Source organism: Camellia sinensis, chromosome 2 (genome assembly GCF_055761805.1).
Source record: "Camellia sinensis isolate YWXY chromosome 2, ASM5576180v1, whole genome shotgun sequence".
NCBI classification, from domain to species: Eukaryota; Viridiplantae; Streptophyta; class Magnoliopsida; order Ericales; family Theaceae; genus Camellia; species Camellia sinensis.
Genome location: NC_138962.1, coordinates 47,215,245 through 47,359,423, shown reverse-complemented (window position 1 = coordinate 47,359,423; position 144,179 = coordinate 47,215,245). Strand labels below are relative to the sequence as shown.

Here is a 144,179-nt window from a genome sequence, read left to right as displayed (position 1 = left end):
GGTCTGTAGCATTTGTAGCAGGTAACTTCAGATTTTTTGTGGTTTTCTCCCCTTTGAAAATCCCTATTATTGAAATCTTTTCTTAAAAAAATTTCGCATGCCTTGTTTCTTTTTCACAAACCTTTTGAACTTTCTAGTGATGAATGTCATTTCCTCATCATCATCTGTATCATCTTCCTCTTGATGTTTCGAGGTGGATTTGAAGGCTATTCCTTTCTTCTTGTTGTTGTCCTCCTCTTCCTTTCCTTCTTGCATTATGAGCTCATGAGTTAAGAGATATCCCATTAACTCATCACTTAACTTTGATAAATCCTTGGTTTCGGTAATGGCAATGACTTTTGTCTCCCAACTTTTTGGCAATGACCTAAGCACTTTTCTAACAATTTCAGCATTAGTATATATTTTTCCAGGAGAAGTTAAACCATTAATAATATCAGTAAAGCGAGTAAACATTTGAGGAATAGTCTCATTAGGCTTTATTTTAAAGAGTTCATAATTATGGACTAACAAACTGACTCTACATTCTTTAACTTGCTCGGTTCCCTCATGAGTCACTATAAGCTTGTCCCAAATTTCTTTTGCAGTTTTAAATGTGGAAATTCTGTTGAACACGTTGGCATCTAAGGCACAGTACAACATGTTTGTAGCTTTGGCATTAATTTGGGCCATTCTAGTATCTGGTTCATTTCACTCATCTTCAGGTTTTGGTACCCTAAGTCCATCTACGGTTTTGGTAAGAATTTTTGGACCATTGCAAATAATTTTCCAACATTCATAATCATTAGATTGAACATGTATGGTCATCTTAGTTTTCCAATAGCTGAAATTTGTACCGCTAAATAGTGGTGGCCTATTGGATGCTTGTCCCTCAGGTAAGGAATAACTAAAGATTGCCATGATTTACTCTAAGACGGTTAAGTCACACAAACTAGAGTCTGGGCTCTGATATCAATTGTTATCCCAGGAAGGCAACCCAAGAGGAGGGTGAATTGGGTTACTAAAAATTTTACAATATTAAAATTAACACAATATTCAAAATTTTAACAAATAATATCAATATAAAAGTAAGAGAGATGGGGAGAGAAAATCAAACACTGAGATTTATAATGATTCGGTACGCCAGGTCTACGTCCACTCCCCAAGGAACCTCCTTAAGAATTTCTTTACTATCAATTGAATAAATACACCACCAAGTTTATGAATTTGGCACAGGACTTGCTCTTATCTATTGAGCCTCACTCAACAATAAATGTCTTACCCTTACAAAATCTCTCACAAAAATAATGAATAAAAATAAGTGGTACTTAAACCCTCTTTTACAATAATTCTCTCACAAAGAGTAGATATGAAAGTGTAAGAACAAATGCTATACTTATATCTGAAAGTGAAAGAGCATAATACAATATACTCAGAATTTTGGAGCACATAGAAATTTTTCTCTTCAAGTTCTTGATTTTTCTCCACACAAAACACTTCTATTTATACTAAAAAATATACCCGTTGGAAGAGACAGACGCTCCTCAAGACATCAGTTGAATGAATCAATTTGGAATGGAATTACATGGAAGAAAGTTTGTACTCTTGCAAATTTGAACATCTTTAGGTATTAGTCAAAATTGTACAATAAAGCAAAAAGTTAATGATGACTTTTCATATGCTATGATAATGTTTCCACTAATAATGTTTCCACATGCTAATATATATGATACAATTAATGCATTATATATATATATATATATAATATTCTAATCACATATTTGCATATACACTCTTTAAATAATATTTATGATAGATCTGAAAATATATGTCCTTGTAAAACATAAAGTATTATAACGCAGCGGGAAAAACATTTAGATCATACCTTTAGGTGATAGAACCTCGCGGGTAAATCACGTGCTTCCAAAAAACTGAACAACGAACCCAGCAGTGGAGTGATACTACAAACTGAGTATAACCCACACAAGTCAGAGTGTAAAATGGCTTGATCATTGTTTAATGGGAGAGAGTCAGAGAGAGAGTCTGGAAAAAAGGTTATGGGTAAAAACCACATAACGTATCTGATATACGTATCTGATATATCAATATATTATCTAAAATATATAATCAGATATATAACCACCAATATCTATCTATCCATCTATCCATATCAATTGATATGATAGATATAGATATCCTGAATAGTTATCCAAATAAGTTTTGAATTAAAATTCAAACTTACATAGATAAGGTTCAAAATGTTCAGGTTCAAAAGATTCAAAGGGTCATGCCACATGGGCGCCCAATTTCTAACATCTCTCACTCGCACATGAGTTGGCATGACACTGCCATATCTCTATCTCAATCTCCCCAAAAATGAACAATCTCATACTAGCCAATGCACCATGCGACTGCTGAAAACACCTATATGTGGGAGCTCTATACTAGAAACTCAAAATGAGCCAGCATAGAGACATCAACCCAAAAAGAATAGAAATAGTGTCTCATATACTCCAGACCCATCTAATTACACTGGTCCAAAAAACATCTCTAATCCCTCAAAAAGAGCATGTTTGACCCTCTCAATTCTTGCAATATATTCACACTCAATCCGCCTCTCATACAGAGCGATGTGAGTTACCGACAGTGAACATACAACAGTGGTGTAATACTAGATGATCTTTCATTTGCCCTCATGCCATTTAATTTAGGATTGACCGCTTTCCCAGTGATGTCCCTTAAGGCCGAATCGTACATGACCGCAGGGAACATACCAAAGTAGCAGAACATCAACCCCTTACCTTATGACATAGTCAAAAGTCACAAAAGGGTACATAAATGAAAGTCATATCAATAATGACATGTAAGACTCACACGGTGAGGAAACAGGGATCTATTCTCTCACCTCATTACTCGGTCGCCAAGCACATATAGTATGAATACATCCTACGGTAGAGTAACTCTTCAAAAAGAGTGACGTCATACTCGATACACCGTACAGATATTAGTCTAGTCGTTTTCTAGCGCCTAACCCGAATTCTCTATTTGCTCGCCTTCCAGGCGCCAAATGAGATCTCGCATCTGGCTAATCATAACAGGCACAACATGAAAAGTGGGTACTAATATCCATGTTTGGTCTTTAACACGACCTCATCTTGGTTGTAACCAAGGCGACATGCATAGTGGATAATTTAAGCCTTTCTTGGCTCTAAATAAAAATAAACCACTAGTCTCATCCTTGCTCGCTCCCAATAGCTAAGGGTGATTGCTCGTGTGAGTAAGCCAATCTTGCCTGCTGACATCATCATCTACTAATCATTATGACACAAACCATAATAGTGTCAACATCCCATCATCTCACAACAAATAAGTGATCGATCTAAAAAACATGATCACAGCCTGCGCAATTCTAGATTCCAAGCATAAGCCTTATCAGCACCTCTTGCGATAAGCATATACAACGAAATCCATCATTTGCGCCTCACATGAAGTGGTTCAAGATCACTACTTCTTGCGCAATTACCTCTCTAAAGATATTTTGGTGACCAATTTGCGTTCATTCTTAATGCGCCCAACTAGCGCATTGAATCTTACAAGGAGCAAATTAATATACTACTAGTAAAGCATTCCATCCACAGTCTAATGAGCAAGGTCAATGTCTAAACAACTCAGTTGACCATTTACCAAAGATAACACTTATCATGCCAAATACGCCAACATAGCGTACTTTAGGCTCCCACAACAAAGAAAAGATCAAGGAATATAGGTCAACTGTTTCTCCCAAAGACAATCCGATGATTCACTCAATAGCTAAGGCTCTAGCTTTTATCGATAGGTAAGTCAATGGGTTTACAATTTTACATCTAAAATCGTTCTAGGATATTCCTTATGTAAGTTATTGAAAACAAAACAGGAATTCTCCCAAAACAATCCCTAAGGATCGTACATCCGAGCATATAAATTACATCACCCATGTCCATCATATCTAAAATAGAGGACTGCCCACCCTAGGTAGCGACAACCCTATAAATTCCCGGCTCATAATGACTAAGTAAGGAAAAACTTCTTTTGGACCATTGATCATGCCTCAGTGGTCTTCATCGATCATCGTTGGCTTATCACGGCTTGACGAAATCTAAGAACCACTATTTGGATAACTGTTTTAGGCTGTAAAAGATTTATTGGAACTAGCAACCTTTTTGCGCTCCTAACTTTTCACCATAAAAACAGAAGGTAAATCCCTACGGATCTACTTATCCAATCCTCTAACGAGAAAGTTGGGTCATAATGTCCACAAATCAATGTTCCGAACTTATGTCAATCATAGCCTAAGTCAAAATAACCTCACTCCCCAGGAGGAAGTCTTCTCATGGTCTACACTTTCCTCAATGGTGCAACTTTTCGGTATCTAGCGAGCCTTATGCCTCAACAATGACTATCCAAATTACGTATAACTTTAGAACAGTTTCGCATCATAATGGAAAGTCAACCAAATTATAGAAATGGTTAATCCTCAAAGACTTTGTCTTAAACTGCGCAACATTGATCCACTTTCTAAAAACAAGGAACTAGAGCCTTTGGCATTAACCTAGGCTCTTTATCATCTTACGGAGCAATCATGAATATTTCCTTCTCAATCACCCAATGATGACGTGGAAAATTTTCACATTTGCTACCACGCAACTAAGAATGTAGAGTATTCTTCTCTAATGGAGTAATCCATTAATAGGCACATCGCTCCCACTGTCCCTAGGATATTGGAAATTTCTTTCCATTCTCAACTAGGCTACATAAAGCGCTATGCTTAGAATTCTCTATCTTATAGAGTTCCAAAAACTCTATTCACGTAACCTTTACTAAGAAAACTTTATGTGACTTAATTACACTCCCACAAAACTGCTTACCTATATGCACATCACCCGGAGGGTTTACATGACTACATACAATAATGCGCCACGTGACCCTATGTGCTTTACAAGACAACATACAATAATGCATTATAGAACCTTAGGTCTTAACTTCGCAATCTTATGAGAATTAAAATAAAGATAAGCTGCTTAACGGTTACAGATCGCCCATAGATGGCTCTCCGCTAACCCATTACTCAAATAGAGTGTAAAATCTGATATGGAGGGCACTTAGTTAGGGATATAGGCAACAAACTAGTGCAATTCCCAATTGGGAAACATTTTGCGCCATTATCCACCTAACATTAACAATACTTAATTCCTTATCTCTACTACACCATTGTGTTGTTGAGTACTAGGAATAATCAATTTTCTAAGCATCCATTTTCTTTTCACAAAGCTTTCTAAAAAATAACTCAAATAGATACTCGCCACCTTGGTCAAAACTAAAAGGACAAAAGCTCTTATTTAATTGATCTCGACCTCATATGTGCAATGTCAAAAATCATCTCAAAGCTTTTGACTTATGAGAGATCAAATAGTCTTAACTCAGATGCGTATTGTAATCTATAAATGTGTCGAGATTGAGGCTTAGCTATCATACCCTTACACATATCTAGTCACAAATATCATAGTGGACTAAAATGCGCCAATACAAATGACCGTCTACGGCTTTTCTATTTACTTGTGCACACCCATTGCGAACAAAGTTACACATTCACATGAGAGCACGATGTCACAAGCGAGTGGGCCCGAGAAGGCCTACTCAAACCATCATGCCATCATCTCATTAATGTGATTAAGTATAATAAGCCACCGGTTCATGACCAATGTTATAAACTAATTCCAATCATCTTAATGTGTGAGTTCTCGAAAACAAGTTTTAAAGGTTTAGGCCCAACTACGTAATGACTCACAACTAATTTATATTCACTAGATCATAAAAGGATGTCATGGAGATATCAAGTGTGCCTAAGTCGCAAATTTAACTAGTAAGTGCTAATTCCCTGCACCTTCAAGTTAATTTTATTCTCCATACACTTTAATGCATCTACTTAAAAGATGATGATACTCCTCTTGTCATATCTATTTCTCGCTTCATAGTTACTTGCACTTAATTCTACTATCCACAAAAAGCACAGAATAAGCTATCAACTATGACAGCTCCTGAAGTAACTTAAGCGCGAATTAGGCTAAAGAGTCTAATTCAACACAATGCTCTCACGAGCCATGCGTCAAATTCTTAGAGTCATAACAACCTTGTCGGCCTTGACCTTTTCATTACTATGCTGCAACGTTTGCACTTAGTGGTAAACATTATTCAAAAACGTTAGCCTAGCTAAGGAATCATACAAAGAAGCCCCTCCTCATGTCTCACACTCAAGTATGGAAACAGTAAGTGTCCAGACTTAGACAAGTTATCAATGCTAATAGATTTTGCTGCTACTAAGCGTTAATCTTTTAACTTCAAGTGATACTTCAATGCACATTATTATAGTGCATGAAATTTTGCTCCATCCACTCCCAACAGTTGGATAAAGAGCAAAACACTGCTCATACTGGTTACTCATCTTACACTTAATGACTAATTCATTTAAGCTCGCATTTCTTGGATGACGTGACTCTTGAATGTTACTTCATCCAATGATGCAACATCATTACAAGTCAAATTACAAAGTCAATCCGCGCAGCTCAATAGTCAAGATCATATACAGATCTATTGAGGGCTTAATAATTTCATAACTCCAAAACTCGCCAACCAAAGCTACGTAGCATGCCGCTAACCATAGCGCACACATTAGTTTTTATTGTGCCAAACAAGGCAACAAAACCACGGCGACTTTGAGTCATGTTTCCTTACTTTGGCTCAATTAAGGTCTGACATAAAGTCTCCAAGACTTTTGCTCATCTAAAGAATAGGATTACATTGTTCACATTTGAACATCTCTACTAAGTCTAGGTCAACCAATTAACTTCCATAAGCTAAGTCAATTTAGAGAGAAATTCGCATTATGATTAATTTGATTAGCATAACATAATTTTGCCACAAAAATCTAAATTAAATAGTGACAATATTACACAAGTCGCAAGATCGAAAATCCGCTATGCTCGTAATCATCTCTTGCGCCACAGGTGACAATTATCCAAAATTTAATTTAATTTATGCGCAAAATATTGGTTTTCGGGACTTAATCTACAAAGATTTTTCTCAACCGAATAACCTCCCACTGACTATGGCATGTCTAAAAGCATGATAAAAAAATTCTAATTCCATACAATAGCATCATAATGTAGATTCAGAACCAACTCATGCTATGTTACAATTAATAATGGAATTTAAACAAATAACAATTAATTATGTTATTCTAATTACAACATATTAGAAACTCTAGGCAAAAAATAACAATATGCTGTATTTAATATTCAAATTATGCCATAATAGAAAGTATATCACTTTTGAAATTTTCTGAGATTTTCTGGTATTTTCTGAAATTTTAAATAACTAATAAACACACATAAAATTAGAAATAAATATTTCAGAATCTGGTAAAATGCAACAACCATACCAGTAAATATTAAACCATTACAGTGGTCTACAAAAAAACAAACAGCCCCAGAAACTTAATCATGCAACACCAAATGCATTTTAAAGCAGAAATAATGAATTATTATTTCAGGAAAAATATTTTTTATTTTCATAAAATTTTGAAAATTTTACAGAATATAGAAAATTTAATTCTGAGTCTAATGGTCCCAACCACGCTTAAAACAAAGCTATAACGAATTACTTATGACCATTTAACGCGATTCAGAATTTAAAACAAAACAAACCGCGCCTTAGTACCAGCAGCCAAGCCGCGGAGGAAAAACGGCGCGGCTCAACGCACGGCTCAGTGAGCGGTTCTGCACGCGGCTCAGCACCCGGCGCGCACGTGCGGAGCGCGAACGGCGCGCGCGTGGTAGCGCGTCTCAGCGTGTGAGAGCGCGTGGAAGTGCGTGGGCGAGGGTGGAAGTTGCTGACGGCGCCTTCCAGGGTGTTTTCTGGTCCAATTTCGGTACTGCCAGACTCCATTTTCCAAAACAAAAACATTTATGGTCTTAAAAAAAAATTTAATGAACATAAAAATGAGGTATTTTACACTCTCAATCTAATGGGAGTGAAAGTGCAAAAACCCTGCACTTCATCTTACTCCATCATTAATTTTCATGCATATATCATGTATATAAATTATAAAAAATATAAACATATTTTAATGCATAAAAATAAGCACGCAAATACTCATATTGGCTCTGATACCAATGTAAAACATAAAGTATTATAACGCAGTGGGAAAAACATTTAGATCATACCTTTAGGTGATAGAACCTCGCGGGTAAATTACGTGCTTCCAAAAACTGAACAACGAACCCAACAGTGGAGTGATATTACAAAATGGGTATCATCCACACAAGTCACAGTGCAAAATAGCTTGATCGTTGTTTAATGGGAGAGAGTCAGAGAGAGAGTCTGGAAAAAAGGTTATGGGTAAAAACCACATAACGTATCTGATATATCAATATATTATCTAAAATATATAATCAGATATATAACCACCAATATCTATCTATCCATCTATCCATATCAATTGATATAATAGATATAGATATCCTGAATTAGTTATCCAAATAAGTTTTGAATTAAAATTCAAACTTACATGGATAAGGTTCAAAAGGTTCAGGTTCAAAAGGTTCAAAGGGTCATGCCACATGGGCGCCCAATTTCTAACAGTCCTCTTTAAATTAATGTATATGTTGTAGAGATTTTAAACTAAATATATCCTATCACTCTATATAAATTTTGTTAAAAGAAGACAATCCATCAATATCAAATTTGCCAAATTAATACAACTAATCAATATTAATTTCGTCAAAAGGTGAATAGTGACCGGTTGAACTTTTCAAAATCGTGAATAGTAATATTTTCAAAATATTTTCATTTAAATAATATTTATAACAAATATAACATACAACCTATAGTTTAAACAGATTTAATTTTGTGTCAAATAATATAGAACATGTGCATTAAAAAATCCAAATATGTGTATTAAAAGATCAAAATTTTCAAATAATATTTTAGACATCATCAAAATTAAACAACATGATTAACAATAACCTAGCCTTGAAAAGGTTCACAGCAACGACTACTTAAAACTACTCCTAAGAAATAAAATGCAGTACAGGAATTGAAGTGTTGAAAATATAAAGAACTGGAAATGTAAAAATTGAAAAGAAATAAGAAGTAAATAAACTGGTTTATGGATCTAAGTCTGGGTTCGTACAATGTAGCCATGAATGGCTATTTATAGGCAAGCATTTGTAAGAAAAAACTACCTAAAACTTCCTACTCTTCTATCTCATCCATTTCATACTCCATGATCTTCCATAATTTCCTTCAACCTCCACTTCATGCTCCATGTTCTCTACTTTGTTCTCCATTATCTTTCTACATTTTATAACTTCTCATAACCTCCAAGTGAGTAGGGGGCTACCACATGTCCTGCAATAATAAATAATAAAAATTACATATTTATAGTGCCAACATTACCCCCCCACGGCCCTTAAAAATGATATTTACTTGAATTTTTTAAGGGCTGAACTAAGCATATGACTAATCTAAGTAACAAAATGCTTTGAATAATGTCAACAAAGTGCTTCGAATGATATAATAACACTAATAAAGGGCTTCGAATGAGCATGAAATTATGACTAAATGTCTCGAATTATATATGTATATATATATGCCTTGAAGGGATATTATATATGTACTTCGAATCGGCATCAATCCGTCGAAGGAAATTAAATAATTTTATTTTACTCGTACTTCAAACACTTAGAAAACTTGGAACATTTTGAAGTAGTTGATGTTGCTTGCACTTAGAATCATTCAGAACCTCATATTTTTAAGGCAAAGCCAATGATTCACCTTAACAAGCTATTACACATGCTAAACAACAAGTTTCGAATGTGGTACAAAGGACCAAAAAATCACCCTTCTATGGTCTAAGTGTTTATAAATGACCAAATTCATCATTCGAAGGTCTTGCAGAAAAGCTTCAAATGATAACCTCATATTTTTAAGGAAAAGCCAATGATTCACCTTAGCAAGCTATTACACATGCTAAATAACCAGCTTCGAAGGTGGTATAGAGGGCCAAAATCATTCTTCGAAGGTCGAAGGTGCCGACAAAGGACGAATTACATCATTGTAAATACTCGACAAAGCTTCGAAGGTTCACAACCACAAATATTATTTCTTCGAAGCTATTGTTAATGCAAGATGGAGTGATTCGAAGCTTGCAAAATTATGGCAAAAGGGCTTTCGAAGCAACTTTTGGCCAACATTGTGGTTATTCAAATTTTGTATATTCTGGTTCACACATAATTAATGAAAATATTAACTTTATGCTTCGAACCAATTATTAATTCTCCGAAGACACCAAACTATTGTTCTTCAAACCAACTTTTGTAAAATACTAGTTACATTTTCATGTAACAAATGGCTATAAAAATGTTTATCAGTAAAGCCACTAATTATCATGCCAAAAATAAGTATTATTTGACAATTAATTACTTGTTATTTTACATATATTTGAAGGAAGGTACACATTTTGAAAGTTTTCTCATCTCATGTTACATTTCGAAAGTGTTTATTGATGAAAAAACCACCCTTTGAAAGTCACATATGTTACTAAAGGATCAAAGTCATCCTGCGAAAGTGCTCACGACATCTCTTCGAACCAAATCCAAAGAATTTGATTATTATGAAATTAGTTTGGCGTTCCAACTAGCCATTAGCAACTATAAAATGATGTTTCAATGAATATATATAATAGCACAACCATTTATCATTCGAAAAGAGGTTTAATAACCCTCACATATTCTTAATAACATGCTTCGAAGGTAACCACAAAACTAAAAGGTGATGGTTTTATGGATCAACTAATAACCATATTTTTGGCCCAATTTATTGCAATAACGAAATATTATTTGTTAGCCATTCCATCAAAGTCAACGTTTGATTTGATCTACAAATCCAAAATGGATTTTGTACAACAAAAGTCATGGTATAGTGTGACCATGAAAATTCATACTTTTCGACACTTTGAAAAATGTCAAAAATTTTGAATTCATGAACAGTGGCTTGTTCATTATTCTGGACCATGTTTGTTTTAAAAACATGATTTTCGCCGAATTGATTTTCATAATTATTTGGTAAAGTGGGCTGTTTTCCATGTTATCCATTAATGGCTTATGAAAATCTTATATAGGTATGTTATTTTCATGACTTGACTTTCAAAAAATTAGTTTTTGAACCCCCCGAGCCATGCATGGAACATCATTCTTAGCCAAATTTGGCTCAAGAGCATGCTCTTTCGTTATGTTAATTTCATAATTTGGCTTTTTAAAAATGGGCTCTTAAACCCCCTAAGCCATTAATGAAATCAACTATTTGCTTTTATTATTTTCAACCATGGAAAAATTTTGAAAAAATTCACCAATTCCAGCCATTAAAGCCTCAGTTAAAGACTTGGTAGTGAGAGTTAACAACTCATCATTCCATTGGTGAATTTCCATATCAAATTGATGAATTTCTCCAATCAAACGATGTCTTTTTTTCTTCCACCAAATAATATTGTAAGGGATGAAAGTTTGTTTCATCAAGAAGATGGATCTCTTCTTGAAGATCCAAATTTTTTTGTTTGCACCAAAAAATTTCATCTAGGCTATTCGAAATGGACAAATCCAATTCATTTTTCATTTCTTACACTTGACATCCTACTAGGCGTACCAAAAATATATGTTGGCTTTTTTGGCTTTCGAAGGTTAATTATGTAATTTTAAGCGTGCCAGCAAGGATCAATCAGTCCTTACAGAATGTTTAATTGCCAACCAATTATCAGACAATTGTGTTGAAATTCTTTTAACCTCAATGAAAAGAACTTTTAATGGTGGCTTGTTTTAGGAGCAATTTATAAGAAATAACAGGTACATAACAATTTAAAAACTGAATTTCATTGAGTAAATAGGAATTTACATTGAAATGACCCAGTCTTGAAAAGGTTTACAGCAACGATTACTTGAAACTACTCTTAGGAAATGAAGTACAGTATAGGAATTGAAGTGTTGAAAATGTAAAGAACTGGAAGGAAATAAGAAGTAAATAAACTAGTTTTTGGATCTGAGTCTGGGTCCTTACAATGTAGCCATGAATGGCTATTTATAGGCAAACATTTGTAAGAAAAAACTATCTAAACTACCCACCCTTCCACCTCATCCATTTCATACTCCATAATCTTCCATAACTTTCTTCAACCTCCACTTCATGCTCCATGTTCTTCACTTTGTTCTTCATCATCTTTCCACATTTCATAACTTCTCATAACCTCCAAATGAGTAGGAGGCTACCACATGTCCCGCAATAATAAACAATAAAAATTGCAGATTTATGGTGCCAACACACTATCAAGTGGGTTGCTTCTCACTCCATCTCAAATGGTGGTGAGGTATGGCTAAAGAACTATATTGATTTTGATCAGGTTTTCTTTGCTAGAGATAATGTAGGTGCTAATATAGCACAAAACATGGCCATTCGAGTTGGGTCTGAAGCTATTGTTGTACACACAATGCATATATATGTGTATGTATGATATTTATATACATACATATATATATATATATATATAGAGAGAGAGAGAGATGATGTGATATATGGGTGTGGGTGAGGGACCTTAGGTTACCAAAAAAAAATATTGTGGACCTTTCATATTACTAAAAGTTTGAGAGGGATGTTAAACTAATTTTCCCATTTTATTTTGTGACCCATTTTTATGTTTACAAACATGCATTCATTTTTTTCAACAATACTAGAAACATAGAGACTAAATACATAATGGAACACATATGGCTTACAAAGAGTGGTTTCTACATGTAGATCCTAAATCATGTGAGTCCACTCCTTGTGAAATATTTATATTTGGCCTCCTTGGAAACTTAGGTTTTTAGTCAAAGACTCATTACAAGTTATCAAATTATTTTTTTATTTTTTTACATATCTTTTTGTAAAGGATTAAAAAGTCACTGAAAAAAGCAAGTTCCAAACGTTATTGTTTTTGTTTTTGGTATAAATTACACTTTTTCGTCCTTTATGTTTGACTGTTTTCTCACTTTGGCTTCTATTTTTTTTTTCTTCCTCTTACTTTGGCCCTTCATGTTTCAAGTTTTTTATTTTTTTTATTTTTTTTATTTTTTTAAAATTTACTCTAAAATTTAATTTATATCCAAAATTAGATAGAAAATGACATATTGACATTCATGTGTCATAAACATATTTTATCATATATAACTCACATCATTATCACAATTCTAAACCTCAATATAGTAATATAGTTTTTATATCATGTAACAATAAAGTGATGTTTTTTTATTTAATAGCAGTTTAATCTTAAGGGTAAATTGAGAAAAACTTAAAATACAAAAATTTAAAATAAAAACTAAAAATTAAAAAAAAAAGCTAAATTAACAAAATGATCATATATAAAAATAATAATGTTGGAGATCCACGTTCAAAAATATATTCACCATGATGTAGTAAAGATGATAAATCCTATATAATAGTTTTAACCTAAAAGTTAAAAAGTTACAAAAAAAAAAGAAATCAAAAAACTTATACCTTGCACAAAAAAGTCAAAAATTTCCCTTTCTCTCTACTTTTTGCATGTCTTTTCGTAAAAAATCAAAAAGTCATCTCAAACATACAAGTTTTTTTACCTCATATTTAGCTAAAAAATTACTAAAATAACTTATTTTCAAACGAAGCCTAAGTGTATGATCAATTAAAAACTGACATTTATCCGATCACATCATTATAGGATCTCAAACATTTTCTATATAAAAGACAATCACTCTGTTTGGTTATGATTTTCAGGATTTACTTTTCAGAAAATTGAAGTTTTTTATTTTTCGTGTTTTTTTTTTATTTTTACTGATTTTTTTTTTAATATTTTAAGTAATATTTTTAATTTTTATATACATCTAATGTAAATTCATTTAAAAACTAAATACTAAAAATATAAAAAAAAAATACAAAAATTCAATACATTTTTCGTATTCTTGTATATTTATTAATTTTTTAAAATATTGTTTTACAAATATTTAATTTTTAGATACATCTAAGTATGTAAAAAAGGAAAAAAAATACTTAAAATTTTAAAAATATATATATTTAAAACAAAAAAAATACAAAAATAAAAAATCTAATTTTCAAAAAATTTAATTTAAAAAATCAAAATCAAACATAGGGACCTTGTCTTTTTTTTATGGGAGCTTTTTTAATAAATCCATTTTCTAAGAGTTTTATTCCATCCAACCCATATTCTTTTTGACTATTCCATTAGGTCCAATTTGAGATAAGAAGACCAAAATACCCTTTTCATCTACTTATGTTCCATTTAGTTCACATTATTTTCTTATGTTTCAATAAGTCCTATGGGTGACATAATTACCAAAATACCCTTAATGTGAATGTTCACACCGTTAATATAAATGTTTATATCGTCAATGTGTAGGGGCCCGGCTCATGTCGATCCTCGTGGGTGTCGGGAAAAATTCGAGTCGGGCCGGGCCAGCCCAAAAGCCAAAAAAATAGGCCCGACCCGGCCCGTTGATAATATGAATATTCACATTGACAAGTTAACATTTATATTGATAGGAGTGTAAAATTGGCCTGCGACCCGGGGGCGGCCTTAAACCAACCTGTCGCCCGGGCCGGCCCGTTCACAATATGAATATTCACATTGACATATTAACATTAACATTAACATTGACAAGAGTGTAAAATTGGCCCATGACCCGTGGGCAGCCCAAAGCCCGGGCCCCGGCCTTGGTCGGGTTTCGGGCTGCCCACGGGCTGCGGGCCAATTTTACACTCCTATCAATGTGAATGTTAACATGTCAATGTGAATATTCACATTGCCAACGGGCCGGGCCCGCCCTGGCACGAGGTCGGGCTTCGGGCTGCCCACGGGTCACGGGCCAATTGTACACTCTTATCAATGTGAATATTAACATGTCAATGTGAATATTCACACTGTCAACAGGCCGAGCCGTGGACGGGTTTCGGGCAGCCACGGGCGCGGGCTAATTTTACACTCCTATCAATGTGCATGTTAACATGTCAATGTGAATATTCACATTGTCACGGGTCGGGCCAAGCCCGCCTCGGGCTGCGGTCGGGCTTCGGGCTGCCCACGGGCTGCGGGCCAATTTTACACTCTTATCAATGTGAATGTTAACATGTCAATGTGAATATTCACATTGTCAACGGGCCGGGCCGGGTCCACCCCGGGCCGCGGGCGGGCTTTTGGCCGTCCATGGGCCGCGGGCCAATTTTATACTCTTATCAATGTAAATATTCAAATTGTCAACGGGCCGGACCGGGCCCGTCCTGGGCCGTCCATGGGTCGCGGGTGGGTTTCGTGCCGCCACGGGACGGAGGCCAATTTTACACTTCTATTAATGTGAATGTTAACATGTCAATGTGAATATTCATATTGTCAACGGGCCGGGCCGGGCTGAGTCGGGCCCCCCCTGGGCTGCTGTCTAGTTTTATACTCTTATCAATGTGAATGTTAACATGTCAATGTGAACATTCACATTGTCAACAGGCGGGGCCGGGCCCGCCCACTGGCCGTAGGCGGGTTTCGGGCAGTTACGAGGCGCAGGCTAATTTTACACTCCTATTAATGTGAATGTTAACATGTCAATGTGAATATTCACATTGTCAACGGGCCGGGCCGGGCCCGCCCCGGGTTGCGGGTGGGCTTTTGGCTGCCCATGGGCCGCAGCCCAATTTTATACTCTTATCAATGTGAATGTTAACATGTCAATGTGAATATTCACATTGTCAACGGGCTGGGCCGGGCCCGCCTCGGCCCGCCCATGGACCGCGGGCGGGTTTCGCGCTGCCACGGGACGAGGGCCAATTTTATACTCCTATTAATGTGAATTTTAACATGTCAATGTGAATATTCACATTGTCAACGGCCCGGGCCCACCCTGGCTCGCAGGCGGGTTTCGGGCCGCCCACGAGCCAATTTATATTCCTACAAATGTGAATTTTAAAATATGAATGTTCACATCATTAAATTGCTAATCGTTGAAAAAATATTTATAAGGGTATCAAAATTAAATATAAGGGCATAAGTGTCTAAGAAAATAATGTAAATTAAGAAAATAGACTTTAGGAAATAAAACTATACATATATGAGACTAAATGAGTTAAAAAATTCTTTCATGAACTTCTTAAATTAAAACACTTCTAAATTAGACTTATCAATAAAAATCTTTTTCTTATTAATCCTTGCTTTTGGAGACGTGGAAGCGGTTAATCGTAAAAAAAAGGAAAGAGATACATAAAGAAGGGCGCGAGCCGTACGGTGGGAGTTGTAAATCACGTGTAATGGACAGTCCGTGGGAATGAATGATCCAACTTTGCTTTTTTCTGGTAGATAAAGTAGAACAACTCTCGTTTACTCCTCCCCAATCACTCTCACTCTAGATTTCCTTGTCTATGAAGGTAACAATCACACTTCTCTCTCTCTCTCTCTCTCCCCCCTAGTTGAGATTGTTTTGGGTTTCATCGGTGTTTTTTTGCTGATTCCCTGTGTATTGCCCTGTTTGTCTTGTCTTGTCTCTGTAGATTATCACTGTGAAACGAAGCAAATCATCGATGTTTATGACTCCTGAATCACTGGCTCAAATGGGTCGCAAGAAGAAGAGCAAGTGGCCTTTCATGTTCAAAGGTTTTGAACTCGCTCCCCCTAGTATCTTTCTTATTTGTATATGTTTATCTTTGAATTGTTAACAATCTAGGGCTAGGGTTTTGATTATTGATTTTTTTTTTTTTTTTTAATGGATACCCATTTGTTGAAATTGCAGAATTCGATCAAAAGTCGAACCTCCCAGTACATTGGATTTCGTTGTAGTTTTGTTGGTAGAATTGGTAGTTAAGTTCTTTTTGGTTTAGGGGATTTTAGGAGAATTATGTAAGCAGGGGAGATTCGTTAATCGGATGTTCTGTTGGGACGGTCTTAGTTAAATTTGGCTGATTTTCGAGTGTGAGAACTATTCTGTAGGACTGCTTATGGTTTTGGAAATTTTGTTAAATCTACTAATTTGGATTGTTAAATGGAGTTTCTGGGGAAGAAGAGGAAGGGAACTGATGTTATACCGACAAGTCGAAATAACCTAAAATCGTTGACGTTCATTTTGTCCCACTTGTCGTTGGAAGATTACTCAAGGCAGAGAAAGAAATACAAGGAAGAAATTGTTATAGAAACTGTTGCTTCTTGTAAGAGTGTAGTCAATGGAGCTGTCACTGCCCCTCCATTTGTAGGTATATGTTCTGATCCACCATCAAGGGGTCTCAAGAGGAAAATTGGGTGTATTGATGCAGCAACTCGACTAGGTAGGAAGAAGAAGATCGAACAAGAGTATGATTTGGGTGCAATGATTGGGAAAGGGAAATTTGGGTTGGTAGTTTTGTGTCGGAGTAAAGCAAGTGGACAACAGTTTGCGTGCAAGACGTTGCGCAAGGGGGATGAGATTGTGCATCGGGAGGTGGAAATTATGCAGCACCTTTCTGGGCATCCGGGCGTTGTTACACTGAAAGCAGTGTATGAGGACACTGAGTCATTCCATCTTGTGATGGAGCTTTGTTCTGGTGGAAGGTTGCTGGACCAGATGACTAGGGGAAAGCGGTATTCCGAGCAAGGAGCTGCTAAATTACTCAAGGAATTAATGTTGGTTATTAAATATTGCCATGACATGGGTGTTGTTCACAGGGACATAAAGCCAGAGAATATCCTCCTTACAAGTTGTGGGCAAATGAAGCTTGCAGACTTTGGTTTAGCTGTGAGAATTTCAAATGGTGAGTACGAACTACCATAATGCCAAATTTCTGTCATAATTAAAGTTGTTTCCCTATTCACTAATGTATAGAAATATATATTATTAAAGGTTATGTCATGTTGGAATTTTACTATAAAAGACCACCTATAGATGCTCATGCTTTTTCTGTCAACATTACTGTTCTTAAACTAATTTCTGGATTTCTGGGTGCATCTCATTTTTAACTTTCTGCTTTTTACTTCTATGTTGTTTCCGTTCTATGAATCCTTGTAAATGATGCATCCATTTTGTGTTATATATATTTCTTGATTTTTTAGACATAGATGTTTGAAATGCTCTTTGGGTGGTATGGACAGCATGAACTTACTAAAATAAAATAAAGCCAGTCTGAGAAGTCTGTTTAACTAGACCAAACTAACAAGACTATGCTTGGATAAGAGGATTTTGCTTCTGTTGATATTTTTTGCAGTATGGGTTGTAGTAATTGTAGGGTGTTTTGTGAAAAAGGAAAAAAAAAAAAAAAAAAGATTGGCTAGTGTTGGGTACTTTTTAAATATATCATTAAAGTAAAACTCATCATCAATTTTCTCGAGAATAAAGTTTCCCTTTATGATATATATTATGTGATGCTAATATCATGAATCAGAACTAGCCACTTCTTGCAAGGTCATTGTACTGAACAACCATGGCTAAACCCTGATTAGCACTGTTTCATCCCTTATATTTTGGCTTCGTTCATCATTGTATCTGTAATCTTTCTTGTGTCCTTCAGTTAACAAAATTTACCATTGACTTTACGACGATTATGGTGAATAGTGGGGATGATTGGTGTACCGAGATTGTTACCATTGAAATCAATAGCTGATACAAAAAATTTCTTTGGCTCCTGAACTATCAGGGGTGCCAGCTTTATGGGGTGTTTTCACTTATCTGGATTGCCTGTGGCTCTATTTGACAAACCGTTGTTTACTTATTTCATTTGTTTGCCAATATCTCCTTCTTTTTCATTGTTATCCAAAGAAATCGGAACAAATATTCCGTAGATCAGGTGGAAAAGATAGAAAGCAGGACTTTGATTGTTTTAACTTGGGATGTATTGTCTTGGATAAAATCCAAGCACACATAGAAAAACTATTGAACTCAGACGTTGTTTGCTTATATCCAAGCATGCATGGGGACAATTAAACTTGAACTTAGACTTGAAGATGACAGGAGCAGGTAAAATTTCTGGGAATAGCATCTACATGCTAATATTTGAAATAAAGTAGAAATTAGTGCCGTTCAGCTTGGCTGCTGCTTTTGTTTTAGATATGCTTTGACTTGGAACTGATAACTGGCCTCAAAATTGTTCCTATTTGATTCCCATGGCCCAAGACTCCTTACCAAGCAAATTTAGGTTGGTTTCCACAGAACTGTTAGCCTGTGGGTGACTAGCCAATCAACTGCTCCCGCATGACTATTTTTGATATTATGGTGTTTTCTAATTTTCTGTATTAGTGTTTTTTGTTGTTTTCTTCACAACTCTCTTTTCTTTGTGCTGAACAACCTAGTTTATACAAATTTCTCAACATATATAAATAACTCAATCTTCTCTTCTACAGGTCAAAGCCTGACAGGTGTGGTTGGAAGTCCTGCCTATGTTGCCCCAGAAGTTTTGAGCGGTGAGTATTCAGAGAAAGTGGATATCTGGGGTGCTGGTGTCCTACTACATGCACTGTTGGTTGGTGAGCTCCCATTTCAAGGTGATTCTGTAGAATCCGTGTTTGAGGCTGTCAACAAGGTGAAACTTGATTTTTGCAGTGGAGTATGGGAATCAGTACCCCAAGCTGCTTGTGATCTAATTGCTCATATGCTTACAAGGGATGTTTCAGCGAGGTTCAATGCTGACGAAGTACTAAGTAAGCCTCAATATACTTCTCTTGCCTTCATTAGGCTGCATTTTGGTAATCAGATAACTAGGCACGGGAAGGGTTAACTTCTCTTATTGCTACCATTTTGGTTGTCTAAAATGAAGGAAATGACTAATTTTGTTGGAAGTTGCATACCAATCTGTTTTAAATCTCCATTCATCTCATTTTTTTCATTTTTTTTTCCACTAGCAAAGCCTGTACCGCACTCGTGATGGTCATAAAAGCTTGCACCAAATGCTTCCCCAGAGCGGGACAAGAAGTTCCACTGCTAGTGCTAAGACAACCAAATAAAAAAATTTCGATGTTGTGGATATTTATAATTTAATATAATAATTAAATCATAATATTATAGAAACATTTTTTGGGTAAGTAATAATATAGAAACATGTGCAAGGATGAATCAGATGGGTAAGTGTTCTGTCTCATTCACCCCCAGTTTCGTAGCATTCTTTTACTTTTGGCTTTGTTAAAGCCAAATGAAACCGTTGTCTCATCTCTTTGTACATTAATGATCCGATTTATATTTTTCCAGATCATCCGTGGATTTTGGCCCATACAGAATCCACATTGAAGACACTGGCTTCCAAGCCAAAAATGGATAACCATGTAAGATTGACTTCACGAAAACTGACTGCCAGACATGCAGTGGAGTCGGAGAGAAACAAGGTAGTAACCAGCAGCTCTCTCAGTGATGACTCTATGTTAGCTTTCTCATCCAATAACTCGACTAAGAAGGCAGAAGATGACAACTATGGTTTTGTTGATGCCCTCGCTATGGAGATTTCGCGTATGAGGATATCTGAGCCAAAGAGAAGCAGGTTATGTGTCCCTGCCAGCCCAATCCAACAGGAGTGCCCCTCTAACATAAAGGTTAACAACCTCTGTACAGCATTTTGACTCTGCTGAAGATGACTTACCTCCGGAGGAGCTTAACTTGACACTTGATAGTGAAGGGGAAGAAGCCATGGTTAGCTACTTTTCGACAACAAAGTAATCACTCGAGAGTCTTTAATTTCGTGTATAAATCGAGGGTATTATTAACTAGCACGTTAAGTGCTCATGTGATGTAAGTTTATGCCTGACCTAACAAATTATGTATGCGGGTTTGTAAATCTGTGTGTAAATAAAAGATGCATGTGCTTGGTGTGTCGGTTAGCCATGGAAATTTCATTGTGCAATGAACAAAGCGTTTTAAGTTGGCCTCTTCTTAGTGTCTATTCCAACATCAGACCTTAGCATCAACTAAACCAATCTATAATGAATTATCTTTTCCAATTGTCAAGTGATAAATCCTCAGCACCAAAGGAATAAAGAAAACGATAGCTATTGATGGACCTTGCAAGCCCTCTCTTTCTGGAAACAATCATATTAAACAAACTCCACTGCAATGCAGTAATTTGTTGTCAGTTGATAATTTCTTCTAATAGCCAACCAAAGAACAAAGCAATACCTAGCGCAACTTTCTTAACCCCACCAATCAGCTTTAGGTTTTGCTCTTCGACAAAACCTCCCAAGCTGAAATTATAGAAAACCCACTTTACTCTAGCAGCTACCAAATTGACATATCATAGTAAGACATGTCAGCAAAATACATAATCGAACGATTTGGCTCTACCCAAGAGTGGTCTCTGCTCTTTGAGGGGCTTGACCACAATGTAAGTAGACCATGCTCTTGAGGGGCTCAGCCTTAACTTAGGTTGGCCCTCTGTACTCTGTACCTACATCCAGCCAATAATAATCTTAGGCTTGCCATCCTGTCCAACGAGGGATTTTGTATGGCTCGACATAAGCCTTTTTGATAACCCAAACCATGGCCAGGCGCGTGCTCAATCCAATTTAGCTTTGCACGTCTAATTTGACCCTATTCACACACACACACACACACTGAAAACGAAATCATTTTATTTCAATTTTAAATTTAGACTGTGGGATTAACATAAAAAAATTATATCCTCTATGAGAGAGAGGGAGAGAGAGAGAGAGAGAGGCTTTACTTACTTGAAATGGAAAAAATATTGTGGGATCTGGGTACTGATTTCAGGGTTACTTTGGCTTGAAAAAGAGTTGGATGAGATCTCCAAAACCAAGACCATGGAAGTCTGTATAACTTCAAATATATAAAATGCTAGTATTAATTTGACCCATCACATCATAAATAACTTCACCTTTCAGTTACCTTATTCACTCCCTCTCTTATCTTCTTATATCATATGGATATGTGACCATTGTTCATTTATTCAAGAACCCATCACAATATAGTCAAATTATTGATGACCAAATTTAAATAAATTTTGAATTGTAATTTTTATTATGGTTAGTAAGATGTGCGCAATCTTATCCTTTCGAAAAGTTATTTCTCTAAAACCCAAACTCACATTATCAAAATGCTAATGACATATCCTAACCATTGGATCAAGCTATCCTTTTAGCTCCTCCCAAATCTAAAGGACCAATTTTATTTTATTTTTATTTTTTATTTATTTATTTATTTATTTTTTTTGAGTCACTGAATGGGAAACCTCTTACCATTGACATGGGCATGGAATTGGATTAATAATTTCACAAAATACATAATCTAATTTTTTTGGCCAAAAAAATTAGAATCGATTAATAGTTCATCTTGATGTAATATCCTTTATATGGAGGATCATTAAATCTCAAGAAGAGAGTGAGATATAAAATGGGGCCAACCCTGGCATGTTTCAATTTGAATCTTTTAAAATAATTTTTTCAATGACTGATTTAATTCAAGTTGAACCCTAGCAGAGTTGGTGGCTGATAAATTACTTGATTAACACTCCAAAACTGTTCCACCTAAGCTTCACAAGTCCCACCATAGATCAGCTTAACATGTTAGAGCATCAGCATCAGTATCTTTAAATTAACAAAAAGTTAAAATATAAATAACAAATCATCAAATTCTTCCTCCATCAGTCTCAATAAATTTTTGTTAAATTAACTTTTTGTTAAATTTGCTACAGTAACTCGTCTGAAGAAGCGTGAAACTGTTCATCGCTACAACACTCGATTTGGGTGTAACTGGACGTCCGTCCGGAAGTCCGCCCGAACGTCCGGTCGGTCAACAGGTCAACGGCAAAATTTATTTATTTATTTATTTATTTATTTTTATTTTTATTTTTTAACATTTCCTCTAGTTTTATCTTTTGTAAAATATAAGAATTGTTTGGTTGATAGGTCATCAATTTAATTATAAAAAAAAAGAATAACAAATATTTTAATAGGATTGAGTTAAAATAGAAAGTTTGATGCAGTGAGTGACTAGCTAAAATATGAAAATGACTTTTTAAATTATAATTTGATTCAAAATTTGCTGAAAATGACTTTTTCAATTATAATTTGATTCAAAATTTACTGAGGCTGATGCGGATGCTCTTAGAGAAGGCAATATGAACCCTCCTCACTTCTTCACTCAAACATTTGTCACCTAAGAGAGGCCCTGGTCTCCACATAATTGATTTCCCCATGCATGTGACTCAAGCCAAAGTGGTGGATTATTATGACAATAAGCGGTTAACCCTCCTCACAAGCAACCACAAAATGGAAAATTTTATACATAAATGACAAAATTTGCAAATTATTTTTATTTTTATTTTTATTTTTTTGATGTAGTACTAGAAGTGTAATGTATAAATAGAATTTTAATACAGAATTTTTATATATAATGAATAATTATTTTCTTTTTTTATTTCAAACCTAAACACATAGCTTATAATTTTAAATATATTACTATTACAGCCTTTTAAATGATTTTTTTTTTTAATTCTATTTGTATAGCTCATAATTTCAAACATATTACTATTACAACATTATGAATGATTTTTTTTTAAAAAAAAATTTATTTGTAAATTATTTTTTGTGCACGAGGCACACCATCCCTTTGATTTAAAAGGAACGCATATGACACATCAGTTTGTAAAATTTGTTATTTTGTATAGGACTGGTTTTTCTCCGGTTCATGACCTAGATTAGAAGGTTTGTTCTGCATCATTAAAGTTTACTATGGATCTTGTTTCAATAATTCGAATAATTTATTTTGTACAATTCTTTGTGTATATCATCCACACACACACACAAAAATGGGTCAAGTTCATTTTACCTCTCATGGTTTTGGGTTTGGAGCACTTTACCCGCCTATGGTTCAAATAGAGCCAAAAAACTCTAATGTGGTTTTGGGCTAAAGTGTCATCATTAGGTTTTCCATTCAAACTAATGAACAGTGTATCACATGAGCAAAGATCCTCTCCAGCTTTCTACTTCGGCCTCCCCTTTGGGCAACGGTTCAGATTAAACCACATCATCCAATGCAAAATGTGCGATTGAGGTTAGTTTAAAAAAAAAAAACAAAAACAAAACAATTAACTCACTGACACAACACGTCCCATCACCACTCACTCACTCACACACACTCTCTCTCTCTTATTTTTAATAAAAAATTAAAAAATTTATTTTAATCTTTTTCATTTTATTTTCATAAAATATACTTTTTCTCTCTCAAATTTAGTCCCTTATTCTATTTTTTATTATCCCAAAATATTAGTTTATTTTCAAAAATTAAGAACAAAAATAATATAAATTTTCTATTTTGTCCTTCTTTTAAATTCATTAATAATATAAAAAGTATAATTATGACAATTGATATTCTCCAAAAAATATATTATATAGTTTTTGATATTTTATAAATATAGAAATTATTTTTTTAGACCAAAATGACAACTTATTTTTTTGAATTGAATTTTACAAATAGCTTGGTTATGAGTTTTGAATAGAATTTGTAATAGAGTTTTGAGTTGTGTGCTTGGTTATGAGTTATAAGTTTTTCAATTAACTTTTAAAAATTCTTTTCGATACTCATAACCAAACAACTTGAAAACATAACTAATTCCATCAAATTGAAAACTCTTGTGTGCTTATTTTCAACAAATTAATTTTTATATTTAAAAAACAACAATTTAAAAACATAACTTAGCATAGTAATTACTTTTTATTTATTTTAAATTTTTATTAAATATAATTAATATTAAAAATTATATATATATATATCTTATGATAGTATATTTTTTAGAGAATATTAATTGTTTCAATTGTACTTTTTATATTATTAATGAATTTAAAAGAACGACAAAATAAGAAATTTATATTATTTTTGTCATTAATTTTTTAAAAAAAGACTAATATTTTAAGATAATGAAAAATGACATAAGTGCCTAAATTTTGAGACAGGGGAAACATATCTTATGAAAATAAAATAAAAAAGATTAAAATAATTTTTTTAATTTTTTTATTAGAAGAGAGAGAGAGCGAGAGAGAGAGAGAGAACGAGAGAGAGAGTGTGTATGTGATGTGTGAGCAGTGGTGGGATGTGTGGTGTCAGTGAGTTAATTTTTTATTTTTTTTTAAAACTAATCTCAGTCACATATTTTGTATGGGATGATATAGTCTAATCTGGACCGTTGCTCAAAGGGGGCGTCGGAGAGGATATTTGCTCATATCACACACACCATTTTTTAGAATGGATTTGATTTTTTAAAAACATAAAATGAAATTAATACAATAAAAAGACAATTTTATCCCAATTTTCTCTAAACCTAAAGGTTAATATGTTAATTAAAATAAAATATAATCAAGGATTGATGTAAAATTTAAAATATAATTAAAAATATATATAATAAATAATAATTAAAAATTGGTCTAAAATATGATTAAATCAAAATTAAATTAACATGTTGAAAAAATGATAAATAATTAACAATTTTGAATTAATTGTGGTATAAAATATAATTAAATTAAAATTAGATTAAAAAATAAAGAATTACAATAAATAATTAAATATTTAGGATTAATTGTGATCTAATATATAATTAATTTAAAATTAGAAAAAAAGTTAAGAATTACAATAAATAATTAAAAATTGATAAGTATTGTGATTTAATTGAATTAATGTTAGACATTATAAATTATGTGCATGAGAGAGGAGAGAGAAATAAAATAACAAAAAAAATATAGGATTTAAGGGTATTATAATCTTTTCACATCTATAGTTAACAGCATTAAAGGTTGTACTTTGGTCCGGAACTACATGGATATTTTTTGACTATATTTGAACAATAGTGGGGTAAAGTGTTTTGCCTCAAATCATAAGAGAGTAAAATGAATTTTATTCAAAAAATTAATCCGATAATTGTAATTAATTATTGAGTTTGTTATCAAAAAATAATGCTATATTTTTTACAACACTTTTGTTGTCTATTTTTTTAAGACAAATATAATAAAATAAATAATACATTATAATTATAATTATTAGATCAACATAATTTTTTTTATTGATAATACCAAAATGAGACTCATACTAAACGCCATAGACTATAGGAAAGTCTGATTCTTTTGTTGTATAACACCCAAAAACTTTTTAGCTCTTGCTCAATAAAATAAAACAATAAAAAATATGAAAAAGTTCAAGTTTATTGAGGGGAAAAAAAATTAAAGTTAACAAAATTTATAGAAAAAATAATATTTGCTTGTTTTTGATTTTTGAAAAACACTTTTAAGAAAATTTTACTTTCTTTTTTTCTTTATTTTTTTGTTTTTACTGATTTTTTTTAATATTTTAAGTAATTTTTTTAATTTTTAGACACACCTAGCATAAATACATAAAAAGTATAATTTTTGTGAAAAAAATCTTTTAAAAATTCACTAAATATCAAAAATACAAAACAAATACGAGAATTCAGTATATTTTTTTATATTTTTATATATTTATTAATTTTTTAAAATATTTTTTCACAAATTTTTTACTTTTTAGATACATCTAGATAAGGTGCATCTAAAAAATTTTTTTAAAAAAAGTTTAAAATTTTAAAAATATTCACTAAAAACAAAAAATACGAAAAACAAAAAACAAAAAACTCAATTTTTAAAAAATTTAATCCAAAAAACTCAAACCAAACACACACATTGTCATTGAATAAATTTTATCTTTTGAGAAATGCTATGTACATGTGTTGCTTAATTTTTTGTTATTATTTTGTATCACACAACTTCAAAAAGATGGGATTAATCATTTTTTAATAGAATAATAATATACAAAAAAAAAATTATAGAAAATTTACATACAGAATAATATTTTTGGAAAAAAATGTATAAAATTCATGTAAAAATAACATTTTCTAAAGAACTACTAATGATAATAGAGAGTCTCAGATCTCCACAACTCACATTATTCTCTTCCCCCACCACAAACCAACCCAAAAATCAGATCATCGACCCAACTTTCATCAACTTTCTCTATCCTCAACACCATGACCAGACTGGTTTCTGAGACAAATCGAGTCCCCCCCATATCTTACAGTCCGAAGCACCACCACAACAACCACAACCACCACCGCACCACCTCTCTTTACTCGCCAAAACTCTCCATCTGCCTCCTCTCCACCTGTGTCACCCTCTTCATCCTCTTCCAAATCCAATCCCTCCAAACCCCCCCTTCTTCATGGTCCTTCATCCACCACTTCCAAAACCCCATATTAAACACAACCCAAACCTCCACCACCACCACCATCGCCGCCAAATTCCGGCAAGCCGTCACGTTCCTCCCACTTAAAGACCTACGTTACACCCAAACAGCCCAACAAGGCCACACGTGGTTCATGAGTTCCACATACGACACACACGAACAAGGTGAGGTCCAATTCCAACACTTCCCTTCAAAGGCCTCAAAAGGCAGGTTGTTATGCGTCAAGGGCAACGACACACACGACGGCGCGTGGAACTCCTATGCCTTGGCTTGGCCTGAAACTTTACCAGAAAATGCAACCCACATGGAGGGTCTAACTTTTGTGTCGTACAATCACTACAATTATGACAACATATGGCATGGATTATCCGCTATGGTACCATTTGTAGCATGGCATATAAAAAATGAGTGTTCGAAATTGCCCACTAGGTGGGTACTTTACCATTGGGGTGAGCTTAGAACAAAAATGGGACCGTGGTTGAAGATTTTAATGAATGCTACTTTTAATGGGTATGTTGATATTGAAAGATTTGATGATCGTGGTGGCGGAGATAGGGCGGTTTGTTTTGAGGAAGCGGTGGTGATGAGGCATAACGAGGGAGGCATGTCGAGGGAGAGGAGGATGGAGGTGTATGATCTGATGAGATGCAAAGCGAGGTTGTACTGTAATGTGAGCATGGAAGAGAGTAGGGAAGATGGAGGAAGGGGATTGAATTTGGCGGTGATCGGGATGACGATGTTCATGAGGACAGGGGCGAGGTCGTTTAAGAATGAGTCGGCGGTGATTGGGATCTTCGAGAGGGAGTGTCACAACGTTGAAGGTTGCCGGTTCTTTGTTGCTCACTCCAACAATCTCACCTTCTGTCAACAGGTTTGTCCTTCTTTTTTTTTTTTCTTTTTTTTTTTAATTCTACCCCGCACATAATTAAATACATAATACACATAAATGGACCATGCTACATGCACAAAAATTGATTTTTTTTTTTCCTAATTTGAAATTTAAACAAGTTTACAAGATTATTATATAATTATTAGATGATGTAATGAAGAGGATCTCAATCCATTCAGTTCTAGCCTACCGATCAACCAAAATTCTATTTTGGTGGTCTGTTCAATGATTTTAAATTATGTTGATTATTCATCACACACACATAAAAAAAATAATAATAATTCATTATATAATTGTAGTTTGCGATTTAATGTGATTAAAATGAGTGGGTACAATTATTAAAATAATAATTTTATTTTCATGTATAATCTATATATGAGAATTTAAAAATTTTATAGAATTAAATAATCAAAATGAGACCTGTAATATATTCACATGTCTAAATTGGACCATCCAGTAGGACTGAACAGAAGCTAAATTATGGGAATGGATTCTCCCCATATGTCCCAGTTCAACTTGAATTTTATTTTGTAAGTTTTTTTATGCAAATTATTTATAATAAAAAAACAAATAAATTGATCTAATATTCATAATCATAAAATTTTATCATATTTGTCCTTAAAAACGAATGGTTTATAGTTATCAATCAATTTTTAGTTCAATTTAATTTTTTTAATTGATAATCTACATATAAAATCTTAGAAAATGAATTGTGCAAATGGATGGTGATTATTTATTCGACAAATTAAAATTCCAGGTGAAGCTGATGAGCTTGACAGACATTTTGGTCTCACCCCATGGAGCTCAATTAACCAACATGTTCCTCATGGACAGAAACAGCAGTGTCATGGAGTTCTTCCCCAAAGGATGGTTAAAACTGGCCGGTGTCGGCCAGTACGTCTACCACTGGATTGCCAGCTGGTCCGGGATGAAACACCAAGGCGCCTGGCGAGACCCCAGTGGTGACCACTGCCCCTACGGGGAAGATGACCGCCGCTGCATGTCAATCTACAAGAGTGGTAAAATTGGATACAATGAGACATTTTTCGCCGAATGGGCTAGAAATGTCCTTCATGAGGTCAAGATGAGAAAAATGGAAAAAGCATCAGAGAAGGGCATAGCTGCAACTGCTAGTGGCTGTGCCTGTAGCTAAGTTGTCGTGCTCAATACATAAAATAAAAAACACAAAATATACAGAGACACACAATGTCAATCTACAAGAGTGGAAATATGTTGGATACAACGAAATGAAAAAATATTGACTGTAGTAGTGACGTTATTTTACATTGTGTTATCGGTCAATAAAAATCTACAAATGAATTCAGGTCGACAAATCTTATCTTTCGTTAACTTAACAATGATAATTCTTATCGTAAAACACGATTGCTCATTAGATAGTGTGTGGGTGATTTTCTGATCACATTGCCAAACTCAGTATTTAGCTGGAAAACACTGGCAGAATAGATGACACCTAGCTAACCTATAACAGAAAGAGAAGATTCCGGCGGTGGTTCGTCCACCCGGGGACACTCCGACGATCAAGTCAGTATATCTCTCAAAGATAATCAATAGTGCTTAACTCACTAGACAGAATATAAATTGCGTACCTTAGACCCATGGGAGTGCCTCCCTTTTATAGTTACCTCAATCCTAACCCCAATAGAAGCCTCACTTCTATGGATTCCTGTTCAGTACCTACTTTGGACTCCTTAAGAGATAAAGATGAACTCCCTAAGAGCTTTATTCTTATCTTAGCTAAGTCTCCTCTTTATTCTAGGACTTGTCCCTTATCTGCTTATCTCGGAATCCGATATCTTCGGAGATTACCTCGGCTTCATCGAGATCATCTCGGCGTCATATCCTGGACACGTGGCACCTCGGCTGACACATCGGTGTCACCTTGGCCATGTGCTGGAACTCAGAAAATATATCCCCACAATTGTCCCCTAGGTTCTATTACCTCGGCATTCTGAGGTGATGGAACCTATATCATTCCTATCGTCCAGTACATCGGTTTACAGTATCTCAGCCGAGAATATTATGTTGGCCGACATGTCTTTGTTAAAGAACAAGAACTTCAAGAACCCTTTCACGCGTATGAGCTGTCATACAATAATTTAACTGTTTATGACACGTGTCTTTCCTATATTGGATCGTACTTGCGACGCGCTTAAAAATCGCCTCGCGCCTGCGTGCGCCGTCTGACAAAGCCGCCTTCCTAGGCGCATTGGTTGCCCTCTTTTGCCGCCGTTTCAAGTTTAATCAAAACTCTCTTTTTTTTCCCCGTCTTTTCACTTTACTCTTTCGCGTCTGAAGCTCTTTGTCTCTCTTTCTTGCTTTACCCTTCGAAATCCTCCATTGCTCAAGCTTCCAAAGTTCTGCAGCCACCGACGTTCACTTTCTTTGACTAGGTTCGTGCTTATTCTCCGGTCCGCCACCGTCGTCTGACCTCAGCAATTTTTAACACCGGCTTCATTCTTCCTCTGGTAATACACTATTCCTTCTTACTTAATTTTTTCTTGAACTTGTTGCCATTACTGCATTTGTTCAAACTTTTAATTTGTGAATCATATACCTGAATGTGTTTTTTCCACGATTTTGCCCTTGCCCATATCTTGAACACACGCACTGTTTCACCACTTCCTTGTACTTTTGCCACTGTTCCTGGCCCTATACTTTTTGTATTCTTTATGCTCTTAATAGACCATCTCTGTTCTTGCTTCTGAAACTCGTTCTTGTTTCTATTTTTTGTGTCTTTTCCAGATTCATGCCTTCAGTCTTCGTTTCAATAGACTTAGGTTTGGGATTTGTCTGTAGAACCTACAATTTAGGGCAAAACTGAAACATCCCTTACAAATTTCTGCACCAGCTCAAACCTAGGTTTTTTGCCGAGGTCCCAATAACCCTTTTTGAAACATCTTCTTTCTGAAATCCAATACCTTTAGTTATCCCGATATTATCGGTATGTGGAAACATCGGGTAGACACCCCCTCTAAGCTAGAATTTTTTAGGCAAGAGTTTGAAATCCCAGCCGACGTCAATCTGAGGTTGGCTGGAGATGATGACTCCATCATGCCTACAGATAATTCCATGCCCTTCCCTGTGGTTGCCTTTATTGAGTGTGGACTTCAGTTTCCACTTGACCATTTTTTCCGTCAAATCATTCACTTCTATAAGTTGAACCCAATGCAATTCGCCATCAATTCTTACCGAGTTATTACTGGTACCATAGCTTTAGTCAAACAAGAGAATACCAGGATTACACTTGCCAATTTCCAGTACTGTTATACCATGTGTCGCCTTAGAAAAGACACGGACTATGTCTACTACCTCAAGCCGAGATCCACTGAATATAAAATCGTAGCCGACCTTCCAGACTCCAACAAAGGAGCTGGAGACGATTACTTCATCGTCTCGGGCAATTAGGAGTTTCAGCCAAATGATAACATTCATCTTTATCCCTTAAGTCGAACAGTTCTCGGGGAAGGAGTTGGTAAGGGCCACCCTTCATAAGTTTTCTTACCTTCTTGCATAAAGTTTTCAATATTCTTTTTCTAATGTCTGTGTTGTTCTATCTTTGCAGTTCTTCCTCAGCCTCCAAAAAAATTTCGCCAATCCTTCTTCTCTAGTAAGGATTTGAAGATGCTACTGAACCTTTTGGTTCACAAACGGGAGGCTTCCTTGCTTCTCAACTTTATCCCTAAGAGGAAGAAAAAAAGCCTTTCTCCACCTTCTGCCACAACTCCACAGACTACGTCCACATCTCGGACAGATCAAGGGTCAACTTCTGATCCAGCTGATCAGCCATCAACCTCGGCTCCATACTTGATTCCAATATCACAACGCCGTCGTCGACGCTGAACAGTGTCTTCTACCAAGATAGGCCGTCCAAAACCAGTTGCCAAAGATCTTCTGGCCAGCATTCCAACCGATGTTGACGCTCAGCCAGTTCCAACCCAGCCTCCAAAGCCAAAAAGGATAAAAAAGGCTCAACCAAAGGCTAAGGTAACTCAGACTGAATCTGTGGATACTTTGCCGATCTCCAAGTTGGCTGAGAGTAACAAATCTCAACCCTCTGCTGAGAAAAGGCACTCTGAAGCCTAGCCATCAGAATCTCCAAAATCCAAAAAACCGAGGTCATCTTCTACGACCACCTCGGGGTCTAAAAAGAATGATGCCCCGTGGGCTCCATAAATTACTCTGGAAAATAAGCCAGTCATGGCTAACGACAGTGCTGATGACATCAACATCGGCGTAGCCCTTAGTACTGCTTTGCTCCTCCCCGGCGATCTTAATCGAAACGCCAAGATGAGCGAGTACGAAAACTACGCTTTGATGCTTTAACGTTCTGTTCAAGTAAGTGTCTTTCATTTGGCACTTTTTTTCCTTCTTTCTTATACTTAGAAAATTTCTTAATAACTTTTGTTTTATGTTTTTGTCAGGCTATCCAGCATGCCTATTCTTTCTCTATTCAATCTTTCGAAAATCGAGAGAAGTTGGCCGAGATGAAGAAGGAGTTCTCTACTCTTCAAAAAGCCAACAAGAGTTTACAATTAAAGATGAAAAAGTTGGAGGACCAAGCTGAGGCTGCAATCAAAGCCCAAACTGACGCTGAAGAAAAGGCTGAATCTGTCGAAGCCATCAGAAAGGTTTCTGAGTCCTAAAGAAAAGAGGCCGAGGAGAAGATGGCCCAAGCCGAAAAAGAGCTTTAAGTAGCCTTGGCCACCAAAGAGGTTGAAATTAAGGACGCCGATGAGAAGGCATATGCTCAAGGTATGGCCAACGTTACGGAGGTTTATGAACTTCAAGTGAAGCAGGCATGCAACAAGGGTTTCACCCTTGGTTGGATGTCTCTTCTAAAGAAGCTTGAGGTCCCCGAGGACTCGCCACTTCGGAAAGCCAACGCCATTCCTCTTCCGTTCCCTCCAACTCCTCCACCAGCTCAATTCGATGAGGAATCTGAATCTGAAGATGAGACCCTGGTGAGAAGACCCAAGGAAGCAACTAGGGCCAAGTCTCCTCCTCAAAATGAGCAAGTCCTAGACTTGACTTAAGATGAGGAGGATGAGGAGGTTCGCAAAGAAGCTGCTCCTAAGAAAGCTTTATCCGATGTCCTCATCGTCGGCAAGAGTATTGATGAAACCTTGCAAGAGATTGATGCTGAGCTTATGGCGGAGAAGGCGGCTGAGGTGGCTTCTCAACAGTCTTCCGAGGTCCCAACCCAGCTTACTGTCGATACTAAGGAATCTTAATTTTCATGTCTTTTTCTTCTGTCTTTTGTACGTTTGCATTTCTTTTGTGGGAACAATTGTATGCTATTGGCCAACGTGCCTTTTCTGAATATTAATACAACTTTCCTTCACTGAGTGTTTGTACCTTTGTCTTCTTTTGACTGCTTTTGTGTGATTCTATACTTAGAATATTCTGCATGTCTTTAACATACTCTTCCTTCTTTGTGTAATCTTCTCGGGGTGACTCACCTCGGATAGACAAACTTCTCGGTTTAACTTAACTTGCAAACTTTTAACAAGTGTTGAACATCATACTGGTTTAACTCAACTTGTAAATTGCTACAAATTTCAACAATTGTTTAAATAATTTGGGTTTAATTTCAACTTGTAAGTTGTCCACAAATTTCAACAAGTGTTAAACAATGATTTCGGTTTAACTTAACTTGTAAATTGTCCACAAATTTCAACAAGTGTTAAACAATGATTTCGGTTTAACTTCAACTTGTAAATTGTCCACAAATTTCAACAAGTGTTAAACATCTTTGTCTTCTCTCTGTCCCCTAATATGAACCTGAGTTCCACTTGGGTTCTCATTATTTATGCATTTCAGAAACAACATTATGTATCTTTATCAGTCACAAGTGTTGAAGAATCTTGCTAAAATTTTATTTATGACGTCGGCAAAAAATAAGTTAAATCTTAATGATAGAAAAATTTCAGGTTACAAGTGTTCCAGGGTCTTGGCAACTCTTTGCCCTCATTATCTTCAAGCCGATATGCCCCATTGCCCAGCACCGAGATGATTCTGTAGGGTCCTTCCCAATTTGGGCCAAGTTTGCCCTCTCTGAGATCCTTTTTGTTGCCGACGACTTTTCTTAAGACAAGGTCACCAATCTGAAATTCCCTTGGGTTAACCTTCTTGTTGTAAGCTCTGGCAAGCCATTGCTGGTATGCTGCGTTCTGAATTGCAGCTTTCTCCCTTCGTTGTTCTAGAAGATCTAGATCTCGGGCTAAGAGTACATCATTAGTTCCGTTCTCTACTCTCTGTGTTCTGATTCCTGGGATGTCGATCTCCAGTGAAATGACTACTTCGTGCCATAAGCCATGGCGAAGGGGAATTCTCCTATTGATCTTCTCGGCGTAGTCCGATATGCCCAGAGTACATTGGGCAATTCGTCTACCCACTTGCCTTTTGCTGCCTGCAGCCTCTTCTTTATTCTATCCAGAATTACTTTGTTGGATGCTTCTGCTTGTCCATTGCTTTGTGGAAAGCTTGGGGTTGAAAAGTAGTTCTTGATCTTGAACTTTGCACAGAAGTTCTTGATTAGCTTACTGTCAAATTGAGTTCCATTGTCTGCAACAATTGCTCTTGGAATCCTAAACCTGGTGATAATGTTTTTTCAAATGAAGTTCTTCACATCCACATCTCGGATCTTGGCAAGGGGTTCAGCTTCTATCCATTTAGTGAAGTAGTCCGTTGCTACCAGCAAGTACTTCCTTTGTCCAGTTGCTTGGGGTAATTGCCCAACGAGATCCATGCCCCATTGGGCAAATAGCCAAGGGCTGGATACAGGGTTCAGGTCAGCAGCTGGCTGGTGTATCAATGGTGCAAACCTTTGGCATTGTTCACACTTCTTCACGTAGGCTTCTGCATCTTTTTGCATGTAAGGCCACCAATACCCTTAGGTAATGGCCCTGTGAGCTAGTGATCTGCCCCCAGCGTGGCTTCCACAAATTCCTTCATGGATTTCATATAAAAAATCTTCAACTTACAAAGGGTGTACGCACCTTAACAGGGGTCCAGTGAAGGACCTTCTGTAGAAATGTCCTTCTGCTGTCAGACTGAATCTTGCCGACTTCAATCTGATCTTGTGTGACTCATTGCGATCATCTGGTAGCTTCCTTTCTTTTAGGAATGCAACAATTGCGTCCATCCAGCTTGGTCCCATGTCTACGCACATTGCTTCATGCTCTGTGGTCACTGGTTCAATGCTCGAGCCCGACAGGTAGTCAATCATTATAGTCCTTGCTTTTTCAGGTTGTACTGCACTAGCTAGGTTGGCCAACGCATCGGCGTGGCTGTTATCATCTCGGCTTACCTGAAATAGTCGGCAGTTCTGAAACAAAGCTGACAGTCTGATGACTTCCTTTGTGTAGGCCAACATTCATTCATCTCGGGCTGCAAACTCGCCTGTTGTCTGGTTAACTATCAGTTGTGAATTACAAAAAACTATTACCTCATCTGCTTGCACTGCTGCTGCCAACTTCAGTCCTGCAATGAGTGCTTCATATTCTGTTTCATTGTTTAAGGCCTTGAACCCCAAACGAATTGACTGTTCTAGTACTTGCCCATCTGGGGATATTAATACTACTCATGCCCCTGCTCCCTGTCGGTTTGAACTCCTATCAACGAATAGTCGAAAGGATCGCCGATGTAAATTCTGCAGGGTCTGAGTTTTTCTTCTTTCTTCTGTTCTTTTGCCTTTTGCCTGGGCTTCTCCTTACTTGTCTGGAGATCGTTCATCCTTGCTCAACAGAGCCCGATGTTCGATGGATTCTGGTGTGAACTCAACCACGAAGTTGGCCAGAACCTGGTCTTTAATTGCTGTCCTTGACCTGTACTCCAGGTCATATTGGCCTAGGGTGACTGCCCACCTGGCTATTCTTCCTGTCAAGTCTCCTTGTTGCAGTAAGGACTTCAAGGGGTGCTCTGTTAGCACCACAATTTTATGGTCCTGGCAGTAATGGTTCAACTTCTTTGAAGCCATTACTAAAGCTAGTGCCAATTTCTCTAAGGGTAGATACCTCGTTTCTGCATCAGCTAGGGTTTTGCTTATATAGTAAACAGCCCTTTGCTTCCATTTTTCTTCTCGGATTAGTACTGCACTTATCGCATGTTCTGAAATGGCTAAGTACAGGAACAGCTCCTCCCCAGGTTCTGGATTTGAAAGAACTGGAGCTGTGGTCAAGTACTTCTTCAGGTCAACCAAAGCGGCTTCGCATTCTTCTGTCCATAGGAAGTCTGTAGCTTTCTTTATCAAGTTGAAGAAAGGTCTGCATTTATCTAAGCTTCTGCTGATGAATCTGTTCAGGGTTGCGGCCCTTCCAGTCAGCATCTGTACCTATTTTGCCGATGTCGGGCTCTTCAACTCTAGGATGGCCTTGATTTGATCTGGGCTGGCCTCAATGCCCCTTCTAGTCACCAGGTATCCTAAAAACTTACCAGATCCAACTCCAAATGCACGCTTCGATGCATTGAGTCGGAACCGATATGTTTTAAGGATTTCAAAGACTGCTTTTAGATCGCCGAGATGACCCTCAAGCTCCTTGGTCTTAACGACCATGTCGTCGATGTAGACTTCTACTGTTCGGCCAATCAGGTGTTTGAACATTTTGGTTACCAGCTTTAGTAAGTTGCTCCTGCGTTTTTCAACCCGAAAGGCATTACTCTGTAACAGTACAGGCCTTTTGGGGTGATGAACATGGTTTTCTCTTCGTCTGGGGGGTACATGGCTATCTGGTGGTACCCCTTGTAGGCGTCTAGGAAGCTCATTCTTCCATGCCTTGAAGTGGCATCTACTAGCTGGTCAATCTTGGGCAGAGGAAAGCTGTCTTTGGGACAGGCTTTGTTGAGGCTGGTGAAGTCTACGCAGACCCTCCATTTACCGTTCTTCTTTTTTACCACCACTGTATTGGATAGCCATGTCGGGTAATGTACTTCTCTAATGGCCCTGGCCTCCAGAAGTCTATCTACTTCTTCCTTTACTGCTTTGACGTGCATCAACGTCGGTCTTCTGGCTCGTTGAATTACAGGTTTGGCCAACCTGTCAATATTCAGTTTGTGGCAAGTGACCTCAGAGTCAATGTCAGGCATTTCGTAAGGTGTCCAAGCGAACACCTCAATATTTATTTTCAAAAAAGCTTCAAATTCTTTTTCCTCTTCTTCTGCTAAGCCCGAGCCGAGAAGAAAAAAGCGTTTTTCATCCCCATCCTGGACGAGGATTTTCTTTAGTGCCTCTTCGCTCTTCTCGGCTGGCTCCTTGCCGACGTCTTCTAGGACTTCCACGTCCTCGTCTTCAATTTCTGCCTTTTCTGGCTCTCGTATGCTGCAGGTAGATTTCATTGCTACCATGGAGCAATTCTTCGCCTGCAGTTGATCGCCTCTGACTTCCTCTATCCCATGCTCTGTTGGGAATCGCAATAGTTGATGCAATGTTGAGGGAACTGCCCCCATTGCATGCAACCATGGTCTTCCCAAGATGATGTTGTAATAGGAGGGTGTGTCGATAATGGTGAATTCTATCTTGATCTTCCTGGTGCCAGCCTGCACCTCCAAGCTTACTGTTCCCAGTGGCCATGTCAGCGTTCCATTGAACCCAACCATTGATTGTTCCATATCATCTGGGTGAAGACCGAGCTCCTTGTAACATCGGGCGTACATGATGTCACAGGAGTTACCTTGGTCAATTAGGATGCGTTTCACTTGGCACTCCCCAACCTGGAGGGATACTACCAAGGCATCATTATGCAGATATTGGATCATCTCGAGGTCGGCTTCAGTAAAGGTTATCATTGGTCCCTGGCACTCTTCTGCCCGATGTCTTTTCTTCCCTACTTAGTAGACATGTTGTAGGTGTTTTACCTTCTGGGTCTCTCATCGGATTTCGTTTTCGTTGACCTTTAAGTGGATTACGTTGATTACCCGAGGTCCTCCTGCATGCGGCTGCTATGCTAGGGGAGGTGAGGCTGCTGGTGCCTGAGGCAATCTTGCCCGTTCTTCCCTTGTCCTGGTCTCATCGACAAGGTCTCTCAGATGTCCTTGTCTCACCAGGTCTTCCAAATGTGTTTTCAGGGCTCTACAACCCTGAGTTGTATGCCTATCTTCATTGTGGTAGGCACAATGCCTGCCAATGTTTCTTCTCATGAACTCTCCTGGAGTCCTCTTTGGCGTTCTGAAATAGGGCTGGTCCCGAATTTGATCTAGGACTTTGTAAATCGGGATTCGAAACACATTTGTTACAGCCTGTGTGGCCCTCAGTTCTGCTTCTTATTTGCTTGATCCATTGTTACCTCGGCCTCGCTTCGGCGAGCCGTTTCCTTTCTCTTGTTTTATCTCCTTAGACCCCGATGTGTCTTCTTTGACTCTGGCATACTTCTCAATTCTTGCCATGAGCTCTTTCATACTTTTTGGCAATGTTTTTGCCAAAGACTTTCGTAGTGGACAGTTGTCTTTCAAGCCGTTCTTGAAAGATACGACTGCCACCTCTTGATTACATTCGGGTATTCGATTGAACACCTTATAGTATCTTTTTGCATAGGCCCTAAGGCCGTCATCCTTGCTGATCTTCAAAGCCATCAATGCGTCCACCCTTAATGGCTGCAGCTTGTTTGTCCCGAACCTGGCCACAAACATCTCGGCCAGGCCTTCCCAGGTCTTCACTCTTCCCTCTAATAGTTTGTGGAACCAATCTTATGCAATCTCTCCGAAAGATGAGGGGAACACTTTGCAGAGCAACGGCTCGTTCCCACTATATAATGCCATTGAGTTCAAATATAGTCCAACGTGAAAGTTAGGGTCTGACTTACCATCATATATTTGAAACCTCGGCATACTGAATCTCTTCAGCGCCTCAAACCTATCTAATTCCATCGAGAATGGTGTCCTCGGCTTATCTGGGGAGGTTACCTCGGCGTAGGCATTCTGTTGCTTCCTCTTGAGGTAATCTCTTAAGTCTTCTTTGCTCCGTCCAGGAGCTCGGCTATCTCCTGCTTTCAGTCTTTTTAGTGCGCTACTTTCAGCTTCGTGGTGAGTCCTTTTCGACCCCTCTCCATGAGTTGTGTCAAAGCACAGTGCCTGCCCCTGAACATGCCGATGTCCTTTGGGGTTTGCCTCCTTTATACGGTGCGTCCTTCGTGATTCTTCTCTTCTTGACTCTCTTCGTCCGACTTCCCTAGAAGGTCGGTGAGAGTATCTTTCGCTCCCATTATGCTGAGGGGCTACGGGAATTGTTTTCTGCCCTCCCTTCTGGGTATTGGCCGCAGGGATCGGCGTGTCCTGCAGCGGGAACGGTGGCTGCATGACGTTATTTTGCATCATGAAATTGACGACCAACTGTAGGTCTGCCAATTTGTTTGCCATCTCTTTTACCTCTTCGTCCCTCTGTAGGCACCTATCCTTCCAAACCTGGAGGTCGTCCTCGTTATAGTACCTGCTTTGATCAGGTTTCTTTGGTACGTCGCCAGTCTGGCCGACGTCTTTTATCCCGTGAGCTTGCTCATGAGTTTCCGCGTTGGACCTGTCTTCTTCGCCATCAAGGTCAATAAGTCTCCCACTCCCAGTAGGAGTGTCGTCTCTAATCTTTTCCTTCTGTCCGTTACTGGCCATCTATTTTACTTTCTTTCCCACAGACGACGCCAAATTGTATGGGTGATTTTCCGATCACACTGCCCAACTCAATATTCAGCTAGAGAACACTGGCAGAATAGATGACACCTAGCTAACCTGTAACAGAAAGAGAAGATTCTGGCGGTCGTTCGTCCACCCAGGGGCACTCCGACGATCAAGTCAGTATATCTCTCAAAGATAATCAATAGTGCTTAACTCACTAGACAGAATATAAATTGCGTACCTTAGACCCATGGGGGTGCCTCTCTTTTATAGTTACCTCAATCCTAACCCCAATAGAAGCCTCACTTCTATGGATTCCTGTTCAGTACCTACTTTGGACTCCTTAAGAGATAAAGATAAACTCCTTAAAAGCTTTATTCTTATCTTAGCTAAGTCTCCTCTTTATTCTAGGACTCTTGTCCCTTATCCGCTTATCTCGGATTCCGATATCTTCGGAAATTACCTCGGCTTCACCGAGATCATCTCGGCGTCATATCCTGGACACGTGGCACCTCGGCTAACACATCGGCGTCACCTTGGCCACGTGCTGGGACTCAGAAAATATATCCCCACAGATAGTTATCCTATGTGATATCATCATTGCAAGCATATTTATTCAAATGGGATGGTCTCTGTCGAGTGAGCCCAAAAAAGTCGTGAAAATGAGAAAAATGAAAAAATCTTCAAAGAAGAGCACAACTGCAATTATTGGTGGACGTGTCTCTGGAGATTTAACGTAGACCCTCTAGAGTCTTCCACTACATTGTAGAATATTAAAATAATTTAGAAGACTATAAAAAGTTTTAGAAAATTCTAATAAGTTCTAGAACATTTTGAAAGATTCTGAAATGTAGAAGAACCTTAAAAATAGAGTATATAATTCTAGAATGCAGTGGATGAAGAATGTGTAGTAGAGTATTCTAGAAATCTATTAAGAGTGTTACTCAAAAAGTAACTTAAGAGGGGGCGAATTAAGTTTTTACAAATTAAAATTAATAATACCTCAATAAAATTAACTACTAGTGCAACAAATTATTAACAAGCACAATGATGAACTTCGTAGTAAATGATCAAGTAAGATAATAATTAAGTATAACTAATATATAGGGTAAATCAAATGATTAACACATAAATATTAGATAGCTATAGCAATAGTACGAAAGTAAAAAGATTGGGGAAGAGGAAACAAACAGATTTATAGTGGTTCGGCTTCAACCAAGCCTACATCCACTCCTCAAGTTTCACTTGAAATTTTTTACTATCTTCTAGCTTCACAGGGGTGCTAGCAACCTTATAAACATGGAACAATCCTCCATAGATTTTACACAGACTTCACAAGCCCAAACCCTTGCAAATCTTAGATGATTCACAATCACTCTCAAGATTTTAAGAACACAGTGTTTGCAACACTTTTACAAGATGAAATAATATTTTTGCTTTCAAAGAAAGCATACAATAAATATCTCTTCCAGATGGATATATAAAATGAAGCTCTGGTTTTTCTGTAAACCTCACACAGAAAAGATAAGCTTAAAGCTATACGTCTCAGTGTATAATTTCTGAAAGAAGATGTAAACAAAAATTGAAGAACACTCCTCAGAGAATTTTTCAAAGAATAGATGTGAGTGTTTATAGATCAAAGAATATTTTTTGATTTTTTTTGTCACTTGTTTACATTAGAGGCTTTAGTATATATAATAAAATTTATAGCCATTTATAGCCGTTTTATTCATTTGAATTTATAGCCGTTGAATTTATTTGAATTTATAGCCGTTCATAACCGTTGTATTCATTTGAATTTATAGTCGTTGTACTTCATCATTACTAATTTGAATATCTTCCACTACATCATTACAAATTTGAATATCTTCCATTTGAACCTTTTGAACCTTTTGAACTGCTGTTGTGTTGGGCTGTTTGAACCTCTGTTTTGGGCTGTTTGAAGCTCTGTTTTGGGCTATTTGAACTGTTGATTTAATCAAATATTAAATACATTCAAATAACATTTAGGATATAGGTTTAGGTGAGAAATAATGAGACAAAATAAATTTGGATTCTATTTTTTCTCTTTCAAATAAATTAAAACATAATTAAATAAATCATCAAAATAAATAAGTTTAACAAAGAGCATTCACATCAGTCTCAACAAATTTTGAACCAAATTATAACTCAAAATCTACTTTTGTATTTTAGCTAATCTTTTTTTTATGTATGCACTCCATCAAACTCTTTATTCTAAAATTCTATTTCATTAAAATATTATTTTTTATTCTTTTATCTTTTTCAATTCAAATATATTTTTTCCATTGCACCATAGTAGCAGCAGAGAGCAGCAACCAAATAAGGCAAATCCACTAAGGGGCGGTCAACCGACTGATCGACTGGTCGGACGGTCGGGCGATCAACCGATCAGGCCAAAATTCAACAAAACTTCTTTCTCTACAGGGACATCCGAATGGACATTCGGGAGAACGTCCATTGGGTGAGAAAATATAGTAAAAAATAGATTAACCTGTTTGAAAAATCTAAAAATTCCTTAGATATTGATTTGTGATTATGTATCAATTTAAAGCAGTGATTAACAATTTCAATCAAACAATCAAGACAAATCAACACAACGATTTTAACATGGAAAAATTACAATTGGAGCACCTCCAATTGTGATAAAAAAAAAAATCACGGGCAATAGCCACAAAACAATCCACTACGAAGACATAAAGGAATTATACAAGTGTACTCTCAATTACCTAGCGAATCTACGCTCGAATCGAACCGACCCCAATGTGTCTCTTCCGACCCCCTCTTCACCTCGGAATTGTTTTGCCCAACGTTGAATCCACAACGTCGATGTCGAATCCACAACAATGAGCCACTCCAGAATCTACCAAAGCTTCAGGCCCAAATTCCCCCGGAACTCACCAGAAAATAACTCTCTCTTTTGTATTGAATGAAACAAACAATCCTTTTATGTATACTTCTCAAACCATGAATTAAACTCAAACAAACATCAAAGAAACTAGCAAAGAAGCTCCAGATATAAACCCTAATATCCAAGAAGAAGATCTAGTACCCGTAACCCTAAAAACGGATGAAATCACATATTTATAGAAAACCGATCTCCGATCCCCAACATAGTCAGTAAAATGAAAAACATGAAAGAATAGACATCACAAACTTCTCTGCAAGGGTGCAATTCGAGTTGGATTTGCATCTAAAACTCACAGCCTCACTAAAATAAAGTATCGAATAAAATTGCAACTGCAAGGAGTTTTGTCAAACGGAACTGTCAAGAATAAAACCTAACAATCTCCCCCTTTGGCAATGCCGTGACAAAACGTACCTAACAAATAAAATCCTAATCACCTCAATCCATTATAGCCAAAAAAAGTAAACTACTTTCTCAATGTCATGATCTGCAAAACAGCTATTAGTGCCACAATCTCCAAAACAACTATTAGTACCACAAAAGTATATGAAAAAATAATAGATATATGAATAGATGTAAATTGGAGATTTTCAAAACATGTAACATGAATACATGAAATCCTAAGACACTTGCACTCGACACATGCACTCGCCAACATTGTTCCCCTTGTTTGTCACGAATTGTCAAAGGAAGCTCAAACAACAAAATTAAAAGCACAAAACACACAAACAAGAGTATGATGATGTAATTATCAGTAGCATACAAGAAGGAAACAATAAGGAAGCAATGCATAGCAACAAGCAAACCAACTAATGCAAATCTCCCATACCAAACCAACCAATAGATGTTCATGCTAAAAAAAACACTTGCAATGATTAACCAAACTCCCCCTCACGTAAAGCAATGATAGACCAAACTCTCCCTCACTCAAAGCAACCAAAACCACTGAAAACAATGAACAAGAAGAAAACGACAAAAAGAATATGGTGGAGCATGTAAGGAATTTCATATTTGTATCATAAAAACACATAAGAGTATCCAAGAAATACAATTACTTGAAAACACAATGTGCACAGGCTGTAGAAGATTCCTCATGAAAGAAAGTGATGCATTATGTGAAAAGCATAGATCTCATGATAAAAGTATGTGTGTGACTCTTGGAATTCGATAAACACAAGATTCAAATCCTAGTAGTGATCTGATAGCTAGACCTCCAGCAAGAGAATCTAAGCACAACTAAGAAAAGTCAAACCACTAGAAATTAAGGGGTATTTGGTGAATAAAAGTGGAGGCTCTCCCTCAATCAATAAATCTTTTTTTTCTTTCTTTCTTTTGCACATTTTTTTTCTTTCTTTTGCACACTCATTGGCGGCTGACATGCTCAAGAGTATGGAAACCGAACCAGAGAAGCATATAGACAATAAGGATAGCCTGGTTGGTGACTCTAAGGTAGCCTTTTCCTCATACCTTAACTGTAAAGAATTGAGAGGAAAGCCATGGAGATGCAAAAAGGTGGAAGGTGGTTAAGAGACTCAACATCACCTATGATGTGCTAGTATACGTCAATCACTCTAGAAAAACAAAAGACACACTGCTAAACGTCCATAGAGAAAATTGACCGCAAAGGCGGAAGATTTCGATATTTGCTAATTCAAGAGTGTGTACAAAATGAGACATACTAATCAAACTACACACACTCCAAAATGAGTAATGACCACAAAAAGCACACACATATTAACATGTAATGGATATTCTCATCAATTCCAATATGTACCAAGGACTTCTCAAAAATTTCAAGCTTGCAAAACTATACTAAGAAAATCATTTTGGATTTTTTTTTTTTTAAAAAAAGAAAAAAAAAACAAAGCAAGATAGAAAACAAACAAGCACTCATTAAATGACTCAAAAAGAAAAAAACACACAGAAGCCCAAAAACTAAAACGAATAAACAAATTAACACAAATCAAGTTTTCTCACCCAAACCGCTTTAGTATGAACAAAGTTGTGAGAATTGCAATTCTTAGGTCGTGTCTTGACGTTGTGATTCCCTTCAACTTCATTGGGAACCTGTCTCGACTTGGTGTCCAACTTCCTATTTCTAGGTCTAGATAAACAAAACCTCTGTTCATGTTTGGTCTTAAGCAAATCAAAATAACGATGTCTAATATGACCCTTAACCTTATTACCACCAATGAAGTGGCTCCTACCCCACGAGATGTTGGAATTTCTTTCATCTCTATGAGACATTCTCCTATGCAACTCATAACAATAATGGAAAATATGACCATACATACCACAATGATGACAAATAAAAACAGGGTATACCTTCGTTTCTTTGATCTTACTAACTCTATGAAGATTGAGAAATCTTTCCTCTCGTTGAATCTTTGGCTCCCCCTGCCCTTGAGTTCTTGTATCATGAGATGTGGATGCACTCCGTTTTTGCTATTTATTATCATCTAAGCCAATGTCACTCTTGTCATAACATATTTGTTGAGACCTAATGATATTGTCCAAAGTCTTTGATCATTTGTTCCAAAGACTAATGGTAGCCATAACACACTTGAGCTCTTTCTCTTTCTTAATCATTAGTTCTTTCAAAGCAACTTGAGACATCTCGAGAGATTCAATATTTTCTTCATACGTTGCTTAGATTTGTTGTAGCTCATTCCTCTCTGTCTTACACGTCAAGAGTTTTGCACAAAGAGCTTGTCGATCGTTAGATATCTTGATGGCATCATTCTTAGCCTTGGAAATCTCCTCATTTAGTTTGACATTATCACTTTTACATGCTTTTAGTTTTATAGTGAGTTTGTCATTTAATTTGGATAAGTTAAGAGATTCTTTATACAACTTTTTATAAGCTCGCTAAAGCTCTTCATCATCACTCCTTGAGAATTCATCATCAGTGTCATTCTCAACCGGACTCTTCGGATACTCTGTTCGTCCTTCAGTTTTGGAAGCCACCATGAAAGCAAGGAATTGTTCATGTCCCTATTCGCCTTGTACTTCGTTGTCACTTTTATCTTTATCAGACTCTAATTCATCATCCCAAGTGATAGCGAAGGCTTTCTTCTTCCTCAAACGAGTAGGACATTCTTGAGCAAAGTGGCCAAATCCTTAGCATTCATAGCATTGGACTCTTTCAAAATTCCCTTGTATTTTTCCTTTCTTCTTCTAGGTTATAGAATTAATTTTGAATTTATCTTTGCTTTTAGATTTATGAGTTAATTTCAAAAGATTAAGATTCTTTTTAAAAAATGACTTTTTAAATTGTTTGACGAAAGCATCCATAATCTTGGAATCAATCTCACAATCCTCATCAGAATCCTTTCTAACTGTATGAGCACTACTAAAGCAATATCATCTTTTTGTTTCTTTTTGAAATTTCTATGTGTGTCATAAGTTTGGAGATTTCCAACCAAATGATTCAGCTTGAGGTTGTTAACATCTTAAGCCTCCTCAATAGCCGTAACTTTTGGTTGGAACCGATCAAGCAAGGATCTTAAAAAATTTCCCATAATCTTGGATTCTGGAATTTTTTTTCACCTAAATTGAAGTTGGAATTTATAATGTCACTCAACTTCGCATAAAATTCATCAAAGGTCTCACTATTTTTCATAGAAAGGTTTTCGAAACTAAACGTGAGCCTTTGAAGTTTTGAACGTTTAACAGAAAAAGTGCCTTCATGAATAGTTTGTAAGATATCTCAATCCTCTTTTGCGACTTCAAAATTGCAAATTTGACTAAAGTCTTCAGGTGTGACGGCGCAAAAGAGAGAATTAATAGCTTTACTATTTCAGCTATTATTTTGGTAATCAGTTAGGTCCCACTTATGAATTGGTTTGGGAAAAGCTACTCCATCAACGATAATCATTGGTTCATTCCACCCATACATGACAAATTGTCAAACTTTTTCATTAATAGATTTTAAAAATGATCACATCCGAGTTTTCCAAAAAACATAATTAGATCCGTCAAGTAGGGGTAGTCGAACCGTAAAATTGACCTCACGAATTGAATCCATTATCACAAATCAAACAAGATCTCGCTCCAAAAGTTTTAAAAAAAATAGAGTGACATGCTCTGATACTAATTGAAAAATCTAGAAATCCCCTAGATATTGATTTGTGATTATATATCAATTTTAAGCAGTAATTAACAATCTCAATCAAATAATCAAGACAAATCGACATAACGATTTTAACGTAGTAAAACCACAATTGAAACACCTCCAATTGTGATAAAAAAAATCACGGGCAAAAGCCACAAAATAATCCACTAAGAAGACATAAAAGAATTACACAAGTGTACTCTCAATTACCTAGCGAATCGACGCTCGAATCAAACCGATCCCAATGTGCCTCTTCTAACCCCATCTTCACTTCGGAATTATTTTGCCCAACGTTGAATCCACAACGTCGATGTCAAATCTACGATGATGAGCCACTTCAGAATCCACCAATGCTTCAGTCCCAAATTCCCCGAAACTCACCGAAGAACAATTCTCTCTTTTGTATTGAATGAAACAAACAATCCTTTGATGTATACTTCTCAAACCATGAATTAAACTCAAACAAACATAAAAAAAAAACTAGCAAAGAAGCTCCAGATATATATCCTAATATCCAAGGAGAAGATCTGGAAGCCGTAACCCTAAAAACAGATGAAATCACATATTTATAGAAAACTGATCCGCGATCTCCGCTCGACCGAGCAGCTTGATCCCCAACATAGTCAACGAAGTGGAAAACATGAAAGAATAGACATCACAAATTTCTCTGCAAGGGTACAATTCGGATTGAATTCGCATCTAAAACTTATAACCTCACTGAAATAAAATATCGAATAAAATTACAACTGAAAGGACTTTTGTCAAACGGGATTGTCAAGAATAGAAATCTAACAATCTCAAAAAAATAACAAACTATTGAATAACTAATGAATAGTGCCTCAACAAAGGTATTGTAGCAAATTCAACCAAAAGCTAATTTAGAAATAATTTGTTGAGACTAATGGAGAAAGAATTTTATAATTTGCTAACTATATTTAACTTTTTTGCTATTTTGATGATGTTGATGTGAATGCTCTAATGACTATTGAATCAAGTTGATCCCAGTGTAATAGTCCATTGAAAAGGAGAATAGTTATATCAAGCGGGGAGAAGTCACTTGGAGGCATAAAAATGAGATATAGTGATGTGGAGAGATCTATCAAAAAGAGTGGTGTAGTAAATCTATGTAGTATTTTGTAATAATAGTGTATGTTTTTTTGTGTATTTATTATGTATTTTTGGATTATGTTATATCGTACAGCGCCTATAGTCAAATTTATTGTGCTCCAGCCTTATAGTAGGTGTACTCTTTTCTATCTTAGAGCATTTTCAATAGAACTGCTATTTCACTTGTCAAAGCTAAAAAATGACAGGAATGATAAAAAGTTGTCTCTGATGATCTGCTATTTCACTTGTTAAAGATGGCAGATGTCATATGTGTTCTCAAATTTAACAAGTGAAATGGCAGATGCCAAGTTTGCCAGATCAGCAAAAATCAACAGGAATTTGACACCAAATTCAGTTGAAAACAACAGAATTAATCCAGTGGGGAACCCATTTTTCATAATCAAACCCAATTTTCAGAATCAAGCAAATTTCAGAATGAAATTGACAAACTCAAATTCGGTTTGATGAAGACAGACAAAAAAAAATTGATGGAGACAGATATCAAAAATTGATGGATGAACAAAAATTGATCAAAAAAATAATTAAGAAAATTTGAAAAAAAAATACCAGATTTAAATCTTTTGAAGATCTGGTTTAAATCCATCGGCAGCTTTGAGTTTCAAAAATCACGATCCCCTCAGATCCATATCAACAACCAGAAAGAGGGAAAAGACAGGCTGAGAGAGTGAAAGGGAGACAGAGTGAAAGACTGCGAAGGAGACCGAGTCAGAGAGAAACCTAAATCAGTAGTCCTGTGTATAGTCTCGCGAAAGCTGTGAGCGTATGTCCTGAAATCAAAACAGCAAGTGATCTGGTTTAAAATGTCACAAAAGATAAAAATAAACAAAAATAAAATCACAAAAAAATCTATATCCAAACAACACTTATAAACTTGGAAGAAAAGTTGGTTGAGATTTGTCAAAACAATAAGTGACTATTGTAGCACCATTATTATAATTTAACAAATAATACTATTCATTGTCAAATTATAACAATAATAATGATATTATAACAATAATGATTGGAGATGTTCTTACAATGATACCCAAAAAATCACATCGTTATTATTTCTTATGAGCTAAAATGAATTACACATCAATCAATAAAGTGGATTGGATGTCCAGTTTTCCAGAATGGAACTTGTCTTATCACTTATGTTTGCCAATGTTGATTACAAGATCAACTTCGATGCTTTGGAATGACTGGTGGCTAGACCACCTCTTTTAACCATCATGTATCTATCACGCATGTTCATCGATTGTTAGTTCAAGCTCCACAGCTCACACATCTTGGCATTGGATCCTTTCACTCTACAAATGAGGGGCATAAAGAACCAAAACTCACCCATTTTTTGCAGAAGCCCAATCCTTGACCGTCTCTCAATGTTTGGTGATAATCTCCCATCTAGCAGCCATTATCATCATATGTTCAACACTCTCTGCATTGGATTTCATAAGTTATAATATGAATGGAGAACATTTGAGCTTTGTCATCCAATATTGTGACAAGCTCAAGACATACATGTTTGTTTTTATAAGCTCCATACAACTTTAATTCCTAACTATTTTCATGAGCATATTTAACGTTATTGATAAATTTCTAAGTCTATATATCAGTCAGTGATCAAGTATTTTTATGAGCATATTTAAGGTTATTGATGAATTTCTAAATCCATATATCAGTCAGTGATCACGGGATCGTGGTTGTTGCTAAAAAAATTGTAAAAATTTAGAGTGAGTTGGTTAGTGGGTATAGTGAATTAGATATCAATTATGACTAACTTTGACCTTTAAATTGAGAGTAAAAATGACTTAGAATAAAAAAAAAACTTTGCGTAAGACTTGCCTTAATACATCCTTACCAAATAGGACTTGTGAATAATTATTCTTTTTTAAATGGTCCAATTACTTTTAAGTTAATTGTCATAGAGTCAATTTTTTACAATCTATTGGGTTAAATTTCTTTAAAATTCACTTTTTTTCCCAACAATTTTTTTCAAAATGCGGTGGGTTCAATTGAACCCATACCACTACATGTGGAGCTGCCCGTGTGTACACATCATTTACGAACATAAAATTTTTTATATATATTTATTTTCCAATTCATCATTTATTTAATATTAAAAAAAAAAAAAACCTTAAAAAGGAGCTTAAGGAAAAACGCATGAAATGAGAAGCAATCCAAAAACTATACCATTCCCCATGACTTCACAGCCTGTTAAAGAGGCCTTGAAACTCCGCAAAAAGCCGACAATCGAAGATAATTTCAAGCCAATCCCATGTGGGATTCTTCTCTTTTACTCATCATCCCCTGTTTCATCTCTGCTCTGCTCTGCTCTGTTTTTATGCTCCTTCTCTCTGCTCTTCCTCTGAAGCCTTAACATTGAAATTCCTGTTCAGATTTTCTGGGTTTTTTTGATTCATCATGTGGGATTCAGAGAGTGAGTTAGTTGGAGGAAGAGACTACAACAATGGAGTGCTCAATCCCAGCAAGCTCAGTGTCAAGACTGATGGGTTTGAGCAAAGAGGCCAAGCTTGGTAAACTTATAAAAATTTGCAAACAAAAGATGATCAATTTTATTGCATGAAAATAGTTAGTAACAATTTTATTTTATTTTTAATTTTAAGAACATGAGCTTATGAATAATAATCTTGTGATTTCTCACATTGAATAGGTATGTTTCAACTGACATCCCAAGTGACTTCTTGATTCAAATTGGAGATTCCACTTTCCACTTACATAAGGTAGTTATTTCTTAGCTCCGACACTTTGCACTCTGTTAATGTTTGGTTTTGTTTTCAAAATATGTTTTCTTAAAAAATAAATAACTAAAATAAAAACCAGTATAGTGAAAAAAATGAAAAAATCTCTCCAACTCTAAGCTTTTGGATTGAAGGTATTATTAGCAACAATGTGTATTAATATAAATGCCTCTATGAAGTATCCACTGCTTTCTAGGAGTGGAAAGATGAACACAATCATATACAAAACGCGAGACTCGGATTTGGAAAAAATTGTTTTGGATGATCTTCCCGGTGGACCCGAGGCATTTGAGCTGGCTGCAAAATTCTGCTATGGAATTGCCGTCAATCTCACAGCAACAAACATCTCGGACCTAAGATGTGCAGCAGAGTACCTAGAAATGACAGAGGATTTGGAAGAAGGCAATCTCATATTCAAAACTGAAGCATTTCTCAGCTACGTCGCCCTATCGTCATGGAGAGATTCCATTCTGGTATTGAAAAGCTGCGAGAAGCTTTCTCCATGGGCAGAAAACCTCCAAATCGTGCGAAGATGCAGCGAGTCCATCGCATGGAAGGCTTGCGCCAATCCAAAAGGAATCAAATGGGCTTATACAGGGAAACCCCTAAAAGTTTCGAGCCCAAGATGGAATGAATCGAAGGACTCAACCCCTGGTGAACACCAGCCAGTGCCTTCTGATTGGTGGTTTGAGGATGTTTCGATTTTGAGGATTGATCACTTTATTCGGGTCCTTACTGCGATCAGGGTGAGCGACTCCCAGACTCTTACGCAGTATTTGGTTAGAAGATTTGGTGAGGAATTTGGAATGAGAAACGGAAAAAGTGCTTGAAAACAAGTGAAATGTAGATATATTTTATTCACATTTCACCTACCTTTTTCATTTCTCTTTCCAAATCCTTATCAAATCTCCTAACCAAACACAACATTACAGGCTACAGTCCTCAACTATATTTGAAATTCTGTTCATATCATATTTTCTGTCAATTACTCATAATTGTGCCAAATATTTATGTTTAGAATTTTGCTAGACTAACAATCTAGGGGGGGGGGGGGGGAAAAACAGGTGAAAGGGATGAGATTTGAATTGATTGGTGCTGCAATAATGCACTATGCAGCGAAGTGGCTGCCTGGTTTGATAAAAGAAGGAACGGTAACAACAGAAGATGGAAGCAATAACAGCAACAATAATGGTAGTAATAGTAGTTGGAAAGGGGGGCTGCATCTGATAGTAGCCGGGACTAAAGATGGCGTGGCAAACATTCAGGCAAAAGATCAACGGATGATCATCGAGAGCCTGATAAGTATAATTCCACCGCAGAAGGACAGCGTATCGTGCAGCTTCCTTCTGCGGTTACTGAGGGTGGCGAACATGTTGAAGGTAGCACATGCTTTGGTTACTGATTTAGAAAAGCGCGTAGGAATGCAATTTGAACAAGCTTCCTTACTGGATCTTCTCATACCATCTTACAATAAAAGCGAGACACTGTACGATGTGGATCTAGTTCAGAGGCTTTTGGAGCATTTTCTTGTTCAGGAACAGACAGAGAACTCGAGTCCAAATGCAGAGTCTCTTTCAGAGATACACATGTATGAAGAAACTCAAACGGGTCATAATGTTCTTAATGCCAAGATGAGAGTGGCAAGGCTTGTGGACAGTTATCTGACAGAAGTTTCCAGAGATAGAAACCTCTCCTTAACAAAATTCCAGGTCCTGGCAGAGTCCTTGCCCGAATCAGCAAGAACGTGCAATGATGGACTGTACCGAGCTATTGATTCCTATCTTAAGGTAATTCAATTACAACTCTACACGTTTTTCGGTTTCTTTTACTTTCATTTCAATGATTTATCATGAGAGTTCTGTGTTTTGCTATATATATACTATTGCTCTATACAATATCACAATGGGCAGTGTAAAGTGAGTGAACTTGTGCTTTTGAAAATGACTAATTTATTAGAAAGGTTAAGAACTCTTTAAGATATTGCTAAGTATGAATAGAAGACAGATTTAAAACAGTTAATCGAATGATTTCTCAATACTGAAAATAATAAAACCATAAAAGACATTACAAAAAGTGAATCTAAAGGATTTTTTTTATTAATATTATTTTTTAATCATAATTACCCCTCTCATACTGTGCAGTGCTAGAGTCTCAGAGTCTCATGCACTGAGACTGCTCTTTATATCGTATAAATTATAGCAGTTCAATTTTTTGAAGTTTTTATAACAAAAAGTATGCATTTGTTTTTATGAAACTACGACATAAGATTCTGATTTGCGTAAAACAGGACATAACCAATTGATGTTATCCCATAGAAGAAGAAAAAAAAAATTAATTAGTACTCCCTCTGGTTGGAAGTTTGATCTGTTCTATCAAACTGGCAGGCCCATCCAACACTCTCAGAGCACGAAAGGAAGCGACTCTGTCGTGTTATGGATTGCCAAAAGCTCTCAATCGATGCCTGTATGCACGCTGCCCAAAATGAACGCCTTCCATTGCGTGTGGTGGTGCAAGTACTCTTCTCTGAACAGGTCAAGATAAGCAATGCAATAGCCAACAGTTCTCTAAAAGAAGCCGCTGATGCTCACTACCCACCCATGGCATCAAACAAGAAAACCTTACTTGAAGGAACTCCACAGTCATTTCAAAAAGGATGGGCAGCAGCGAAAAAGGACATAAATACACTCAAATTTGAGCTTGAGAGTGCTAAAACCAAGTACTTGGAGCTCCAAAATGATATGGAGAGTTTAAAGAGACAGTTTAATAAGATGGAGAAGCCGAAACAGACATCAGCTTGGACCAGTGGGTGGAAAAAACTGGGCAAGCTCACCAAGATGACAGGTTTTGAGACTAATGATTTCGGAGCGCAGAACCCAAATGCAGAGCAGACTAGAAAGACAGCCAGAAGGTGGAGAAATTCCATTTCCTGAGAAAGTTGGAAGAGAGAGAGGTTTCCCAAAAGGGTTACCTAGAATTCAACTCTTTATTGGCTGCAATATTGTTGTTTTTTTCTTTTTGTTTTGTTTCCATTTTTTGTCTCTTTAAAACACCACCAACCATCACCACATCCTTCGACCTTCCACCATCAAGCTCGACTAATCTACCTCTATGCTGCCATCCCCAACATACCCTCCACCATTTCCCTCCCTACGTTCGATCTTTTCTCAATAAAATTCATGATTAAAGTGCTCTAACAAGAGAATGATGTGAATTATCCAATTGAAGACAGAAAAAAAAAATATGGGTAGGTCACAAATCATAAAATTCTAATAACAAAGTACATAATATAAAAATTATTCAATTTACGAATAATTATAACTGTGATTATGAGAGAAATATTTTATTTGGAAAAATATCCATATTAAAAAAACAAACAAAACCATGAATCACCACTCGAAATTCTAATAAAGTTATAAAACAACTAGGATTAATAAACTTCATAACCATCCATAAATGATATAGTTTTAAAGATTTTTAAAAAACAAAAAAACACTCTTAATTCATTCGTATTTGACCTGAACGAGATGGTACACTAGCTGAAATGGCTGAAATGGCCAAATTAAGCCGGTACAAGCCAGAAAATCATGCAAAAGAGTGGACCGTTTTTTAGATGAAGCAGTGAATACGGAACCCTTTTGGCCAGTCAAAAACAGGATTTATAACTATGATCTTGATAACATGTCCATCACACAGTGAAAAATGTTTCTATCATTGATACAAATCATATTAGAGAGAAAGACAGAGACAGAGAGAGTAGTCAATGGGATTGATAGGGCAACTTATTAAGACAAACAATTGTTGGGATATACCTCCTTATTGGAGTGTGGGACCCAATTGATTTGTTAAAGAATTTTAATTTGGCTTGGTTTAGGTATAACATATTTTTATATATTATATTTGTGGAGATCTAATTCAATTTGAATACAATTAGGATTTGTTCACAAAACCTAAGATTTAATAACATATATATATATATATATATATATATATTGTTTTGTACTTCACAAAAAAGGAGGACAATTCGAAGCACTGTGCGGCTGGCTGATTTGTGTTGGTACGCTCTCGGATAATTTCGGCAACGTGTGTATTGGTTTGGTTCGGCTTTCGGTTCTATTTTGGTTTGTTATTTTGGATCTTCTTCAACTCTGGTTCAGAAGATTTTGGTTCATCTATTTGGTGAGGTCTTTCCTCTTTGTTTATTTGTGATTATTTGAAATTCACCTAAGGGTGATTTTGTGAGACCATTAGTGTCTCGTTTGTAATCGTTTGGAACTTATTTGGTTGATAGTGGAATCGGATTTCGATCCCGTAGACGTACCTCACATTGAGGGAACCACGTAAAATTCTTGTGTTGCCTTTGATTTAATTTTTCCGCATTAGTTTTTATTCTCATTGATTGATTTACTTGTGGAGAATCACATCGATTTTCCCTAACAACTGGTATCAGAGCATACGGTTTATTTGGGTTTAATTATTTGTGTAAATCAATGGAGGGGAATGTGGGTCGTATGTCTAGCTTCAATGGAAGTAATTGGGTAACTTGGAAAACTAAAATGGAGGACCTATTATTTTGTAAAGATTTGTATGGACCCATTGAGGGTGCTAGTGGCAAACCCGAGGGTATGAAAGATGATGAATGGAATAGGCTTAATCGAAAAGCCGTTGGAGTTATCCGTCAATGGATTGATGACAGTGTGTTTCATCATGTTGCTACTGAAACTTCAGCACATGATTTATGGAAAAAATTAGAGAGCCTTTATGATAGAAAATCAGCCACAAATAAAGCTTTTCTATTTCGTAAGTTGGTTAATTTAAAATATAAAGAGGGCAGCCCTATTCCGGAACATCTAAATGAAATAAAGAGTATTGTTAACCAACTTGCCTCTATGAAAATTGTTTTTGATGATGAGTTGCAGGCTTTGATGCTACTAAGTTCTTTGCCCGAAAGTTGGGAGACTTTGGTTGTGACCGTTAGTAATTCGGCGCCTGATGGAGTTGTCACAATGGCCCAAGTCACTAGTAGCTTGTTGAATGAAGAAACTAGAAGAAAATCAGCGGGTTCCTCTCTTTCGGAAGCATTTGTTGTGAGAGGCCGAAGCAAAACAAGGGGGAGGAGTAAGACTCCTCATGGTCGTGATCAAAGCCGTGACAAATCAAAAGATGGTTCTTTTTCAAAGAAAGACATTGAGTGCTATTATTGCCATGAGAAAGGACACATGAAGCGAGAATGCCGAAAGCTCAAGAATAAGGAGAAAAGGCGTGACAAAAGTGTGGACAAGAAGCAAGAAGACACAACGGCAGTTACTACCAATGGTGATCTCATGGTCGTTTGTGAAGATGATTGTATCAATTTTGTGGGCCAAGAGAGCAATTGGGTGATTGATTCCGGTGCTTCTTTTCATGTGACTTCTCGAGTTGATTTCTTCACTACCTACACTGTAGGAGATTATGGTTCTGTTCGAATGGGTAATGAAGGTTTGTCCAAGATTATTGGTATGGGTGATGTTTGCTTGGAAACAAATTTGGGCTGCAAGTTGTTGCTTAAAGATGTGAGGCATGTTCCCGACATTCGCCTCAATTTGATCTCTACCGGGAAGCTAGATGATGAAGGCTACAACAACAAATTTGGTGATGGAATATGGAAGCTCACAAAGGGTTCCTTGGTGGTATCTAAGTGTAAGAAGACTCATACACTTTATTCGATGCAAGGAAAAATTTGTAAAGGTGTTGTCAATGCACTTCAAGATGATACTTCTACCGAATTGTGGCACAAGCGGCTTGGCCACATGAGTGAAAAGGGGCTGCAAGTTTTGTTCAAGAAAGAGCTTCTACCCGATTTGAAAGGTACACATCTTAAAACTTGTGTTCATTGTTTGGCCGGTAAACAACATAGAGTTTCTTTTCATAAAAATGTTGCTTCTAGAAAAGAAAATGTTTTGGAGTTGATTCATTCGGATGTTTGTGGTCCTTTAAAAGTTAGAACACATAGTGGTGCACTTTATTTTGTTACTTTCATTGATGATTATTCAAGGAAAGTTTGGGCTTTTCTACTAAAAACTAAAGATCAAGTTTTAGAAGTATTTAAGCATTTTCAGGCCATGGTTGAAAGAGAAACAGGGCAGAAATTGAAGTGCATCCGATCAGACAATGGTGGTGAATACATTGGGCCATTTGATGAGTATTGTCGTAGCCAAGGTATTCGGCATCAAAAGACAGTTAAGAAGACTCCTCAACAAAATGGAGTTGCCGAGAGGATGAACCGCACCATTGTGGAAAGAACAAGGTGTTTGCTTTCACAAGCTAAATTACCAAAATCCTTTTGGGGTGAGGCATTGAAGACAGCGGTTGACGTGATCAATTTGTCACCCTCCTATCCTTTGAATGGTGATGTTCCAGAAAGAGTTTGGACCGGTAAAGATGTATCTTATGAGCACTTGAGAGTGTTTGGTTGCCGAGCCTTTGTTCACATTCCAAAAGACGAGAGGTCCAAGCTTGATAGCAAGTCAAGACAATGTATTTTTCTTGGCTATGGATGTGATGAATTTGGGTATAGATTGTGGGATCCGGTCGACAAGAAAGTTATTCGAAACCGTGATGTTGTGTTTCTTGAAGACCAAACAATTGAAGACTTTGGCAAAGGTGATCAACTGGAGCCAAAAACTAGTGATCTCATTGATATGGATCCATCTCCTTCATCTTCAGTTGATGATGAAAATGGGGGAGATATGCAGCTACCTATTGAAGATGTAGAGGATGATGCTATTCAAAATGAAGTTGAGCCAGAAATTGAGGAAGGGCATCCAACTCAAGAACCACCACCACAACTTGAGTTGAGGAAATCTACAAGGGACCGACAACCTTCAAGAAAGTATCCTCCTAATGAATTTGTGTTGATTTCTAATCAAGGGGAGCCTGAGAGCTACCAAGAAGCAATTGAGCATGCAAAGAAAGGTGATTGGAAAAAGGCCATGGAAGAGGAGATGAATTCCTTAGTTGAAAATCACACTTATGATTTAGTGAAGTTGCCTAAAGGGAGGAAAATTCTGAAAAATAAGTGGGTCTTTAAATTGAAAAATGATGGCAAAAATCTCTGAGGTACAAGGCACGTCTTGTTGTGAAAGGCTTTGGGCAAAAGAAAGGTATTGATTTTGATGAGATTTTCTCGCCAGTTGTGAAGATGTCTTCTATTCGGGTTGTACTTGGCATGGCTGCAAGTATGAACCTTGAAGTTGAGCAACTTGATGTGAAGACCGCATTTCTGCATGGTGATCTTGAAGAAGAAATTTACATGGAGCAACCGGAAGGATTTGTGGAAAAAGGGAAACAGAAATTTGTTTGCAAATTGAAGAAAAGTTTGTATGGCCTCAAGCAAGCCCCGCGGCAATGGTACAAAAAATTTGACTCTTTCATGATGAATAATGGTTTTTCTAAAACCACTTCGGACCATTGTGTGTTTGTGAAAAATTTTCCAGATGGTAAATTTATTATTCTTTTGCTTTATGTTGATGACATGTTAATTGTGGGTCAAGATTCTACCATGATAAACAGGTTAAAATTGGAGTTAAGCAAGTCTTTTGCTATGAAAGATTTGGGACCAGCAAAGCAAATTCTTGGTATGAAAATTGTTCGTGATCGCAAAGAGGGGCTGATTTGGTTGTCTCAAGAAAGCTACATCGAGAAAGTTCTTGAGAGGTTTAATATGGATAAAGCAAAGCCGGTTGGTTGTCCACTTGCGGGTCACTTCAAGCTTAGTTCGAATCAATGTCCTACAAGTGAGAAAGACAAAGAAGAGATGTTGAAAGTTCCTTATGCTTCAGCAGTTAGTTCTTTGATGTACGCCATGGTTTGTACAAGGCCGGATATTGCTCACGCCGTTGGTGTGGTGAGTCGTTTTCTCTCTAATCCGGGTAAAGAACATTGGGCAGCGGTAAAATGGATTCTAAGGTATCTTCGAGAGACTTCGAAGGTGTGTTTGTGTTTTGGGGATGGTAAACCGATGCTTGATGGGTTCACAGATTCTGACATGGCTGGTGATGTTGATTCTCGGAAATCTACTTCGGGGTATTTGATGACTTTTGCAGGGGGAGCTGTGGCATGGCAATCTAAATTACAAAAATGTGTTGCTCTCTCAACTACCGAAGCTGAATTTATTGCTATTACAGAAGCTTGCAAAGAAGAGTTATGGTTGAAGAAATTTTTGCAAGAGTTGGGTTTAAAGCAAGAAAAGTATGTGCTTTATTGTGATAGTCAAAGTGCTATTCACTTGAGTAAAAATTCTACTTTTCATTCGAGATCGAAACACATTGATGTGAGATACCATTGGATTCGTGATGTGTTAGATTCGAAATTGTTGCAACTCGAAAAGGTTCACACAGATGATAATATTTCAGATATGTTGACAAAGACTTTGTCAAGGGACAAACATTTAAAGTGTCGAACTTTGGCGGGTATGGTTGATGTCTCCACCTAAGTCGGTAGGGGGAGAATTGTTGGGATATACCTCCTTATTGGAGTGTGGGACCCAATTGGTTTGTTAAAGAATTTTAATTTGGCTTGGTTTAGGTATAATATATTTTTATATATTATATTTGTGGAGATCCAATTCAATTTGGATACAATTAGGATTTGTTCACAGAACCTAAGATTTAATAACATATATATATATATATATATATATATATATATATATATATATATATATATATTGTTTTGTACTTCACAAAAAAGGAGGACAATTCGAAGCACTGTGCGGCTGGCTGATTTGTGTTGGTACGCTCTCGGATAATTTGGGCAACGTGTGTATTGGTTTGGTTCGGCTTTCGGTTCTATTTTGGTTTGTTATTTTGGATCTTCTTCAACTCTGGTTCAGAAGATTTTGGTTCATCTATTTGGTGAGGTCTTTCCTCTTTGTTTATTTGTGATTATTTGAAATTCACCTAAGGGTGATTTTGTGAGACCATTAGTGTCTCGTTTGTAATCGTTTGGAACTTATTTGGTTGATAGTGGAATCGGATTTCGATCCCGTGGACGTACCTCACATTGAGGGAACCACGTAAAATTCTTGTGTTGCCTTTGATTTAATTTTTCCGCATTAATTTTTATTCTCATTGATTGATTTACTTGTGGAGAATCACATCGATTTTCCCAAACAACAATTCTATCTCAAAAGTTTTCTGATGCATTGGAGTCATGCATTTTTAAATGATAAATCAATTCCAATCAATTCCTCCAACTTTGTACCGAAAAACATTTCTAGGAATTGAAATTCATCAAAATACTATTCCAGTTCCATTTCAAGGCAAGCAACGAGTTGCATCCCAACAAAAATTGAGAATCCAATGCTATCATATGGTTAAAATATACAAAATGTTGTTAAAAAAAATAAAATAAAAAATATAAAAAAAAAAGGAAAAATAAAAAGGCCTAGAATTGAAGATGCATGCATCTACATCACACACAAGTCGAATACATAATTTAAATAAGAGCAAGGATCCTTTAGAGTTTTTTTTTCTTAAAGTTTCTTAGAGTCGTGCATTGTGTGGTTGAGATTTAATGACAAGTCACATCAATTTTTCAGTATTAAATCTCAACCATACAATATACCACTTTAAGAAATTTTAGGAAAAAAACACTCTAGAGGATGCTTGGTGTTTAAATAGATACAGCATTATACGACAATAAATTTTACCTTTAATAATGGATCCTTGGCCAATTGTAAAGCTGAATGAATGGCTTCTGCCCTGGGTCCTTTGTGCTAAATGTGTACCTTTAATAATGGATCCTTGGCCAATTGTAAAGCTGAATGAATGGCTTCTGCCCTGGGTCCTTTGTGCTAAATGTGTGTGTGTGTGTGAGAGAGAGAGAGAGAGAGAGAGAGAGAGAGAGAGAGAGAGAGAGAACAAAAAGCCAAGTTAATCTAAGGCAAGCCCACAAAAACTCAACCTTCAAAAACTAGCTAAGAAAATCTAAAAAATAGTAACATTGTATTTGGAACCAAATCCAATTTTGAAGATTTTGATTTGAAAAGGAGAAGGGAAATGAAAGAATTTGAAGGAAATCTTTATGTTAGGAACTAATTTGAATTTAACAGAAATGATTTTCATTTTTTTCCATTTGGGTTTGATTAACTGGCTGAAATTCATAATCTTTACCTCCAAAACTTCTGAGAAAGATCACCATTTTTCCCTGCAGACAATAATTATAATAAAAAAAATTAAAATTAAAACCATACTGTACAATGAAAACACACACACACACACAGATAAATTGTCTTGATTCATAAAACTAGCACAACACACATACATAAATAAATTGTCCTGATTCATAAAACTACAAAAAACTTTCTAAATGTAGTATATTTACAAATTTTGAGTGAGATTTTTTTGTGGTGAATGAAAAAAGAACCATTTGGGGGGGGGTCAATCTCGTTTACAAACTAAAATTTGGATAGGAATTTTTTTTTTTTTTTTTTTTTTTTTTTGTCTTGTTACTGAATAGAAGAATTAGATTAATTCATAAAACCAAGATGAAATTGAACTGAAATAGTTGGAATTAGGTTTCTAGTTCTGAAAATTAAAGTTCAGAGATTTTCAAAATGGTGTGAAATTACATAGAGTTGAAATCAAACTATTTTTTTAATGAATAATTCCATGAATTTTGGTTTTATACAATTTTAAAAATTAAAAAAAAAAATTTGAATGAGTCCATTACTGGAGCAGCTGTCACTGACAACATATATGATGTGCCATGGTCCACAATCATACAACATGTATCGTCTTTTTGTCGAGAATCATTTAAAAAAAAAAAAAAAAAAAAAGATAATTATGGGGTGTTTTGGGAATTTGGCTTTTAGCCACTTTTTTTAGATTTGTAGCAAATGCCAAAAGTTTTTTTTTTTTTTTTGTATTTTTTTTCATTTGGCAAGTTGGTTTTTTGCTACTTGTGAAATTACAATTCTACCTCTTATGGGTCAAAATGTGCAAAATGGGTGAAATTATAAATATTTTAAATTAAATGGTGGTAGTTTAGTCATTTTATTGTGATTTGACATCATAAACAAATATTAATCAAAAAGGTTAAAAGTAACTTTTTACCAACTTCTCAAATCATTTGTCTAAAAAAGTCAAAAGCTTAGGGTTGGTTTGGGATGTTCTAAAAAAATGTATTTTTTGACTTATTGGCTTATATGGGTTGGGTTTGGTTTGGGTTGGGTTTGATGTGAAGTGTTAGAGAGGTGATGTGATTTAAATAAGATGATATGACTTAAATAGGATAGTAACTATTTGACTTTTTGTATTATTTAGGTCATGCCAAACTTGGCCTTAGTTAAAAGCCAAAATGCCACTTTTTTACCATCTTCCCAAAATAGGCCTATATATCATAGGCTCATTTTGAAAATATAAATTAAAAGTCAAAAATTAACTTTTAATTCATTTTTGGTCACATCACCTCTCCGAGTAAAAAAAAGTTTTCTTCTTTCTTTGCTTCTCTATATGTTTGCGAACAAGAGTGCGAGAGAGTTGGACACCGAGTTATTATTCGGGGATTGGTGAATTTCTGTTTAGTTTAGAATTTTCAGTAGTTTTTTTAAATTAATGTATTTACCTTAAAAGAAAGGGAGAATATCAATATAAAAAAATGTTGAGTGTGAAAAAAATAATTACAAAAGAATAAAAGTACAAGTAACTTATGCATTTAATTATGTGAAGAAATCTTATACCTTCATTAGTTGGGGGAAAAAAATTACTCTCTACTTTTTTGAAATTCTCTCTAAAAGAAAAATTGATGAAAAGTCCATCCCACAATGATACAAGGTATTAGATTTGAGGTAAAATCTTATTTGATGATAAGGACACATTAGAAAAGTTGATGACGCTGGAAAAGTCGCCGGTGGCGACGACTAACGGTCGTAAGTGGTGGTAAGATAAAGAAATGCGTGATATTCAACAGATAGGTTATTAAATGAATGACATGTATTGCATTTCAATATATAGTTTAATTTTGTAAATTTTAATAGATAAACACATAGGTTGATTTCAACAGATAGATTGACTTCAATACATAGACTGACTTCAATACATAGACAGATAGGTTAAATTTCAAAGGATGGTTATCTTTTTTGACAAATTGTGTACTTTTGGCCCTGAGATATTAGAGTTTGGCTCTAATGGTCTAAAAAATTAAAAACTGGACTTATGATCAGTGTCCTATAAAAAATGTAAGAAAAATCCTAAATACAATATAAACAAAAAAATTACATTTATTGAATTATTTTTAAATTTCTTTACAAATATTTTAATTTTAAGGTGTATTTAGTTTAAGTAGAATCTAGAAAACAAAAAAAAATTGACTAAAATATTTTTTTTTTAAATTACTAATTACTAAAAATAAAAAAAATACAAATTGAAATTTTAAAAAATTAAAATCATACAAAATTAATATATTTTTACTTTACAAAAATAATAAAATTATCTTTTATATATTGATTATAGATTCAACAAACTATTATCATCATATTACCTATACAAAAAATATACAATTTATCATTTATTTTTAATCTAATACTATTACTCAATTAATCATCTCACCTTAGTCATAATTCACTCAACCTAATTCTAAAAATAAACAAGACCTATAGGTACTCCATTTGGCAAGGGCTTTTGTGGCAATTTTAGCCACAAAAGACAAACACAGACTATTTTAGTCGCAACAAACAAAACATTACATTCAACTCATAATCATTACATTATTCTCTCACAAAAAAAGTTAAAAAAGTCAAAAAGTCAAAAAGTCCTTCCCAAACCAAGCTTTTTAGCTCAGATTAAAATAGCCAAAAAGCCAACTCACTTCCCAAATAGAGGCAGCTTATTTTGGTTATAACTTATTTTTTGACTTTTTTATTTATTATAAAAAAAAGTGTAAAAAAAAATATAATGTGACCTAAATAAATTAATAACTCAATAAAAATATTATTTAAATCATTGAAAACAAAAATATCAAATATTATTGAATAAATTTGTCAAATTTTAATTCTATAGATCATGTGATGCCTCGTACGTTTTAAATTCTTTATTTTTAATTGCATTAAGACCCACAATTATTAATCAATATCACTTTATATCTTAATTATAACTAATACATTTTTTATCAATCAATTATAAAAATCATAGTCTATCTTAAAAAAATCAACAATGATTTATCCCACTAAAAACATCACCACTAATAACACTAATGCATTATAAAAAAAAAAAAAAAAAAAAAAACACCACAACTCCAAGACCAAAACATCACATCATTAATGGCGGGACCCACTGCCACCTAATTAGTGGGAGCACTAATTAGTGCTCCCAAGCATTTTTCTAAAAAAATATCGGAAAGAGATGGAAAATTTTACAAAATCACAACAAAAAAAAAGTAAATTACACTCGCCTCATCTAAAGTTTAAAAAAATACAATTTACACTTTTGACATAATTATACTAATCTTCATAAATTTTTTATTCACATAACATTTTGACCATTTTTCATCAGTAATTTATTACTCATATAAATAACAAAATGACATTATCATCCATTTTTTACTAAAATCTATATTTGTTTTATTTATTTTAGTGTCTATCCACTATTGACATTGGTTTCAATTACTTTAATCATACTAAAAAAAGATTAGTGTAAAAGTGTAGAGTTAATTATTATGCCCTCATTTGGCATGGGATTACCAGACTAAAATAGTCACAAAAAAATAAAATAGACTAAAAAATTAATAAGATAAAATATCACATTCAAACCATAATCATCTCACTTTTTTTCTCACAAAAATCAAAAAAAAAAATCAAAAAGTTATTCCCGACGAGGTCTTTTAGCTTAGACTAAAAAAGTTAAAAAGTCAACTCATTTATCAAACGAAACCTATATTTTTTTTTTTTTATTTCAAGGTGGCGAATTTATCCCTTTTTTTTTAATGGTGATTTTGCAAAATTTATCTCTTTTCTATTTTTTTATTTCATATATATATATATATATATATATATATATATATATATGTGTGTATATATATTTATTACCCCACTAAAATAAGATAATTGTTTGATTTTCACATTTTATTGCAATGTTTTTTTTAAAAAAAAAAGAGGTTGAATTCTCGCAAGTTAACCATTTAACTTGAAAAAGTGTTTAGATTTGGTAAATTCATTTTTGAGCCGATCTCAGTGATTAAAAATTTATTTTTAAAAATTTAGTGGGTAAAATATTTATATAAAAAATTTAAAATAATTGGATATTAGTAGTTATAGGGCTCGTCAAGTATTTCATCTTTATAAAAAATTACGTTAATCGAATATCGATAATTACTTAATCGGATCATATTCTTATCAATGGTAAATATGAATTTAAAAATAAATTATTGACAAAAATTATTCTGATTAAATAACTATCGATATCCAATCAACATAATTTTTAACAAAAATAAAATATTCGATAAATTTTCACATTAATTTAGAGTAGTGATTGGTAGCTCGAAAGAGCTCCCCCGAATTTCCCCTGAAACGAAAACGACGTCGTTTTCGTCGTTTTGTTTTGTTTTTTTGTTTTTTTTCATTTCAGAAGAAGAAGAAGAATTTCATAAGAAGAAGAAGAAAATCAGAAAGAAGAAGAAAGAAAGGGAAGAAGGAGGAAGAAGAAAAAGAAGAAGAGAAGGAAGAAGAGAAGGGCTGGAGGGGCCATCAACCAGGGCGAGGGGGAGGCGGAGGCGGAGGTGGAGGCTGGGCGACGATCGGAGCTGAGCTGCGACGATCGGACAATCGGGGACGACGATCGGAGTGAGCTACGACGATCGAACAATCGGGAACGACGATCGGCGGGACGACGATCCCCCTCCATTCCTCTTCCCCTACTCTTTCTCTTCTCCTCTCCTCTCCCTCTCTCTGTGTTTTGAGAGATTCGGGAGACAATTTTTCAGGAGAAAAATCATTTCTCATTATTAAAATTAAACTTGCAATGAATCCCACCAACCCAAATAATGTGCACATGTATCTTTTTAAAAATAACCGCCCAAAATTTAACCGGGTTGAAATACAATTACCACGGTCCCCACACGTGGTGATGCAGAACATCCTGAACCGTCCAATTAAACAAACAAAAGCAAAACCCCATCTCTCTCTCTCTCTCTCTCTCTCTCTCAACAAATCCTCTTTTTCTCTCTCTTCTGTCTCTCTCCCTCCATAACCCCACACAAATCACGAGCTCTCTGTCTCTCTCTTCACTCATTTTTCTCACCGCTCTTCTCTGTCCCTCCCCCGTTTCTCTCTATCTCTCTCTCAGGTCCATGGTGGTTGAACTTCAGATGAAAGTCCGTTACAAAATACCTTCTGGGTTACTCATCTGAAGTAAAACCCAACAAACCCAATAACAAGAGAAGAAAAACCAGCACACGAAATGCCCATGGAGGGTCAGAGAATGGCTCAATTGATGCTCCTCTGGTGTAGAATCCGAAGCTCTCGCGTAGCCCTCGTGGGTGGCAATCACACCGCTTCTAGGTTTTGCTCTCGCTAATCCCCTTCCTCGTCTCCCCCTTGTGATTTTCCTATCTTTTCTCTACCTGGGTAATTCCCAGATCTTCCAAACAATCAAGCTCTTATACTTTTCTAAATCACATTTCTGATCTGAAATCATAAATCAATCGAATTTCATAAGAAATTTGAGTATTTTCGCGATGGAATTGGGTTCTGGGCATCGATCCAAGAGAGAAATCGAGACGAAACGATTGAAATCGGAGACAATCGGGTTGAATTCCGATGCCCTTTTGGTGATAAAGCTTCCAACTTCACAGGTTTTAAGGGTTGCGTCTCGGTCTCTGTTTTTAGCCTTTCTAATACTTGCATTGCCTTCTATTGTCTCCGTCATGAGAGGACCCCCGAATTCTTTGTTTGACTATGAAGCAATTGGGTCTGATTCGTTCGGTTTCGAATTCTTGCCTTTGCTTTTTCACGATTTGTGGGACGAAGGATTGCTCATAGAAGGCGATAGAGCTCTCGTTGTGAGCTCTCGTGTTGGGAATTTCATGGATTATTCGGAATTCTTGAACGAGAATGATATTGATTTGGCAATCGAATCCGATCTAGAAAGCCAAAGCTTGATTCCAGATGAGACATTTGATTTCTTATTCACATTGAACTATAAAGTTGCTAAATCTGTGGATCGGGTTATCAAAATTGGTGGTCTTTTGGTTATGCAACTAAGCAATGACCCTTCAAATACTTTCCAACAAGACTCAAATTACAAAATTGTGTATATTAGGCGATTCAACAACTCCACTGTGGTTGCAATGAGAAAAACAGGTTTGATGATTGAGTCGGTGAATTTGCCAAGAAAGCTGCAACATTGTGGTAGTATGGTGGAAGCTAAAAAAGAGGTTTTGAAGGGTTTAGAAGATGTATTGTTTGAGCCACCGCCTAGACGAGCATTGGCAAAGTCGAGTGCTTACTTGGAAAAACCCAAATTCTTGCCAGACTTGTTACAAGATTCCCTGGAAAGTTACAAAAAACGAATTTTCATCACAGATGACAGTGGCGGTGTTGTGGAATGGTTTAATAAGAATTACCCAACAAGGGATCAGCATTTTGAGGTCTACAATTTGGAGATTGATCTTCATGAATCGATGAGCACAAGGATGCCGAAGATGATTGGGATGTCGGATTGGTTCATGGAGAATGTTAGGGAGGAGGATTTTGTTGTGATGAAAGCTGAAGAGCGGGTGGTGGAGGAGATGATGAGGAAGAAGACAATATGTTTGGTGGATGAATTGTTTTTGGAATGCAAGAACCAATGGGAAGGTGGTTTGGAGGAAAATGAGGGAAAGAGAGCTTATTGGGAGTGCTTGGCATTGTATGGAAGGCTTAGAGATGAGGGGGTTGCTGTGCATCAATGGTGGGGTTGAATTTTTAAGAGAAGCTTTGCTAGTTGAAGATGCTTCTCAATGCTTTAGCTATTCTATGTTATGTGAGAGAGAGAGAGTGTGTGTGTGTGTTGATGTGAATGTTTATGTTTGTTTAAAATAAGCCTCTGCTTTTGATGTTCTTGATGTTGTGCATCAATGGTGGGGTTGATTTTAGAGAAAGCTTTGCTAGTTGAGGCTTCTCAGTGCTTGGCTATTCTATTCTATTCTATGTTATGTAAGAGAGAGAGTGTGTTGATGTGAATGCTTATGTTTGTTGATTAAGTCTCTGCCTTTGGTGGTGGTGGTGTTGTGCATCAATGGTGGGGTTGATTTTTAGAGAAGCTTTGCTAGTTGAGTTGAGGCTTCTCAAATGCTTGGCTATTCTGTGTTATGTAAGAGAAGTGTTGATGTAAATGTTTATGTTTGTTGAAGTCTCTGCTTTTGGTGTTCTTGTCGCTGTTGAGTTGAGTGCTTTTCATCTTCTTGTTCCTTGGGTAGTTCTTCTATTTACACAAAAATCAATTACAGAATTTAACACAACTCTTTCGTAGGGGTATTACACCTACAAAATTGAGAATTTTGTTAGATTTCAAAACTGTGAAATTTCCTAGTTCAAACTGAGAAAATTCACCAAATTATGAAATTTTTAATTTTTCTCTCAACTTTAAAGTGTGAAAATTTTCAGTTTTAAAAATGAAAAGGTAAGAAATCATTTCATGTGAAAGGATTGTTTCTAATTTTTCATTGTGTGTATTTTAAAACTTTTTCTTGACTTTTATGTGTTGTGGTGTGAAATAAGATGTTCACACTGTTCAAAGAATTCCCTTGTTCTTATTTGTCATTGTTTAATGGAATATTTGATTATGTTTATATTAAGCACCGTTTAGCAGTGATGTTGTCACTATTCGACCTTTGTGATTCTATAATTTACTATAATAAATGGACTTAGTTATCCTGGGCACTCTTTTTGGGTTTCTTCTCTCACTTCTACTTTTTAATTTGAAAAAAATATTCTATAATTTATAATAATTGGACTAGCTATCATGCACACTCATTTGGCTTCTCTTCTAGTTTATGGAAAATGACACTATACTTTATAATATCTGTATTGAGTGGCGTTTTGGAAAGTTGGTAAAAAGTTAATTTTTTGACTTTTTGATTTTTTTAGTTATTTTTTTGGCAAAAAACTGTGCTGTTTTGGGTAAAAAAAGCTGATTTTTTTGGCTAAAAAAGCTGAAAAGTCAAAAAGTTGGCTTTTTAGTATGTTCCCAAAAGAGCCACTAGTGTACTTTTTATTTTTTCATCTTTTTTAGGTCACATTATTTCTCTATTTTTTTACACATTTTTTTGTAAAAAGTTAAAAAGTATATTTATTTAGATCATTTCAAACAAGTCCGATCACTGAATTTAGAAAAGAAAAGAGAAAAAATATATGAAATTAGGTGAAAGTAAATATATTTTATTTATTTAATTTTTTTTAAAAATTTTTAACCAAACATAACGTTATAGTTTTAAATATAGGGAAAAAAATAATAGTAGATGCATGCACTAATTAGAAACAGCCAAAATTGGTCCTATTATAATTTTGATTTACTATGAATTGTCAATTAGATTTAAAATTTTAAACAAAAAAAATCTATTAAGGGGTCTTTTGAGAACAATGGTAAAAAGTCATTTTTTTTGTTTTTTAGCTTTTTTAGTCAAAAAATTCAGTTTTTTTTTATCCAAAACAATCTAATTTTTTTGTTAAAAAAAAATCATTAAAAAAATTAAAAAGTCAAAAAATTGACTTTTTACCAACTTCCCAAGCACTACTAAATCTTCATCGATGCTGTCAATGTCAATTAGATCGAATGACATCACTCCAACATTCTAATAATAGAGGATGGAGGTGTAGTATAAAAAGAAAAATAGGTGGTAGCTCGAAAGTCTGTGGCCCGATTTTGGGTCGAATTTTTTTTTTCTGGCATTTGAATACACAGAGAGAGAGAGAAAAGAGAGAGAGAAGGAGAAAAGAGGAAGAGGGAAGAGAGAAGAGGAAGAGAGAAGGAGGACGACGGCGGGCTGGTGCTGGTTCTGCCGACAACAGGCTCGTGCTGGTTCGGGCTGGTTCTACCGACGAAGGAGGACGACGGCGGGTGCTGGTTCTGCCGACGACAGGCTCGTGCTGGTTCGTGCTCGTGCAGCAACTCAGCCTCCGCCGCTCCTCCGCCTCTGGTTAATGCCCCCTTCTGTCCAGTTCTCCCTTCCCTTCTTCTTCTTCTTCTTCTCTCTTCTCTTCTTCTTCTTCTTCTTCTTCTTCTTCTTCTCCCCTCTTCTTCTTCGTTTCTGATTAAACACAGGAAAAAGGCCAAAAAAAAAAAAAGACACCAAAACGACATCGTTTTGGTGTTGAGCCAAATTCGACCCACGAATTTCGAGCTACCAACCAGGGTTGTATGAAAAATTTAAGAGTAATACTTGAGAGCACTAACAAATAGAGAGTTTTGGGAGGAGTTTTAATGAGTTGGTTCGCTTAATGATTTGATGGTTGCTTTCATGTTTTTTGTTTTTTTTTTTTTTTCTTTGCATTTCTAATTCATTAGAGCTATTTAGTGCTCTTATTTTTAGAATTAGAGCTATTAGTGCTCTTGTTTTTAGAGTTCCCAATTAATTTTTAAAATTTAATATTTTAATTTATTAAAATAGTTAACTTTTTAAATAAGGCCTTAATAAATTACAAATGGGTATGTTGCATTTTTCATCTTTACACTTTGATGAAAATTTTATGTTGGTTCTTTTTGTTCCAATTTGGATAATTTAATTCTTATATTTGGAGTTCAATTTTTAATCATCCTGTTTAAATTTTTTTTTACATGTACACTTCAAGAGAGTGACAAATGTCAAAATTTTCAAATGTTAACTTTCAACTTGAATGAAAGTACCAAATTAAAACTACAATTAAAATGTAGGAACTAACCTATTCAATTTAAAATAATAAGGATTAAAATAAAATTTGAATAAAATCACAAGCTAAAAATATAATTTATGTATTACAAATTAAACTATTCACATGTGTCGGCTCCACATTCATATAACTTTGAGGTCCACACTTTGTTGTAAATAATTGGTAATTTAATGTGTAGTTTATTAAAGATCAATATATATATATTTTTTTAATGTTATTTTTAAGAGCTATGGAGTGGGTACATATTAGAATAAAGAAGCAGATTTGGTTTCAATCTTGCTGTTGTGTGTGGAAGATGGTTGGCTTTGGGAGTATTGTAGTACAGCTTCACATCTTCATTATCATCTTATTCTTGTGCTGAATAATTGAATTTATAAGACAGGGCCTGCCTGAGTTCGCAAGGGGCTATGGTGAAATAATTTTTCTGGATCTTTTTAGATATTTATAAAAAATAAAAATAAAAATCACTCTATACGGTTTAGAGTTTTCAGAAATAATTGTTTGAGTTTGCAATTCGTTTTTTTTTTTTTTATATGCTTGGTATTTGGTAACATTTTTTAAAAAAATATATAAATATTATAGTTTTTAAGTGTATCCATGTATCTACACAATAAATAAATAAAAATTGTGTAAAATATTTTTTAAAAAAAATACTAAAAAACACATAATTGGACCATAAAGAGAGAAAAAAAAATAGGCCACACAAAATTAGGCTTACGACTAATACATATACATATATTTTATATTTTATTTTCTTAATTGGACTAACAACTAAAACTTATAAATATTTTTTAATTGGGCCTTTTATCAATTAGGCCAAATAAATTTTTTGAGGCCCCCTTTAAAATGGCCTAAATTAATTAAACAAAATTAGGCCATTTTAAGTTTTTAATATAGTGCAAGATTAATTTTGAGGGTCTTTTTTTAGGCCTAATTTTTTGGGCCCTAGACACAGGTCTCACCAGCCTTGGCGAAGGGCCGGCCCTAAGAGATGAATAACTATGGAAGGCGACTAGTGAGCATTTTCTTTTAAAGATAACATGTACCTTCAAAAAAAAAAAAAAAAAACTGAGATAGCGTTTCGTTAATTATGATTTGAATGTGAAGTTATATTTTAAGTTTGTGAATTTTAGAATTATGATTTGAAAAGAAAAAATTTATTTAGTTATGAATTTTGAAAAGAGTTTTGAATTGAATTTTAAATTGAGTATTGAATTTTTAAAATGAGTATTTAGTTTGTGAAAAGTTATTTGATTATGAGTTTTGAAAAAAAATTTAAAACTTAATTTAAAAACTTATAACTTATAACCAAACACACAATTCAAAACTCAATTGAAAATTCTTTGCAAAACTCATAACCAAACTCTTTTTAAAATTTAATTCACAAAAAATAATTATTGAAAAAAATAATTTTTATCTAAAAAATTAAAAAAATTTGGAAAATATTTTTTTATTTAAAAAATATTATTATTTGTTAACAAAAATATTCAACTAGTGGTTTAAAATTACTTTTGATTGTATATTTGGTTGGAAATTTTATTTTAATTGTTTTGTTTAAAAATATTTTTTTATTTTTTAAAAATTACTGTGAAAATTTAATTTTTATTTAATTTTTTTTTTTGTTAATTTTAAATTAATGTTCAAATAATTTGTCATTTTGATCTCAAAAAAATATTTTCTATATTTGAAAAATATCAAAAATAAATATAAATTTTTTTTTCTCCAGATAACAAGTGCCAATTGCGTAAAAAAAAAAAAAAAAAAAACACTATTTGACTGGAGGTCCGAGAGGATATCCGAAGGACTACTGAGTAGACCTAAAAATTCAAAAACTGTCCAGACAAACGACCGGGTAGGCCAAAAATTCAAACACTCTCTAGTTTACCAAACATGTTTTCAAGATGTGTTTTGAAATTGATTTGGAATAATAATTTGAAAATTGTAATCAAATAGAAGGTTGATTATTAATGTGGAATCATGATTTGAGAATCAAACCAAACACAGCCTCTATGTTTTGAGATATGGAAGAATTTTTTTATAATTAGATAGATGTGATATTTGTAAAAGAAAAAGTGAAACAATTACAAATTTGATGTGACATTTTGTCTAATTGACTATTTTAGCTTATTTTGTCCTTTTGCAAATTTTAACTCAAAAAGCAAAAAACCACCTTTGCCAAACAAGGCCTAAGGGTCTCAAAAATAAATCAAATAACATTGCATTGTCATATTGCATTAAGACAAGGCGGTTTACAAATAGAACTTTTCTCATTTTTTTCTATCTGCCCAAACAGAACCTCTTTCTTGTTAGAGTAATGTTATATAAATTAGTAATAAATTTTACAAACTTTTCCATTTATTAATACGACACTTGTTACGTAATTAAACTGAGTGTCATTCTCATTCTTTTTTAATGCATAGCACATTAAGGCTTATTTTGAGAAGATAGTAAAAAGTGACTTTTTGACTTTTAACTAAGCTTTTGGCTTTTTTAGACAAATGATTTGAAAAGTTGGTAAAAAGTGACTTTTGCCTTTTTTTATTAATATTTGTTTATGATGTCAAATCATAATAAAATGACTAAACTACCCCCATTTATTTAAAATATTTACAACTTCACCTATGTAACACATTTTGACCCATGACGGGTAAAATTGGCATTTCACCGTTGGCTAAAAACCAACTTCCCAAATGAAAAAAAAGCCAAAAAAGCCAACTTTTGGCTTTTGCTACTAACCAAAAAAAGTGGCTAAAAACTATGTTGCCAAAATAAGCCTAAGCAATAAATAAATAAAAATAGTACCTGCTTGAAAATTTGCAGTTGGAACCTACTGTGTTTTTGTTCATGTCTGTTGCATTGGTCAAATGTCATATGTACTGAGCATGCTTGACCAATTCATGCTCAGTTAAGATCATTGAAGTGACACTGGTGAAGGTCACTTGTGCTTCTCCCAAAATTATAGTTTGCTTGGGAGCAAATACAGGTGTACTCTAACTTGAATTTTATTGACTCACCACTCTCTTATGGAAGACAACACGACACATCCTAAGCGATGTGGAGCAGTGCTCCAAGATCACCAAATAACTTCCTCTATCGAGATAGAATAATATGCCATTGGGGGTCCCCATTATGGCACTTGATTTTCCAGCTCCACCTGGTCTCATCAAAGTAGAATTCAACCCAACTAAACAGCTGAAAAAGTAATCATCCCCTCGCATGAGATAAGTCCCACAAATCTATAGCAAAATTGATTAGTAGGCAAATAATTACCCACATATTGCATTAATCTCAATGTATATAACAAGCGTTAGGCACCGATGGTTCACTGGTCTTTCTGCCACTTATAGCAGACACATTTTATGTTCCAAATTCTCACAAAAATGAAAGTAAAAAATGTATGTACTTAATAAGATTATAGGATCATGCCCAAAGAAAATATTTGGTAAAGACTAGTTTGGATTGGATATCAGAAGATGACCCCTCTCTACACTCTTTTATAAGATCTCAAATATATTGTGAAGCCTTTTATTCTTGCAGATTTACTCAAATGTACATACATTGCGAAAGAAGGAATTTTACATACAACGAACTAAACTACTGCCATCCCTGTTCACTTGGAACCTCACAAAGCAAAAGAACCAAAACCCAAACCCCCCCCCCCAAAAAAAAAAAAAAAAGAAAAAGAAAAGGACTCCAGTGAACCAGGGCTATTGGTACTGAGGAAAATTTCAAAAAATAAAATTAATTTAACAACATTGTCTCCCTAAGCTTCCCTATATTCAATACCGGCTTCAGCTTCAGTCAAGCCATTATCATTCTCACTTAACAAGTAGTCACATAGCTCTAGAAGCTGATCTGCAAGGGGAGGAATACCTGGGTTGCGACCATCGTTGTATTTATGAGCGTTGTAGGTGATTTGCCAAACATCGTGCCTGAACTCCTCTCTGCTCTTGTACTCCAACCTCCTCACCTTCTCCTTTATTGTCGACAGATCCATGGGGTGTTTTATGATGTCCAAGTAGTCGGGTGCTTCTTTCTTAGACACGGGTTTTAAGAAGAGGTAGGACACCTCGTACCTGTCCTTGAGGGTTTCCACAATGCTCTCTAAAATGTTGGCCAAACCAACCTGTAATCCAAATCAGAACAAAAATATTGTGTAAATAGGAAAATGTAACATGTTATATAAGCAAATATACATCAGGTAATGATTACAGATGAGAAAATGATCCGATAAAATAGATAGAAGTGCCCTGACCTGCCACACAAGAATGAAAAAATTTATTGGGGCATATTCATCAACAGATCAAGGAAGAAGACTCGTAGAAAATCAATTGTTAACATCATGCTCATTCTGGTAGGGGCTATGTTACATAGTATTCGTGTCAAGTATGGGTACGTATTTAGAATTTGGGCCCAACAAACATCAAATTTTTGGGTGCGTGGACTAGGCAAAAAAATAATCATATTTTTGTATTTTTAATCTATTATGTGAGATAAAATGATGTTACATGTAACATGTAACAATCATACAACAATATATACATGTAATGTTAATATTAAACACAAATATATAAAAGTGCCTGATGGAAGTTGTCGGACACATCCCACACCCGCGTCTAAGTGTCAAGTGTCTAACATAGGTATATGATTTATTTTGAAAGGTCAATGTAACATAGGGTAGGGGTATAGAGCATGATTCCAAGTAATTGTTGTGATTCACAAAATAATGCCGACTTCAATGAATAACTTAGAGCATCTCCAATGGATTTGTTCAACCCATTGCTAGTGTAAGACAATAACAATTAGCAAACTTCTGCATTTTGCTCCAATGGATACATTAACTGTGTTGTTAGTTAGTGGGTTTGCTAGTACGCTCACCACAGTTGGCGAGCCCATTAGTAAAGGGGGAGAGAGAGAGAGAGAGAGTATGATGGAATGGATGGGACGACTATCATTATTGTCCTTTTCCATTTTTTTCATAAATACAAAATATAAATATATATTTATATATTTTACTGAGTCCCACTCTTACATAACACATGCTTTACCACACCTAATTACACCATTGGAGCACACCATTACTCTCTAAACTAACAAACACTTAACACACAAATGGGTCTCGCTTATACTTTGTTAGCTACACCAATGGAGATGCTCTTATAACACGAAATTTTAACCACAGATCCAATTTTTTAGTAGTCTTTTCATCAGATTTTCCTCTTCAGAAAAAAAGAAGACAACAAATAATCATCCCCAGCTATTAATATTCGTAACACTTGTCCATGTAAGTCATCCAAAAATAAATGAGTCACTAGTGGCAATATAGAGGCCAGTAATGAAACGGAAATCTACATGGAATGTGTAGAAAGGACGGTTAATAACGACGACAGTGTGAGCAACAATTACCTCTCCTCCCTTACGGCGCTTTGTAGCCGGAGCATACTCTGCACCATACCTTCCCAATTCAACTACTGGCCGCCTCTTTGAAGTTCGGTCTCTCTCTGGTAGCCTTCTATCATTTCTTCTTGGCCGGAGCTCATCTACTACTAAATAATCATCTCTTGTCTCAGGCCGTTTCTTCTTTTTTTTCTTCGCCTTCTGACGTTCTTCTTCCTCCCTCTCTCTTCTTATGGATTCTTCATATCTTCTGATCTCAGATAACCTTTCTTGCTCTTCCAGTACCCTCCTTTGTTCATAGAGTCTCCTGGCCCTCTCTTCTCTTTCTCTCTCTGCAATTCTCCTCTTCTCTTCCTCTTCCCACCATCGTTTATCCTCTCTAATTTTTCTCCTAGCTGCCTCTCCAGCTAAACGTTTGCTCTCATAATCGCTATGCTTCTCAAAAGAGGATAATTCAATAATTTTCTTCATCTTCCTGAACTCAAGACCAGCACTACCATCCTTATTGCCCTGGTCCAGATTAATGATCTCCTTTGGTCGTTTGATAATGATCTTCTTACGAGGCTGGTCTCTCTCAGTCTCCACTGGAGGCTTTATCACAATGGAGGGTTTGTGATATTCAACCGGGACATCTTCAGATTTCATCTTGTTGGAGAATATTATTTTATTAACCTTAACAGCAGGTTTATTCCCAGCTTCTGCATCTGACGTTACCATTCTGTCAGAACTTTGTGAGGCTGCCGGAGTGGGTTTATCGGGAAGTTTGTCAGTGGACCCGCATTTGACCTTTAAGACTTTTGCCTTTGTACTAGACTTATCATACTCAGGAGGAGCTTCCACGAGAGCCATTTTTGTTGCACTTTTTGATACAAGCTTCTTGATCAGAGTTTTCTGCTGAGGTTGACCCACACGATCCGAAAAGTTAGATCTCACGGATGCCTTTTCCAGATCTGTACCTTCAACTTGTGTTTCTATATCTTCTCCGTACTTGGGGCAATTCTTGTTGGTCCTCATGTGCCCAAGCTGATATCACAAGGTAAATATCATAATGAAATAATCACATATTTATCACAGTGCAAAACTTCCACCTTTAAGCTACATACCTGTCCACAAGCTCCACAGACAAAACTCTCTCTTGCGGATTTCTTTTCCTTCACAATCTGTATTCAGATGCGAGTTTCATTAAATTGCTTGTAAGCCACATAAAGAGAAGCCCTAATAGAAATTACAATAAGAAAAAGGCATCTATTGACAAATGAAAGAACAGATATCAACTCACATCTGGTGCAAAAATATGTATTTTTAAATATGCAACATGAAATTAACATGAAAAAATGGTAATTGCATATAAAAGTGCTCATAACATTGTTTAATGAAGATTGTTTTCCCTTTATATATATATATATATAGAGAGAGAGAGAGAGAGAGAGTTACCTTAATCCCATCTCCCAGTATTTTAACTTTCTTGTTAAGTAAACCAATGTGTTCAATGTCATTCTTCTTCGTAGCTTTTACCTTTCCAGCAAAGTTCTTCTTAACAAGAAGCTTTTCCTCCTGCAACCAAAAAGCAGTGTTATCAATTCCACTAACTTGCAAGATAAAACTGTACATGGTCAAGATACGAGGATATTGTATAGGAAAACAGCTTGATCCAAAAATAGGCTGCAATTATGACAGAAAAACAAAGCCAAAACAACTTGTCAAACCTTCTTTGGGCCTCGAATGATATTTTCTTTTGATGTATAGAATTCATTAGGTTGGGAACCAATAGCAATTTTGTTGACCATTGTACTAGCTTTCTTGGCTCGTTCTGCATTTCCAATACCAAAACCTAAAAGTGAGCCTGTTTCCTCCCCTGCAGCCCTTGTCTTTTTCTTCTTCTTGCGCTCAGCCTCCTCATCTGCAAAACAGTAATCGTTGTGAACTATAAATTATGATAACTTGAAGATTTATTCCTATTTATGACATTCATAAAACCAACACCAGGCAGTTCAGGAAGCAATTTAAAATTTCTGTTCACATAATCAGCATTATGAGTTCCATTCAATGAAAACACATCTAGCAAAGGACACAAGATATTTTTTACATGTTTCATCATGGTCTAAACCGTAGTTGTAGGAATCGCAACTACTGGGAGTGACATTTCCACTCTACTCGCAATTCCACAGTTCAAAGCAAGGTCATTGTTAGAACAGTGTTTCCAACTGGGATGGAACCACTCAAAACATATGAATCCCGAGAAAATAAATAAATAAATAATTCTGTTGAGAACAGATATTTATCTTAGATTTGACTCCTCTTAGGAATTAAAGGATGAGAATTTTTTGATAGATCTTTCAATTTGGGTTTTGTGAGGACAAATAGAAATGATATATGTTATTAGTGATTAATTGATATTTTTTGTAAAGAGAATTTATTATACATTATGTTTTAACAGTATAAGTCGTAGTGTAATGTAGACATTTAACATATCTATTACAAGTATGCAACAAAAATATTTTTTAACAATAAATTTATATATAAAATACAAAAATGCTCTATTAGGAGCGCCCAACCTTAGACTCTTCTATGTGCCCCCTTTCCAGCTACATGCAACTAAGGTCTAAACCTCCACCATATGGAGGGAGCTTCTCTATTTGAATCAACATTATATTCTTCACATTTCATATGTGCTCAGCCTAGCAGGTAGATAGATATAACTAAAATCAAAGGGGAAAAAATTATTCAAAAAGAGAACATTCCCTAAAGCTCATCTGAGGCTTAGATACAGTTCACATCATATCTCACTGCACAAATAATATTCCGCAACCAAATGTTTGCTACGGATAAAATCACAAAGTTGTTAGAAACTATGTAATCCATAAACTCCATACCATCCATAAGCATTCTGCACAGTTCTGCTGCTTCAGCTGCCTCATCTTCAATTTCTTCTTCTGCCTGAGCTTGCAATGGGCGCCTTCTCATTTTAAGTCCCCTTACACCATCAACTTTGTCATGCTTGGATTCATAGTTACCCTCTTCCCCTTCTTCGCATTCTTCTGCGTCCAGCAAATTTTCTAGGTCCCCAGCAAATGAATCCAGGTCACTATTTGCTTCTGAGTCACTCTCAAAATCATCACCGTCAACAGTAGAAAGACTTTGAACTTGTCGATCCCAAATTTCCTGACACTTCTCTCTTGTTTGTTGCTGAAGCTGCAGAAAGGACATACGCTGGCCACGTGCATACTTGCTGATTGTTGTTGGATCAACCTTGACACCAGATGCAGCTTGCTCACTTGAAAGCTTGCGAATCATAGCAATTCGATGCCACCTAGTTTGTTTCGCAATTTGTTCCTCTGGTACATTAAACTTTAGGAGAACCTGAAAAGGAGAATGTAGTTAAGTAAATACAACAATAAAACATCAAGGGTATGTTTGGTTTGGTTTTGGGAGAGTAGTTTTTAAAAAATGTTTTGGGAAGTGAGTTCAGAAATTTTTTTGGTTTGTTTGGCTGTGTATTTTGAAAGTAGTTTTCGAGTTCGGGAGTTTGGAATGATTTGATATTTTGTTATAATTGAGTAGATGCGTATGAAAGAAAAAGTGATTGAGAAGAAGAGAGGAGAGAGAAAAAGTGATTGATTGATAGGTAAGAGAGAGAAAGTGATTTTGGAAATTGTTTTGGAAAATTTACAAACCAAACAAATTTTTTAGAAAATTTTTCCCAAAATCACTCAACAAATCCAAACCAAACATACCCCAAGTCAAAAACAATATTTTGACTAACAAAAGAAGCAAATATTAATTATAAATCTTATTTATAAAAAAAACAACACCCAATTTGTACACATTAGTGTGTGTTTGGGAGATGAAAGATTGGATACACACATAACCTTTGGCATAGTACAGAAAGTGGTTTCCCCATGACTTGAAACCATAACTTCAAGGTTATTAGGCTAAGGTTTTACCATTGAACCAATGGTCACCCCTAAACCTTTGGCCAAGGTTTTTTTCTAGAAATCTTATTTCTAAAAAAAATTAAAAAAATATTCAGGGAGTTAGTTAGCCCTTGACAATCAGGTTGAAAGCCATTATACATGGATGGGCTTGTTTAGTATTTGCATCAGAAAACATTTATTCTCGATTTGAGATCTGTCAATTAAAGAATTAGAGAGAGCACGAGGAAGAAGTTCAGAACCAAGCAATCAGCCATGGAAACTAGGAAATTAGATTTTTTAGAGGATTTTGCAATTTATGAAATCTTCAACATTCTACTACATTCATTAAAAAAGATCCTACATTTCTTAGAATAACCCATGACTAGAACCATCTGAAATTCGCCACCACCGAAAGCATCCCCCAACTCATTGTGTCTCAGTCTCCAAACGTTAGGTCAAGCTCTTGGGCCATAAAACTAGCCATTAATGATTTGTCCATGAGAAGAAACAATTCAACAACATCCAAAAGAAGAAACATTTTAAGAACACTACCTAAAATCTAGGGTAAATTGCGCTCACCTCCCCTGAGGTTTGGGAAAAATACAATTAGCCCCACACTTCTGACATAATTACATTGGCCTCCCTTAAGGTTTTAATTCACATAACAGTTAGGTTCTTTTTCATCAATAATTTGTTAGTCATATGAATGAAAATATGGCATTCTCATGTATGTAAGAAATTATGTATTATTGATTGATTGATATCTTACAAGATTGATTGATTACAATTCCTATACAATCTATATATAGAAGAAAATGTGGTAGTAGGTGTAGGTGTAGTGGAGGTGATAGTGGGTTAGGTGAAGTGGAGTGTGGTGAAGTGGAGGTAGGTGAAGTGGAGTGTGTAGTGGAGTAGGTGAAGGTAAAGATGGGAAATTCTAACAGCCCCCCGCAAACTCAAGGAGGATAGAAACTAACCAACTTGAGTTTGGAGAGAGGAACAAAACAAGCAAATACATAAAAAATAAAAGAGGATAGGTGACACTGTATGGTCGTGTCAGACCATTGGTGAAGACACTCGATGGTGGTGTCATAACGTTGTAGAGGACACTGGATGGCGGTGTCAGACCGATGTAGAAGACAGTTTATGGGGTCATGTCGGACCGTTGTAGAAGACAGTTTATGGGGTCATGTCGGACCTTTGTAGAAGACAATGTTGTGACAGTTGTTGTGACAGTTTACAGAGTCTTGTCGGACCCTTGTAGAAACTAACCGGAATCTATGTCGGGACAGTTTACAGAGTCTTGTCGGACCCTTGTAGAAACTAACCGGAATCTATGTCGGGACAGTTTACAGAGTCTTGTCGGACCCATAAAGGAGCTAACCGGAATCAATGTCGGGACAGTTTACAGAGTCTTGTCGGACCCTTGTATAAACTAACCGGAATCAATGTCGGGACAGTTTACAGAGTCTTGTCGGACCCTTGTAAAAGTGGCACCCTCAAAAGGTGTGCCCAATTTTGTCAAAAGGCGTGCCATCAAAAGGCGTGCCCAATTCATCAAAAGGTGTGCCATCAAAAGGCGTGTCCATTTTATCAAAAGATGTGCCATGAAAAGGCGTGCCAGTGTGTCGGGCGGCAAGAGGCGCGCGATGCGCGTGGCTGCCTTGGCTATATAACCAAGACGAAGGCAGAGGCTGAGGCAGAGAAAAACTGAGAGAAACCTCTGAAAAATCCTTCGTGTTGCTGAGAAAGAGAGTTCCTTGTGCTGAGAGAGATTTCTGAGAGAGATTTTGTAACACTCTGTTTTCTGAGAGAGTTTGCTGAGAGAGATACTGTGTAACACTCTGGTGCCCAGAAAAATGGCTTCGTCTTCGTCTTCCCGTGGACTGCTCACCCTCTTTCCCGACCTCAACGAGTCAACAAGAGAGAGAACTGGTGCGGTGGCACTGGAAACTCAACCAAGCGCCCCGGAGTTTACTCCGTTGAACTTTCCGATGCGGTCTGTGGAGCAAAGAATGGCAGTGCTGTCAGATGTGGAGGCCAATCAGTATACTCTGAAGGCATGTGTGGAAAGCATGACGGCGGTCACAAATTTGTCGAACCGGCTGCAGAGTAGGACAAATGAGGTGCAGCATGTAAACTCCCAGCTGGCTCTGCTCCAACGCATGTATAAGGATGCGCGAGCAGAGATAAGCGTGCTAAGGGCAGAAAACAAGGAGCTGAAGCGGAAGGCCACCGTGATGTTTCGATTCGGAGGGCCGCCATATGCTGCAGTGGAGGAGTACGGGGGAGTGAACGTGCTCGGCGGCATGGAAAACACGGAGGCAGCACCGTCAAGGGCCACTCAGGACAGAGGCAAGAAGAAAAGGCCGGCGGAATAGGCGAAGAAGTGATGGCGGTGGGTGGCCGTCTGCAGAAAAGAAAACAAAGCTTTTGGTGTTGTCTTTTTTTTTTTTTTTTTTTTTTTTTTTTTTTTATGTAAAATTGTGATCGGGGTGGATCCCTGAGAGAAATAAAATATGGGTTGTTGTGCAAATGTGTAAAATGTTTTTTTTTTTTTTTTTTTTTTTTTTTTTTTTTTTGAAAGATATAATAATAATAATAATAATAATAATAATAATAATACAAAGAATGGGTCAAAGTGGGAGGATGGAAAGAAATATTATTTTAGAGGATGGTGTATGGTCAGCATGATGATTGTGGCCATCTGTTATATATGTATTTATATATATATATATATATCAATAGGACCAAGTGATGTATGCTGCAAAACCGAAGAGGAGTTGTAAGTGGGTCATGTGGGTTGATTTTGCTAGCATATTGTAATATGATAATGGCCATACATGTGCTGCAAGTGGGTGGAATAAAGGAAGGCAAAAGAAGGATATGATTAAAGGGAGTATGGGGGAGAGAAAAAGGGACCAGAGAGAGAGAGGGAGTGGGTGGATTAAATGTTTTCATCATAAAGTGCATGTGTATCTGTGAGAGACAGCTAAAACTACAGTTGGTTTTCTTGGGGAGGGAATTTTGCACAATGGACATAATCTCCCAACTACAAGAACAAGCCAACACAATAGCAGCTCTTGCTTTCAATGCCTTCGGGACACTACAAAGGGATGCCCCACCTGTACGTCTCTCTCCAAATTACCCAGAACCTCCTGCTAATCCTACCGAAGATGCTGCAACTGTTGCAGAGCAACGTAAGCTCATGAGTGCTTCTCTGGTAAAGGCTGCTAAGCTGTTCGATGCATTGGTTGCAGCACTTCCTTTGTCTGAGGGAGGTGAAGAGGCTCAACTAAAAAGAATTGCAGAGCTTCAGGCTGAAAATGATGCTGTAGGCCAGGAACTTCAGAGGCAACTGGAAGCTGCAGAAAAGGAATTGAAGCAAGTCCATGACTTGTTCGGCCAAGCAGCAGATAACTGCTTGAACTTGAAGAAACCAGATTGAATAGGTGAGAGTGATGGTTCATGGCAGCAAGAAATGTGGCAGCCGAGTGAAGGTATGTGTAGGGAATTTTAGCGGACTAGGTTGAGGTCCGGCGGGCGGCCAAAGCGAGGTTGCCGCCCGCCGGTGAAGCGAAAAATACTAAATTCTTAACCTTGCTCTGATACCATGTAAGAAATTATGTATTATTGATTGATTGATATCTTACAAGATTGATTGATTACAATTCCTATACAATCTATATATAGAAGAAAATGTGGTAGTAGGTGTAGGTGTAGTGGAGGTGATAGTGGGTTAGGTGAAGTGGAGTGTGGTGAAGTGGAGGTAGGTGAAGTGGAGTGTGTAGTGGAGTAGGTGAAGGTAAAGATGGGAAATTCTAACATTTTCCAACTAAAATGCACATTTATCTTTGTTTATTCTAATGTCTACCCACGATTTGCACTAGTTTCAGTTACTTGAGCCATACCAAAAGGGAGGTTAGTGTAATTATGTCAAAAGTGTGGAGCTAATTGGATTTTCCCCAAACGTCAGGGGAGGTGAGTGTAATTTACTCGAAAATCAAATTCCTGTTTTTATTTTCTCCATGCCTTAACAACTTTAACTACATAAATTAACTGTTGTAACTTCAAATATTTGTTAACCAAAAACCAATCCCCATTTAATAAAGCACATAATATTTGGTTTTAAAAAACCAAATATATGCAACAAAATCCTACTCATATCTTAAAATTTTAGCTTTAGTTTACATGTATGTTTAGATTGTGACTGATATATCAAACCTTCATGTTGCCATATATCAGGAAATATAAAATATTGCTCTAAATTTGAGATGGTGAAATAAGATTACATTTACATAGATACACGATAAAAAACCTCAATTATAAAGCACAGGAATTTTGGTCTCAATATCATCGGGACATGGATAATAGACAGACTTTGGTTATGAATCATTGACCTTTAGCTATAAATACAAGTTTTACAGAATTGTACTGAGAAGAATAAAAGGATAATATAGCCTTTGGAGCTGATTTCAGTTTTGAATTTATAAGATCCTTCCCTTTAAAGCTCATGTTTGAAAGCTGATTAGGTTCAAGTAAAACTTGTTAAAAAACAGTAGTTATTTAAAAAAAGAAAATAGAAATCAGCACACCTCTCGTGCAGCTTCCATGCTCAATCTACGTAGATCAGCATCTGTTCCAGTTACAGTTGAACCTCCCCGACTAACAGCTTGCTTTTTCTTCACCATTGCATTTGATATTGGAGCCTTCGGAGCAGTGCGGACATAGCTAAAACCTAGACCCCTTCCAGATGGATCACCAACACCAGTAATTTCCAAACGCTCAATATTTTCTCTGTCCTGCAAAACAGTAATGAAAGGAAGATCAAAATCAAGTGTAGGCATACAATGGTTTCCTTGGGCTGGATGGAAATAATCAAGACATAAGAATTCTCGATCTGAAAGAATGCATGTTTAGGGTAAATGCATAATGGTTGATCCTAGATATTGGAATAGATGGAAAAAGGTAAGAAAAAGGATGAGAACAGCTAAAGGTTTGATTCCAAATTCAAGATTAATGTTGAAGCTAGTGTTGTCAAAGCTTGTGACTACCCATAACTTAAGCACCTAGGCAACTTGAACAAGAGGCAGTTCTGCAGTAATAAACTCCCACAACAACAATACCACACAATTCTGAAGCCCATACAAGTATTTGCACAATCACCACATCAGCAGCAGAAGTGCTAAGAATACATGGAATAAGAGTGAAATAGTTAACCTGACTAGTACAGGCAACAAAGTTACTACTCAAGCTCCATGGAGTTATTTGCAGTTCCCTCTCGATGTGTGATGCAGCAGCTAAAGCAATAGCTTCATCAGGGAGTTGATTCATTGCAGACGAGAGGCCATTGGAATTAGTCAGCCTTGTAATTCCTAACCGTTTGAGCTTGTACAGTCCAGCTAGCATGCTTTCATAGGCACAGACCTAAGCAAAAGAAAAATAAATTGGAGGATATGCTTCCCTTTCAAATGGTTGCCAATTGGAAATTACAGATAAAAGAAAATTAAAGCGGATAGTATGACGGGGACAAACATTTGAATATGCATATGACAAGATGTAAGAAAAAAGAGAATACTGATACAAGGCAACAAATTTTAAAAACTATCTCGCTCTATAGGGCTAATGCATCTTTTCATATTTATCATTGTTAATAATAATAAACTGATAAATGCACTTGTTGTAAATATAAGTCACTTGAGGAATGCTTCATTAAGTAACATAAGAATTCACAGATGACTGATACATTAAATCAACACATCTCCAGCTCCCTCTTTGATGAGGAAAATCCTTCCATTAAAAATTGGCATTTTGTAAGAAATGAAAAATAAGTCTCAGCTCCATCTTTCCTAACTCTGTTCTTCATACTAGTTTAGGAAAGGCAGCCACAATGGAATGACTGTCCAGCTCACAAAATAAACTCATTATTCGGAGATATGATACTTAAGTCTCATAAAGGACTTAAATTCTTTGATCACGAAGGCATTTGAATTAGTAAGATAGTTATAAAGTGTTCCACAAACTATACAGTGTGTTTGGTTTCAATTTTTTGAAAACTAAGTTTTTTATTTTTTGTTTTTTTTGTTTTTAATAAATATTTTTTAAATTTTAAGCATTTTTTTACTTTTTTAGATGCACCTAACTTAGATGTATCTAAAAAGTAAAATATTTGTGAAAAAATATTTCAAAAAATTAATAAATACACAAAAATACAAACCATATACTGAATTTTCGTATTTTTTTTTGTATTTTTGGTATTTAGTGAATTTTTTAAAGATTTTTTTCACGAAAATTATACTTTTTAAGTGTATTTATGCTAGGTGTGTCTAAAAATTAAAAAAAATTGCTTAAAATATTTTAAAAATTCAGTAAAAACAAAAAAAATACGGAAAATAAGAAAGTAGAATTTTCTGAAAAGTGTTTTTAGAAAACCCAAACCAAGCAAAGTGATGGTATTTATAACAAAAAACAAAGGCAAAGATTGTATAGTAGAACTCACATTCTCTGGCGTCACCATCCTTCTCAGTTCCTCCTCCAATGGAATGCGGAAATTACGTCTCATGATCCAATACAGCTGTCCACTTGATCCTCTCTGGTAGGTTGCATATACACAATAATCATCCAGATTATTGGAGAACACAAACATTCCTCATGACAAAGCTAGTGGCAAACATTTGCGCTACCACATTAAAATAACTCTTTATTTTCAAAATTGATAACCATGAATACCTGCAAATCAGCACAATGCTTCAACCTTTTCCGAAGGAAAGGTTCAGACAAGGTAGGAAACTGTGCAGATAACTCATCCGCACGGATGCTTGGAAGTGAGTCACGCTTGTCAATGGCGCGAAACTCACGATACATATAGACCAAAAGCCTATTCATAATGTATGTCTGGACACCTTTTGTCCCTGGAGCCATTACTTCCATGTGAGGCTCCTATAAAAGAAACAAGCCAAAACAGATCAGACAGATTTAGCAAAATCAAAGCTTTACTATAGCTGGCATTTTTTGGAATTATACATGACAAAACCAATAAGAGATAGCAAAAGTAAAAAGATTGAACTTAAAATTAAAATGGAAACAAAAGGGGGCATGATAAAAACATGCTAACACGACAATTTTTAAAAAATGTAAAATAGACTAATTTTATATATTAATTATAGTCACCTTATGCCAAAGGTTGCACCTGTATCCAATCTACCCCATCTATACCACCATCCAATGAGGACTAAACTGGGCATACTTTACATAAATATATATATATATATATATGTGAATACATCATCAAGACAATAAAAAAAAATACAACACAACACTATTTTCTAAAATTCAAAGGTGGAAGGACTAATAGATATGAATCTACATTTTTAATCAAAGTGTCCTAAGTTATTTGGTTCAAACTTGTAATATGTATCACATGTGTTTAAGCGATGGACATGTGTGTCTCCCAGGTGTCTGAAGCGTGTCCGAGTCTTAGAAGCATCTGATGTCTATAATGTACTTGTTCAAACTTCTGCAGCAGCTACCACTCATATCGGAGGTCCTCAATCACTCACACATCCTAGGAGCATACATGACCGCCACCATAATGAGCAAGATCAAGAAGCCCAAGCACAAACAATGGGTGTGTTGCATGTGTCTATGTCCATATGCAGAAAGGTTTCCGTTCGACCACAGACAGGTACATTTTCATTTTACTTGAGCCTTCGTCACTTATGACGATGCTCCTTCTAATACACAAAGGCAACTCTCTACGGGGGCAAGATTTAGGCAGAAAATGAATGAATCATTGGAACCAGTTTAAAGCATTTTCTCCTGGAAGGTGGAGGATCCCCTTCACACTTGGAGGGGGCTAGAGTGGAGAAGTGGAGGCAGATTTGGTTTCTGATGCCTTTGGCTTTGATGTGGATCTTATGGGGAGAACAAAATAGGACTTTCGACAAAAAGAAAGAGCCTTTAGAATGAAAAGTAGAATTTTGTTTCTTCAAAATAGTTGGTTCTCAGGCACTATGATGCATCCTTAAACCAATTTTTTGATTTTGAAGTCTTTTGAGTAAATTTTGATAGATGGGTGATACGGTAATTGTCCATATTTTGTACATGAGCTGCACCTGTCATTAGTGCCTTCTGTAATACAATACTTATCCCAAAAAAACAAAAAACTAATTTCCACATCTTATACTAATGAATACATAACATCAATCCATATCAGGGACACCATATAAATGTCTGTTCATATACAGAACACACTTTAATCACACAATAACTGCCTAGAGCCTTCCATTCAAAGGACACCAAATGCCTAGACATAATAACTCAAGAAGTCCCCTGCACCTGATACTGCATTCACATGCAGATATAGTACAAGGAGAGAAAAACTAGTGTGCACATAAAACAAAACAAAAATAATAACACGTCATTATTCCCAGGTCAAGAAGATGAAGATCTAAACAAACAGGCAGGATCAACGTAAGCAAAAAATTGCATCATCGGCAATGATTGGATGAGTAATAAGAAAATCATCAAAAAGCATTCTTTAAATAGTTAGGTTTCAGTAAATTAAGCCCCAAAAAAATACCAATGTTACCTGTTGTCCAACAACATCAAGCCTGTCAATCCGTCTTATTGAAAGCTTTCCCTTTGTAGAACGAACCAACAAATAGTCAGTTGATGACACCTTATGAGGAAATATAGGAGCCCTATACATGTTAGTTTCAAGACATGATTGGCTGCAGCCAGCTTTTATATCTCCAAGGAAAGGAGATTTATCAGCTGGATCAAGTATGAGGACACTCCCCAAACTGTTGTTTCCATTACGCAACAAGTTCCCAGTTTGATCGCCTGGGGTAGATTTCTGATAATAAGTGCATAGTCTAGCACCCATACCAGCATTCCCAAGAAGTAGAGGCCTTTCTTCGCAGTACCTACAAATAAAACAATAGAAGTGAGAATTGCTGAAAAATTCAATTCCAAAAGGAAAATACTTAACTTGAAAACAAATCACAAACCAAACCAAACTAAGCCCAACAGTCTTTTAAGTGTATTTTGTTCAATACAGCCCATCAAATTGAACAAGGTCCATGTAACGCAAAGACATGCAAAAGCATCAGTGGCACAAAATCCAGTAATTACCTTACAGGAGAGATACAAGTGCACCGCTACATAGGATAGAGGCTTAATCTTATCATCATGTCATGAAACAATTACAGGAAGTAAGACAGAAATAAGTAAAAGAGATAGCAAATGAATAAAAATAGAATAGATACAACCAACATGGCTTGCATTGAATCAAAAATGGAATTATGTAAAGGAATGAAAATGTCCTGTTTTATCAATGGAAGAAATTATATATAGGTTGTTTCAAAAATTAAATTCTACAAATAATTTATTTTTAAGCAATCTACAAGTAAAAAGGCATGGAAGGTGGACTCATTATGTGTAATGTGGACTATTTGGAAGGAAAGAAATAGGAGAACGGAGAACTTTTGAAAAAGCTGATTTATGGAGACACAAATATGCTCTTTTACATAGCTTCCAATTTTGGCTAGAAAGGAAAATTTTGTGATTCATCCTTTGCTTTTATTAATTTTATGGGAGGAATCTCTCTTTTGTAGAAGCTGTCTATGTGAGCTTTGATCACCTCTATATACTTCCAGAATATAGGTTTTTCCTCTTTACCTTTAAAAAAAAAAACTGAAACTAGTTCTATTACACAAAATAAGTTAAAAGAATTTTAGTTCAAGAAAAAAAGTTCAACAGATCAAGATGAGAAGCAAATCAACTACCTGAAATCAAATCAACAAAAGTTTGAGCACTACTGCTAAGATTAAGAGAAGCACAGGCTGTGTTTGGTAAGGCCTTCAAAACTCAATTCCACCCCATGGTTTGAGTGTGGTGTTTGGTTAGAGTTTAAAAAATTAATTCCACACCCACTTTTGAAAACATGTCTACCCGGTCATCCTTTCGGACGTCCAGCCAGTTGATCAGAACAGTGTTCATGTGTTTTTTTTTATTTTATTTTTTTTGGCACCTGTTATTTTTATATTTTAAATAAAAAATATTTTCAGAATTTTTTAAAATTTTTTTGAGCTTTGAATAGAATTTTGGGTTGTGTGTTTGGTTATGAGTTGTAAGTTTTGAATCAAATATCAGGTCACATCAAAAATTTCAAACTCAATTCAAAACTCATAACTAAACAAATTTTCCACACTCAAATCAGAATTTCAAAACTCACAAACTCAAAATACAACTCTATTCTCAAATCATAATCCTAAAACTCTACCAAACGCTACCTTACTAGCCATTTTACTATAATCCAAGGAAACTCCAATTACAGATAAAGATCATGATCTAGACTTTCAAGTAACTTACTCCATCAGGAAGACATGGCCATCTCTCACAGAAAGATCAGATTTCTTCTTAAATGCCCCAGGGGGTCGCAAAGACTTATTCTCACCAGGAACCTTTTGTGCTCTTGGCAACAAATTTATTTTTGCACGAACAAGATGAAGCAAGGAGTTTGGTCGAACATTTTGTGCAGCAAGGGATTTATGAACTTCAAGCTCTCGTCCAGAATAAAATATTTTCACTGGTTCCAACGGTTTAAAATCTACAAAAACAAAAGCAACAAAGGGGGTCTGAGTTTTCCCCAAAAGAGAAATTAAGGCCTTGTTTGGGAACAGACTTTTTTAGTAACTTTTTGACTTTTTAGTTAAAATGTGATGCAAAAAAATTAGTATGTTTGGAATGACTTTTTGACTTTTTACGAAAAGATGTGCAAAAAGTACAGGGAAAAGGGAATTTTTGACTTTTTGAAATGAGTTGATGGTTTTTTGATTTTTTGATTTTTTTAGTGACTTTTTGACTTTTTGGCTAAAAAATTCACTTGCCAAACGAGGCCTAAGAATAATGAATAAGAATAACAAAGAAATGTGAAAAAGTATTCAAGACACTAAGCCAACAATAAGAATTCAAGCAAAAAGCACATGTTTAAGATAAATAAGCAACCTAGCTTTTTTGAAGCTTTTGCTTTGACAGAAGAAATGGTCTCCTCGGCATCCACATGAAGTTTACTTCCTTTACCCCCCAAGCTCTTCAATATAATTTTCATAGGCCCTTGAGTAGGTAGCTTCCCTTGTTCTTTAAGTACCACCTCATTATCATGTGGGTACCATAAAGCTTTTGGCCGATGAAAGTTCGCAATATCTTTACTGCAAAAAAATAGGTAAGAGTCCACAGCCAATACAGAAAATGGAGCATGTCTTGGAAGTAAGATAAGAGTAATGTAAATTACACCACAAATAGCCATACACAAACATAAGAAAGAGAACACATAAACCCATAAGAGGATTCCAAATCACGCATGAAGCACAGTCATTCTGCATGATATTTAGAACAACAATTGCATACAGAAGTAACAATAAATGACAATATTTAAGTATGTAGGCAATATTTTTAGTATGGCATAAGTCCCAACAACTTTCCAGTTTTTTGACTGACCAAAATAATATACAGATTTACAACCATACAAGTTCAAAAATAAGAAATGATGAAAGAAAAATTAATAGAATATGGAAAGCCAAATGGACAAACTTCGAAATTTCACATGCCTACAGAAGTGATTACATGCCATGAACATCAAACCGTGGAAGCCATGTAAGAGGGTGAAGAAAGCAAAATAAAAATAAATAAGACTTACAAAAAAATGGCATAATTCTAATTGCTAATCCAAAATATTATAATATAAACAACTAGCAACTAGTTACTTTACTATAGAAGTTTTCTCTAAAATCACAATCATAGCATTTACTATTTTACTATTCTCTCAATTGAAAGAAAATAAAAGTTGGTTCCATATCTGACTCCATTATACAAGCAATTTAACACAATTTGAAATATATACTGAAGTTGTTCGAAATGCTCCTTGGAACAAGACATGGTAAGATATATGATATATATCAGAATAGAAAGGACCCAAATTATGTTGACTTCTCCCAACCAATAAGAAAAATGGCAACAACATGAAGGAACTATGGTGAGATAAGGTATGTAATCTTACTTGCTTAACTTTGGTTTCGTTGTCTGCAGCTTGAGTGCAGATATTGAATGCAAGACTTTGACACCATGAGCAGCACGCTTTTTAGAGTGTGATTTCAGTTGCTGAGAAATTTTTCTGCTTGAATAGAATTTGTCATTAGCAATGTTGAATCGGGCACCAGATGGACCTCCATGGCCATGAAGCTCCAAAGAATCCCCACCACTGGACTTCACAGAACGAGTTATGAACATAGCCCCAGCATGAAGCCGAAGGTGTTTGCCATCCTTGTTATCTAAAATTTCAAACAGCATCTGTTCATCTTGAAGATCAAGGATTAGCTTTGGTTTTGCAATTGATTGGTGTGGCTCCCAAATTATTCTGTCCAACCACGATCCTTCCACTATGTCTCTGTTTTGCAATGTGAGTTTGCTAAAACGCTTTATGGCATCACTGTGGTGGATCTCTTCAGTGATATCACCCTTTCTACCATCTGAATTGTTTGGATGTTCTAACCGCGACTCCAACCTCAAAAGTTGGGGATGACATCTGCTTTCTGAGTAGGATTGGTTTGTCAGACCCAAAATTTCATTTGAGCCAAAGGGCTCCACTGAAACAGGGCAGCTATGCAGAAAAAAACCACAATCTCTCTCATCAGATTCCATCTGCAGTTCTGGCTGAGTATTATGTGGTCTAGATTCCAGTTCTGTTTGTATGCCAAACAAATCTTCAGAGTCAGATCCAGAGGTCTCACAACTCCCTGCAGCGTTGTAACTCTGTGCAGGAGAATTGTCCCAAATGATTTTTTCTTCCCAATCTTGTTGATCAAGAGGATAAAATTTAGGGGACAAAGTTGAGCTCCATTCAGCAGACAGATCTAATGTTGTATCCTCTTTCATTGGTTCAGCACTAAGATAAGAGTCCAGCCTTTGCTCATCAACTTGAGAAGCCATCATGGGAGTCCCTTGAATAAACCCAAATTTTGCTGATTCAAATTCATCATCCATTGTTCCCAAAATATTGTCTTGAACAGCATGTGCATGCTTCGTAAAAGAAACACCTTGGCAAGTGCCCTTTAGGAATCCCTCTTCATCCTCTTCAACAATATGAGAAGTATCCAACGACTCATATTTCTCTGGAAGAATGAAGCCAAAAATTACAGGGACATTTAAAAACAGAATTATGCTTATGCAAAAATAAAACAAGGATCAACAAAAAAAATGTTTTTCATTTATCTAATCATGAAACAAAACCAAGTTTAACAAATGCAAATAAGAAGTTACACCAAGCCAAGGAGGTTAGTAGTTTGCCTATGTAAAGTTCCGTAAAGGATTAAACCAAGTCATTGCACAAATCACTGTCAAAAAGTTCCATAATGGCATTGCTCGAGAAGGCAGAAACATCAAGTCTGAAAGAATATTCCTTACACAACTGCAACTACATACCTTTAGGAATTGTATACTTCCTGTCCTTCTTCTCTTTCTCCCGTGGTTTATAATTACCAAAAATTTCAGAGAAGCGTAAGATGACTGTCCCATCTTCTACACATAAAATAGGTAGTGGCGTAGAACTTTTATCATCAAACAGCTCCTCTAGATCTTCAGGTTCCTCCTAAAGCAACAAGTACAACAAAAATAATAACAATAATAACTAATAACTAATAGGGAAAATGGGATAAACTGCAAGGCAATAGGAAATAAATCACATGAAGTTTGCATGATGGAAAAATAAATAAATATGTTGATAATCCAACATAACACATAAAATATTACAATAATTTGAGGGGATTTTTTGCTTTCAAGGTTTCAAACATAGAGAGATATCAGCACTGTTAATGTTCTACTATGGCCTGTCATCTTAAAGTGATGAATAAAGGTCAAAGTTGAAGAACCAAACACATTAATTATGGTGAGCCTTCAAAACCCCATCCCAACCAAAAAGAAAATTGAAAGGAGAAAAATACAATGTGTTACCTTTCATGCACAATGCAAGAAGGGATTTCATGACCAAAAACAAAATGGTTGATTAACACAAGAAAATTACAAATATGACAAGGAACGAAAATAAATCCTAGTTTATGAGCTCAAAAACATTATACCAATGTTTACATCATATAAACAAGAACATGCATACACTACACCCTTTTATATATTTCTTCTTAAAACTAATCCAACGACATATGATAATGCTCCAGAAGATTCAAGGATTCTACTTAAAATTAAAGCAAAAACTACCAGTCAGTTCAACACAGCAAAGGACTGCACCATGGAAATTTTTTTAATTAAAAATAAAAATAATAATAAAGAAAATCGGATGGTTTCCTATCAACACAATGCCTTTTAACTAAAAGTAATTTTCCTTGAGTTTCTGATAACGTATTGTACCACCTAATATTTAGAAATTCTATTAAAAGTATACACGTAAACTGAGATCCAAAACATATACATTTTGATTATCTAACTATTTCCATATCCAGATTTTAATTTATAAAAATAGTTAATTTAGTGATGCTAACACCAAAGCATAAAAATACCGAATTGGAAGTGCTCACAAATCACAAAAAAAATGAAGGAAAAGAAGAGGATAAAAAAAGTCCTAACAGCTAAAAAAAATTATGAAGTAAAAAATAAACATAAAAAAAGAAAAGATATAATGAAAAAGAAAGTGGCTTGATGCAGACCTCCTGATCTGACAAATCAACTGGCAACTTTTCTGTTTCAAAAGAGCCAGTCTCTAGATCATCCACAGGATATTTCTCACCTTCAGAAAGTGTTGTGAGAGTATCACCTGGCTCACCTGAAAAAGGAGTAAATAAACTCATTAAATGTCAACAAGATAAACCAGGAATAAGTTATTCTGTTTTCATGAATGTTCCAATGCCAAGGAGAACTTGAAAGAAAATAAGAGCTAAAAAATAATAATAATAACAAAAAATAAATAAAAAACCTTAACCAAGATAGTAATTTAATAAAGTGGAGACTCAAAACTACAATGTTTCATGCTAATTTTTCAGAAACTGACTCAAATTAGGTGGGATTTTCACCCAATGGGATGCAAAGAATATAGAACAAGGGATAGAACTGAAGATACAATGATGCATTTAACTTATACTTTACAGAATGCTAAGTGAGGCAGACCAGCCTCAACTCTTCAACAATATTACCAAATATAAAATTTGAAATAGGAACCGCAACCTCCATTTCTAAAACACCTGCATGACTCTCACACATGCCATAGAGGGTATGGCGTTAAACTCTGCTAGAGAAAGCATTTGGACCCTAGACAATAAATTAGATTCTAAAGGATTATCCTCTTCCTAACAAGGATCCCTGAGTGTTTTTAAAAAAAAAATTCCATGACCCTTTGAACAACACAGTTTCTTTCCTGTTATCATATCCAAGCCGAATCCATCAATCAGGTTCAAAATATTCTTTCAAAGATCCAATCTCAAAGAACACAAAAAAGTTGGCCAAGATGGTATAGAATTCAGAACACCCTAAACAACCGGCCAAAACAATCCTGTTCCAACCAACCTTTTTTGATAAATGAAGGAATCTGAAGAGCTATACATGTTCATACAAACCTCACATACAGATATCACACAAAAAAGTACAATGGAAGTGTCCTGGGGGGTTGGAAAGGACATCTCAAATTTCAATTAATTTTAATTTTTGCTTCCTATTAGAATTAAAATGTTTGGCTCTCACAAATGCAGATACATGGTTTAAGTTTTACTCTAGTCAACCAGATTGAGGGCTGGTTGACAGTCCTAGTTGACCAGAACTTCTTATGGTCAACCAAGACTAGTAAGTGGACACTTGTGTTGCTTTATTAATTCAACTTCTAATCTTTTAATCGTACTTCATACAGTTCCTTTTGTGTCATAAACAATTTTGTACAATATTTAACTTCATAATTTTAGATAATGTATTCAATATTCAATGTGTATACTCAATCAATGAGTTCAACTTTTAACATAAGAGTACAACTTGTGAGTGTGCATAGCATTCAACACATATTAAACATTAATCATCATAATCTCATCATACAGACAAAAGATAAGCATAAATGTAAAGATATGAATACAAGGAATTTATAGTAGTTCCGCAAACCACAACTTGTCTACATCCACTCTCAGTATCCCCTACCGGCATTAATCCAGTAATCACAACGGGTTTCCTTTGCAGTCACCCAAAACCATTACAAACACTTCTTAGGGTTTTCACTAGGATCCACCCTAAACCTCTTCTACATAAAACAAACAACGGTTAGGCTCACCCAAAACCACAACCTCCAATCACAACCTAACACTTCACTAGATTTACAAAATCTAGAAATATAGACTTCAAGGGGATCCAATACCCTTAAATATCTCTATGTGAGAATAGCATGCTGTGTGTGATACAATAAATAGTGTACAAACTACAAACATTGGGTTTAGGCTCACCCAAAACCGCAACCTCCAATCGCAACCAAACAACTTCACTGGATTTACAAAATCTAGAAATATAGACTTCAAGGGGATTCGATACACTTAAACTTCTCTTTGTGAGACTAGTGGCTCTGTGTGATACAGTAGTGTACAAGCTACACTAAGGGAATGAGGATTTACCTTCCACAAGTGAAAAGAATTTCAAAGACTCCTAGGAGTAAACCCCTGAAACACATTTGGTTGAAGGTAGAAGGCTATTCTCACTGTCCAATCTTGGATTAACACTCCTTATAAGCACGTGAAGACATAAGAGAAGTGGAAACTCACTTGGTGCCTTCCCCTTGTCAAGAAATCCCAATAAGGAGTGTTGGGGTTCATATAGAAAAAGTCTCAACAGCTATAATAATGATTAGTATTAGTTTTCAAACCGCACAGTTGGCCAGCCCATACAAAATTTTGGTCACCCCACATGTCAGACTAATATTTTGGAATCTCATTTTGGGTCCATCCAATGTTAAGTCTTGGCCAGCCCATGCATCATTGCAAAAATTCCTCCCTTTGGATATCCAGTAAGGTCAACACACCAATTAGTTTTGGCCAGCCCACGTGTGAGTTTGGCATGCAACCAAAACCTATCTGGTCAACCAACCCATATATTTAGTCACCAGTTGACTTAACATCCCGAGTTGACCAAATGAATCGCTAAGTCCGTTTTTCAGAGTCTCCTTGGTCCAATCCTTGTCCAAAGCTTTCTCCATACCAATGAAATTCTCCCATATCATTTCTTTGAAGCTTCCAAGGTTTCTAGCGTGTCCATGCGCTTAAGGTTCTACACAAGGTTTCACATTACAAAGACATGAAATTGGCAACCTAATGCTAGTCCCAACCCAACTCTAACATTAAAAAAAAAAAAAATACAGGGAATAGTCCATTTACTGCTGAAAAATGGACCAAAATCCAGGATCTTCACAAATATTGTTGCCGAAATTTGAGGAATAGAAAATTATTGGCTTGTGTTTGATTACAATGTTGTGGTCTCCTAAACATAACTTAAGAGTGAAATTCAGAGGAAACAAGTATATGAAGGTGTTTGAGTTTCTTTGATGAATTAAAGTTATCTGCTGCATTCCAAATAGCATGAAAACCAAGCAAGCACGGGTGCGGGTACAAGTGCGGGTACGCCGATTCGGCAAAACTCAAAAAAAGTATGATACGGGTACGGCTACGGTACGCCGATATATATATATTATATAATTATGGTTAAAGGATCCAACCGACAAATTAAAATTGAATATCAAAACTAAAAAGAGAACTACTCATTTTCCTATAATTTAAAACCATAAGCGTTAAAAATAATATTTGTGAAATCTCTCACTTTGACATGTTATACACTGTGAATTTGTGATCATAATTTATTTTTAAAATCTTTCTTTTTGCTCATCAATTTGCTATTTTTATAGGGCCCAAAGAAATATCAGGAGACCAATACATAAAATTGTATCATTCCCAACCACTACTAATCAACTAATACCATATCAATTTTTAATGTTTTGTGCATAACTTTAAAATTTTGTTATGATTAAAGATTTTATAAAGAAATTCTAAGAGGATCTGAAGCAAAAGCATACAATGCATAGTCATACGCAGAGCTGCCCTTTATAGGCCTTGTTATTTTTTTTGTTCAAATTGCTTTTTAAAACATCAAAAATCATTTGCTGATATGCTTATACAATTCATACAGACACACAGGACAGCAGAGAAACATCAAAATTGCTGATCTGCAAGGGCACAAAAAATAAATAAAAATAAAAAAATTGCTGATCTACAAGGGCAACAAAATAAAAAATAAAAAAAGGCCCCGGCGTACCCATGGCGTACCCACGCCGTACCCGAATGAACCAAACGTACCGGACCCCTTTTGCCGTACCCGGTACGTGTACCCATGCGTACCCACGCCGTACCCAAATGAACCAAACATACCGGACCCCCTTTTGCCGTACCCGGTACGCGTACCGCCATACCGGTACGCGTACCCGCACCCATTAAGTACCCGGTACTCGTACGGCACTATTTTTGGAGTACCCGTGGTTCATAGATGAAAACACAATTGAAATAGCAATGCAAAGATAGCACCATAAGGACTGTGCTGAAATATATATACAGCCATCAAAAGTTGGTCCAACTGCATACAAAGTACAAGAGGGGGAGAAGACAAAAAAAAAAAAAAATTAAATAATAAAAAAAGAAAAAAAAAAGGGAGAGAGAGAACAGGGAAAAAGATTGTTTATCCCTTGAAAAGCCAATTAAAGAAAAATAATTTCACATTAAGTCTAAAAATAGAATCATGCAAAAACAATAGCAAACTGTAAACTAGAATTGATTAGCATCAATCAGAAAGTATGTACAAAAGAAGGAATCAATAAGGATATCAAAAGAAGATCATTTAAAAGGTCAATCCAAGACAATAGGCATTGTGATGCGAAAAGCTTTGCTTGGAGAAGTAGAAGGAACATGTATCACATGCGCAAAATCTGAGAAAATACCACACAAATATTCTACCATAGTAGTCCCAAAACAAAAAAGTTCATCAGTTATCGACAAAAAATATATCTTATACAAAGTTGACCATGCAGGATTGTAATGAAGATCACATTTAATATATGTAACTTGCAATTTGCCACCCTTTGTTGTTTTAAACAACCAAGTAACATAAAGCCTCATTTCAAGAACCCAATTTCTACATCTTACAATATTAGGGGTGGGCTTTTGTGCAATTAGATTAGTGTACAAATTAACAATCAAGCATACATAATTAAAATTTTATAGGATTTGCGTAATATGTATAAACAACAAATAGGGCTATGACTACCCAAATCTCATTAAACAAAATGATGAAACATATATTCCAGAATAATTTCAACTAATAAATTCCAGCCTAACAAACGTGTGTGGATCATATAGTAAACCTGATGAGGGAATATTTTGAACTTCAGTGTTGGTATCCACCAACTCAGGTTCTTTCTCAAATTCTTCTTCCTCATCATCGTAATTTTCATCATCAAACACAGAAGTTTTTTGCTCCAAAGTAGCCACTGAAACTTCTGTAGAAAAATAGTCCTTTTTGGGCAACAAATAGTCCTCTTCAGAAGTAGCATGAATCTCTGGTCCCTCATACTGTTCATCAATGTCTTCATAATCAACAGCATCTTCGGCCTTCTCATCATAATCTAGTGGCAGTAAAAAAACAGCCCCCGCTTAGTCAGAAGATATCAGTGGAAAAAGGTCATCAGTATAATTGTGAGGCAACTGAAAATTTGTTTCATAAAAAGCCAGTTATTTGAACACTGTCAGGTTCTGATTAAAGAATACCACCATTGAACCCTAATCTATAGGCAAATAACTTAAACATCAATGTCACATACAGATAATTTTGGATTTACAAAACCTTATCTAAGATCCCAATAACTGGTGTCCAATAAGAGAAAGAAAACAGGCAAAAAAATCTCAAGGCAGACACCTCACAGGGACTACTTGTGCCCAAATGCTTCTTCCTGCTAAAACAACATAATAAAGACCACCAGACTTTAGGCTTATTTGCAGTTTAAAGCATATCAGTCTCAATGCAACAATTCTACTGTTAATATCTCAATATTGTTTGACCATTGTATTCTTACTTTATTAGCTTCGCGTCATTTAGCATATTTGCCCTTACTGCTCATATATGCAACAGTTTAGAAGATGCATGACCAGATATGATTTGTGAACCCTAATGCTTGCATGCATACAAAAAATTCCTGTTAAAAAGGGTCCACACTTCATAATAATAGCATCAGGTTTTTTTTTTTGGCAAGGTCATAGATGATGATGATGATGATCAGCCAATTTTAATCTTCCCAAGCTGCTTCTCAAAAGAATCTTGAAAATGAAAATTGGATATGAGACACCAACAAGAGATTTTCCACTCAATTTACATTTATCATTAGAGATGGCAATTTTCCCCGCCTTGACCCCATATCACGCAGATTTTCTCCGCCCCTGGTAAGAAAATAGAGTGGCGACGGTATTTGGTTACCCCACCCCGTTTTTCCCACCTCACCCCGATTATATTAATTAAATAACATTTATATGTATATATCTATGTCTACATATAATTTAATTTGCTAAATATAGTAAGAGCAAAACATCAAACCAGTCATATATATATACGTATATATCTTACTTTTTTACCTCTATCTTTCATCTTGATTTGTTTAAGCTCTCATTACTCATCAATCTTTGTTTCTCATATTCTATGTCATCCCTCTCTCATTACAACCATCCCCAAGCATCACACATGCAAAATCAAGACACTAATTTTAAGCAGAGAAAAGTTTTTTTCTCTATAGATTTTGCCTTTTCCACTGAATTAAATTTCATGCCCATCACATAGGAAGCCATGACAAAGCATGGATAACCCAATATGAATGGTTAGTATTGGGCCATATCCTTTAGAAATGAATAATTGAAGCAAATACTATAATTTTTTCCAGGAACTGTTTGTACAAGTTTTCAGGAACTACTTGCAATGTAAATACAATACTGCTAACAAATTGTAGTAAAAGAATAATATTTCAACAAAAATGAAGTCATCAGTTATCTATTGAAGAAACAAAGATACCAATTTAACATAAAAAACTGCACGAGATTAGATTTTCCTGGCACGCAACATCACCTTGTTCAGCAGCGTCAGCAGGGGGGTGTGGTGATTTCCCTGACAACTGAAAATCAAACAAAATAATTAGTATCACAATTTGAAGAAACACATGCTTAACTTACACTCCTCCTGAACCAAAAGGGGGTGGGTGTATTCTACTGGCCACTTGAATCTTAACACTCTCCTAAATGACTATCAAAACCACAGAACAATACATAATGCAGTCTCCATACATCTATATCTGTCAGGGATGGCCCAAGCTTGTCAGCCAACGCAGCAAGATGTTCCTTCGCATCCTGAGAAACACAATTATACCTTTAGTATAAATGCTGAATGATTAGCAGAATAAATAGAACATGTAATCTGTCACCTCCCCCAAAGAAAATATGAAAATACAGAAGATATATGAAACAAGGAAGTTGGAAAAAAGAAAAATCAACTTGATGTATCTTGATCGAAGCGTGAAAGCCAAAAAAACATGTTCCATGAACTATGGAGGGGCCCCCATTTAGTAATCATGTCACAAATATTGCACCACAGTTTTAGAAGTAATAGCACCAGAAAACAGCTGTCAATGAACACATCAGGTTTGTTTCTATTCCATACTGAATAATGAATTTTTTGAACTACCAGAGCCCATAGTACAACTGAAGTGTTTAAAGCTACTGATAAATTAAAACGCATGGAACTTGAAGCAAATTAATTACTTCTTGTTTTGAAGAGCATGGCCAGCGGGTGCACATTTGACATAAGGAAACAAAGAATAAGGAGATTACAAGTAAAGTTCAAATTAAAACAGACATGATGGGCAGTTGGCCAAGGCAAAAGCTCACTAGCCACTTGTCTAAGGTTCGATTCTCCTGGGGTATGCAATGCACATTATTTAAAGACGATTGCATGCATGCATGCATGAGGATCGGTCCCAATTCAAAAATTGATCATGATAATATTTAGTCTACAATATGGAAGGATATCGGAAGATACTCTGTCCTTACAGACTATGTAGCACAGGCACTTGTATTGAGCTGTGTCCAAAACAAATACATCTCATAGATACTGGAGATGGCTCAATTATGCTAGTCAAGCTGAATGGTAACCTAGTCACTGAAGCAACTCAAAAATACCTCCAATTCCTAACTAGCCAGGATGCCAAGGAGTAACCATGAAACTTAAAATTTAATCCCTCCAACATGCCAAGGCATCCAAATAGCAGAGTACTTCATAAGGAAGCCAGGTACACAACAAATACATTTGAGAAAGGATTTTTGGATCATTTGGTTCTTTGAAGCACAATTGTGAGAGACCACGCAACTAGATTCAATGGCAGGAACGGGGAAGTGCTTACACCGAAGAGCTTCAAAGGTTTGACGTGCATGAGAACCATTTGATCATTTTGTTTTTGGCAAATACACAACTAAGATGTAAAATCGACTAAGACGTAAAACTAGTTCTCTTCATATTAAAGAATGTGTTCATGCAAACCATTAGACTCTGTTTGGTTTAAGTTTCAAATCATAATTCCACCCTTATGTTTGAATGCTATGTTTGATTTAAGTTTTCAAAAATTGATTCCAACGCCACATTTGAATACACATTCCAATGCATGTTTGGCAAGGTGGAGTTTTTGAATTTGCAGATTGGGTCTAGCCAGCCGTCCGCCCGGAAGCCAGTTGACCAGAACAGTGCCTCTTTTTTTCTTTTTTTGGCAATTGCAACCTGTTATTTGAAAACAAAAAATTTATATTTATTTTTGATATTTTTTAAATATATAAATTATTTTTTTTTAGACCGTTTTTAAACAAAACAACTAAAAACAAAAATTCCAACCAAATATATAATCAAAGTAATTTTAAAGTACTAGCTGAATATTTTTTTTAACAAAAAATAATATATATATTTTTAATATTTAAATAAAAAAAATAATTATTTTTTTGGATTAAATTTTAAAAAGAGTTTGGTTATGAACTTTAAATAGAATTTTCAATAGAGTTTTAAGTTGTGTATTTAGTTATGAGTTATAAGTTTTTGAATTAAGTTCTGAAAACTCTTTTCAAAACTCATAATCAAACAACTTTTCTCATTTCAAAAATCATTTCAAAACTCAAAACCAAATAAATTTTCTCTTCTCAAATCATGATTCAACAAATCACAAACTCAAAATACAACTCCATTATCAAATCATGATTCTAAAACAAAACCAAACACTACCTTATATTTAAAATGCTTGCTATTACATAAATAGGAGCAAGTTTCATATGGCTCAACAGTAAAAATGTACAACAGCACTAAGCTACCAACTTTTTTGGTTGTTGACCAATATATAGACATGATCTTTCACCATTTGCGCAAAAAATCATATGCTATCAGGTCCCTTAATGTCACTTTTAATATTACCTCAAAATTCTATGCCAAAATTTTAATATAACACTTGTAAAGAATGTGCTTTCTGAACTTCTGCCATAACCTCCAGTGATATGAGTACCAATTCACGTTAACAACAAGCCATTAGCAGTGAACAAGGATATTATGAGGATACACATGAATCCAAACATACTTATTGACACAACTTGTGGATGCTTTATGTATATTAAAAATGCAAAAGAACCAGTTCAATGGGAGAGGCTAGAAACTCAATAGCAGATCAAATAAATGTCCATCGAGAATCCAAATGTAGCTGTTGCTCCATTTTAATTAACAATTTTCCTGTTTACAACAAACATATATAGCAACATACAAATCCTTTCAGAATCATGTAGATAGAAGATGCATGCATATAAGCATATATATATGTATTAGTTGTCCACCAAACATATGTATGCATTTCTGTGGGTAAGTTCAAATTTATGTAATTATAATTTTTTATAGAAAAAAGTATATATATAATAGTAAGCAATGTATCCACATAAATAAATCTGCACACATTTGTGTATTTGCATCTTAAATGATATATTTTTAAAAAGAATGCTACCTCATCAAGGTAATCGACATCAAGATCACCAGAGCCATCAACATTCCCAAACATGAATCCCAAAAGACGGTTACCCCCGCTAGCCTCCTCATACTCATCCTCATCATCTGGCAAGTTAAATATCACTGAAGTTTAAGTAGTAAAAAAGATTTATATACTCAAATCAATAATTTCAAACAATAAGCATTGTTGGCATGATATGTTTACACATGCATCCATACTAGGAAATTCACAATACTTAGGAGTTAGTATTGCATTGCCTTTTCACACATTAAACACAAAAACCGTACCAAGTAAAACCCATAAGCTAAACAACAAGAACACTAAGGCCTCGTTTGGGAACAGGCCAATTTAGTAACTTTTTGGCTATTTGGCTAAAAAGGTAGGTAAAAAAAATTTGTATGTTTGGGATGACTTTTTGGCTAATTACGAAAAGATGTGCAAAAAGTAGAGAGAAAAGAGAATCTTTGACTTTTTGGTATGGGTTGTTGGCTTTTTGGCTAATTTAGTAACTTTTTGGCTAATTGGCTAAAATAGCCTCTTGCCAAACGAGGCCTAATGAGTGGTTGCATATGTGCTTCACAAAGACTTGCATCCAGGACATTTTGCACATGTCGTAATTTAGAATTTCATAATTTCAAACACTTGGTTTAAACTCCCCAACGCATGAAAACTTGAATGTCAGGATCCAAAAAACAAGAAATCATGGTGTTTTTCGGGGTATACGTAAAACATGGACAGGATATGAAATCTTTAGCGTAAAAGAACAGATATAATTGAAAATGAAAAGAAAATTTAGATTTATATAATTTTATTAAAAATTTCATTTATATTTAAAGACCAGGGTACGACGCGTGAAGGTTTCACAGAAGCAATATGGGAAACAAAAAAAGGTTCTATTGAAGCAAGGTGAGAGAAGATGAGGGTTAGAAGATGAGTCATCATAACTATATGACGAAGTATATGCACATGTAATGTGATTTTCCTCTAAGAAGCACGGACACTTCTAAAAGCGTAGCGTGTCCATGTCCTTGTTGTGTTGTGTCCATGTCAGACACCAACACTCGTCGAACACTTCCTCAACAGTGTCTGACACTTTCCCAACATGTGTCCGACACTCATCCAAACGTGTCTTCCTTTTTTTAAAATAATTTAGACTCGAATACTCTTTGGACACTTTGAGAACACGTGTGTCCACTGATTAAACACATAAAAAACTAATAATAATATGAGTAAACTACCAATAGGTCCTCATAGTTGGACTTAACTCCCCTCAAGTTCTTTTGAAAATAAGTCATAATAAAATCGTTGTTAAAAATCATTTTTCGTGACATTTTTTATATGTCATTAAAAATTGATAATTAGTGACTTTTTTGTCATGATTTTATAAATTGATGCTAAAATTTACAATTAGTGACCTTTTTTTGTAACAAATTTTTTAAACTGTGGCTGAAAGTTGAAAATTAATGACTTTTTTGTAACGAATTTTTTAAATTATCACTAAAACTTATAATTAGTGACATTTTTTTGTGACAAAATTTTCAAACTATCGTTGAAAATTAACAATAGTAATGTTTTTTTAATAATGTTTGATGAAAAAGGCCATTAATTATCATAAGACCTATTGGACAATAAATCCACGTATTAAGATCTACACGTAAGTCCCCCTTATAATTTTGAACAAAATAACTTAGAATATGATAATAAAAGAAAATTAATGTTAATTTATAAAAATTAATGTTATATTGCATTTATTTATTATCTTAGAATGATATATTCATATATATAACATATAAATATATAGAATTATATTCTATGTGTGTCCCCCACGTGTCGTGTCTTACATTTTTTGAAAATTGTCATGTCAGCATATCCGTGTCCTATTTGTGTCGTGTCACGTGTCCGTGCTTCTTAAGCTTTCATTATAAAGCTAATAAAGCACTTATAGAGCTGAAGGTGCTCATATACATGGGACTTATACAACATGAAACAAAAATTGATTCATCTGCAATCTAAAAAAACTTATACAATCAAAAAAATAATCTAAAGAGCCATAGTACATCCTTGAACTGACATCTCAACAAAGTTGTACATTCCTCCTCTTCAAAACACAACAAATGAGACACGTCGACACTTCCATATTGACCTACTAGACTCCATCACTAACACAAACCCTTGCAAAAAAAACAAAATAAAAAAAAAACAGTGCAACTCAACTATTATAGGATATTGGTAGTGTTGGCGATTTCCATACCCTTCCCTCATGGAATGTTGTTTTGGGAAGATGGTTAAAAGCTGGCTTTTGGGCTTTTTTTTAAAAAACGTGTAAAAATATGAGAGGTGATGTGACCCAAAATGGATTAAAAGTTGGGAAGTGGCTTTTAACCCACTTCCCAAAAGACTCAAACAGTTCCAGACCCAGTATTTAGTTATCAAAAGAATGTCATCCTACCAGCTTAACATATTGATTTAAGCCTTTAACAGCTAGACACACAATGCTTCATGCATGGAACATTTTACTAAAAATTAAGAATTTTAATTGCAAGCTTGAAATATTAAATTACCTTCATCTCGACCATCCTGGGAGGTGCTAGCAGATTCATACCCCATGTATATCAACAACTCTGCATTATGCAACAAGTAAATATATCACATACAAAATTATGTACATAAATAGACAATAAATATACAGGAAATGCTATGGTACACACCTCAACATTATGGGAGTCATAACTAAATATATATATATATAACCAAACATCACACATAAGGTATACCAAAGAACTCTAGGATCATAACTAAAATAATGTCATAACCAACATCATAATAAGTCATAACATAGAATTTCCCTAAATATACATGCACATACAAACAAAAAAAAAAGAACAATTGACTGACCAAAGAAATAGTATGTCCCTGTTTGATGTCCAATAAAAACAAAGTGGGAGTAAACTAGAAAGAAAATTTTTCGATGGTTGAACGTATAGGTTGTCAATACAAAATGCAAATACACATACAAATATATTGCCAAACAATTACCCTAGTAGAATAGTTGGCATAAATGGAGAGAAATTGAACTCTATTCTCAACCAGAAACTTTCGACTACAAAATTTTGAACCAAAGATAAAATAAACAAAACCAAATACGAATAACAGTTTGAAACCCAATAACATTCGGGAAACCAATTGCACCCATTGAAATCAAAAAAAAAAAAAAAAACTTACCAATAGGTGAGAGACACTGTAATACCTAGGGTTTCGAAATTTGGCTGTGATTATCGAAACCTTCTGTTTCAAACAAGAGTTGGGTTTTGAAAGAGACACCTAGGGCTTCATATTTTGACTGATTCCGGAAATCAGTCCCATTTTCCGGCGAGATTGTCAGTATTCCGGCGGTCTCTTGAGTCGTTTCATTATGGTTGAAGGCATAGTGGTAGTTTTCCGGCGAGAATTTGAGATTTTCCGGTTGAATCTTCGGTCGAAGAGAGATAAATAGAGAGCGCAGAGAGAGAACGGGGAATGTGAAATATATACTGACTTCAAGAAGTCTCCGAGGTTTGGGAGTTTGCCCCAAAAATACGCGTCGGGTTGGGGTGGGAAAATCCTAAAAAACGACATCGTTTGTTACTGAAGAACCAAAAAACAATGGATAAATTACCAATACAGACCTCTTAAAAAAAAAGTATGTTCAAAGAATAAAACTATAGGCATTTATTGGTACATTAATGAATATATCAAAAAATATATGATATAATTTTATTAGTTTTAAGTTTTTATAATTTGTATAATATGTGGGATTTATAATTTTGAAATTGTAATATTATAACATGTGTTAGTATACTAAGGTCATCTTTATTTGGGTGGACATGAATTTGGGATTAGATTAATAATTCAATAAAATTATTAATCCGATATTTGGCTAAACAATTGAAGTATGGACTAACAATCTATCCGGATATGGTATCCCACATATGATGGATTATTTAGTCCATTTTTATAACCCTAACTCAATCCAAACATAGGATTGATACACAATCCAAAGAGATTCGTAGTCGTAGGACTAGTAGTCATGGGAATCCTAATCCAACCTAATGTAATCCGCCCAAACAAACATGGCTGCGTTTGATTGAGGGATTAGGGGGAACTATTTACTGTTTGGATTGTAATCCATTAGAAACTTTATATCCAGCATTTATTTTTATATTTTTAAGTTCATCGGACATGGAGTCCGGCCAGACTCTTTATCCCTTATATGCGGAACTAAACAATCCTAGGGGGAAGGCGGAATTATTTTCATAGGATTAGTATCCCATGAGACTAATGTGTGAAATGTTCATTTTACCCTCATGCTATATTACTTAATAAACAATTGAAAAAGAATAACATGTAGTCTTTTGAACATTTAAAAATTATTTTTTTAGTGTTGTTAATTTAAAATTATATATTAAATAAAAATTATAAATTAAATTTAATTAAAAATAATAAATTAAAAATTATGGCCTTATAAATTAATTTTTTTTAGTGTTGTTAAAAAATTGAATTTATATATTAAATAAAATTATTTTTTTAGTGTTGTTAATTTAAAATTATATATTAAATAAAAATGTACGTTATAAATTATAAATTTAATTTAATTATAAATTATAAATTATAAATTATGACCTTATAAATTAAAAAAATTTAGTGTTGTAAAATTATAAATTATAAATTATAGATTACAAATTTAAAATTATATATTAAATATAAATATAAATTATAAATTACAAGGGTAAAATAGTCTTTTGACACATTTATCCTTATCCAGTCCGTCCAACCAAACATTAGATTCATTAAAAATAGTTCTTTCCAGATATTAATCTCATAAGAAAACAAATACGGGATACACATCCAATTCAACCAAATAGTCCGAGAAATTCACAGTCCAATAAATTCTAATCCCACATATCCTATCCATCCAATCAAACATATCCTAATTGGTGTGTAGTGCCATTGTTGTTTAAAATATGAATTGCTTCTTGTGATTCTAACAATTATATTTTGCTCCTTCAAATTTTTAATCACATAACAAATAATTATTTTTATTAATAAATCATTAAGTTAATTAATAATTTTTAACAATATCATAAAAATATCTCAATTACTAATTTAGATAAATATATTGTTACATAGGAGAGAAGTTAGGATTTTTTTTTTTTTAATTCTATTAAATATAAATTTATTACAAGATGTATTTGTAATTTTCAAAACTATAGGGACAATCCATATTTTAGGCAAATCTTATGAGATATTTTATAATTTATCTCAAAAGGGTTAATTACACTTTTCACCCTTGTGATTTATCTCAAATTTTATTTTAGTTTCTATAGTTTTAATTTGTACAATTTTGTCCCACTTTAAGTCTAGTTTCAATTTGATTCTTCCATCTAAATTAAAGGTTAAAATTGACAGTTTTGAAACTTTTGTCAATTTTTTAAGATTTCAATTTAGCTTTCAATCTAAATTGGAGGTTAATATTAACAATTTTTAGACATTTGCCAATTTTCAAAGGTATATATTTAGACAAAATTTAATAAAAATTTAGACAAAATTACCAAATTAAAACTAATTCTAGATTCTAAAGACTAAATTGTTCAAATTAAAATTATAATAACTAAATTACATAAAGAGAGAAAGGAGTAGAAGAGAGAAAGAAAACAAACCCGAGAGAGAGAAGACAATGCATTTAATTATAGTTGAATTGTGATTTTAATTGTGTTGAATATATTTAATTATCGTTTTATTTATTTGCTAAATTTTTGTTTAGACATATAGTTAGACATAAAGGTTACATTTTTTGTGTGGTGAAAATGATTTTTTACATAAAAAAATATCAAAATAATAAAATATTAGGAAGGGGGAAAAAAAAAACTCTGATTAAAATTTTTGCTTTAGAACTCATTGAATATTACTTTGATGACAAAGAATCATTTAGACTTGAGCCTTTTCAATTTAACTTACTAAAAGGCAATTTATTTTTATTATTAATATCTTTTTAATTTGATCATTTTTTTAGGTTGCTAGTACTGAGGAATCCATTAAAACAAAATCGATTTTTTTCTTTAAATAGTTCCAAAATTTGGCTAGTATTTGCCCTATTATGAATTCTACAAATTTTATTATATTTTTCAAAGTTTTTAGAGGAACATAAAATTGTCAGCCAAAATTTTTTTTAAAATGTTTTAATAAATCCGAAGTTGATATTTCTCTTACTAAAATAGCTTGGTTATTAAGATGGGCTCATACTGACCAATCAAAACTTGACATATCAGTCAAATTCATGCAAATTATCCACTTGCATATCATTTTTCTTTTTAGATTTTAGTCTTGCGTTATCCTTAACTTTTTTATTCTTTCACTTAGTTATATCGTTCTAATTTCTTTGTTAGTTTCATTATTATTGTGCCTACTCTCCTTGTGCTGTTGAGTTCCGTCATAATATATCATCCTTCTTATTATTCACATTCCATTTTCAATTTTCATTTCAATCACTTGAGGTCATCCAAACTGCTCATCTGAACATGAATTAATTTCTAGAATATTAATTATTTTAATCACATTATTTTTCACTTAAGATGCCCTTTTTTTCTCGTCATCATGGGACAAAATTATTTTGTAAGATCAAAAGAAAGGGCTTGTGTGGCGCGACAATGGGTAAAACAAGCAAACTCAAATGGATATCCAATGTAACTAGAAACATAAGAGGCAATATATAATTAAAACTTGGTACATTAAAGTAAGTTACAACTCAAACAGAAATTACAATAACTTTTTTATATCAAGAAAGATAGGCATCATATGAAATGCATACCAATCCATACACTTTAGTTCACACTATGAAATGCAACATAGGTAACTCAAACGTCTTGAGTTCAACTCACGCTATTATAGGCTTAAAGGTAGTTTATGTGACTATGAGTAATTAGGTAACATAGGAGATGAAAGGTGTGAATTGAAATACTATAATAAAAGGGATAACTTGACAATTCAGGGAGTAGTGGTGGTCTGAGATGATTTGAGAGTAGGGATAGGTATGTCTTTTATGGCTGGAATGGTGGGAAATATAGACTTAAGTAGGTTAATAAGATCAGCAAGGATGGGTAATTCAGGCAATTTTGACACTTCCAACTTAGGAATAGACGGCTGTTGGGGTTCTGGTAAAGTTGGAAGCTTAGGAAGTGATGACAATTCAGGCTTAGGAAGCTCAGGCAAATTTGTCTCCACAAGGTGGCGAGCCTCTGCCGGAATTGTGTTGCCAACCATGGATGCCAAGGAGATGAGCAACAGTGGCAAGACAAATGACGGGAATTGGTTATAAGCCATGTTTGGGATAGTATTGATAGAAGAAGAAACTTTTGGAAAGGATGCGAAGTTGGTTATGCTTGGATTCTCATGGTTGTATGGGTTTTTATAGATGAGGGAATAGGAAAGTATCAGATTTTAAAGGTTGGGTTGGTAGGAAGATTTGTGTCTTGTTAGTTCAACTTCTCTATCTATATCAATTAATTGTATCATGAAAACTAGTCCACAATTTTATAAACTTGTTTGCTTGGTGATTATTTTGTTTTTACCTAGTCACGTGTATAGTTGAGGGTTTGTTTTGACATAATCAGTAAGGCTGAACAAGGAATCCGTGAAATTCGTAATCTGATCCAGTCCAGTTCAATCTGATAGGTTTGGATTGATTTTTTGAATCCGCAGTTCGATTCCGAATTGAAGAATTAAAAATTCGTAGTCCGCGGATTGGTTCCGGATTGAACCCCACAGTTCCGGATTGGAACCGATCCGGACCGTATACAAATAGTCTATATTTTTATTATACATCATCCCCATAGTATCTTCTCTTATTCTATATAAATCTAAACTCAAACCTAAAACCGTATAATATCTTATTTTATTACTTTTGTTTGTATTTTCTTATGGTTGTTTAAATTCAAGAACAATATGTCACTATTATAGAAAAACATGTTGCTATTATGGAACTGATATAGCGCTATGTTTATATTTTTATGAAATTAAAGTGTTATATATATATATATATTTTTTTTGTTATTTAACTATGTGAATCCGTGATCCTAAACCGATCCAATCCGTATTTAAATGGATTGGTTCGGATTGGTTCCATGATTTAAACGGATTTGATTGGTTCCAATTTTTCAGGAACCGTAGATAACGGATTGGTCCTGGTTTTACCCCAATCCGGTCCAATCCGGACCATGCTCACCTAATAATCAGTAAAGGCACATGATATTCTGTTTCTAAATGTATGACTTTACAATTTAATGTATTTCTAGTCGTATATCATGTCACGAGATTTTTGTTTATTGAAATGTTTTTTGTATCGTGTAGATAAAAATGTATTGAGAACAGAAAAATAAAAATTTGAAGGACAAAAAATCATAATTACTTTTTTCTTAAAGACTATAATGCAACTAACATATACTTCATGGTATTAAAATGGCATCTAACATGAATGACAGGCACTAACAAAGTTGCACTATTAGTTAAAATAAGGTAAGAAAATGTTTTCCAAGAAAAGGGCAAATGGTCCAGTACAGATGGTAAAGTCATTGCAGGACTACCCACCAGCCAAATTCACTTTTAAATGTGTGAGAAAGACTTCTCTTGACTTACAAGTTACAAGTTACAAGTTCAAAGTTCAACAATGGTGTTAGGAAATTGTAGTCACTCTGCTGGAAAATGGATAACCAACCACCCAAGAGGACCCGCATTTGTTAGTGAAACGCTTAATTTGGACGAGTGTTTCTATTGAAAAAGGAAAGAAAAAAAAAAATGGTGGTATTTCTCAATTTAGGGCTTTTGTCACTGTAGTCCACTATTTGAATTATTTGTGAAATTTATCAAAGTCCAAATTCATACTGCAATGGTTGTTTGGTTTGAATTTCAGGATATTCTTTTTTGAAAATTAAATTTTTTTGTTTTCCGTGTTTTTTTATTTTCACTGAATTTTTTTAATATTCTAAGCAATTTTTTTAATTTTTAGATACACTTAACATAAATACACTTAAAAAGTATAATATTTGTGAAAAAAAATCTTTACAAAATTCACAAAATAGCAAAAATATTAATAAAAAAATGAGAATTCAGTATATTTTTTTGTATTCTTATGTATTTTTTGATTTTTAAAAATGTTTTTTTACAAATATTTATTTTTTAGATATATCTAAGTAAAATGCATCTAAAAAAGTAAAAAAATAATTTTGAAATTTAAAAATATTCACTAAAAACAAAAAACAAAAAACTCAATTTTCAAAAAAATAAATCCAAAAAATTGAAACTAAACACAAGTACTCAAATCTTGAATTAGAGTATATAAGAACTGGAGTCCTAAGCTTGTTTTTACACTACCCATAGGAGTATTTCTTTAGCATCTTTTCTTTTTTGATAATCGAGAACTCATGCTAGGCAGAACTGAGAGGGAATGCAAACTCTCATCAATGACATGAGAAGCATACTCACTTAACAGCTTAAATGGCCCCTCAAGGGTTTTCAACATTTCAATTTATCTATCTTTTTTTGTACAAGTGGAGTACTCCATTGTTGATCACCTTTTTCTATAAGTTGAATATATATTATTAAGCTCATTTCATAATAACTCAAGTTCTAGAGCCAATAAGTGATCTAACTCAGGCCTCGTTTGAGAACAGACTAATTTAGTAACTTTTTTATTATTTGGCTAAAATATGAGTTAAAAAAAACTAATATGTTTGGGATGACTTTTTGAATTTTTACGAAAAGATGTGCAAAAAAGTAGAGAGAAAATATAATCTTTGACTTTTTGGTATGAGTTGTTGACTTTTTGACTAATTTAGACCTCGTTTGGGAACAGGCTAATTTAGTAACTTTTTAGCTATTTGGCTAAAATATGAACTAAAAAAAACTAGTATGCTTGGAATGACTTTTTGACTTTTTACGAAAAGATGTGCAAAAAGTAGAGAGAAAATAGAATCTTTGACTTTTTGGTATGGGTTGTTGACTTTTTGGTTAATTTAGTAACTTTTTGACTAAAATAAAAGGTTCCCAAACGAGGCCTTAATAACTTTTTAACTAAAATGAAAGGTTCCAAACGAGGCCTCATAATTATAATTTCAAAAGGTCTTAAATTTAAGTCATGAGTCCCGTAAATTTTATATGCATTTGTACACTTTGCTCCACATACAAGAGATTAGTGCATTTTGCTCCACATACAACAAGAGAGCGTCGCACGTGAGTAGTGTTATTAAGAAGGCTTGGTATACATTGTTGGTCAATTTCTTCGTATCTTAATTTTTTGAGTAATTGTTTGTTTCCTTTGCATTTGAAATAAACTTTGTTACAACTCGTTGTAATTGAAAATTTAAGATAACGATCACTCCACTTTCTTTCTTTATCTCTGGTTGTCTTGCTTTCTCCAAATTAAAGATAACTGCAAAGATAACTGCTGAGGTGAATTGTATTTCATCATCTTTTAAAAATATGTGAGGAAAAAGCATAGAAAAAAAGGATCAAAATATCCCAGGAACACAAATTCAATCGAAATAATAAGTGTACATCAAACCTAACTTGCATATAGAAGAACAAAACGAAAATTACATTCAGCCAAAATAAACAAGTACAAGTTAATCAAGCCTAAACTTGATTAAGTAATTAAGAGATTAACATACATTATATTCTAGTTGGTTGCGAGGTTTGTAAATCAAGCATAAGCTTGAACGAGTCTTTTTAAGTATAATTTAAAGCCAGAAAATAAATAAATAAAATACCAAAGGAAAGATTAAAGAGTACAATCAAGACCAGAATTCTCGGTTTTTGAGTGAGTATTTGCCACTTTCCTCCCTCAAACTACTTTGCTCGTAATCAAGTGTCCATTTCTCAAAAGTACAGTCGACAAAGTTATAGTAGCCCCCGTGAATAGAAAGCTTCCCTTTTGTCACCCTTTCGTGTATCCATGGGTAGGTCAGCAAGCTCATCAATGAACGGTTGATTGATTCCTGAAAGAGAGGGATATAAATGGCTTAAATAACTAGCAGGAGTCAAAATCTCAAAACATAGCACAATGTGCTTCTTCAGTCCATTCTCTGTACTACAGATATAGAGAACCACATTTCATGAGCTACACCCATTTTGTAAATGGTGATATGATAATGACCAGCTATATAAAGGAGACACTTGAATTGAGTGCACCAAAGAAGCTAAAAGTTCCACCTATTGCCTATTGTCTTCCACTAGGGTTGTGTTAGATTCATGGATTGGATTAGGTGGGATAAGATATCCCGGCACACATAATCCCAATATGTCTAACCCCTGCAAAAGAGTTACCCCCCAAATGAATTGTCCCACCACCCCCCGGGCCACATGGGATTAGTTATCCCCAACCAATTTTGAGCTATCAAATGTGGGATTATTTATCCCACAATTATTTAGTACAAACCCGCTCCCCTTATCTATGAACAAACGAGGCCAAGAAGTCCAGGAGGCTTATCCCATTGATTTAGAACATAAAGAATCAGTAGCCTATTTAAAATCAAATACAGTAAGGGTGTTGAAAGGATATCATAGCCAAAATAATATGATAAAATAATGCCATCACCCAATATCAGTCTCACAAAATATGGAGTGCTGAAGGGTGGCTGGACGCGGACATAAACTCCAGCATTAGTGGATAACCCTAGCTTTTACTAATTGCAGCAAGCAATGCCCCCTAAATTTTATTATACGATAAATATTTGAATTACTTAGATGCTGAAAAGGAAGTCACATAAACCCCAGAATACCCCAGAATTTTTTGTTAAGTTCCGTGGCATGCATTTTATTTTAAAAGGAACTGTTTTGACAGTTAAGCACCCTCATTATAGATGAAAGAAGTTCCCCCCCTTCCCAACCAAGTAACACATACACTACTAAATCTCTTAACACAACTTTAATAGAATAAAAAAGAGAGCACCTTTTCACAGTGTCTGCACTGCTGATCAAAACTTAGATTAGAAGCAACAGCCTTCGTGCTTAACCTTGCATTCTTCCCAACAACTACCCAACTTCTGATAAAGCTACTGGAAAGCATAGATGAAATGAATGACAAACATGGAAGCACACCTCTTCAGTGGAATGTGCGCTTGCTTGCTTACTTGCACGCATGTTTAAGAGTGAGAGAGAGATGAAAAATAGAAAAGATTGGAATTGGCCGAACCTTGAATTTACATCATCTTGCATGCTCATAAGGGCACGAATACCTCCACAGCAGCTGTGGCCAATGACTAGTATATTTTCAACCTGTAGAAAATTTTATATTTACCAAAATGTTTTCCCATCAAAGTTTGTCGCCAAATAGAGTGGCCAATTTGTTTGACACATTGATATCAAGAGGTCAATTACAACAATTCCAGTCATCTGATATATTTGTGTACGGTATTAGTGACTTAGTCACGAAACATAGAGACAATATTTTTTAATCATGAATCAGCAATTCCAGATTATTCATTATTGCAACTATATCATAGTCCAATGTAAGCAACTCCAGAATGAGAACATAAGCTTCATAATTGGTTACTAATTGCTATACTTTTGCTGACAATTCCCTTTCTCCAAACTTATTCTTACTTTATCTCTTCTTCTTTTTTTGAATGACAAATGATGTCAAATTCTTTCGGATTTTTGAATTCCTAACATGTCAGCTACAGTCCCAGTCAATGTGCAGACCATAAGCAACCAATAGTAACTACACACATTTTTTCTGCCTTGGTTGACAAAGAATAAAGCAACTTGGCAGAAGATTTGTCTACAGAAGTCACTTACTTCTAGAGAATTGACGGCAAATTCAAGGGCAGCATTTGTTTCTGTTGGTCCATTCTGCATCAGAAGATAAAAAAGCATAGGCCTATTCAGAATTTTGCTTCTAATACACTTATCACAACCATATATTTCCGTTCTCCCACATTTATGCTTACAATAAATGAAGAACCAGTAGTACTAAACTAAAGCCAAGAAAACACAAATGCAATGTATATGGTACCTCAAATGGGGGCACCAGATTTGCCACATTGCGGACTACAAAGGCTTCTCCAGGTTGAAATCCTAGGATGTAGGAGGGACAAACCCTAGAGTCTGCACAAGCAATGACCATGAACTGTTCTTGCAAGTGTCAGTTAAGAAAATCTTAACCACTTCAGCACAAAATTGAGGCAAATTGCCAATGTAATCCCCATATGGCTCCAAAATATATCATGGGCTAAAAAAAAGTTAACCCTAAAAAGCCCATCATACCTTCGGTGCTTGACTCTTGGCAAGATTTTCATAGCATTCCAAGTTCTCCCTGTTCAAAGAAAACATCACATCAGGGATACTCAATTTTCTGTGAAGCTAAACAACGAGATATCAGAATTATAAGCTTGCTTACAGGAATTTCTGCCTTTTGAAACTCAGAAACCGATGTTTCATTTCATTGAACAGATCAGACCCATTTCGAGTTCCTATTATGCTCTCTTGTTTGCTATTTGTGAGCTCCTGAGTCAGCCCTGGTGGTTCCATCGAGGCCTTCAACCTCAAAACAGAATTGCTCCTGTGAATTCAATCATGGAAGGTAAAAATTAAGAACAGGATACAAAACATGTTACTATGTTTAGTATCGGCAAAATACATAGTGCATATGTTTTAAATCAAATCAAATACATTCTTATCTCTTGGGCTCAATCCCGAGGTTGCATGGTAGCCTGTAATCTTAAAAAGAATGACTTTCCTATAAATCAATAATCAGACAATAAAATTAGAAGCTTATTATGTAAGAGTTAACACAACAAAGAAGAAACATGGCATTAAGGTCCTCCATTATAACCTATGAAGCACAAATACTTTTACAAGAGAATTGTTTCCATATCATACCCATATCTGATACCGGTACTCCTCTAATACTTGCATATATGTATCCAATACTTTCTAATGTATCCACAATTAGAAATTAATTTTCTATAATTTTGAATAAGTATCGGATAATTTAAGTATCCGACTTGTCTTGAAATTAAGATGTGAAATTTCTTGTTTAGCATATTACACACTGAGGCCAAAATTGATTCAGGGATAGGATTAGGCAAGAAAACTTATCTCAATGAAAGCAATTTTGGAATTTGATGACACTAATGTTATTTCGGGATAAAGCGTTGCAACACTCCCCCTTGGATAAAAGGCCCCCTCGTGATTAGTTGTCCAAAGTCAAAACGTTTGAACCAAAGGTGTAATTATTTAATCTAATCTTGCCCATTATCTGCTAATCAAACTCGGCCTTATATTATAATTGTTAGAATAAATGAAATAATAGTTTTCAATACTTTGCCTACTCCTAAAGAAAAAAATTTAGAAAATAGTGAGATTAAAGTATGTCAAATTTGGTTCATTTTTGTGTCCAAGTGATGTAACCTTGACTTTTTTTTATTTATTTTATGTGAATACAATATAAATTTGATATTGGGAATATCTGATAGATAATTAAAGACAAATATGTTATGACAAACTTACTTTTTATTATGATATATGTACATTATACACATATATCACTGTATTCTTAACATATTCATATCCTACTTTTTAGAATTTGTCGTATCAACATATCTATATCATGCTGTACCAGTACCCATATCCCATACTTGCATCCATGCTTCATAGATTATAACAAGAATTCAATCATTTGAGAGTTGAGAAATGAGACATGAAGAGATGCCCAAAAAGAATAATGTAGAAAGTAACAAATATAAGTACAACTGCAATATCTTCCAAATTAGGAGAAGGAAAACACAATTCAGTACATGTTTACACGTGCACATGCATACACAGTATCAAAACCAAGTTCTAACAAACTGTTTGGACACCAACTTCAAAATTTCGTAGAGTACAAAGGACAGAAAGTTCTGGGTCTTGCTAAAATTTGAGATTTTGTACAAGAATCACTCAGAATACACTGAATTTCAATTTGAGACCAAATTTTTATGCTTGAATTGACAGACTTCTTCAGCAGTGTCTTAATCATAATCAATCCTTATTATTATGTTAAATTAAAACCGTGTCAGACATTTCATCAAATATTCAGAGTTCAATGTACATTAGCATAATAAAACAACATGTCAGGAGCAATCAGATTCAGAATCTAGGGTTAAATGCTTCAATTGCAATTCTAAATTGCAATTCTAAATTACAATTCCGACCGAAAAGGAGAAAACAAGGGCTAAAAGACATCTCAGAACCGGTAGAAAAAAGAGAATTCAACAAAGAAAGAAAGAAAGATTTGGAATAACCAAAAACTTACTTGAAAGAAATGGGCAAGCTCAGATGGGTCTGCTCAATTTCCACTAATTTCAACTGGGTACCAAAGATCTGCTCCAAATCAAAACAATAAATCAATCAAGACTACAAAAATTATGGACAAAGAAAGAAAGAAAAAGAAAGAGAGAGAAAGCTCACAGTTGAGGGTGAAGCTGAGATTCCGGGAAGGTCAGAAGAGAAGGATTTGTAGGAAAGGGGTGACAAGGAAGAAAACCCAAGAAATGCTGGAGCCATTAGAGAGATCTAAATCCAGATTGATGGAGGACAGGTAAAGATGAGCAAAGAAAACACTTTTTCATTATCATTACAACCCATCATATATAGATATAAATGGGGGTGAGGTGGGGTGTATAGTTGGTTGTCGGATCAAAGAACATTTGTTTTTGTTTCTCTCCAAGAAAGACGGAGAAACCAATGTGAACACACACAACACAACACAACAACAATAGCTCTTTTCTTCACCGAAAGGCCAACCCATCTTTAATTTTTCAAAATTTCCAACTTTGTTTTTTAAATACTGAAAATAAAGCCTGACTGTATAAATTTGGCTGTTCAAAAAAAATTACTTGATGGGTTAGGTTTTAGGTTTGCTTGAAATAGAAAGTCGTTGGCTGCTGCTGCAATTGTTCGATTCAACAACGCAAGAGCCTCCCCTAAGGCCGTGTTTGGTTGCTGGTTTTGAGAGTGGGATCGGATCACAGTAAATTAATTAGTTGAAACAATTACAAATCGTAATAAAAAAATATTTTAAATAAAAGCGAAAATATTTATTATTTTAATTATTAATATTTATTATTTTTTTGTAAATATTTTTTCTAATTCCACTTAGGTGTAATCCTCCCAATTTAATTACATGATTTTTTATTAAATAAAATAGACATATGAACAAAAATATTAGATGTTAAAACAATTATATTTATATGTATGAGTTATGCCAATATTATGTAAAATATTTAATTTGTTTAATATTCCTAGTATTGAGTAAATTATTTTTAGACTATATACGTTCTAAAAATTCAACAATGTAAGATGATTTTAAAAAAACAATTAAAAACAACCGATTTTCTCCTCCTTTTTTTTTTCTTTATAAGAGTCTTTTTCATTTTAATAAATTTGATCAATTTTCTTTTGAAAATATAATAGTGACATTTTTTTTTTACTTTTTTTTTTACGAATTTCAAATTCAAACACATTCTTACAAAATTAGGGCTTTGTTCGGCGGATAGATAGGGGTTTTTGGGAAGTTGTCAAAAAAAAAGTTAACTTTTTAGCTTTTCAATTTTTTTAGTTAAAAAAATCAGCTTTTTTATCCAAAATAACCTGAATAATATTAGGAATCATAAAAAAATTATCAAGAAATGTATCATAAAAAATTTTCATCATTTGATTAGTATATGGTGTTTTATTATATATATATATAATCCAAAGGTGAAAAACCTTTCATGATCATTTTCATGATATTTTTTTCATGATCCCTAGCATTACTCAAACAAGTCAGATTTTGATAAAAAAAAGCCACTAAAAATTAAAAAATCAAAAAATTAATTTTTTACTAATTTCTCAAAACACCACGTAATCTCCATCTAACTGAGTGTTCAATGGGTGGGTTGGCCGATTAGAATGTTTAAGTCATTTTTTTTGTTTTATTATTACAGGTTACATATCATATGCATTTTTTTTTCTTTGAAAAGGGGCATAATAGCATTTTCATTGTTTTAGGCTTTTAGAAAGTATTTTTATTTTTTAGATTTTTTATTATTTTAATCCGGGTAAAAAAGTCTCGTTTAGGAAAGATGGTAAAAAGTGATTTTTTGACTTTTAACCAAGCTTTTAACTTTTTTAGACAAATAATTTAGGAAGTTGGTAAAAAGTGACTTTTGATTTTTTGATTAATATTTGTTTATGATGTCAAATCATAATAAAATGATCAAACTACCTCCATTTATTTAAAATATTTACAACTTCACCTATGTAACACATTTTGACTCATGAGGGGTAAAATTGTAATTTCACCGTTGGCTAAAAACCAACTTCCCAAATGAAAAAAAAGCCAAAAAAACCAACTTTTAACTTTTGCTACTAACTAAAAAAAGTGGCTAAATACTATGTTGCCAAAACAAGCCTAGAAAATCTTGTTTGGGTTGAATTTTTTGTATTTTAGCCTAAAGCTAAAAAAAATATCGTTTAAATTGGATTTTTTTGACTTTTATGTGGAAAAAATAAAATGATTATAATTTGAATACGACGTTTTATCTTATTGATTTTTTAACTTATTTTGTCTTTTTAAAAATATTTTGACCTGATTAGCCCCATGCTAAATGAGGGCTTAGGGGTGTTTTGGAAAACTGACTTTTGACTTTTTATCAAACTTTTTAATTTTTTGGAAAGTGATTTTAGAAGTTGATAAAAAATTGATTTTTTGCTTTTTAGTTTAACATTTATTTATGGTGTCAAATCAAATTAAAATGATCAAAATATCCTTACCCAACATAAGAGATTTATTTTTTTAATTTTTTTTCATAGGTCATAATTTGTAATTTTACAACTGTGTTTTTAGCACTTACCAAACCAATTTTCTAGCGTTTTTGACACTTACGTTTTTAGATATTTTATCCAAAAAAGTGACTTTTTGCTATGTTTCCAAAATTGTACTTAGGCCTCGTTTGGGAACCCTCCCTTTTAGTTAAAAAGTCAAAAAGTTACTAAGGCCTCGTTTGGGAACAGGCTAATTTAGTAACTTTTTGGCTATTTGGCTAAAAAGGTAGGTAAAAAAAACTTGTATGTTTGGGATGACTTTTTGGCTAATTACGAAAAGATGTGCAAAAAGTAGAGAGAAAAGAGAATCTTTGACTTTTTTGTATGGGTTGTTGGCTTTTTGGCTAATTTAGTAACTTTTTGGCTAATTGGCTAAAATAGCCTCTTGCCAAACGAGGCCTAAATTAGCCAAAAAGTCAATAACTCATACAAAAAAGTCAAAAATTCTTTTTTCTCTCTATTTTTTACACATCTTTTTATAAAAAACTAAAAAATTATCCCAAATATACTATTTTTTTTAACTCATATTTTAGTCAAATAATTAAAAAATTACTAAATTAGTCTGTTCCAAAACGAGTGTGTTTAACAGTGCTGGCTTTGGACACAAGCCACAAAAGCGGCTGCTTTTTACCCCCAAAAATTGATTGAAAAAAGGCCCCCAAAAAAATTGAAAAAATAACAAAAAGTCTTATTTTCTTATTATTATACTTACTCAAGAGGAGCCCTAAAAATATATATATATATATATTGATATGATGAATTATTTAAAACTAATTTATGGTTGTTTTCTAAATACGTAAATTATAATTGATTATAGGTATTACTTACAATTGTTTATGAAAAAAATAAACATTTTAAATTTGAAATTGATTAAATCAATTATTCAGTGAAGTATGTTACAAGAAAGATTGAATAAGTTTGGTTAATAAGTTATTTAAAACAAACTTGATTAGTAATTTTATAGATAAACATAGGAAAGTTTTAAAAATTAAGAAAAATTTGAATTACTAACTAGTTCGATTCAATTAAAAAATGATTCAAAAATCTGTTCATATTAGAATGCGCTTTAGGATGTTTATATAAGACGCCTTATATTATAAGTTTGTTTTGAGCCTTTGAAAAAACTGAGCCAATCCTAATGTTTAAGTCATATTTTTATTTTTTTTTGCATGAGTTACATATTACATGTACTTTTTTAAAAACAAAGTTGCATATGTATCACGAGCCGTGATTGAGGCCTCGAGACTGAGGCGCGAAATTGCCTCGAAATGCAATTTTTTTTTTTTTTTTTTTTTGTTTGTTTTTTCTGGGCTAAATCATTGCAGAAAAAAATAAATAAAAATAATAATAATAATAATAAGCAAAGCATCAACCCAGCAAAAAAAAAAAAAAAAAAAAAAAAAAAAAAAAAGCAAATTCGAGGCAAATTTGAGCCAAAAAATTTGAGGCCTCAATCATTTTTGATGTATCACATAACCCAAAAGATATGAAAACTAATACCAGGGATGGGGGAGATGATAGCAAGGCAAAATAGATAGCTAGACAAAAATAAAATAGTTGTCTAACTGCAAAAAAGAGACAGATAAATTCCAAATAGTTTGGCATGCCCCAAAAGAAGAATCACATACACCATTTGATTAGGCATTAACTTAAGAAGAAAACAAGCTCACTAAAGACGGAACAATCAAATACCAGAAGTAGAAGAAAAATAAATAAATAAATAAATATAGAAAGTCCAATAATTTAATCATATATAAATCAAATAAGAAGTAATAATATTTGTTAATTAACCAAACTTATTTAGTTAACTACTCCAACATAGTCGGTAAAGTTTCTTGTAGCGATTGCTAGTATTTGGGTTGGGAATATGTATTGTTGAAATTTCTTAATGGTTGATTTGTTCAGTTTGACTAAATTATCTTGATATTTGTAAAATATAATATTATCCTATTAATCGGGAAAAAAAATTTAATTATTTAAAACAAAAAAACATAAAAAATTATCATTTTTTTTTTTTTTTTGTAAAATAAAAAGCTTGTTTGCTATACATAGAAGTTTAAAAACCAAATAAAAACAAAAATAATGAAACATGTTTAGTAACATACCAAAAATAGTGGTCAGCAGTGAAGAGTTGACAGATGTAGCGGTGATGGTAGTCGTGGCCATTGAAGGACTGTTTGTTACATATGGTAACTGTTTGATTGCGGAAGCCCACTCAAAGGTGGCCGAAGCTCGTCGAAACTTGTCAAAGGCCAGCCGATGGTAGTTGATGGCAATAAGTGGCCAGTTGTGATTGAAGGTGTTGAGGGAGAGAGAAAATAATGAGAACTTACGTTCAAAATAGATAGAATTGATATATTTTTTTATTTTCCAGAATTTTAAAATCAATTTCATATTTTGAAAAGAAAAACAGTATACCAAATAAATTTGTGCTTTCAATTTCTTAAAAAAAAAAACAAGGAAAAGGAAAACATTTCCAAATGACACTTAAATAGAGAATATGCGTTGAGTCTAGAACATTGTACACATGGGGCAATGGTGTCCACAACTACTTTTTATGGGCCCGCTATTCAAAGTTGTGTGTGGTCTAGAACAATGTACACATGGAGCAATGGTGTCCACAATAACTTTTTATGGGCCTACTATTCAAAGTTATTGGATTGGTAATTGAGAGCATAGGTATTATCGAAAGGCAAGAATGCAGCTTTGAAAAGCAATAAAAGCATTACATAGGCCCATCTTCAAACTTATCAATAATTTATTGGCCCCGTTTAGTAGAGCTGTAAGAAAGTAGTTATACATTATACCTTAACAACTTATAACTTATAACTGTGAACATAAACTGATTTTTGACTTATAAATTAAGCTTCTCCTCCCCCACTCAAAGAATAAGTTGATTTTTGACTTACAAAAAATTATAAACTGTATTGTTAAGCTGAACCAAATACATCAAAATAACTTAAATTAAGCTAAAAACTGAAATAAGTTGAAAATAACCCTACTAAACAGGGCCATTATTGTTTACTTTTGATGAAGACATCCCACCCACCCACAAGGGTGAGTTTTACATACAATTAAGAAAATTATATATATATATTTTAATTTTGTTACTTTTAAGATTCATTTTGTGTAAAAGAATCTAAACAATAAAATTTTGGAATTTTTAAATTTCAAAATCTATCATAGGCTCCGTTTGGGAAGATAGATTGTGGGTTTTTTTTGGCTATTTTAGCCATAAAAGACAAAATAGGCTATTTTAGTCACAACAAACAAAACATCACATCTAACCTATAATCATTACACTCTTCTCTCACAAAAAAAGTCAAAAAAGCCAAAAAATTAAAAAGTCCTTCCCAAACCAAGCTTTTTAGCCCAGGCTAAAATTGCCAAAAAAATCAAAAAACCAAAAAGCCAACCAACTTCCCAAACCAACCCATATTCATGCTGTTACAGCACTTTAATGCTTGCACCTATATTCTCCCCCTCCAAACAGTACTTTAAGTTTGTCATATTATGTCAGATCACCATATGACCTTTGATCCTGATCATTCATAATCGGTCAATTAAAATAAAATGAAATAAAAATGAAACTTGAGATTCTACCACTTAAAATTTGTCTAGATAAATTTGTCGAGTAGTCTCAGAATTAATTTATGCTGTGCTCCAATTGAATAGTTATTGCTTTTTTTTTTGAGAACGAATAGTTATTGTTATAGATAGTGTAGTCGATCATTTTTGTGTGAGTATTTTAAAGACAACATGAATGTGCCAATTAATAAACAATAAGAACTATTTTGCCAAGAATACCTAATAATTTTTAGGACAATTACTAGCAGATCCTATGAACCATACTTATTTATTAAAAAGTCTACTTCAACTTTTAGTGATAAATTAATCATTATAATTTTTAAAAATATATATAATTCAACTACTTATACTTTTCAAATCATATTTTAATACAAACTAACAAAATAAATTAAAAATAAATCAAAACTCATAAACAAAATCGAAATAACTCAATTATTTATTACTTTAATAAATTTCTCCATAGCATTACTAATACCAAATGATAATTTTACAAAAGCAAAATACATCTAAAAAACTATTAAAATTTTCCTATTATCAAAACAAGAAATAAATATGTAAAAAATAAAAATAAACTCAAAACTTAGGGAGTGAGTGTTTGGAAAGTAGCTATTGTTTAGGCATTTTGGTTTTTTTAGTCGGTTATTTTTATTTTTATGTTTGGAAATATAAGATGAATTTTTATTTGAGTTTTTATATTAGAAAATATATTTGAAATAATGTGAGACTAAAATGACAAATTTGTCCATAACCTCACTTTTTTCAAAATTGATCTAAAAAGGTAAAATTGTCATTTCCTATCTATGGGACGTTGCTTTTTTTTTTTTTTAACATAAATAATTGATTTTAGTACTGTTGAACCTATTTGGCTTTTTTCTTGAGTGGGGGCTAAAGCAGCCTCTCACTTCACTTCCCAAACGCCATAAAGCAACACACTTTTTAGGTGCCTTCTAAATGAGAACTAGAATCCTCTCCTTACGTTCTTTCATTGACTTCGTACTTATTTGGTCCACTTTTAAGCCTAATTTTGATGATCTGAATCATTCACATTTTAAGATTTATTAAATATATCATAATTGTAAAAAATCAAGTTGATTAGATATCAATAACTACGTGTTTGTATCATCGAACTAAAAATCTTTTTTTTTAAAATTTAATAAATAATGTTTCGAACATATATTTTCTAATATCTAATCACTTTGATTTTTTTACAAATATGATATACTTAACAAATCTTAAATGTGAACGATTTGAATTATCAAAATTGAGCCCAAAAATAGACCTAATAACCTAACGAATAGGGAGACAAGGAGAAAAATCGAGAAGAGATCCTGATTCTCTAAATAGAGCCATGCAACACAGAAAATGGAGCCGAGTGAAAATGGGGGGGAAAAGAAAAAAAAAATATTGAAAAATACTAATACATTTGAATAAATAAACCAATAACTCAAGATAAGTGAATCTCATCATCGGATAAAAGGCCTTGATGGCCAAATTCTTGACCTCCCAACTATGAAGCATGTACAGTTACAAGTACGGCATAATATATAGGTACATCAATATGATAAAATAATAAAATAAAATAAAAAATATGAGTACAATTAGGTGAGTACATTTATAAAAAATATCTATTTTTAATTTGAACTATTACAAAAATTAGTTAAATAGTTTAATTTGTTAAAATCCAACCTACAAGTATATTTAATGTCAAACGTAAAAACATAAATAATTTACAAATCATAACTTAATTTTAAAATCATGCTAAGCATAAAAAATAAAAAAAAGAACAATGAAATTGACTTTGCCTTTGTATTAGAAGAAAATACCATTCAATTGAGGTACGGAATGTCTTGAATATATACTAAATACTCCGGCACCTCAAAAATTAAGAAAAAAAAAATTAAATACATATTTCGTGTATCCAATATGAATATAAAAGTACCATATGAAATATTGTCCAACATGTTTATAGCAATGGAACAAAAGAGTATGGCAACTAAGAAAAATTATTCACTACAATCTGCAACAATGCCGCAAACTATATACACACGCAAAATGCATTGAGTGTTGGATCCATTTGCAGTTTGCTGCTTGAAGATTTGCAAAGAACAAAACAATCCTGAAGATGAAGATTTGCAAAGAATATTCAGAAAATCCACACAACTTGGAGAATTGGTCATAAACCTATTGAAAGCGGAGGAGGCACTGTGCACTAGGTACAACTTTTATGGGGTAAACCAATAATAGTGAAACTTTCAAGGAATCCAATCACAATGATGAACAAGCTCAATAACATGAAAAGCTTCAATCAGATGAAGAAAAGCAATGACACTTAATCAAGATGGAGAAAACTTAGTACTCCTTGTCTCGTGCAGATTGTACTATAATTCTCAGCTAACACCAAAATAAGTTCATACACAATTTTTTCAACTCAACTGATAGGGAAGAAAAAAATTCATTAGCAAACAGAAATACGGTTTCTACTCGAAATCTCTCTTGCTCCACAAAACTACCGAAAGTCAGAATGATAAAAGAGGAAGATCGGGACTCCAGGAAGCATACAGAAATTAATTATATGCAATGAACAGATATGAATGACATAAACATATTACCCATTCGTGCACAGGTGCAAGACAATATTGGCATGTTTGATTGGAAGGATTAAAGCATGGGATTAGGATTATTAATCCGTGGGCCCAATCATCCTATGTTTGTTTTGACATTTTGGTTTAGGACTATTAATCCAATGGATAATTAATCCAACAAATTTGTAGGATTATTAATAATGGGGTAGGGGTGGGATAGTTAATACCACACTAATTTGATAGGATTATTAATACCTCACTATTAGTATTGTGAATCAAACATGACCTATGATCATAGCATTAGTATCCTTTTGAATTCGTAGTGTCCAATAAAAACTAGGCACACTTAACTGGGGAAAATGGAAAGAAAATGCTGTTAAAGACTCTGTGTCAAGAATTTAAGAAAAAGAGAAATCCTTGAGACAGTGTTCGGAAACGGAAAGGAAAAGGAAAATACGAGAGAAATGAAGTTTTAACTCTTGAAGTAACAAGCTACAGTAGCTGGAAGAAATAGAGCAGAATGATTATGGAAGGGTGAAAGATAAAAGAAGACTTCGTGAATTTACTATTTTAAAAAAAAAAAAGGGACTCCGTGAATGCTTATTTTATAATTTTTTGATAACTTTCTCATTAAATGGGGTCAACAAAATGCGGCACAACCCTGTACATGAGCATATGCAATAACACAAAATGAATGATACACCTATGCATATACAAGGAATAAAAAAAACCAAGTCGTGGTAGTTCAAGTGACAGTTTATTACACTAGTCCCACTAAAATGGAGGGAAAAGTGACTTCTGAGAGAGTTGCTTTCGCCTCGGTGCCTTATTCCGGCTTGTTAGAAAAGAGAGGTAACCTCATTGCTAGAGGTTAGCTCTCCTAGTCTCAACTGCCCGACTTAACATTGATTGATGCAGCTGATGGAGAGAAGGCACCAGTCAGACATCCAAGCGCCAGGTAGTATGCAGCATGGATATATTATACAATTCCCCCAAAAAAATAAACAAAAGAAATTAATGAAAAAGGAAAAGTCGCCCTAAGCCGATTCCAAAATAGATGGAGACAAGCTCCATACACTTCAATCAACAATCAGGTTCTCTACATCTTCAACAGTTGCCTATTCCTCTCACTAAAAGCACCGCATCAAAAAGGACTACCTCCTAAGCCTTTTTGTTACTTCAGATAACCCCTACTCCAGGATCCAAAAAGATTCCTAACTGACCAATGCATCACCCACTCAACTTCAAACAACCGAGAACAACATACTCCACAACTCTCTAGCCACTAATAATGAAGCAAAAGAAGATTGACGCTTTCCCTTGCATACATGCACATGTAGCACCAATCTAAAAGAAATTTGCACCTCCTCCTGAGATTGTCCATCATCAAAATAGTTTCCAAAGTTGTCATCCATCGTGAGATTGTGATATTCTATATTTTCATATGCTAAAGAAAAATAAAAGCAACTAAAGAATTACCTTAATATTTACTTAATTGATTGATTTCCAGAATGAGGGCCTAAGAAGAGTTGGGGGTTGTTTGAGATGATCTAAATAAGTACATTTTTTGACTTTTTAAGAAAAAACATGAAATATGGGTTGTGTTTGAAGTGATGTGGTAGAGAGATGATGTGATTTAAATGAGATGATGTGACTTAAATAGGATAGTGACTTTTTGACTTTTTTGTATTATGCCAAACTAGGCCTAAATGAGTATAGAATCCATTATCCAACCTTTCTTTAACAAATCAAGCCTAAAACCAAGTAAACCCAGCTTACACTGTTAAATCTACCTACATTCAAGTGAAAAAATTAATGAAAAAATCCAAAAACAAACAAACAAACAAACAAACAAACTTAACTTGTTTGGAAATTTTGGGTTAAAGATGAAGAGACCCAAGCTATAGATTTATACTTCAAATCTTGTAGATGTAAGATTCTCTCACGTTCTTCAAAAGTTTACAATGAGTTTTGTGGCAAAGGAACTCAGAAAACAAGTTAAAGCACTAAAGAAAGGATTCTTCTATTGTTTGAATAAGTGTGATGGCTAACAGTTAGCATAGCAACATCATAATGAACAGTTACCCGTTATGCATGTTACACAAGCGCCGTTACAGTGTTGTTATGCCCGTCACTTTGATAATTCCATTCACTACAATGCATTACCATGAATTCTACCAAAATTTCATTTAGTAATTGCTAAACCTATTACAGTTGAAAAATATTTTTAAATTACCAGTAATTCCTCACTGAAATATATGGATTGACCACTATCTAATAAAGGTCTGGAAAATCCCCTTAAAAGGTCTCTTATTAAACAACTCCAAGTTGTCAATCAACAAGCCTCTCCCTTTCAAGAGTAAATGAACCTCCTACTTTCAACAAGGTGATTACTTGAATTCCTCTCTAAGCCCCCCTGAAAAGTCTTTCATCAGATTCTCCAGTTTTCTCACTACAGAGATAGGAATAATAAAGATAGACAAGAAATATGTTGACAAATTAAAGTGTGTTCTTGATGAAAGTGAGTCTACTTCCTTTTCCACATGGCCAACCTCATCTCAAATGTTTCCACTACTACATCCCAGACCATTTTATTTTTCAAAGATGATCTCAACAAGAGCCCGGAGTAGGTTGACAGCAAATTAGCTACCAAAAATATTCACATCCCCAACATCTTCTATTGGAATATTCTTGCTCTTTGCGAGATTGATCCTTAGGCCTGATATTGCCTCAAATCACAACAAACATCTCGAAATTCTCAACTCCTCTTCCACTCCACAAAAGAGGATAGTCTCATCAACAACTAGCTAGTATGTGTGACACAAAAATCTTCTCACCTCCTCTACTATCGACCTTAAATCCAAACAGCTAATCCACTGCAACAGCCATCCAAATCATGTGACCAAGATAAGTGGAGAGATTGCGTCTCCCAGCCTCAACCCCTTGGTGATAGCAACCAAAAAAAAACACTTTGCGCTACCCCATTCACAATCACCCAGAACTACACAGTAGATACAAAATAGATTTATCTACCCCACCTCAGCCCAAAGCCCATCGTCTCCTTTAAATATGTTACGAAGTCCCAATAAACGTGATCATAAACCTTCTAGATATCCAAATTGCAAATAAAATCCATAGTGTTGCTTTTTAGCCTAGCATCCACACACTTATTTGCCACCAAGATCCACAGAAAATTTTCCTTCCTCCGTTCCACAAAGGCATTCCAGGACTCTGCAATAATCTATTAATCACCATCCTCAACGTCAAAGCCAACACTTTAGCAATAATTTCATATACTGCCAACCAAGCCAGTTTACCTATAACCAATGATATTGACCACACCTCCTTTCTTGGAACTGAAGCAATGAAAGAGGCATTCAGGCTCCTCTCAAACTCCCTAGTATCATAGAAATAATGCATCATCTACATCAAAACAACCCTCACCACACTCCTCACTCCTAAAAGAAAACCAAGGAGACCCTATACAGGACCAAAGCTTTATTCCCATTTAGGCTCTTCAAAGCCTCCAACACCTCCTCCTCAAAGAATGGCTTCTCAAAGCAAACCCTTATCTTCCTTCTAGGTGGAATTCAACTCCATGCCATCAATACGAGATTTCCTAACATCTGGCTCATAATAAAACCTCTTGTAAAAGTCCACAATGCTATTGGATACCATCTCCTCCCCAAGTCAAGTCCTTACCATCTTACCTATATGGTCGGTTCTTTCTATTAGCATTTGCCATCATGTGAAAAAATCTGGTGTTTATGTTTACCTCCTTAAGTCAAGAAGCATGGCCTTTTGAGACTCTCTTAATTCTTCAAAGATCATGAGCCTCCCCACCTCTCCTTTCTTTTCTTTTCTTTTTTAACTGCAAAAATAAAATAAAATAAAATAACATAAATAAATAAATAATAAATAAAAAGGGAACAAGTACAGGAAGAGGGGACAAGAATTCCACTGTTTAGTAACAAGGAACAAATATGGGGTCCTTGCTCCTCACTCCGAAACCTCAGCCCCCACCCCCAACCTTAAACTCCTCTATAGGCCCCCCGCTCCCCCATAACTTCATGTTCTCATTTAAGAAGTTCAATTTCCTGGCAATATAAACGATATGGGAATCATCCACTGTATCAAAGAATATCTCATCACCATATCAACGAATTTCATTAACGAATCTGATATCAGCAAGAACCACCCCTAGGAATGTGTGATGAGTGCCTTTAATTGCTTGCTACCAAATTCAATAAACAATTAAAAGTTTTAACATGGTTCGCGTATTTTCAAGCAAAAGTGTTTCCATGACATTAAATGATACAACAATAACAACTAATATGAAGATCAACTAAATATAGAAAACAAAGTGCAAAGAATACAGCAACAATAACATCAATTAATATGAAGGTCAACAACAGAACATACAAAAATAAAATTGATTAACCATGACATTAAATGACTTACCCATGCAAGTTGTGCGGCTACACAACATCTTGATCCTGTTCTATCCTATAAGATACTCTCTCTACTATGGGATATAAGCATCTAGCGTCGTTTACTGGCTACTACTCCTCTTCAAAGATGCCCTCTCTTCTTCCTTTTCATCAATGTGTTTGATATCCTCAAGTAGCCTAACAGTTTTAACCTCCACCCTTTTAAACACTTCCTTGGTCCATGCCTTAGTATTATCCTTTAAGAGGCTCAATGTCCTTACAATATGAAAGTTATGGGAACCACCCACCATATCAATGGATACCTCATCACCATATCAATGAATTTCATTAAGAAATCTAATACCAGCAACCACTCCTAGGAATGTGGTGATGCTTACTACCAAATTCAATAGACAATTATGAAGTTTTGATATGGTTCACAAAGGATCCTACGTACTTTCAAGCCAAAATGTTTCCATGAAATTAAATGGTACAGCAACAATAACATCAATTAATATGAAGATCAACAAAATATAGAAAACAATGCGCATATAATACAGCAAAAATAGCAGTAATTAATACGAAGATCAGCATACAAAAATAAAAATTGGTTAACCATGACATTGAATGACTTACCCATGCAAGTCATGCAACTACGCAACATCTTGATAGCATTCTATCCTCTAAGATACAATCTCTCTGCCACGGTATATATGCATCTTGTGTAACGAATTCACTGGCTAATCCTCACTTTGCAGAGTCATCTGGCACTTTGACGTCAAATAGACTTCCCACCAGCACATGACACAAGAATGTGTCTGTGTGCATTTGTGTTAGAGAGAGAGAGATATGAATGCACAATTTATTTTTATGTTCACCAAGGCGGTTTCGTGATTGATATTGAACTGGATTGCACTTTAAAAATGGAATGGGGTGACCACCTATAATTTGAAGTCAATATTGCTGCATCCAATCCATACCTTTACAAAGTAGGGCTGGCATGAATTAAAAAAGGGATGGAGTGGCTGCCGCAAAAGTTGGAGCAAAGCCAGGAAGGATTACTCAAAGCAATCCTTTTCAAAACAAGACCACTTAGCAAGGAGATAATAAGCCAATTAAAATGGTAAAAAGATGGACAAAAACTTGTTGCTACAAAATATACATTTAAGTTAACTACTACAAAAACACTAAAGAAAACGGACAGTTACTCTACAGCATTCACTACTACATGCATGCAACCAACAACTACTAAACAACAATAAAAAAGACTTCCTTCACTATGCAGCCTTAAACCTACCAAGGAGATAATAAACCAATTAAAACGGTCAAAAGATGGATAAAAACTCGTTGCTACAAAATATACATTTAAGTAAACTACTACAAAAACGCCAAATAAAACAGACAGTTACTCTACAACATTCATTACTACATGCATGCAAACAACAACTACTGAACAACAATAAAAAAGAGTCTTCCTTCACTAGGCAGCCTTAACCTTATCATCCCCCACGACATGAAGTATGGGCAAACTGCTCAAAAATTCATCAAGGCCTTCAAAAAACCCAATCCCTTCCATGCCATCCTCCTCGCCGTTGCCTGCCTTGTTCCCTCCAGTCATTCCCGGAGCAGGCTCCTCTACCTCATTGCTAAACTCCACATTCAAATCCAACTTTCCCAATTCTTTTGAAACCTTCCTTGTTTGCTTCTTTGCACTGACCGCAGTCACTTTCCTACTAGTCTCAGCATTTGACACATTTGGGGCCCCTGTAACCTCCTGCGTCACGGACCCACCTTGCAGATCATTACCACCAGCCCCTTGAGCATTCTTTGGCTTCCGTCCTCGCTTTTTCCCACTTTTACTCGCTGAACCCTTCTGCTTCATCTTTTTTGCTTTCTTCTTCCGTTTAGTACTACCCCATTCATCATCATCAGAATCCTCACTTGATTCCGAGAGTTCCAAAACATCATCATCCTCAATATAAATCCAAGGTCCCTTCCTAACATTCACATTCCTCTTTTTCTTCCCGGTGAATTGAGGACAAGTGAACATAGGCGAAAACGGAGACCAAACCGAAGGCCCACCCTTGTTTTTCTCCAAATTCGACATAGAAACCCCCATTGGAAAAAACCCCCAACAGCCAAAGTAATTTTCTTTGCCCTCAATAATTGATGCAGGTAACTGAATCTTCCCACCATGAAATGCCCTCTGGCAATTCTGGCACCGAAGCGAGCAATCCTCGTAAACCCCAGCATACTCAAACATGTTATAACAATAGGGACAAGCGGTCCAAAATGTCGAACTCTCATCTTGTTTGTTATTCAATTCACCTTCATCACTCACAACTTTTTCCTTATTAGCATTACTAACAATTCTAGGGCTTGGTGTTGGATCATGATTCTGGTGCTGATGTTGAGATTGAGGTTCCTTGAAATGGCGGTGTGGTTGTGGTTGTGATTGTGGTGGTGGTGGTGGTTCATGGTGTTCTTGTGAGCGATTGATAGGGTTTGAGAAATAAGTGATTTCGTTATCGTAGAGAGCTTTGGTAGAAGAATTGAAGAGAACTGACCAGGCATCGCAGACGAGTTTGAAGGCTTCGTCGGCGTAGGGAAGGTGATTTCGCTGAGGGTTGAGGAGGATCGCGAGTCGCCGATACTGAGTCGTGATGAGTCCGGTGTCGCGAACGAGTCGAGCGAGTTGGAGGATCGCGTACCAGTCAGGCTGGTTGTTGATCCGCTTCTCGCCGGCAATCAGAGTGTCGGCGACGGCGAGGATTTGGTCGGCGGCTTCGAGTCTCGGCTCGGATTCTCTAGCTCGGATCGCGAATGTCTTGCTTCCGATGAGGTCACGGCCGGCGAGGAGCTTCTCGGCGATGAGGAGCCACCGCTCCGCCTCCGCTCTGCTGCTGCTGATGCCGCCGTGAGGGTCCATTTCCGTCTCTCTATCTCTCTCTACTTTCTCTCTCTAAATTTGGTTTGAAGAAGAACGTTATTATGACACGACGAGGGAGAGGGGTTGGGGAGTGAGTGTATTAAATTATTATTTTTTGGATTGACTTTCCCCACTTCTTCGTCATCGGACTGAAGAGTATTGTTGTTGGATACTATTCAAAATCGATTCTATTTTGGTAACTTTAAGATCATTTTAAATTCTTAATATGTATTATATATTTATAAAAAATTATATCGATATCTAATTAATGTAATTTTTTATAAATATATAATACTAAATAAGTTATACATATCAAACGATTCAGATTATTAAAACGAAACTCGTAATAAGCCTCCATTAATCCAACATCAAACTAAAGGAAAGTCCAATGTACTATTTTTTTCTCGACCAAACAGGGCACATTTTTGTTTTTTTGGGTGTGTGTTTGAAACCATCTCTAATGTTATTTACCAATTCATCAAATTTAAATTTAATAAAAAATTACTCTCTTTTTTATTTTAACTGTTATATCAAATAGATATCAAATTAAATTTTCATATTTTTTTCATCAAATTAAAAATTAATGGGTCTTTTATTAAATTACTGTTCATTGCTGTTGCAAAATGTCCCCTGATGTCCTCCGATCATCCCTTCAGATGACCATCTCAAGATAAAAAATTATAAAAAAATTATATTTGTTGATTGACCGATCAGTCATCCGCGCCAATCAATTGGTGATTTGATGAAATTCCAAAACTTTCCATTAGAACACTTGATGTCAAAAAATATATATATTTAAATTTAATGAAAAAATTAATGCACTATTAGAGATGCTAAGATTGAGTTTGAACGCGAGTTAATGGTACGTGGGTATAAAAGTAATTTCTAGCTATTGGACTGCTAACCAAGGGAAACTTCTATTTGCACACACCCATTACGCTCTATACACATCCTTCTCAATAAATAATTTATTCGGAAGTACCTTTCCAAAAATAAACAACTTGTTCGGAAGTAGAATTCTGAAAATTATCATTTCTTTCGACAGTAGAATTTTGATTTTTTTTTTATTTTTTCGACATTTAACTTCTGAATGTGTTTATTTGAGTTGTGTGTGATGCCCATGATAGTAATTTCACTTGAGAATAAAATTGTAATAAAAATAATTATTATTAAGTGTGTGCACAAAGTGGATTGAGTGTGTACAAATAAAAGCTCCCCTAACCAAGCCCAACCAACCATACCTGGCTAAACAATAAACCCCATTTATTTATGTACTTCTAGAACAATTTTTTTTGCGATCACAACTCAAATTCAACCTTGCTCATATTGTAATAACGCTTTGTTTATTTTGGTGTAAAATATTTTATAATAAAAAAAAAATATGATTTTTTTTCTCATAAAATTTGGTAGTAGTGATAGTAGAACAATGGCGGATGTGGGGGTGGTAGTGTGATGGTGCGACGGTGATGGTGACAGTAATGGTGGTGTGGTGGTCGACCTGATAGTGGTAGTGTGGTGACATTAACAATATTGTTGTTCGTTAAAAAAAAAATCGCCTTTTAAAAGTAAAAACCATTTTCTATCTAAATAGACTTGTTTTCCGTTTAATATGAAAAATATTTTTTGTTAATTTTTTTTTGAGATTTTTTTTTAAAGATCTCTTATATTAAAATTTTATAGGATAATAGCACACAATTTTTCGTAATAGTTAAGGGTTTTCAACATTTATACAGAGAAAATTCAACTCAAATAAATTTTACTCGATTCAGAGAAATTTCGTCCTGACTACGAAAAATTTTAATTTTCACTAAGAAATTTCGAAATTTCTTTAAGTCGGGTTTAAATTTTTCTAAATCGGACAAAATTTCATTAAGTTGAAGAAAATGTTGATGAACCTTAGCTAAAAAATAAAAAAAATAAAAAACCAACTTGGCCCTCTCCTACTATACAAAGTTGGCGAGGGATGCTTCACTAATTTTTTTTTTTATTTTTTTCATTATATCAAATATCAGAAAATATAAAAAAAAAAAAAATTGCTCAAATAAACAAAGCGTGCTTTCATTATATGAAAACTTGAACATAATTAGGAGTAGAAGTTTGGTAAGTTGTCAAAAAGTCAAAAAATTACTCAAAAAGTAAAAAAGTTATCACTATTCACAAAAAGTCAAAAATTACGACTGCACAATTCTCAATCCTAATTTTTCCCTACACACTAATTTGTACAAAATTTTAATACACATTTTTTCATAAAAAGTCAAAAAGTTAACCCAAACAACTATATTTTTTTCCTCAACTTTTTCGTTCAAAAAATCAAAAAATATACTTATTTAAAACATCCCAAACAATCCTATAAATGTGGCCCATCGTCCCTTATTTTTGTGTAAGATATTATTGTCGCAACATTTTAAATATATATATATATATATATATCATGTTATATAGTTTGTATTATCTTTTTATTTTGCATTAAAAAAATTATTCATCATCATAATATAAATTGTTTCCATGGTGTTCATTTTTTTTTTCATGTACATATACAATTTATATACATACATATATATATATATATATATATTTGTAGATAGTGACAAAATTTTATTTGTCTTTTGACTCATTCAATAATAAAATCTTAATTCCGTGGTGATTTAAATAATCTCCAATCTATGGACCTGAGAGGGTAATTTATATATAAATTAGGTGTCCCAGTAGCGGCTATTGTAGGATTTTAATGACTCTTTTTCGCCCATGTCGATGGAGAGCAGTTGATCAATTTCCACCGGGGTTTTGGTGTTTGTTCTGAACCTTGTTACGAATGCCTCCGCCAATTGCGCTCAGGAGGCTATGCTGCCTTCTGGAAGTTTTTCGAACAAAGTCAAGGCTAGGTCACCAAGGCTTGATGGGAAGAGGATGCACATCAAAGTCTCATTTCGTCGATATACCGCCATAACCTGGCGAAAGTGGCTTAGATGCATGTAAGGGTAATTTATATGTAAATTAGGCCGAGCTGGGCAATGGGCTGTTCTTTGGGCCGTAATGAAGAGGCTTGGGAGATGGGCCACGGTCAAGTGTTAGCTCGGTCCAAAGTAAGGCTCTTGCCGCCAGACTAAGTAAAAAGGCTTGGTAATTAGTCTGGTCCTAAAAAGAGCAACGGTTAGTTCGGTTACCGCGATTAGAAGAAGTTAGTTCGGTCACGCCATTCGGAGCTGAGGTACGGCGACTTCACACGGTAAGCCTAGCTTTGGTTAGCTCGGTCCAAGCTTGCTACAGTTAGCTCAGTCTCAATAGGTGAAACCGGGGTACAAGCTGTGAAGACAGAGCCGGGCTAACTAGAGTTCGGTCGTTTTGGCCCGTTTAGTATGGTTATGTTATCCCGGTCGTTTTGCCATACTACCGGTTTGAAACCATCTCACTTGGTTTAAGCAGTGAGGGGGGTGTTGAAGGATAAGCATTATCTTTCAGGAGTATGAATCCTAAGAGGACTCTACATGGAAGAGTAAAAGTCTTACCAGGATTATGCCACACGGAACCTACAAAAGCTCACAAGCATCACCTATGGAGAGGTAACACACAACTTTGATTCTTGAATACACAGAGTTTTTTGTCTATTTGTCTATTTTGCTGACTTAGGCATCAGAGAGGTATCCGGCACACACCCGCCGGCTAGCACACGTTTGTGTTTTCAAGGAGTAAAGCGACAACGTACGGAGGAGCGCAGACTTGATCAACATGATTATACGGGAAAAATATTTCGTGCCCGTACAATTGGCGCCGTCTGTGGGAAGATCAGACTAGAACAAAACCTCTTGATCATGCTTTTCCTCTTTAAAAGCAATGGCGTACAACGAAGATTTGCCGCAATCAGCCATCGACGGACAAACACCAGAGGGGTTGCAAGACGCGAAGGCCTACCTTCTATCCCTCCTATAGTGGACTTGGTGCCTCAGCGACAAAATCCCATGAGGGATGCAAGGGGGAGGAGGCGGACTAACAGCCCCCGTCACTCTCGTTCACGAAGTCCTGACAGACAAAGGCGGAGGATTGATCCTCAAGTTCTGGAGAACTGCGTAAAGGAGCAAGATGAATTAATAAGGAAGATGGCGGCGGACATGGAGGCCATAAAGCGCCAAATCAAGGGAAAATGAGTGGCGACAGGAGAGGAGCGCAAAGGCAATGCGCCTCCTCGCCACTCAGAAGATCGTAGTAGGCATACCACGACATCGCAAGCAGAAAGTAGAAGTCTCAGGACAAGCGACACTCAATCAAAGACTTCCAGAACTCGTTACTCCAGTTCTGAGAGAACGAGATCATTAAGGTCTTACACAGAGGGAAATACCTATCAACCCTCACACACGCACCATACATCATCCAGGCAAACGGAGTTGCCTAGATCGTCCGATTTACGGACTGTGCTTGAAGAAAGGGCGTGACAGAAGGAGGATGCTAGGGCACGCGGCCCGCATAGAGTTTCAGCCCTTCGGCGGCTGGCTTCTCAGATGCATGAAAGCGTCAAGGTTGGAATGCCAGTACCACGCCTTGCCTACGAACCAACAGATAAAGCGTTGGCAATACTACATAGCTCGCCGTTCGTGCCGGCGATTGAGAACGCATCATTACCCTCAGGCTTCATCCAGCCTAAATTTACCACGTACGAAGGGAAGACAGACCCTTACATGCACCTAAGCCACTTCCGCCAGGTTATGGCGGTATATCGACGAAACGAGGCTTTGATGTGCATTCTCTTCCCATCAAGCCTGGTGACCTAGGCATGACTTGGTTCGAAAAACTTCCAGAATGCAGCATAGCCTCCTGGGCGCAATTGGCGGAGGCATTCGTAACAAGGTTCAGAACAAACACCAAAACCCCGGTGGAAATTGATCAACTGCTCTCCGTCGACATGAGCAAAAAAGAGTCATTAAAATCCTACAATAGCTGCTACTGGGAGACCTTCAACCAGATTGGGGACTGCCCCACCAATATTGCTATCGCACAATACAAAAGAGGCCTTCCAGTCGGGAACAGACTAAGGGACTCAATCACTATGACACCGCCTCTCACGATAGAGGCCTTAATGGACAGAGTGCACCAACACATTCGGGTAGAAGAAGATGGCGCCCGTGCTAAGGCAAAGTCTAGCACGACTGCAGTACCAGATAAAAAGACCGCGAGAAAGGTCAACGCGGTAGAACGTCCAAACAAAAACGGACGCGGCAGGCGAGACAACGGAGAGGACTAGGATAAAAGATGGTTGAGAGTCCGCACTGCCATAACCACGGTATTCAAGAAACCGATCTATCGGATTCTGAGCGAAATACGCGATGAGCCTTTTGTCAGATGGCCAGCTAAGCTAGGAGAAGCACAGAAAGACTACGACGAAAGATCGCGATGCACCTTCCACAAAAAAAGGGGCACCACACTGAAAATTGTATGCCATTGAGACAGTATCTGGAGGAGTTGGTGGCATCCGGTCACCTGGATAAATACATTGAAGGAGGGACGCAACCAGCCCCTCAGGACCACAATAACCCCAATGGAATGCCAATTGACACCCCACCTCAAGGTGTGATCAATGTGATACATGGAGTATTCGAACCTGAGCGTGTATGTGAGTTCAGAGGATCGATCAAGAAGGCTGAGCACTTAAGAGAAGTACTAAGCGCTCAACCTACCATCAAAAAGGGGAGAACAGACCCTACGAATGTCATCTCCTTTTCAGACAGAGACTTGGAAATAATATATTGCACTCACAACGATGCACTGGTCGTTACCCTCCGCATCAAGGATTACGACGTCAAGCGAATTTTGATAGACCAAGGCAGCTCGTGTGAGATAATGTACTACGACACCTTCAAACAATTGAAATTGGAGGACAAAGACTTGGCACCAGTTGTGTCCCCCCTGATCGGATTCAATTCAATGCCAGAGTGGCCAGTCGGCAAGATCATCATTCCAGTCAGGGCAAGAAGCGTGACAAAACAAGTGGAGTTTTGGGTATTGAAGGTCCCTTCCACTTACAACATAATCTTGGGAAGAACATGGCTGCATGCCATGCGAGCGGTAGCTTCATCCTACCATCAAGTAATGCGATTCCCCAACAAAGCTGGGATAATTGAAGAGGTCTTTGGAGACCAAATTATGTCCAAGTAGTGCTTCGTCACGGTTAATGGAAGCCGCGCTGCCAAGGGATATGTTCATTCGGTAGAAGAACCTGAGAGCAATGAACTGTTCGCAGATGTCGGCAAAGCAGCTGATCAAAAAGCGGTGGAAGACTTGGTAGAGATAAGAATAGATGAAAAGAACCCGGATAAGTTCTTTTTGCTCGGTTCGTCGTTGTCCAGCACTGAAAGATTAGAGGTCTTGGAACTCTTGACCTCTAACATCGAAGTGTTCGCCTGGACACCATACGACATGCCACGCATTGATCCAAACTTCATCTGTCACTAACTCAATGTCCACCCATCCGTCAGACCAATCATTCAGCGCACTCGCAGATTAGCACTCCACTACGCCAAGATAGTGGTGGAAGAAGTGGGAAATCTGCTAGAGGCAGGAGCTATCAGAGAGGTGCACTACCCCAAATAGATTTCCAACGTAGGCGTGATACCAAAGAAGAATGGCAAATGGCGTGTCTGCGTCGACTATAAGACAGTCAACAAAGCATATCCAAGGACAGTTTCCCCATACCACGGATAGATCAATTGGTAGACCTAACGGCGGGGCACAACCGGCTTAGCTTTCTGGATGCATACAGGGGCTACCATCAAATCGCCATGTACGAACCAGACCAGGAGGTCACATCCTTTACAACTCCAAGAGGATTGTATTGCTACAAGGTCATGTCCTTTGGCCTAAAGAATACAGGGGCAACATTCCAACGGATGGTCACCAAGATGTTTGAACCATTGTTAGGCAAAACAATGGAAGCTTACATCGACGACATGGTGGTCAAAAGCAAGGATAAGAATGACCATCTAAGGGACCTAGGTGAGATGTTCTAGATTCTGAAGAAACACAAGTTGCGCCTTAATGCATCTAAGTGCGCGTTCGATGTAGGATCTGGCAAATTCTTGGGCTTCCTGGTGACCAACCGGGGTATAGAGGCAGACCCCTCCCAGATCAAAGCTATTCAGGATCTGGAGAGGCCTAACTAAGTAAAAGAAATACAGCATCTCACCGGCATGGCTGCTGCACTCAACCGATTCATTAGCCAGTCGTCAGACAGACTATGACCATTTTTTCAAGCGTTAAAAGCCAAGTTCGAGTGGGACGAAGAATGCGACCGCGCTCTGGAAAGCTTGAAAGAATACATGTCTTCTCCACCACTACTGGTGACCCCAATACCTAGAGAAGAACTCTTCCTGTACCTGGCAGTCTCTCAGCACGCAATTAGCGCAGTGTTGGTCCGTGCGGTAGGAATCCAACATCTGCCCATCTATTATGTCAGCAAGACATTGCTAGGTGTCGAAACAAGGTACTTGCCACTGGAAAAACTAGCCTTGGCCTTGATGATGGCCTCAAGAAAGTTATCACACTACTTTCACGCCCACACTATAGTCGTCCTCACAGCTTTCCCATTAAAAGTTTTGTTTGAGAGGGCGAACTTTTCTGGGCAAATCTTGAAGTGGGCAGTAGAGTTGGGAGAATTCAACATCAAGTTCCAACCCAGAACCGTGATAAAGGCCCAAGCTTTGGCAGACTTTGTCCCATAATTTACCCCGGGAAGTCATTATATCTGCCCAGTCGACCTGACTAACACAACCGAACTAGGGATGGAAGTTGACGCCGGAATAGCGCAACCCCTGGTGCAGAATACTCAGTCGGACCCCAAGGCAGACCAGAATAAAGAGAGCAAGGCAGAAGCGAACCATGCTACATCAAGCCAAAACTCGCCAACAAATAAAGACTTGGTTCAATCAGATAGCAAGGGGCAGACAGCCAATATGGACCTTGAAGAAAACACCAGCAACATCCCTGACCCCACAGCATCATCTGATCCCTCAACTCGCTGGAAATTGTTCGTTGGAGAGATGTGGAAGCTCTTTGTGGACGGAACATCCAACCGGCATGGTGCAGGACTTGGCATAGTCCTCATCTCACCAGACGGCCTGGTTGTGGAGCAAGCAATCAACCTTGGCTTCCCAGCATCAAACAACGAAGCGGAGTATGAAGCACTTCTTGCAAGACTCAAATCAGCATTCTACATGAAGGCTACCGAACTAATGGTCTACAGCGACTCACAGCTAGTGGTAAACCAAATTTCTGGCGACTATGAAGCAAAGGATGGCAGGATGGCCAAGTACCAAGAATTGGTCAGAACAGAGATCAAGAAATTTGAAGTAGTAAGGATAGAACAGATTGGCAGGGAGGAAAACAGCAGAGCAGACGAACTAGCAGGCTTTGCGTCAATAGCAGATACATCCATCCCTCATCCACTACTAATTGACTACCTACCAAGACCAAGCATTGAGGACCCCGAAAAAGAAGAGGTATGTTGCGCCGAATTAGGCCTCTCATGGATGGATCCCATCATACTGTTCTTAAAAAACGGCGTCTTACTGGAAGAAAAGAAAGAAGCCAACAAAATTAGAATAAAGTCGCAACGATTTTGGCTCTCCCCATCTATGACATTGTACAAAAAGTCATTCTCAGGACCTTATCTGAAGTGTGTCCACCCCAGCAAAGTAGAAGCATTCTTGTTCGAAAAACACGAAGGGGTGTGTGGAAGCCACCAAGGAGGAAGATCGTTAGCCTACAGAGCCATTTCACA

General features: G+C 35.2%; 7 protein-coding genes, 1 long non-coding RNA gene and 1 pseudogene across 18 annotated transcripts; 5 read left to right on the top strand and 4 right to left on the bottom strand.

The window, feature by feature from the left end:
* Nucleotides 1-16,297: 16,297 nt before the first annotated feature.
* Nucleotides 16,298-20,906, top strand: LOC114310660 (serine/threonine-protein kinase PEPKR2). Its single transcript, XM_028256720.2, has 5 exons — nt 16,298-16,497; nt 16,621-16,723; nt 16,860-17,850; nt 19,433-19,729; nt 20,274-20,906. Exons 3-5 carry the CDS (start codon nt 17,109-17,111, stop codon nt 20,636-20,638), a joined length of 1,404 nt encoding a protein of 467 aa, XP_028112521.2. The 5' UTR covers nt 16,298-16,497; nt 16,621-16,723; nt 16,860-17,108; the 3' UTR covers nt 20,639-20,906.
* A 6,046-nt stretch (nt 20,907-26,952) lies between these two features.
* Nucleotides 26,953-29,480, top strand: LOC114310634 (uncharacterized). The gene is made up of 2 exons (XM_028256687.2): nt 26,953-28,143; nt 28,919-29,480. Exons 1-2 carry the CDS (start codon nt 27,058-27,060, stop codon nt 29,312-29,314), a joined length of 1,482 nt encoding a protein of 493 aa, XP_028112488.2. The 5' UTR covers nt 26,953-27,057; the 3' UTR covers nt 29,315-29,480.
* A 17,402-nt stretch (nt 29,481-46,882) lies between these two features.
* Nucleotides 46,883-60,900, bottom strand: LOC114310659 (uncharacterized). The gene is made up of 6 exons (XR_003646196.2): nt 60,841-60,900; nt 60,378-60,521; nt 50,121-50,331; nt 49,272-49,365; nt 48,495-48,715; nt 46,883-47,487 (listed from the first exon to the last, which is right to left on the bottom strand). It is a non-coding gene; the product is annotated as an uncharacterized LOC114310659 (long non-coding RNA).
* On the top strand, nt 50,216-53,703 carry LOC114310658 (root phototropism protein 3). The gene is made up of 5 exons (XM_028256719.2): nt 50,216-50,464; nt 50,602-50,671; nt 50,869-51,435; nt 51,754-52,476; nt 53,074-53,703. Exons 1-5 carry the CDS (start codon nt 50,352-50,354, stop codon nt 53,617-53,619), a joined length of 2,019 nt encoding a protein of 672 aa, XP_028112520.2. The 5' UTR covers nt 50,216-50,351; the 3' UTR covers nt 53,620-53,703.
* A 5,497-nt stretch (nt 60,901-66,397) lies between the features above and the next one.
* On the top strand, nt 66,398-67,621 carry LOC114310644 (uncharacterized). The gene has a single exon (XM_028256694.2). It carries the CDS (start codon nt 66,398-66,400, stop codon nt 67,619-67,621), a length of 1,224 nt encoding a protein of 407 aa, XP_028112495.2.
* Nucleotides 67,622-74,060: 6,439 nt separating this feature from the next.
* On the bottom strand, nt 74,061-107,589 carry HAF01 (HAC13 protein (HAC13)). 5 transcript variants are annotated; one of them, XM_028256718.2, is made up of 22 exons: nt 107,235-107,589; nt 106,574-106,633; nt 104,010-104,116; nt 101,275-101,337; nt 101,060-101,105; nt 99,315-99,575; nt 94,597-94,712; nt 93,362-93,527; nt 91,941-93,051; nt 90,890-91,092; nt 90,254-90,491; nt 88,470-88,806; nt 86,609-86,818; nt 86,379-86,471; nt 85,100-85,306; nt 84,475-84,681; nt 78,839-79,325; nt 77,672-77,865; nt 77,400-77,519; nt 77,069-77,125; nt 75,975-76,988; nt 74,061-74,694 (listed from the first exon to the last, which is right to left on the bottom strand). In XM_028256718.2, exons 2-22 carry the CDS (start codon nt 106,617-106,619, stop codon nt 74,332-74,334), a joined length of 5,646 nt encoding a protein of 1,881 aa, XP_028112519.2. In that variant the 5' UTR covers nt 106,620-106,633; nt 107,235-107,589; the 3' UTR covers nt 74,061-74,331. The 5 variants fall into 5 exon arrangements, with proteins under 5 accessions (XP_028112519.2, XP_028112518.2, XP_082770404.1 ...); XM_028256717.2 differs by having other exon boundaries at nt 104,010-104,134; nt 107,235-107,558; XM_082914278.1 differs by having other exon boundaries at nt 101,006-101,105; nt 107,235-107,550.
* On the top strand, nt 82,346-83,478 carry LOC145820015 (mediator of RNA polymerase II transcription subunit 21 pseudogene; annotated as a pseudogene). The gene has a single exon (XR_014360911.1). The product of XR_014360911.1 is annotated as a mediator of RNA polymerase II transcription subunit 21 pseudogene (transcript).
* A 7,026-nt stretch (nt 107,590-114,615) lies between the features above and the next one.
* BCA5 (beta carbonic anhydrase 5) lies at nt 114,616-124,181 on the bottom strand. 6 transcript variants are annotated; one of them, XM_028256713.2, is made up of 10 exons: nt 123,992-124,181; nt 119,490-119,594; nt 119,335-119,402; nt 117,439-117,600; nt 117,306-117,354; nt 117,055-117,168; nt 116,838-116,891; nt 116,233-116,315; nt 115,990-116,095; nt 114,616-115,036 (listed from the first exon to the last, which is right to left on the bottom strand). In XM_028256713.2, exons 2-10 carry the CDS (start codon nt 119,583-119,585, stop codon nt 114,833-114,835), a joined length of 936 nt encoding a protein of 311 aa, XP_028112514.1. In that variant the 5' UTR covers nt 119,586-119,594; nt 123,992-124,181; the 3' UTR covers nt 114,616-114,832. The 6 variants fall into 6 exon arrangements, with proteins under 6 accessions (XP_028112514.1, XP_028112517.1, XP_082770401.1 ...); XM_028256716.2 differs by lacking the exon at nt 123,992-124,181 and adding an exon at nt 117,711-117,777 and having other exon boundaries at nt 119,490-119,967; XM_082914275.1 differs by lacking the exon at nt 123,992-124,181 and adding an exon at nt 117,711-117,777 and having other exon boundaries at nt 115,990-116,092; nt 119,490-119,967.
* Nucleotides 124,182-133,794: 9,613 nt separating this feature from the next.
* LOC114310653 (uncharacterized) lies at nt 133,795-135,541 on the bottom strand. The gene has a single exon (XM_028256704.2). The coding sequence runs from the start codon at nt 135,413-135,415 to the stop codon at nt 133,967-133,969; it is 1,449 nt and encodes a 482-aa protein (XP_028112505.2). The 5' UTR covers nt 135,416-135,541; the 3' UTR covers nt 133,795-133,966.
* Nucleotides 135,542-144,179: the final 8,638 nt, after the last annotated feature.

Bases quoted from the DNA above. Each gene is read 5' to 3' on its own strand.
- LOC114310660 (XM_028256720.2), top strand. From the start codon at position 17,109: ATGGAGTTTCTGGGGAAGAAGAGGAAGGGAACTGATGTTATACCGACA. The intron at 17,851-19,432 runs GTGAGTACGAAC...TCTCTTCTACAG, and splicing joins AGCTGTGAGAATTTCAAATG to GTCAAAGCCTGACAGGTGTG. The intron at 19,730-20,273 runs GTAAGCCTCAAT...ATATTTTTCCAG, and splicing joins CAATGCTGACGAAGTACTAA to ATCATCCGTGGATTTTGGCC.
- LOC114310634 (XM_028256687.2), top strand. From the start codon at position 27,058: ATGACCAGACTGGTTTCTGAGACAAATCGAGTCCCCCCCATATCTTAC. The intron at 28,144-28,918 runs GTTTGTCCTTCT...TTAAAATTCCAG, and splicing joins ATCTCACCTTCTGTCAACAG to GTGAAGCTGATGAGCTTGAC.
- LOC114310658 (XM_028256719.2), top strand. From the start codon at position 50,352: ATGTGGGATTCAGAGAGTGAGTTAGTTGGAGGAAGAGACTACAACAAT. The intron at 50,465-50,601 runs GTAAACTTATAA...CACATTGAATAG, and splicing joins GAGCAAAGAGGCCAAGCTTG to GTATGTTTCAACTGACATCC. The intron at 50,672-50,868 runs GTAGTTATTTCT...GCCTCTATGAAG, and splicing joins CCACTTTCCACTTACATAAG to TATCCACTGCTTTCTAGGAG.
- LOC114310644 (XM_028256694.2), top strand. From the start codon at position 66,398: ATGGAATTGGGTTCTGGGCATCGATCCAAGAGAGAAATCGAGACGAAA.
- HAF01 (XM_028256717.2), bottom strand. From the start codon at position 106,619: ATGGGGTATGAATCTGCTAGCACCTCCCAGGATGGTCGAGATGAAG. The intron at 99,576-101,059 runs GTGATGTTGCGT...TACTGCCACTAG, and splicing joins TGCTGACGCTGCTGAACAAG to ATTATGATGAGAAGGCCGAA. The intron at 74,695-75,974 runs GTAATTGTTGCT...TTTGGATTACAG, and splicing joins AGCGCCGTAAGGGAGGAGAG to GTTGGTTTGGCCAACATTTT.
- BCA5 (XM_028256713.2), bottom strand. From the start codon at position 119,585: ATGGCTCCAGCATTTCTTGGGTTTTCTTCCTTGTCACCCCTTTCCTAC. The intron at 116,892-117,054 runs GTACCATATACA...CTTCTGATGCAG, and splicing joins ATCTGGTGCCCCCATTTGAG to AATGGACCAACAGAAACAAA. The intron at 116,096-116,232 runs GTTCGGCCAATT...TATGCTTTCCAG, and splicing joins CAAGATGATGTAAATTCAAG to TAGCTTTATCAGAAGTTGGG.
- LOC114310653 (XM_028256704.2), bottom strand. From the start codon at position 135,415: ATGGACCCTCACGGCGGCATCAGCAGCAGCAGAGCGGAGGCGGAGCGG.